Source organism: Staurois parvus, unplaced genomic scaffold (assembly GCF_062004578.1).
Source record: "Staurois parvus isolate SC_StPar_1 unplaced genomic scaffold, SC_StPar_1.0 ptg001287l, whole genome shotgun sequence".
Taxonomy (NCBI): domain Eukaryota; kingdom Metazoa; phylum Chordata; class Amphibia; order Anura; family Ranidae; genus Staurois; species Staurois parvus.
In genome coordinates this window covers 1-140,523 of record NW_028319083.1, presented here as the reverse complement: position 1 = coordinate 140,523, position 140,523 = coordinate 1, and the positions used below count along the sequence as shown (strand labels likewise).

Genomic DNA, 140,523 nt, shown 5'->3' with positions numbered 1-140,523 from the left:
TTTATTAAATTATAATTTATTTTGTGTTTCAAGTTTTATCATCCCCGGGATGTTTACTAGACTCTTGTTCCGACAGATTTCAGTGAGTTATTCCTAAGAATTACAGGCCTACAATAAAAAAAGACATATTTCCATGCAAAAAAATTTACCGCTTTGAGCACAGAAATATGGACATAATCAGACCGCTAGGGAGGCTACATCTATAGGAAAATAACAGCAAGGGGAAGAAGAGGAGTAAGGAGTTAAAGAGGGTTGATTGGGGGTAATTAGGGGTTAGTAAAGAATAAAATAGGAACACATTTTTCATTCATTTATTTATTTTTTACTTGTAGGGTCACTTTGACCTATGTCATATGCACATTAAAAGTCATCCCTTTGATCCACATAGGAAGGAAAATGTAAATACAATGTAACAATAATATTACATTGTATTTCTCGGTGACACGCGCAGACACTATCTACAGGTGTCATTTACATAAGAGCAGCCACAGCCTCTCATGTGATACAGAACAAGTCCTGTCCAGGGGCCGACTGACCATTTGGAAACTCGGGCACTGCCCGAGGGCCCGGGGTCAGTAGGGGGCCCCATGAGATGCCCCTGGTACCTTTTTATAGGCTTTTTCGGGTGTGCTTTGAGTTTGGGCAAGGACACAGGGGCCCCATGATCCCCATTTGGAAACTCGGGCGCTGCCCGAGGGCCCGGGGTCAGTAGGGGGCCCCATGAGATGCCCCTGGTACCTTTTTATAGGCTTTTTCGGGTGTGCTTTGAGTTTGGGCAAGGACACAGGGGCCCCATGATCCCCATTTGGAAACTCGGGCACTGCCCGAGGGCCCGGGGTCAGTAGGGGGCCCCATGAGATGCCCCTGGTACCTTTTTATAGGCTTTTTCGGGTGTGCTTTGAGTTTGGGCAAGGACACAGGGGCCCCATGATCCCCATTTGGAAACTTGGGCACTGCCCGAGGGCCAGGGGTCAGTAGGGGGCCCCATGAGATGCCCCTGGTACCTTTTTCATAGGTTTTTTTGAGTTTGGGCAAGGACACAGGGGCCCCATGATCCCCTATTGCCCGGGGGCCCCATGAGTTGTCAGTCTGCCCTGGTCCTGTCTGTCACTTTGCCAAGGTCCGAAGGTCCGACGGTACCCAGGCATACATAATATCCCACATGCAAGCCATATGAATCATGCGTGAAAGTAGCGTCTTCATATAAGGCCACGCTACAAGAGAGCATCTTGACATTCATAAGATCACATCTCACTGTAGGTTTACTTTTTTTTTTTTTGACACAGAGCTAAATAAACAGTCCTGTCAGTGTTTGTAGTAGATAATACTTATGTCAATAGTTCCGTCAAGGTGTATTAAGGTTTTTATTTCGTAATCTGAAGATCTTTGTATCATTTGTAACCCCAAGACGCTAAGACTGTAAGAGTCTGGGGAAAAAATGATTATGCAAGATACAGTTGTCAAAAAGTGCATCTAGGCCCCAGCGAGATTTGAACTCGCGACCCCTGGTTTACAAGACCAGTGCTCTAACCCCTGAGCTATGGAGCCCTGTTGACAAAATGTCCAGCATGCTCTAACTTATGGCCAATGATATGTTTATTGCAGCACTAAGTTGCATCTGAACATCACAAACCAAAGTACAGGAGTACTTCGGTTTACAAATACCTCAGTTAACATAATTTTCAGTTTACGAATTAAAATCCAATGAAAATAATGGCTCGGTTCACAAATGTTTTTCGCAATACAAACGGATTAATTGGTTTTCAAAGCATTTTCGAATTAATTTTTAATCATGTCCCTGTACAGTATTTATGCCTTTAACCTCCCTAGCGGTATGATTCCTTCCGATTTTATGTGCTGAAAGCGGTACCATTTTTTCGCATGGAAATAGTTTTTTATTGTAGGCTGTAATTTTTAGGAAAATTTCCCCCACGAATCATTATCACTCAATTCTGCAAGTGGTTCTGATTTACTATCGCTGTTCTCTAGCCGGTCTAAAACCGCTTTTGACGTAAAGGGACGCTTTTTGGACGCCATGGACGTTTCTCAGTTTCCAGGCAGAAAGAACAGTCAAAATGCAGGCAGGGCGCCGGACAAAGCACTCGGGACAAAATGTATGTGAAATGGGATGAAACAGCAATGTTTTACTATTTAAAATTGAAAAAAAAAAAAAAGACATTTTTTAAATTTCACGACGCCGCCGGCGCCCGTACGTCCCGACGTCACAGGGACCGGAACACAGAAGCCGGATGCCGGCATCGGCCGGAGGAGATGGCCGGGGACGCTGCAGGGGACACATGGTGGGAGCGAAGGACAAGATAAGTGCTGCAGGGACCCCCTGAGCAACGCCGCATGGTAAGCCCGAGTGTAGCTCGGGGTTACCGCTCTTGGTATAGAAATTTTACCCCGAGCTACACTCGGGAATACCGCCAAGGAGGTTAAAGTGCACTTTAAAAGATAAAATACCTTTTTTTTTACTTTTTTCTGACCTCTGGAACAGATTAATTGGTTTTCAATGCATTCCTATGGGACCAATTGGGACCAAACCAATGAACCTAGCTGCATGGTATGGGAGAGCTGAAGCAGATGCTTTTTGTATGTATTTAAAGGATAAGTTCACCTTTGGGAACATGTTATGCTCCTGCCGCCCCCCTCCCTCTGACAGATAGTACAGGGAGATGTTTCCCCCGTATTACTTTCAAATTTGAAATCAGCGCGGTCACGTGGGGCTCCGCCCACACAGCCACGTCATTCATTCACGGATTCATGAAGTTCATTGAAGCTTCCTGTCAGTATATCTGTTTGACTGTACATCCCATATATTCCCTACATCCCGTACATCCCATACATCCTGTACACCCCGTACATCTCATACACCCCATACATCCCCTATACCCAGTACACCCCGTACATCCCATACATCCCCTATACCCGATACACCCCGTACATCCCATACATCCCTTATATCCCCTATACCCCGTACATCCCCTATATTCCGTACATCCTATACACCCCACACACCCCACACACCCCACACACATCCCACACATCCCGTATAACCCATACATCCCGTATAACCCATACATCCTGTACAGCAAGCAGATATTCTGACAGGTCTGCAGGAGACCTGCATGGCATCAGCGATAAACTGATCGCTGGTGCAATGCTTTCCAGGCTCCTGTGCACAAAAATAATAAATGCACATTTTTTTTTACCTGGAAAAAAAAGCATGTTTATTATTTTTACCAAAAATGGACTTATCCTTTAAATCCAGAGTGTGGACAAGCTCTTTAGTCACCATATTGCACCACAGACCACATCAGAGTTGGCCGGTTAGCTCAGTTGGTTAGAGCGTGGTGCTAATAACGCCAAGGTCGCGGGTTCGATCCCCGTACGGGCCACACTAATATTTTCTTGAATAGTGCCTGAGACCTGTTTGTAATTTGATCTCCTGCTGCTTATGTTTATTCACAACATCACTTCAATAGTTCCTTCTAAAGAGACTGGACAAATGTATACAATGTTAAGAAAAATTGTTCGAAAGCTCTCAAATAATCATTTTATGTAAAAACTACAGAAAGTCAACCTTACAAAAGTAAACTTTGGTAGCAGTCATTTTAAATGAACACTTCAGCATGAACTTTGTGGGACAGCTGCTGGCTGGATGAGATGCCTAATGGATTTTTATTTTTTAAGATATTTGCTGATCAGATTTCTGGAACCATTTCTCAGCTCCACCCTTCTGTCACCCAGTTTCCTCCATCCACCCTATATCTGCTATGTATTTTGGGGGACTTTTGGAGAGGTCTGTATGCCGTTATTTAAAAAAAAAAAAAAAAAAAAATTATATATATATATAAAATTTTTTTTTTTTTTTAAAGCCAGCAGGGAAATGTCATTTGCAGACAATTTAAAACCCTTTTTTCTTTTTAACCCTTTCGCTGACAGAGCCGTTTTTGCCTTATTTGCACATACTATATTTAAAAAATCATTTTAAGCCTGAAGATTATACAAAATCTCCAAACATGATATATTTTCTGAAAGCAAACACCCTAGAGAATACAAAAGTGGTAGTTCCAATTTTTTTATGTCACACGATATTATTTCAAAGGTCTAGGAAACACAAAATTTCAGTAAAAATCACACTAAAGCGAACTGAAGGGAAAACAAACGCAATAAATTATCAATATTTTTCGCAAAATAATAAAAGATGAGGTTGTGCCGAGTAAATAGATGCCCAACATGCCAAACCTTAAATTTTTGTGCGCCTTGTGGAGGGGTCTGTATGTTGTTATTGTTTTATATATATATATATATATTGTGGGGTTAGCTCAGGTGGGGGATCTCCTTCCCTGGGACAAAGGTAGACCGCACAGCAGGCTTTTGTCAAGATCTGACTGGTTGTCAGCTTTATTTAAAAGGTTTGCAGAAAATAAACAAAACATGAAAATAAACCCTTGCCATCCAGGCACTAACTAAACAAAAGGCTTTTCCTCTCTCAGAGGTGAAGGGCTTCTCCCTGTCACCAAAATAAATCAAAAGCAAACCTTTTCTTGTAGGTATAGTACACACAGCTCTCTCAGAATACCTCTCTGAGTCCCAGGCCACAAGCAACTCCTTGCTCCAGCCCTGCCTTATTTATACCACCTGTTGGTGGTCATCAGTGGAGCTCAAACTCTGGTCCGGACCCACCTGCTTAACTGTGGCCCCGAAAACCCGGAGTGGACTCCACCTAAACGGTCAGGTATGAGCATATGCGAGGTGACACATAGCGTCCCTCTATCACCTCGCCGTTCATCCTGTCACATATCCCCCCCTCTGCTCAAGCCCCTGCGGCTGAGCAACTGTCCCAACCAGACAATGGACCCGGGAGAGGGCATCTACATTACTTTGCAGTTTCCCCGCTCTGTGTTCCACTGTGAATTTGAAAACTTGTAGCGCGAGAAACCACCTTGTCACTCGACTGTTTTTCTCCTTATTATCACACATCCATTTGAGCGGGGCATGAACAGTAATCAACTTGAATGGTCTTCCTAACAGGTAATATTTCAGGGCCTCCAAGGCCCATTTGATGGCCAAACATTCCTTCTCCACAATGGCATAGTTTCTCTCATGTTTGTTGAGCTTTCTACTTAGGAAGACCACAGGGTGCTCCTCCCCATCTCTGATTTGGGACAGTACCGCACCTAGTCCCACGTCAGAGGCATCAGTCTGTACCACAAACTCTGTTGTGAAATCTGGGGTCACAAGCACAGGTTGAGCACAGAGAGCTTGTTTCAGCCTTTGAAATGCGGTCTCCGCCTCAGGATTCCACTTAATCATGACTGACCCCCTACCTTTTGTCAGATCTGTCAGTGGGGCTGCAATGGTGGCAAAATTGGGGATAAACCGCCTGTAGTATCCCGTGATTCCAAGAAATGCCCGAACTTGTTTTTTATTTACAGGTTGGAGCCACTTTTGAATTGCCTCAATTTTATTGATCTGAGGCCTAATGAGACCTCGACCAATGATGTAGCCAAGATATTTGGCCTCCTCTAAGCCAATGGCACACTTTCTGGGGTTGGCGGTAAGACCTGCTTCCCGCAGCGAATCTACGACCGCTTGCAAGAGGGACAAATGAGATTCCCAGTCGGGACTGTGGACGACGACATTGTCCAAATAGGCAGGTGCATATTGGCGATGTGGTCTCAACGTCTTGTCCATCATCCTTTGGAATGATGCAGGAGCCCCATGCAAACCAAACGGCATCCGCTTATACTGAAAGGACCCCTCGGGGGTGGAGAATGCTAACATGTCCTTTTTTTCCTTTGCCACCGCTTCCCACCTGGCCTCGGGAATTCTATAGGGCTTGACATTTACGCGGACCCCGGGCTGGGTAACTATGTCATGCTGTATGACAGTCGTCAGTCCAGGTAGGTGGGAGAAGAAATCTCCATTTTTCCTCACAAACTCCTTAACATCATCTTGTTGGGCTACTGACAAACTCCTTAACATCATCTTGTTGGGCTACTGACAAGGTTTCCGTTATAGGTACCTGAGGGGCCACGGGAACCACGTCCTTTTGGGGTCTTGGTACTGCCAACAAACTTTCCCTGTCTTTCCAAGGTTTTAAGAGATTCACATGATAGATTTGTTCGGGTTTCCTTTTTCCTGGCTGGTAAACTTTATAATTTACTTCCCCCACTTTCTCCCTAATTTCAAAGGGACCTTGCCACTTTGCGAGGAATTTACTTTCCACGGTGGGGACTAGCACCAGCACTCTATCCCCAGGGTTGAAGGTACGGATCCTGGCACCCCGGTTATAAACCCTTCTCTGGACCTCCTGGGCTTGCTCCATGTGTTCCCGAACAAGTGGCATGACAGCTGCGATTCTATACTGCATCTGTGAGATATGCTCGATGACACTTCTATAGGGCGTGGTCTCTCCCTCCCAGGTTTCTTTTGCGATATCTAGCAATCCCCTGGGATGTCTACCATACAGTAATTCAAAAGGTGAATATCCTGTAGATGCCTGAGGTACTTCTCGTATAGCAAACATGAGATATGGTAGCAAAAAATCCCAATTTCTCCCATCTTTGTCCACCACCTTTTTTAACATATTCTTAAGGGTCTTGTTAAACCTTTCCACAAGCCCATCGGTTTGGGGGTGGTAGACCGAGGTACGGAGATGGGAGATTTTGAACAATTTGCATAACTCTTTCATAACTCTAGACATAAATGGCGTGCCCTGATCCGTTAAGATCTCCTTTGGAATACCTACACGACTAAACACCCGGACAAGCTCTTTGGCGATATTTTTAGCGGAGGTATTACGCAAGGGGATGGCTTCAGGATACCGGGTGGCATAGTCAAGTATAACCAGTATGTGCTGATGGCCCTGGGCAGACTTTACTACTGGACCCACTAGGTCCATGCCCACTCTTTCAAACGGTACTTCAATTATGGGTAGAGGTACTAGCGGACTGCGAAAATGGGGTGAGGGCGCAGAATATTGACATTCCGGACATGACTCACAATGCGCTTTGACGTCTCCATGTAAGCCTGGCCAAAAGAATCTCTGGGTTATTCTCTCCTTTGTTTTTTCTACACCCAGGTGTCCACCCATTATATGCCCATGGGCTAAATCCAGTACCATCTGGCGAAAGGGTTTAGGGACCACTAACTGTTCTACCACCTCCTCCCCTTGCTTTACCACTTGATACAGCAAGTTATTGTTAAGAGCCATGTAGGGAAAAGACACCGCTACATCATTTTCCACTGGTTCCCCATCAATCATTTTAATGTTTTCACGGGCTCTATTAAGTGTGGAATCTTTCAGTTGTTCCGTACAAAAATCCTCTTTTCTGACCTCTAGGTCAGGCACCACATTCTGTCCACTCTCACTAGAGCCATCATCTCTTGTTCTATATCCTCAGTGTCTGGGGTTGTATCCAACTCCTCCTGCTCCCCAGCCATTACAGAGAAAGGAAAAAGGTCTAAACCTTCCTTGGACACACCAACAGTTTCCCCTTCCACCTTGCCGTCAAAGGGGTCAGGAGTGAGTTCAGGAGTTTTCAGTGTTTCCCCAGCAGGGGGAGCTCGGTCCTCCTGACTCCCCTCCTTATCCCATAACTTCCAGAAATGGGGAAAATCTCTCCCCACTATGGCTTCATGAAGCAGAGAGGGTACCACCCCCACAGAATGGGTCACAGGGCCCCAGGGAGTACCAATCTCCACCAGAGCAGTCTGGTAATTACGTGTATCACCATGAATACAAATAACTCCAATAGTGCTAGGGTGTAAGGTGGCAGGGTTTACCAAATCACTCTTAACTAAGGTCACAACACTACCCGAGTCTAGCAGAGCAGTTACTGGCTTTCCATCAATGGTAATCACACACATTTGCTTTTCCATGCGTTTCTGACATGCTGCAGTACATACCACCTGTGCAAAAAGAGACATGCGTTTTCCTAGATAAGCATTTTCACATTGCATAGGTTCATCATTTAACGGACAGTTTGTAGCAATATGACCTAACGCATGACAACGATAACATATTATATGTTCAGTGCTTAGACCTCTAAACGGCTTTGGGGACCTTCCTGAACTATTTGGCCAGTCTCTAGGTCCTAAGCCTACAGTCTCATTATCTGACAGAATAGTCTTATCATTTTTTCCAGAGCCTTTGGCCCATGGAACAGTCTTACCGGATCTTCCGGATAGTTTTCCACCCCTAGTGACATTGGGGTACGGCCCAGGTGAATGAAAAAAGTCCTCAGCGGCTGCATATCTCTCCACCAGGTCCACTAGCTCGTTTGCAGATTTAGGGTCTCCACGGCCGACCCACTTCCTCAAAGTGGCAGGGAGTGCACGCAAATATTGGTCCATGACCACACGCTCCACAATCTGAGGGCCTGACAATACCTCTGGCTGGAGCCACTTTTTGGAGAGATGTATCAAATCAAACATCTGAGATCTGGGTGGTTTGTCAGCCCTGTAATGCCATTGATGCACCCGCTGAGCCCGGACTGCAATGGTGACGCCCAGGCGTGCAAGGACCTCAGCCTTCAGTTTCTCATAGTCCTGGGCATCCCCTGGTTCCAGGTCATAATAGGCTTTTTGGGATTCACCTGTCAAAAATGGTGCAAGCAGTCCTGCCCATTGCTCCTTTTTCCATCCTTCCCGAACAGCAACCCTTTCAAAAGTTGTGAGGTAGACCTCCACATCATCCGCAGATGTCATCTTCTGCAAAACATAGCTGGCCCGCGCCATTTTCTGCTCTACTGGCAGCGGATCTGCCGATTCCTTCTTTAATTCTAATAGGTGTTGGGCCACCTGCTTAAGGAGCTCTCGGTCTGCTTCCTGGGCCTCCGCAAACTGGCGATTTGTCTCCCGTTGTGCTGCATTGGCCTGCAGCAAGGCTCTTATTATTTCCTCCATCTTCCCACTTGCTCAGGAAGTTGCCCGCCAAATCCACATATGGTGCAGGATGCGGGCATTTATCAGGAACAAGAAGAGCATCGCTTAGAATTCCCCAACCAAACACCGGTGTGGGACCACAATATGGACGTGGCTCTTGCACTGCTTGCGCCCTTTCTTGCACCAGTTCTGAATGGTAACGGGCTGGTTGGCTTCTACAACATTGGTTATCTGTAGCTCTGGGTATACCTCCTGGCAGTACTGTAGGATGCCTTCTTTGGTCCCGATGCAGGACTTTGTTCCAGAGGGGTCATTTTCCCACTTTCCAGTCTGAACATTCATGTGCATGTTAAGCTTGCCACAGAACATTGCAATCTGTGGCTCTGCTAGCAATCCAGCATTCCCATCAGAAGGGACCTCCAGAGCCAGCGCTCCGGCAGCCAGGAAGCAGCATTATATGGGGCAGCATGGCTGCGGCTGAGGCCAGGTGGCGCTGGTAGACACGGGTGGGCAAGATCAGCTGACGCAGCAGCGCCGTAGATGTGAGTGCGGAGAGCCGGAGCCGCGAGCTGCCTGAGTGTGATCCCCGCAGGAGGAGGAGGAGAGCTCACTTCACAGGCGGAGGAGACCGACAGCGCCCACACCAGGCTCCCATCCCCGGCCTCAGCCGCAGCCATGCTGCCCCATATAACGCTGCTCTTCCTGGCTGCCGGAGCGCTGGCTCTGGAGGTCCCTTCTGATGGGAATGCTGGATTGCTAGCAGAGCCACAGATTGCAATGTTCTGTGGCAAGCTTAACATGCACATGAATGTTCAGACTGGAAAGTGGGAAAATGACCCCTCTGGAACAAAGTCCTGCATCGGGACCAAAGAAGGCATCCTACAGTACTGCCAGGAGGTATACCCAGAGCTACAGATAACCAATATTGTAGAAGCCAACCAGCCCGTTACCATTCAGAACTGGTGCAAGAAAGGGCGCAAGCAGTGCAAGAGCCACGTCCATATTGTGGTCCCATACCGGTGTTTGGTTGGGGAATTCGTAAGCGATGCTCTTCTTGTTCCTGATAAATGCCCGCATCCTCCACCATATGTGGGGTTAGCTCAGGTGGGGGATCTCCTTCCCTGGGACAAAGGTAGACCGCACAGCAGGCTTTTGTCAAAATCTGACTGGTTGTCAGCTTTATTTAAAAGGTTTGCAGAAAATAAACAAAACATGAAAATAAACCCTTGCCATCCAGGCACTAACTAAACAAAAGGCTTTTCCTCTCTCAGAGGTGAAGGGCTTCTCCCTGTCACCAAAATAAAACAAAAGCAAACCTTTTCTTGTAGGTATCGTCCATACACACAGCTCTCTCAGAATACCTCTCTGAGTCCCAGGCCACGAGCAACTCCTTGCTCCAGCCCTGCCTTATTTATACCACCTGTTGGTGGTCATCAGTGGAGCTCAAACTCTGGTCCGGACCCACCTGCTTAACTGTGGCCCCGAAAACCCGGAGTGGACTCCACCTAAACGGTCAGGTATGAGCATATGCGAGGTGACACATAGCGTCCCTCTATCACCTCGCCGTTCATCCTGTCACAATATATATATATATATTTATATATGTGTGTAAAAAAAAATTTTTAAAACCAGCAGGGACATGTCATTTGCAGGCAATTTAAACCCCCCCTTTTTTTAACCCTTTCACTAACAGAGCCATTTTTGCCTTATTTGCACATATGTTTAAAAAATCAATTTTAGCGCTGAAGATTACACAAAACCTCCAAACATGATATATTTTCTGAAAGCAAACACCCTAGAGAATATAATAGTGGTAGTTTAAATTTTTTTATGTCAGAGGATATTATTGCAAAATTTCAGTAAAAATCTCACTACAGTGAACTGAAGGGAAAACAAACGCAATAAATTACCAACATTTTTGGTAAACTATAAAAAGACGAGGTTACGCCGAGTAAATAGATACCCAACATGCCAAACTTTAAATTTGCGTGCGCCTATGAAATTGCGTCAAACTTCAGTACCCTATATTTTCTATAGACGACGTTTCAAAAGCCCCTACGTGCGCAGCGATTTCAAATGTGTATCGCAATCAACGTTTTCACGCGTAGGCACCCCGACGTGTGCATTTACGTTCATACATGTGAATATATGAGGGTGGGGCCTCTTAATTTTTTTTTTTGGGGGGTGGGGGATGTTATGCACTTGGGTGTAACTTTATTTTTTTACAAAAAAAATATTTTTTTTACTTTTTTTTTTTCATCACATAGGGAACACAAAGTCCCCTATGTGTTGATTTTTTGCGAACGGGTTCTCTTTATTGAGACATACAGGGTCTAAAAGACCCCCAATGTCTCCTTTGTGATCCATTAGATCAGGGGTGTCAAACTGATGGCCCTCCAGCTGTTGCGAAACTACAAGTCCCATCATCCCTCTGCCTTTGGGAGTCATGCTTGTAACTGTCAATCTTGCAATGCCTCATGGGACTTGTAGTTTGGAAACAGCTGGAGGGCCGCCAGTTTGACACCCGTGCATTATCTATATTGCAATGCAAACTAGCCGGGAAAGCGACAGCCGTGACGTCCAGCTCACACAAAGAAGGTGAGGGGAGTGGACGCTCGTATGCTCTCCTCTCTCCCTTCCACCCGCCGGCACCTGCCATGACTCTTCCCGAAGCCCGGGGCCTGCAGCAAAGCCCAGATACATGCCAAGAGCACACATGCGAGGGGGGGGGGGGACTGTCACCAGTGGCTATGGAAGCTATGTAATGAAAATACATTTTTTGTGAATTTTTTCTTTAAAAAGTGTAAAAAAATTAATTTACACCCAAGCACCTAACCCTCCAAAGACCTTTTTTGTTCACACCCCCCACGTACAATTGTAAATAAACACATCTGGGGGGCTACACATGAAAACTACAATAGCAATACATGTTCCATATCAGCACGCATGCCAGAGCAAAAGCAGTAATTCCAGACCCATTAATTACGGGTTAACTCTAGACCACGGGTGTCAAACTGGCGGCCCTCCAGCTGTTGCCAAACTACCCATGAGGCTTTGCAAGATTGACAGTTACAAGCAGGGGCGGAATGACCATTTGGAAACTTGGCCACTGCCCGAGGGCTCGGGGTCAGTAGGGGGCCCATGAGATGCTCCTGGTACCTTTTTCATAGGCTTTTTTGAGTTTTGATACCCTATTGCCCGGGGGCCCCATGAGTTGTCGGTCCACCCCTGGACTTCGAGAGAATTGAATGATTAGTGGTCATGTGATTGCTCAGTTCTCAGAGCTGACGTAGAACAGATGCTGCAACATGGAGGCGAGTATGTTCAGTATATTTCCTTAGAAGTCCATACTTCTCTATTAATAAAAAGTGAATGAAAACTTATTAGGGTGCCTTGACACTGGTGTGCTGTGGTAGCAGCACTTTCAGGGGCGCACGGACCATTTGGAAACTCGGGCTATGCCCGAGGGCCTGGGGTCAGTAGGGGGCCCCATGAGATGCCCCTGGTACCTTTTTCATAGGCTTTTTTGAGTTTGGGCAAGGACACAGGGGCCCCATGATCCCCTATTGCCCGGGGGCCCCATGAGTTGTCAGTCCGCCCCTGGTTACAAGCATGACTCCCAAAGGTAGAGGCATAATGGGACTTGTAGTTTGGCAACAGCTGGAAGGCCCCCAGTTTGGCACCCCTGCTCTAGACTGATGAGCTAGGGGCTTTTAAAGTGTTACCCATGGAAAATATAGGGTACTGGAGTTTGTCACCATTTAAGCCTTGACATGCTTGGGGCGCACTCATCTTTTATATTTTGTCAAAAAACTGGGTTATATATTGTGTTTGTGTTTCCTAAAATTAACCACTTGAGCTCTGGGAGATTTTGCCCCCTTCATGACCAGGTCATTTTCTGCTATTCCATAATACGTTACTTTAACTGGTTATTGCGTGGTCATGCAACGCTCTACCCAAATGAAATTTATATCTTTTTTTTTCTTTACAGAACTAGAGGTTTGTTTTGGTAGTATTTGATCACCAATGGGTTTTTAATTTTTTATTATTTAACCCCTCGCCTACTGGGCACTTATACCCCCTTCCTGCCCAGGCCAATCTTCAGCTTTCAGCGCTGTGGCACTTTGAATGACAATTGCGCGGTCATGCAACACTGTACCTATATGAAATTTTTATCATTTTTTTCACACACATAGAGCTTTCTTTTTGTGGTATTTACTCACCACTGGGTGTTTAATTTTTTGTGCTATAAACAAAAAGAAGAAAAAAAATAAAGTTTTTCTTTGTTTCTATTATAAAAGTTTGCAAAGAGGTAATTTTGCTCCTTCACTGATATGCATTGATGAGGCTGCACTGATAGGTGACACTGATGGGCACTGATAGACGGCACTGATGGGTGGCACTGACTGGCGGCACTGATGGGCACTGCGTGGTGGAATTGATGGGCACTGGTGGGTGGCACTGCTGGGCACAGGTGGGCGGCACTGGTGGGCAGCACTGTTGGGCACAGGTGGGTGGCACTGCTGGGCAGTTATGGGCAGCACTGCTGGGCACAGGTGGGCGGCACTGCTGGGCACAGGTGGGTGGCACTGCTGGGCACAGGTGGGCGGCACTGGTGGGTGTCACTGCTGGGCACAGGTGGGTGGCACTGCTGGGCACTTATGGGCAGCACTGCTGGGCACAGGTGGGCGGCACTGGTGGGTGGCACTGCTGGGCACCAATCATCAAGGCACTGATCATCAGTGCCCTGATGATTGGTGCCAACAATTACCAGTTATCGGCAGTACAGCCGATAACCGGCAACAGCATTTACCGGTGATCTGCTGTGTCATTGGACATGACTGATCACGTGGTAAAAGGCCGCTGTGATTGGCTCTTTACCACATCACGTGATCAGCTGTGTCTGTAGGACACAGCGATCACAGCGATCGCCGGGTGCGGGAGTGCGTGTTCTGGGAAGTCGTCATATGACGCCCTCCCAGAACTGGACAACCACACTGTAGCCGTCATTCGGCTATAGCACGGTTGGCAAGTGGTTAAACGAAAAAAGACCGAAAATTTAGAAAAAAAAACAATGTCTACTTTCTGCTATAAAAAATATCCAATATATGTTTTTTTTTTTTTTTTAAATCAAATTTCTCATACATTTAGGCCAAAATGTATTCTGCTTAATGTCTTTGGTAAAAAAAAAAAACCCAGTTTGTGTATACTGGGATTGGTTTGTGTGAACGTTATAGTGTCTACAAACTATGGGGTATATACTGGTAAATCAGTGACTTATAGTGGGACTGTGGTAATGTGGTGGGCGTTTTGACACTAACTGATGCTGGGTGGGAATGACTAAATGACACTGACGTCACTAGTGACACTAATACAGTGATCAGTGCTAATACTGTACACTGTCACTGTACTAATGATTCTGGCTGGGAAGGGGTTGACATCTGGGGGCAATCAATGGGTTAACTGTGTACCTAACAATGTGTAATGTGAGTATTATGTGCTGTTTTTTATCAAGCGATGTGTTTGGTTTTTTTCTCCCTGCTTTGCAGGGAGAAAAAAGAAACAGGCACATTGCTGCTCTCTGTACAGAGCCAGGGGTGTATTTACCACAAGGCAAACAAGGCAGTTGCCTTGGGCGGCATTTTTCAGGGGGGCAGCAGCATTTTTCAGGGGGGCAGTGCTGTCCCCTGAAAGAAGGAAAGGAAGAAGGGACACACTCAGCACGGGGACCAAGTGGGATCTGAGAGAGGCTGTGGGCTGCTTGATGGTATATGCAGAGCCTGACTCTTGTTCCTGGGGAGCTGTGATGGTGGCTCTCTAATCTCTTTCTGGGGTGGGGGGGTTGCCAGTGTATGGGGGGCGGTGGTAGTGGAAGGCTCTCTCAGGTGGGGGTGGGCGGGGGACTGGGGTGTTGTTGGTCAATGTTAGGCTCTCTTTGTGGGGAAGGGGGGTGTTGGCTGGTGTCAGGGTCTCTCTATGGGAGGGAACCAATTTTTGTGTTGCCTAGGGCAACACAAAACCTAAATACACCACAGTACAGAGCCCTGTGTTTTTAGTAAACACAGGGCTCTGTACTGTCATTTGGTAAGCCGATCAGCAGGTCCTGGCCATAAATCATCGTCTGGGACCTGCTTGTGCGGTAGTGAATGACAAGACAGATGGGGCGGTGGGAGCGTGCATGCGCCCCCCCCCACCACCTGGAAATGCAGGATCACATATATATATATATATATATGTGTGATCTGGTGCAGGGAGGCCAACTTGCCGCGGTAAATGTACGTGTGGCGGTTGGCAACTGGTTAACGATTGTGTATTTTTTCTACTGAAATTTAGTTTAATAAACCATTGTGCTAAAATCGGGTAACAAAAAAATTCAAACTGTTTTATTTTTTAGGGTGTCTGTCTTTCAGGAGCAGGGGCGGACCGACAACTCATGGGGCCCCCGGGCAATAGGGGATCATGGGGCCCCTGTGTCCTTCCGAAACTCAAAAAAGCCTATGAAAAAGGTACCAGGGGCATCTCATGGGGCCCCCTACTGACCCCGGGCCCTCGGGCAGTGCCCGAGTTTCCAAATGGTCAGTCCGCCCCTGTTCAGGAGGTATGGAATGTTTAGGAGTTCTATTAAGGCCGGCCATACATGGGTCGAAATTCGACCGATTTTTCATCTGAAAATCGGACCTAAGAATAATCGGCAGATTTCTGTTAGTGGGTCAATGGCACCGGACATTTTTCGTGGTTCCTCCCCTTTTTCGGTGATCGGGCATGTTGGAAAACTTGTGAAAAACTACTGATTTTTGACTCAATGACGGTCAAATCGCACGATCGTTTTTCCGAAAAGAATACGCGCATGAGCCGTGACCTGGAAGGAACAGAAGTTTTGCCTGTTATATGGGGTGAACTTTATGATTTGTTTGACCGATTTTCAAAATCATTGATGGTGCCATCGGAGCGAACGACGTTTTCAATTTTCGGACAAAAAATCGAACCATGTATGGCCTGCATTAGTCTTCAGGACTAAAATGATTTTTTTAAACATATGTGCAAAAAAAACACAAAAACTGCTCTGGCGGCGAAAGGGTTAAAGGAGTTTTAAATCTTTTTAATCTTTCACTTTAAGCATTATTAGCATTAGTGTTCTCCGCCAAATGGAATTTCGAAAAAAAAATTTCTGCTTCAAGAAACAGGCCCCTGGGCAGTGCCCAACCCTCCGAGGGACACAGAGCACCGCCGATCGCCGTGCATGCGCGGTGAGAATGGAAGGACATCATATGACGTCCTCCCAGAACGAGAGAACCACCTTGCGCCTGTCATATCACTATATGGCGGGCGGGAGGTGGTTAAACCCATTATGTAAATATATGAGAGTTTCAGTATTTGCAATTTTACAGCTACACACCTTAAGATGTTTATAATATTTATTCTATGGAAAGGTTAGAAAAAAACAGATATTTGCCGTCAAAATGCTTGCTGACCCCGACGTGATTTGAACACGCAACCTTCTGATCTGGAGTCAGACGCGCTACTGTTGCGCCACGAGGTCAACTATAAACAAGACCAGCTAATTTTTTTTTTCATGTTATCGCCAGCAGTACAAAAATTTTCTATATATGTTGATATGTATATATATATATATTTATATATCTCTAGTGTTTGAAAATAAGGATGAGTAGTGCAAATTTGTGTTAAGCAGGCTATACATGATTCATTTTTTTTGTTCAACCATCAAGTTGAATGAAAAACAAAATGAACCGATTCCCCCATCCATACATTCGATGTGGATGGGGGAATCACTTCTGCTAAGCTACTGCATTGAAAGTTCAATACAATGATCAGTGTTGCCGGCTATAGCCAGTGGCACTGATCATTCGGGAAAATCTTGACAGGCTGGATGTACACAAGTCAATAGATGGACTTGTGTGCAACCAGTTATCCCATACATGGTTCGAAATTTGTCCGGTCCCTGCTGAACCGGCTGAATTTCAATCCAGGTATGGCCAAGCTTTACACTCAAGGAATGGCGCACAGATAATGGTCAGCTGGCTCAGTTAAAAAATCCCCATATGTGCTAGAAACTGTGTATTGACTTGTGTACATCCAGCCTGTCAAGATTTTACAGAATGATCAGTGCCACTGGCTATAGCCGGCAACACTGATCATTGCATTCTGCCGACAGGGAATTTTCAATACAGTAGCTTAGTGGAAGTGATTCCCCCATCCACGTTGAATGTATGGATGGGGGAATCGGTTCATTTTGTGTTTCATTCAACTTGCTGGTTGAACAAGAAAATGGCAGATGGCACTACTGATTTGTTTGTAACTTGAAATTCTGCTATTCGAGGAGAGTGACTTCCAACCTGAGTAGCAAGTATCCACCAGGCGAATGAAAAAAAAAGAGGGCGTTAAAAGAGAAGTTTGGCCAAAGTTTTTTTTGACCATACTTCTTCTGTGAGTCACTGGTGTACAGCTACTTTCAGGGGCGGACTGACCATTTGGAAACTCAGGCACTGCCCGAGGGCCGGGGGTCCGTGGGGGCCCCATGAGATGCCCCTGGTACCATTTTCATAGGCTTTTTTGAGTTTGGGCAAGGACACAGGGGCCCCATGATCCCCTATTGCCCGGGGGCCCCATGAGTTGTCAGTCCGCCCCTGGCTACTTTTGCCCTCCTGTGACCCAGAGTCAGTTGATAGATAGGTATTGCCCTCTACCATCCAATAGGGCAGAGCCGCACCAGCTTCTAGAAGGATCCCACCCCTTCAGTCTCCACCTGTATCACCCATCTACTGAAGGACATATCATATTGGATGTCGCGCCATTTCCTCAAATTGAACCTTTCCAAAACCGAGCTCCTAATTTTCCCCCCAGCCCACCCTCTCCATCACGACCAACAACACCACCATCAGTCCCACCCCGCAAGCCAAAGGTGTCACTCTAGATTCAAATCTGTCCTTCCAACCCCATGTCCAATCGCTGGCAAACTCATGCAGGCTCCACCTCCGCAACATCTCCAAAATACGTTCGTTCCTAACCCCAGACACTACTAAACAACTCGTTCACTCCCTTATTATCTCAGGTCTGGACTACTGCAACTCCCTCCTCACCGGCCTACCTCATCACAGACTATCCCCGCTTCAGTCTATCCTGAACTCAGCAGCCAGACTCATCCACCTCACCAACCGCTCCTCTTCTGCCACCCCCCTCTGCCAATCCCTCCACTGGCTCCCGATTGCCCAACGCATTAAATTCAAACTACTAACACTGACATACAAATCCATTCATAACGCTGCCCCAAACTACCTCACTGACCTGATACCCAAATACCACCCAACCCGTAATCTTCGCTCCTCACAAGACCTATTTTCTAGCTCCCTGGTCTCCACCTCCCACGCCAGACTGCAGGACTTCTCTAGGACTTCCCCCATCCTCTGGAACTCACTACCCCAATCCATCAGACTGTCACCTTCCCTTCTCACCTTTAGGCGCACCCTGAAAGCCCATCTCTTCAGGGAAGCCTACCCCACCCTCACCTAACAGCCGATCTTCTCCACTCCTCCTACCACTCCATCCCCCACAGCCATCTCCTCCTGTACCACTATCCCCTCCCTCCTAGATTGTAAGCTCGAAAGAGCAGGGCCCTTGAATCCCTCGTGTATTGTTTTGTTACTGTATTGTCTTATGTTCTGTCCCCCACTATAATGTACAGAGCTGAGCAAACCTTCTAGCGCTATATAAATACTGTATAATAATAATAATCCCGAAAATATTGTCAGGATCCACCCCACTGCCTGTATGACAGCTGGATTTGCACTTTAGCACATGGCTGTGGGTCGGAGGCAGCCATGCCTGTTCTCTACCCAGTGAGTGCTGGAAGGAGATAGCAGAGACAGTCATTGCTCCCCACTTCGAGAGAATTGAATGATTAGTGGTCATGTGATTGCTCAGTTCTCAGAGCTGACGTAGAACAGATGCTGCTACATGGAGGCGAGTATGTACAGTATATTTCCTTAGAAGTCCATACTTCTCTATTAATAAAAAGTGAAGGAAAACTTATTAGGGTGCCTTGACACTGGTGTGCTATGGTACCAGCCATGCTTTCATTCTTAATGGTGCCTCAACCCTCCTTGCCAACACATCTATGCTGCAGCGCACTGCAATGGTTGACGCATTGTTTACGCTCATTGACCACTGATGCCGGGTCATGATCTACTTCCATTGGCCATAGTCTAGACCCCCTAAAGTTTGAGGGACAGTGAACTGGCTCTTTGTTTAGGAAGTTTGGGGACCCCTCAGACAGACAGAGCACAATGTACAATTTCCTTTAAAAAGTTTACTGACTCCTGCGGTGGTACTGGATTTCGGCTTGGACTGCTCACTTTAATCCGGCTGGCGGAGATAGGTGTTTCCGGAACTGTGGTCTACGTGGGGACGTCTTGCACATTTGGTAGTCGTGCCTGCGATTGATAGGCTTCTGGTCTAGGGTTTTTGGTTTGCTGCAAACGTTATTTCATATTACGGTCCGTAGGGGTGCAAGGGTGGCCCTCCTGCATTGCCCAACTTTGGGTCTGCCTAGATCTCAGCAGAAATTGGCATCGTAACCTATTTATTTCGGACAAACGTGCTATAGCTCAGGCTTGGAGAACCCCTTTGGTTGTCTTCCAGGGTGTGAAGCCCCGGATGAATGCTCTGCTGATCAATGAACAGATGTCTAGCGTTCTTCAAGATTCTCATCCGAGATTCCTTAAGGAACCTTGGATACATTATTCCCTGCCATCCTTGCCTCCTACTAGTTATGGTCTCTTGTAGTCGTTACCTGTGCTGGCCCTGGATTTGTGACTCTTCTAGTCTTCCTTTCTTCCATGTCTTCTCTCTGAATCTTTCTTCTTCCTTGTTTCTATGTTTTTATATTTTCTTTTTCCTTTTTTTCTATTAGTTTGGGTTTTTTTTTTCTTTTTCCTTTCCCGTATGTTCTGAGTTGATATTTCTCGGTAGGGTTGTTCCTCTTTATTTTTTGTTTTTTTCCCAGTAATATGATAGCTTGCTGCTGCTACTATTTGGTTCGGCATATTGCCATCCCTCCTTGATGTCATTGGACATTCTATTATCTGGCTAATACACCCTGCTGACTTGTATCTGCTTATGTATGTTATTGTTCCACTCTGCCCCTGCATGGGGGCGTATCATGAGCTTGTTGTATTATAAAAACAAAAACTTCCTTAATAAAAATATTGAAATAGAAAAAGTTTACTGACCCCAATGTGACTTGAATGCACAACCTTTTCAGTTTGCATGTTCTCCCTGTGCCAGTGTGGGGTTCCTCCAGGTACTCTGGTTTCTTTCCTCACTCCAAAGACATGGTGGTAGGTTAACTGGCTCCTTTGTAAAATTGGCCCTAGTATGCGTATGTATGAATGTGAGTTAGGGACCTTATGCAGGCCATAGACGTGTCGAAAACTGGCCTTTTTTTAAAAAAAAAAACTAAAAATCGGTCGTTCAATAGGCCGACGATACCACCAACGGTAAAAAAAATTGTCCCGTCTATGGCTGGCATTTAATTACTTCTGTCCCTTGCAGAGAGCTCCGCTATTATATTTGACATGAAAAGTATTGCGGGTGCAACAATGTATCCATTTCGGATACAGATGGTTTTATTTGGATACAAATAGATACATTGTTGCAACCGCAAGACTTTTCATATAAAATATAAGAGCGGACTGGAATTCTTCTTTTTCTTCTTCTTGCAGGTCACGGCTCATGCACAGATTTTTTATCAGTAAAAAGATCGACAGATTTGCCCATCATTGCTGGCAAAATCAGCCGATTTGTTTTTCAAACTTTACTGATAAAAAAATGTGCCAAAACCCCAAAAAACGGCCGACCAATTAACCCACTAACGGTGCAAAAATCGGCCGAGAAATCGGCCAATTTTCAACCCGTCTATGGCCTGCATTAGATTGTACGCCCCTTAAGGGCAGAGACTGGAGTAAAGGCATAATAAATATGTAAAGCACTGCGTGAATTGATGGCGCTATATAAGTACCTGTAATAAATCTAGAGTCAATCTGGAGCACTACTGCCACACAACATGACTTTCGCATACAGGTGAAACTCGAAAAATTAGCATATCGTGCAAAAGTTTATTTATTTCAGTAATGCAACTTAAAAGGTGAAACTAATATATGAGATAGACTCATTACATGCAAAGCAAGATAGTTCAAGCCGTGATTTGTCATCATTGTGATGATTATGGCTTACAGCTCATGAAAACCCCAAATCCACAATCTCAGAAAATGAGAATATTGAGAAAAGGTGCAATATTCTCAGCTCAAAGTGTCCCACTCCAATCAGCTAATTAAGCCATAAGACCTGCAAAGGGTTCCTGAGCCTTTAAATGGTCTCTCAGTCTGGTTCAGTAGGAATCACAATCATGGGAAAGACTGCTGACCTGACAGTTGTGCAGAAAACCATCATTGACACCCTCCATAAGGAGGGAAAGCCTCAAAAGGGAATTGCAAAAGAAGTTGGATGTTCCCAAAGTGCTGTATCAAAGCACATTAATAGAAAGTTATGTGGAAGGGAAAAGTGTGGAAGAAAAAGGTGCACAAGCAGCAGGGATGACCGCAGCCTGGAGAGGATTGTCAGGAAAAGGTCATTCAAAAGTGTTGGGGACTTTCACAAGGAGTGGACTGAGGCTGGAGTCAGTGCATCAAGAGCCACCACACACAGACGGATCCTGGACATGGGCTTCAAATGTCGTATTCCTCTTGTCAAGCCGCTCCTGAACAACAAACAACGTCAGAAGTGTCTTACCTGGGCTAAAGAAAAACAGACCTGGTCTGGTGCTCAGTGGTCCAAAGTCCTCTTTTCTGATGAGAGCAACTTTTGCATCTCATTTGGAAACCAAGGACCCGGAGTATGGAGGAAGAATGGAGAGGCCCAAGGACCCCGAGTATGGAGGAAGAATGGAGAGGCCCAAGGACCCCGAGTATGGAGGGAGAATGGAGAGGCCCAAGGACCCTGAGTATGGAGGAAGAATGGAGAGGCCCAAGGACCCAGAGTATGGAGGAAGAATGGAGAGGCACAAGGACGCCGAGTATGGAGGAAGAATGGAGAGGCCCAAGGACCCCGAGTATGGAGGAAGAATGGAGAGGCCCAAGGACCCCCGAGTATGGAGGAAGAATGGAGAGGCCCAAAGACCCCGAGCATGGAGGAAGAATGGAGAGGCCCAAGGACCCCGAGTATGGAGGAAGAATGGAGAGGCCCAAGGACCTCGAGTATGGAGGAAGAATGGAGAGGCCCAAGGACCCCGAGTATGGAGGAAGAATGGAGAGGCCCAAGGACCCCGAGTATGGAGGAAGAATGGAGAGGCCCAAGGACCCCGAGTATAGAGGAAGAATGGAGAGGCACACACTGCAAGATGCTTGAAGTCCAGTGTGAAGTTTCCACAGTCTGTGTTGATTTGGGGAGCCATGTCATCTGCTGGTGTTGGTCCACTGTGCCTCATTAAGTCCAGGGTCAACGCAGCCGTCTACCAGGAGATTTTGGAGCACTTCATGCTTCCTTCCGCAGACGAGCTTTATGGGGATGCTGACTTCATTTTCCAGCAGGACTTGGCACCGCCCACACTGCCAAAAGCACCAAAACCTGGTTCAATGACCGTGGGATTACTGTACTTGATTGGCCTGCAAACTCGCCTGACCTGAACCGCATAGAGAATCTATGGGGCATTGCCAAGAGAAGGATGAGAGACATGAGACCAAACAATGCAGAAGAGCTGAAGGCCGCTATTGAAGCATCCTGGTCTTCCATAACACCTCAGCAGTGCCACAGGCTGATAGCTTCCATGCCACGCCGCATTGAGGCAGTAATTGTTGCAAAAAGGGGCCCAAAGCAAGTACTGAGTACATATGCATGATTCTACTTTTCAGAGGTCCGATATTGTTCTATGTACAATCCTTGTTTTATTGATTGCATGTAATATTCTCATTTTCTGAGATTGTGGATTTGGGGTTTTCATGAGCTGTAAGCCATAATCATCACAATGATGACAAATCACGGCTTGAACTATCTTGCTTTGCATGTAATGAGTCTATCTCATATATTAGTTTCACCTTTTAAGTTGCTGCACTGAAATAAATGAACTTTTGCACCATATTCTCATTTTTCAAGTTTCACCTGTAATGCTAGTTCTAGCACCACATGGCTGAATGCTGTTTTTTTTTAATATGACTCTGGAACAGGTGTCATCACCTGCTGGGGATCTCTCTCTTTATCTGAATTACAGGTTGGGGAGTTCAATTTTCTGTAGCAGAGAGTAAAAGAAAAGAGCGCACCAACCTTGCGCATTACCTCAGTAAACAGTTAATGAATTTATTAATAAATTATACTCACAAGAGTAGCAGTAAAAAAGACATATAATATCCATAGCCAACACAGGGTTAACAGTCACGTGCGAGTTCCATCCGGAAGGGAGATACACTCTTGATCATGCTAACGTGTTTCGAAGCGTGATCCCTTCTTCATCAGAGCTGGATTTTAGATAGGATTCAGTTCTCATTGATAAGAGGCATTCAGCCACGAAGTATCAGTATTTCTGTCAGTTTTGCCAAACACTTAGTGGCTTATCAATGAGAACTGAATCCTACCTAAAATCCAGCTCTGATGAAGAAGGGATCACCCTTCGAAACGCGTTAGCTTGACCAAGAGTGTATCTCCCTTCCGGATGGAACTCGCACGTGACTGTTAACCCCGTATTGGCTATGGATATTATATGCCTTTTTTACTGCTACTCTTGTGAGTATAATTTATTAATAAATTCATTAACTGTTTACTGAGGTAATGCGCAAGGTTGGTGCGCTCTTTTCTTTTACTCTCTACTACAGTCTATATCAAGCTTCCCCAGCTTCGTGATAGAGCTGCACAACCTTTGATCAGTTTTGGATGTACATACGTTCTATTTGAACTATCTTCCTCTGATCGGAGCCCCTGAGCGCAGGAGATGGTGGATGTGTGTCGAGTGCAATTTTCTGCCAGATTCACCCAAGGCACATCCACAGGTATTGGATGTTAAGCTCAGTTGGTTAGCACACAATGCCAACGAAGCCAAGGTCGTAGCGTGATCCCCACATAGGCCAAACAAATCTTAGATTATGTTAAACTGGGTATACATAGTTAGTTTCTTTTCATTCTGCCAGCAGGCTAAACGAATGAAAGATTTCTATCGTGGCCGTTCAACAAGAGTCAATCTACCGAATGACTTTTGTCAAAAAGCGAGGGCCACTCACAGATCGAGATTCGGCTGGTCCGCACCGAACTGGCTGAATTTTGAGCCGTCTGTACCAGGGGTGGACTGACAACTCATGGGGCCCCCGGGCACTAGGGGATCATGGGGCCCGTGTCCTTGCCCAAACTCAAAAAAGCCTATGAAAAGGGTACCAGGGGCATCTCATGGGGCCCCCTACTGACCCCGGGCCCTCGGCAGTGCCCGAGTTTCCAAATGGTCAGTCCGCCCCTGGTCTGTACCCACCTTTACTGAGGCTGGTGACATGCGAGATCCAATATTGCCTGAATAGCACCATGTAAGAGAAAGAGAGGGGACAGATATATTTCTGCATGTTAACCAAGTATAAAAATGTTACAGAGAATTCATTTAAAACAGATTAACTTTTAATAATATATAAAACGTACATTTTATTTAAAAATACAAAAGTCAACTTACAAAAGTAGACATTGGTAGAAAAATAATTTAAATCCAACGTGTTGGCATGAACGCGATGCTGGCTGGATGAGGCATCCGTTGGATTTTTGAGGTTTTCAGCTTTGTTGATTAGATTTCTGTGACCAGTTCCCGGCCATGCCCTCCTGGCTCCCAGTTCCAAAATAAGCCCTCCTTCCATCGAGTTCCCAGCCCCTTTGGTTTCCAAGCCTTGACTTCTGCCCCTGCCAACACAAAGCCATACTTCCTTCTGGCACAAAAAGTCTCACCACCTGCCATTCAAGTGCCTCATGCCAGAGCCTTCACTGGCCTCCAAAACTCTGGAAATTGACAGATGATTGCCAGGTAATGGCTTAGAGTTGGGAGGGGGTAAAGATTACTGCTGATTGAGACAGTCGAGTCCCTGTGTACAGTCTGTGACAGAATCTGAGGGACTTCAGAGACTCAGAAATTGATTTGACTAACACAGCTACTAAACTCACCAGGAAATGATATGGAGGACACGTCCCTCTCCAAAGTGAGGAAAATGTCCTTTTAGGATAGTTATCACTACAGCAAGTGGAGAGTTTCTCTCTATTCCTGTTCGGGTAGCAACCTAAAATTTACCAGCTTCCTCCTATTTTACTTTTCCTGTTAAGAATTCTTCTTAACGGGGACACAGTCAACAATAAAATCTGGCCGGGGTTCTAACCCCTCACCACTCCATTCAAAACTAAAAAAAAGTTTGCCAGAAACTGCATTACTCTATGAAAATACTTCTGTGTGACCTGTACCTTTGTAATCATGTCAATATTCCCATGTTCCTGGAATGGGCTCAGAGGTAGTGAGTGCTGCAGCTACAGCCAGCTGCAGACTGGAGACATTCAACGCAAACGGCCAGGAGCTCAGACAGGAATCCAAATTGATATAGTGAGAGTAAAGGCTGCTCCAACAACTCACATGAACTCTCCAAAAACAATAGGAGCGCTATCAATGCTGGGTGGGAAAAAACACAGCCTTAGGGCTCATGTACACTGCAGCTGATAAATTCACGTTTAGGAGCTGTTCAGCGTTTTTTTTTTTTCAGCAGCCCCTGAACCCTCCCTAATGGTTTTCTATATGTCCATGTACACATCGTCGTTTACAAGCAGTTGAGTGTACAGTCGTTTTTTTGAACACAACAAACTTGCGTTCAGACGTCGATTCTATCAGCGTTTCAAATGCAAAGCGCTGCAAATCGCGTTTATAAGAGTATGCGCTTGAAACATTTTTTTTAACTCTTCCAGTTCCCGATGCTGTCCAGATCCTTTTTTCATCATGAAAAATGCATGTAAAGAGTTTTCAAGGTGCTCAGATGGACAAAACACTGAACACAGGATGTTCCTACCAAGCTTGTCACACATTGTAATGACCAATTCACACCTCAGACCTCTCCCACCCTTGGAAACAAAAGATATGTTAATGACCATTCACACCTCAACTTCCTCATGAAGACCCCCTGCCAGGTGACCTTAATGACTCCCTCCAACAGACACCTTTCCCACCCTTGGAAACAAAAGAAATGTTAATGACCATTCACACCTCAACTTCCTCATGAAGACCCCCTTCACCCCCATCTGGCCTTAATGACTCCCTCCACCAGACACCTTTCCCACCCTTGGAAACAAAAGAAATGTTAATGACTATTCACACCTCAACTTCCTCATGAAGACCCCCTGCCAGGTGACCTTAATGACTCCCTCCACCAGACACCTTTCCCACCCTTGGAAACAAAAAAAATGTTAATGAGCAACTCACACCTAAGCTAATCTCAACACATACTGCTGTCTCTGCTTCTACTCTCTGTATTTCTCTAAAAGAGTTTGAAATAGTTAATAATTTACCACTTTTCAGTGCATTCTGGGCATTTGGGAGGTTCTCCTGTGCTTATCTTTAAAAAACGCTGCTGAATGCAAACGCAGCTAGACGCGGCTAAACGTGGTATGCAAACGCGGCAAAATGAACGGTTTTTAACCTGCATTTTCCTGCTGTCAATTTCCAGCGTTCAGAAGTGTTCTCCAAACGTCCCGTGTACAAGAGCCCTCAGAGCCCAAGGGTAGAAAATGAACCATAGCACAGTTTATCAGGGAACTATTGACAGGCACCAGTGGATGACACAAACTCACAGTGTGGAAGTGATGCACTTGCACGACCCGGAAATGGCGTCACGGTGCTGGAGGAAGAACCAGCAGGAGCTCCACTGTGAGGAGAATGGAGGCACTGGAGAGCTACTAAAGGAGCGCATATGGAAAGATCTGGCGTATTCAAACGGTTGCGATGGCTGTTTTGGGGCATGCCCCTTCGTCAGGTCTTGTGATGCAAACTGGTTTGGGCTCTGACTGTCTTATTTCCCACCCAGCATTGATATCGCTCCTATACTGGAGACATCACAAACGGTTGCAATGACTGTTTGGGGCATGCCCCTTCGTCAGGTCATGTGATGCAAACTGGCTTGGGCTCTGACTGTTATTTCCCACCCAGCATTGATAGCACTCCTATACTGGAGACATCACAAACGGTTCTTCCTCTGATGTGCGTGGCACGTAACGCGTAAGGAGGAGCCTACTCACGCCGTCGGAGCATTGTGGAGCTCCTGCGGCCATTCCTTTAGGGACGGTTAGTCCTATGTTCATATCTAACACATTTTATATTGCCCTGGATGTATCCGCTTTTTACGATGCTAATAAAATTACTTTTACTTTAACCATACTACACTATGAGCATTCTTCTGTTTCTGACCCCATACGGGGAACATTTTTTCTTTAGACGCCCAGTGCCTTTTGTATCCAGAAAAGGGAGCCCCCTGTCCTATCCGGTGAGAGCTGCACCCACTCATCCCTTAAGGGGAACTCTGGACACCCCAGGAATATTAACACCTAAGTCCCTGGATCCTACCATCCTAGAGGGAGCCTGTTCCACCTCTTACAGCCCAGATGACTACTTGCTGATACCTGGATATATACCTTGCACTTTTATTGTGCACGTCCGGTGAGTGCGCATTTCTCATATTAATATCAGATACAAGCACCAGCTTGAAATTGTGGGAGTATTACCATTGAATAGATCATATCTTTTTACCCTATTATATTTATCTGTGTCATCTGGATATATTATATTGCTTTATTGATTTTGTTTCTAATCTATACCTCTATTAGCGCTGCACTGTTTTATTTTACATTTGTATAAGGATCTCTGGTTATCTTGAGTGTTCAGCGGCTCATTGGGAAAAGCGCTCACTTCCACCTTTACTATACTACTGGTTGCGATGACTGTTTTGGGGCATGCCCCTTCGTCAGGTCATGTGATGCAAACTGGCTTGGGCTCTGACTGTTATTTCCCACCCAGCATTGATAGTGCTCCTATACTGGAGACATCACAAACGATTGCGATGGTTGTTTTGAGACATGCCCCTTCGTCAGGTCATGTGATGCAAACTGGTTTGGGCTCTGTTATTTCCCACTCACCATTGATAGCGCTCTTATACTGGAGATAGAAACGATTGCGATGACTGTTTTGGGGGCATGCCCTTTCGTCAGGTCATGTGATGCAAACTGGCTTGGGCTCTGACTGTTATTTCCCACTCACCATTGATAGCGCTCCTATACTGGAGACATCAGAAACGATTGCGATGACTGTTATGGGACATGCCCCTTCGTCAGGTCATGTGATGCAAACTGGTTTGGGCTCTGTTATTTCCCACTTACCATTGATAGGGCTCCTATACTGGAGACATCAGAAACGATTGCGATGACTGTTTTGGGAGGCTGCCCCTTCGTCAGGTCATGTGATGCAAACTGGCTTGGGCTCTGATTGTTATTTCCCACCCAGCATTGATAGCGCTCCTTTACTGGAGACATCACAAACGATTGCGATGGTTATTTTTAGACATGCCCCTTATTCAGGTCATGTGATGCAAACTGGTTTGGGCTCTGTTATTTCCCACTCACCATTGATAGCGCTCTTATACTGGAGATATCAGAAACGATTGCGATGACTGTTTTGGGACATGCCCCTTCGTCAGGTCATGTGATGCAAACTGGCTTGGGCTATGACTGTTATTTCCCACTCACCATTGATAGCGCTCCTATACTGGAGACATCAGAAACGATTGCAATGACTGTTTTGGGGGCATGCCCTTCGTCAGGTCATGTGATGCAAACTGGTTTGGGCTCTGTTATTTCCCACCCAGCATTGATAGCGCTCCTATACTGGAGACATCAGAAATGGTTGCGATGGTTGTTTTGAGACATGCCCCTTCGTCAGGTCATGTGATGCAAACTGGCTTGGGCTCTGACTGGTATTTCCCACTCACCATTGATAGCGCTCCTATACTGGAGACATCAGAAACGATTGCGATGACTGTTTTGGGGGCATGCCCTTTCGTCAGGTCATGTGATGCAAACTGGTTTGGGCTCTGACTGTTATTTCCCACCCAGCATTGCTAGCGCTCCTATTGGAGACATCACAGGTCAATGTAGATATTTGCCAGCACATCATGGATCATCAAACATCATCCAAAAGCTTTATTGAAGAATGATCACATCACAAAGGACATAGTGCAACATTTCGGAGCCGCACTGGACCCCTTTACCTGCCTTATGATCCTGAAACATTGCACTATGTCCTTTGTGATCATTCTTCAGTAAAGCTTTAGGATGACACTTGATGATCCGTGGTGCGCTAGCAATTATGTACATTGGCCTGTACCTTTGAAAACCTGTAAAACCGAACTCTTCAAGAGGTTTAGACCCGGCATTTGGTTACACAATGGAGTCTAAGTGTAAAAGTGTGAGCAGGCCCTAATTCAGCTTGCTCCTTGTACCCTGTGGATCGTGTTAACAGTGATTAGGTTGTGTAATGAAATCACAGTGGTTTCTGTTTAAATCCAAGCACAGCAATGAAGATGATTATTTCGGTGAAGGCCGGGAAGGCGCTGCAGAAAGAGAAAAGAGGTCAGAGTTACCAGGAGCAGCGGTTATGGCTGCCTAGAGGCTATTCAGCAAGAAACCAGACACGGCCCAAGTGGCTGTCCAGATTATCTCCTCTGCATTATCCTCTTACATCCATCTCCGCTCTACCCTCCCCCGTCTAGGATCCTTCTTCCTTATGTTGTCTTTGCGCTCTGCATGCTTCAGCCAGTTTGTCATCTTTATCCTTCATCTTGTCACTGCCCCCCCCACCCCACCCCATTATGTACCTGCAAAAGCCAAAGATGTACCAATAGGAGGTGCACTCCCACTTCTGGGACACAAACAGGGAAAGGCTGACTGAAGCAGAACAGTGGGCAGCCAGGGCTGGGAGGGCAGCGTCAAGGAAAGGTAACAATGAAGGGCAGAAGCAGACTGACAGTAGAGGAACGGAACTAAACATCATATAACATATTAAAGCAGATTGCCAGTCATTGACATAGATGGACTATTCAGTGATTTACAGCCGTCAGCTTATTAACCACTTCCAGTCCGGACACTTTCCCCCCTTCCAGTCCGGACGCTTTCACCCCCTTCCAATCCGGACGCTTTCCCCCCTTCCAGTCCGGACGCTTTCACCCCCTTCCAGTCCAGATGCTTTCCCCCCCTTCCAGTCCGGACGCTTTCACCCCCTTCCAGTCCGGACGCTTTCACCCCCCTTCCAGTCCGGACGCTTTCACCCCCCTTCCTGTCCGGACGCTTTCACCCCCCTTCCTGTCCCCGGACACTTTCACCCCCTTCCAGTCCAGACGCTTTTACCCCCTTCCACTCCGGACGCTTTCCCCCCCTTCCAGTCCGGACGCTTTCACCCCCTTCCAGTCCGGACGCTTTCACCCCCTTCCAGTCCGGACGCTTTCACCCCCCTTCCTGTCCCCAGACGCTTTCACCCCCTTCCAGTCCGGACGCTTCCCCCCCCTTCCAGTCCGGACGCTTTCACCCCCCTTCCAGTCCGGACGCTTTCACCCCCCTTCCAGTCCGGACGCTTTCACCCCCCTTCCTGTCCGGACGCTTTCACCCCCCTTCCTGTCCCCGGACACTTTCACCCCCTTCCAGTCCAGACGCTTTTACCCCCTTCCACTCCGGACGCTTTCCCCCCCTTCCAGTCCGGACGCTTTCACCCCCTTCCTGTCCGGACGCTTTCACCCCCCTTCCTGTCCCCGGACGCTTTCACTCCCTTCCTGTCCCCGGACGCTTTCACCCCCTTCCAGTCCGGACGCTTCCCCCCCCTTCCAGTCCGGACGCTTTCACCCCCCTTCCAGTCCGGACGCTTTCACCCCCCTTCCAGTCCGGACGCTTTCACCCCCCTTCCAGTCCGGACGCTTTCACCCCCCTTCCAGTCCGGACGCTTTCACCCCCTTCCAGTCCGGACACTTTTACCCCCTTCCAGTCCGGACACTTTTACCCCCTTCCAGTCCGGACACTTTTACCCCCTTCCTGTCCAAGCCAATTTTCAGCTTTCAGCGCTATCACACTTTGAATGACAATTGCGCGGTCATGCAACACTGTACCCATATTAATTTTGTAGCATTTTTTTGAGACAGATAAAGCTTTATTTTGGTGGTATTTATTCACCGCTGGGATTTTTATTTTTTTTGCTATGTAAATGAAAAAGTCCAAAAATTTTGTTTTTCTTATAACATTTTGCAAATAAATAATATTTCATCATAAATCTTGGTCAAAATTTATTCCGTTATCTTTTTAGTAAAAAAAAAAAATAACCCAAATTAGTTTATAACCAAAAATTATAATTTTTAAACATTTTTTTTTACAGTTTTATTTTTTTTTTTTTTAACATACTGTCACCCTAGCAGTACAGTGTCACCATGGTGACACTGTACTACTTGTGGGGGGTGATGAAGATTTTTTTTTTACACTGCTTTTACACCCATAAAGGCTGTAAAAGCAATCATTTCTCCTCTCTGGCTGCATTGTTGCAGCCATTGAGAACTACTGAGTGAGCTGTGATTGGTCACAGCTTGTCACAAGGTACAAGGTTGTTGTGAATAGCCCTGTACCATGTGACCTCTGTGATCATTCACAGATTTCACACGTAGTAAGCAATGATGTCAGAAGTGACATCTTGCTTACTACTCTTCATGTGATCACTGATTGGCCAATTAGTGATCACATGATCGGGACCTTGCACAGAGGTTCCGTACGACGATCGGTGTTCCACTGTGTCACAGTGGGCACCAGATCATGGTGCTGCGCGCTCCCAGGGAGCACGCACAAGCAGGGTGCGGGGAGGACATTTATAAACGGCCACCTGACCCTGCACTGCCACCGTCTGGCCATTAATATACAACAGCCGGACGGGAAGTGGTTAAAGCAGATCTAAAACTCAAACACTGAAGGTTTGCTATGTTATAGGGAACATCTAGAAAGCCTGAGCAGTGCCATGAAATATTTGCAATTTGTCTTCAATTCCCCCCAAAAGATAACAGTGCACATCCTTGCCTTAAAGTGATTGTAAAGGTAAAATTTTATGTTTTAAAAATAACAAACATGCTATACTTACTTTTTCTGTGCAGTGGTTTTGCACAGAGCAGCCCCGATCCTCCTCTTTTTGGGTCCCCCACCAGTGCTTCTGGTTCCTCCCTCCTGCTGAGTGCCCTCATAGCAAGGTACTTGCTATGGGGGCACTCATGCAGGCTTGCTCCTGGGCTGCCTTCTGTGTCCATTGATACACACAGTGCGGCTCGGCCCCGCCCCTGCTCCCTCCTGACTGGTTGAGACTGACAGCAGCAGGAGCCAATGGCTCCAGCTGATGTCTCTGAACCAGTGAGGAGAGAGAGGACAGCAGTGCTGCTCTCATGCATATCACTGGATTAAGATCGGGCTCAGGTAAGTATAAGGAGGGGCTGGGGGGGGCAGATTTATTTATTTCAGGTACTTATATAGCGCCGTCAATTTACGCAGCGCTTTACATATATATTGTACATTCACATCAGTCCCTAACCCTCAAGGGGTGTACAATCTAAGGTCCCTAACCCTCAAGGGGTGTACAATCTAAGGTCCCTAACCCTCAAGGGGCATACAATCTAAGGGCCCTAACCCTCAAGGGGCGTACAATCTAAGGTCCCTAACCCTCAAGGGGTGTACAATCTAAGGTCCCTAACCCTCAAGGGGCGTACAATCTAAGGTCCCTAACCCTCAAGGGGCGTACAATCTAAGGTCCCTAACCCTCAAAGGGGTGTACAATCTAAGGTCCCTAACCCTCAAGGGGGGTACAATCTAAGGTCCCTAACCCTCAAGGGGCGTACAATCTAAGGTCCCTAACCCTCAAGGGGCGTACAATCTAAGGTCCCTAACCCTCAAGGGGTGTACAATCTAAGGTGAGCTGTACACAGAAGTTTTTACCTTAATGCATTAAACCTTTAATCCACTTTAATCCTGGCCATACATAGATTGAAATTTGGCTGGTTCAGCAGAGACCGGCTGAATTTTACTTCACGTATGGGCATTGTGGTTGTACAGAAGTCCAGATCTACCAATTGACTTCTGTACATCCGCCCTGTGGGATTTTCCCTGCTTGATCAGCACTGCAGGCTATAGTCTGTAGCGTTGATCAGTGTGTTCTGATGGTTGAATGAAAAAAAGGGACTCATCTATGGGCAGTCTTAGGCCTCATAGCTGTATATCTGCATTGTGAGATCATCTAAGGCACTGTTACTTTTGAATGCCTGTCTTACCAGATTTGGAGTGACAGTTGGTGATAAAAGCACAGTCCTGGTCAATGCTCTCCTTGCTGGAGAAGAAGTTGTACCTGAGGACTTGCAGTGCAAAAAATGTCCCTGTTCTGCTTCATTCATTCTGCAGATCTATGCTTCCTCCACCTTTTCCGCTGCTTGTTGAGCATTGGTCATCAGGAGGACACTCTGACATAAGAAAGCAAAGTTCCGTTTCTACTAACAGGGCCCTGTCTCTGGTTCTACACAGGGCCACAGTGCAGATCAAGACACTGCTTTTCACATACGGTTCCTTTTTTAACTCAACTTTATTGCTATCACAATGGGGGCTATTAAGCCCCCTAAATGATAACATATTGCAGGTGACAGGTTCTCTTTAAGGAGACATCAGGAGTCTATCAGACCCCTCATCTCATCTCTGCACTCTGTTGAACCTGATCAAAAACAGATTGTGCTTAGCTTCTACCCTTGCCAGAGAGACCAGGGTTAGGCAGCTCTGAACCCAGAAGTTCTCACATCTCAGCGCTTCCTGGTTCATACTTCACAGGGTAGATCAGTGAATGGATGAGTGCTGATCCCCTGCTGTGCTCTATACTTATACCAACCATGGAGGTGTCAGGCACCCAGGAGGGAAAGGCAAGCCCAGGACATGGAGAGAGTGGCTCAGGCAGGAGGTGGCACTTTCATTCAGCAATGGTGTTGTGGTCCTGCCATAGACAGCTCAAATAACTTAGAGTAGAACAGCTAAAAATACACACACACATCTATATATATAAGATTTTTAATTTCGTTTATCCCCTTTCTTAAAACACAAATCTGCCATATTATAAAGCCAGAGGGTTTAATCAGTGGTTGTCAACTTATGAGCTAAAGGGGGTCTCAAATGGGTTCCCTGACATCACCAAAGGGCCACATGTAATGTTCAATTTACAGTATGTAACATTTGTGAGGACTGTCAGAGACTGCAGACCTAATAGATGAAATGAGGGTCAGGGAGTGAGGACAGGATACATTTTTGCCTTAGAATATGCCGCAAAAGACAATACAAGACTGGGAACATGAGGCATGAGGCCATTACCCTACCCAATGCTATTACCCTAATCAATGTTCCCACTACAGACTGCTGCAAGGGCTGCGCATCATATACCAAAGGGCTGCTTGCTACCCTCAGGACACAGGTTGAGCAGCCGGGCTTTAAAGGGATAGTTCACCTTTTCAGAAAAAAAAATATATAATGTGAACTAACACCCTACACCAGGGCTTAGAATTTCAAGTCCTGAGCTACTAGCCAGGCCTTAAGTTACTCGCCACCAACAAACACACACAAACAGAGACACCTGTACACACACACACACACACGTGCACACACAGACATATACATACATACACACACACACACACACACATACATACACAGACATATACATACACACACACACATACATACACAGACATATACATACACACACACACATATACATACACACACACACACACACACACACACACAGAAACATGTACACACACAAACAGAGACACCTGTACACACACACAGACATGTACATACACACACAGAAACGTGCACACACAGACATGTACATACACACACACACACACACACACAGAAACATGTACACACACAGAGACACCTGTACACACACACACACACACACACACACACACACGTGCACACACAGACATATACATACACACAAACATGTACACACACACAAACAGAGACACCTGTACACACACACACACAGACATGTACATACATATACACACACACACAGAAACATGTGCACACACAGACATGTACATACACACACAGAAACGTGCACACACAGACATGTACATACACACACAGAAACATGTACACATACAGAGACACCGGTACACACACATACAGACATGTACATACACACACAGAAACATGTGCACACACACATGTACATACACACATGTACATACACACATGTACATACACAGATACAGAAACATGTGCACACACAGACATGTACATACACACAGACACAGAAACATGTACACACACACACACACACACACACACACAGACACACCTGTACACACACACACACACAGAAACATGTGCACACACAGACATGTACATACACACACAGAAACATGTACACATACAAACAGAAACACTGGTACACACACATACAGACATGTACATACACACACACACACAGAAACATGTACACACACAGACATGTACATACACAGATACAGAAACATGTGCACACACAGACATGTACATACATATACACACACACACACACACACAGAAACATGTACACACACACAGAGACACATGTACACACACTCATACAGGCACATGTATATACACACAGGCACACACAGACACATGTACATACATACACACAAATGTACATGCACACACACACATGTACACACACACATACACATGTACAGATACACACAGACACATGTACATGCATACACAGAGACACATACATGTACACACACACACGCATGCTGTTAAGTGCTCTCCTCTCGCCTGAAGCCACCACTGCCTGACATAGAGGATCATGTGACCAGAGTGAGCTGAAATTAAGCGCGCACACACACAGCCCTATAAAAAGCTGCAGTACTTCGTTGTTGACTCACAGAGCGGGGTACTGCACTCTAGGGGGAGGCAGAGAGCACAGCACACACTCCTTCCTTTGCTTTCACTGCGCTCAGCTATTGAGCAGTCTGACGGCTCCCAGTAGCAATGACAGATCCAGCCTGAGCTCAGAGCCTGCTCAGCAAGACGGCCCTGGGGGACACACTCGCCTCCACCATAATTTCCACTCGCCATTGGCGAGCAGGTGAGTGGAAGTTTCAAGGCCTGCCCTACACAATCCCCACTACCTACCCCCAAGTCCCTACAGTACTTATCTCCATGGGTGATGAACTGTCAGTGTCTAGTTCAGGTGAAGTGGTTTTCTGGTTTGTAGCAGGCCAGGGATTTCAAATCCTTGCTTTTCTCCCCCTGCTTTCTGTAGGGCTTCTGGGACAGATCAGAGTGATTCGGATTGGTCAGCGCTGGCCTGTGATGGCTTTGTTGGAAATGCTCTTTTCTATCCCTGAATCCCTACAGAAAGAAGGGGAAGGAGCAAGGATTTAGAATCCCTGGACCGCTACACCAGCTGTGTGGGCAGCTCATCACCCACGGAGGTAAGTACAGCAGGGACTGGGGGGGGGGGGTGTTTGGGGGCGTGGTTAGGGTGTACTGTGTTAGTTTTCCTTTGTCATTTTCTCTGAAGAGGTGAACCTAGGCTTTAATGTTACCGCGGACATTCTGCAGCATTCTCTATGCCTTTTCCACCTTTCGCCATTGGACGGTAGTGATGTCCTCCCTCCGGTCTCCTGTAGCCTGCCGAAACACTCACCCCTACAGCCTCCAGTGACATCACCTAGAAATAAAACCTTACCTGACCAGTCAGAGTACCAATGTCAACCTGTGTCTATAAAGACAGATTACTAGAGGCTCCCTCCTCTTCTTCCCACTCTCACAAGCTTTGCTAAGCCAATGGCTCCTGCTGCTGTCAGTCAAATCCAGTGCCAAGGGAGTAAGGTGGGACTGTGTTGAGTTGTGTGTGTCTATGGATGCAGACAGTGCGGTTCTGGATCGAACCCAAAGGTGTGCCACCATAGGAAGCGATTTCCTATTGTGGCACTCTGAGAAGAGGAGGAGCCAGGGGTGGGGCCTCTCAGTGCAATTCTATTGCATGGAGCACGTAAGAATAACATTTTAAAAAATATATATACTTTACAATCACTTTAAATATTTTGGAGATTTGGGGTTGAACAGTCCACCCAAAAGCAGATTGGATGACAATTGTTTCTATGACCAGTTACCCTTTAACTGGTTGCCGACCGCAGATAGCCGAATGACGGCTGCACTGCGGCCGGCCAGTTCTGGGTGGACGTCATATGACGTCCTCCCAGAGCGCGCTCTCCTGCGTGCCCCAGGGGGCGCGCACCCGGCGATCTCCGTGATCGCTGTGTCCTACGGACACAGCTGATCACGTGATGTGGTAAAAGGCCAATCACAGCGGCCTTTTACCACGTGATCAGCGGTGTCCAATGACACGCTGATCACAGGGAAATGCAAGTGCCGGTTCTCAGCTGCACTTTTCTCACGCTGTCAGATCGTGAGGAAAGTACTGCCGAGAACCAGCACTTGTCAGAGCGAGGATCGGCACCGATCATCAGGGCACTAATGATCAGTGCCCTGATGATCGGTGCCCAGCAGTGCCACCCACATGTTCTGCCCACCTGTGCCCAGCAGTGCGCCCACTAGCTCCGCCCACCTGTGCCCAGCAGATCACCCACCTGTGCCACTCTGCAGTGCCACCTACCTGTGCCCAGAAGTGCCACCTACCTGTGCCCAGCAGTGCCACCCACCTGTGCCCACCAGTGCCACCCACCTGTGCCCACCCACCAGTGCTGCCCACCAGTGCCACCCACCAGTGCAGCCCAGCAGTGCTGCCAGTCAGTGCCACCAGTCAGTGCCCAGCGGTTGTGCCAGTCAGTGCCACCAGTCAGTGCCCAGCAGTGATGCCAGTCAGTGCCGTCTATCAGTACCCATCATCAGTGTCACCTATCAGTGCCGCCTATCAGTGCTGCATATTAGTGCCGCCTATCTGTGACACCTCATTAGTGCTGCCTATCAGTGCCCTGTAGCGCTGCCTATCAGTGCCCATCAGTGCCGCCTATCAGTGCCCATCAGTGCTGCCTCATCAACACACATCAGTGAAGGAGAAAAATTACCTGTTTGAAAAATTTTATAATAGAAACAAAGAAACTTTTTTTTTTTCAAATTTGTTGCACTTTTTTTATTTATAGCGCAAAAAGTAAAGCGCCCAGTGGCGATTAAATACCACCAAAAGAAAGCTCTATTTGTGAGAAAAAAATGATCAAAATTTCATATGGGTACAATGTTGCATGACCGCGCAATTGTCAATCAAAGTGCGGCAGCGCTGAAAATTGGCCTGGTAAATAAGGGGGTATAAGTGCCTGGTAGGCAAGTGGTTAAGGACACTCATGTAGTACTCACCTGCAGAAAGCAAATATCCACCAAATCACAGAGCACTGCCAGCCCTCAAAAAGGTAGAAGAGAAGGGCCACACTAGCACTAGCATGGGCTCCCACGGCTGAAGGGCACAGCACTGGGTTAGGGACTCATAAATTTCAACACCGGGTATTTAAATTAAAAAAATCCACAAACTCCGACATAATATGCATAGATGCCACACAAACCATCTTATAAATTAAATAACAAAAAATGAATGGTGTACCCTTTAAATAATTTCCCAATTGCACCAAAACACTTTTCACCCCAAAAAGTGTATCATCCAAATATATATATATATATAAAGTGCTAATATACTAAATAACATTAATAAATAAATACTACTGTCCAAAAATTATATCGTCCACAATAAAAATTAAAATATAATCAAATAAAATAAACAGAATAGACAAAAATCCTCCAGAAAGACAGTCCGCAAAAAGGCTTCCAGCCAAATGTAGATCCAGTGATTATGGAGATCGAACCTCAAAAAAAGAGAGAAATCACATAGTGTGATACCATAAAAACGCATCAGGTAATATCAACATCACTGCAAAATGCATGTGAATCACTGAGTCAGCACGTGTGGTTTAGTGTGATTCACATGCGTTTTGCAGTGATGTTGATATTACCTGATGCGTTTTTATGGTATCACACTATGTGATTTCTCTCTTTTTTTGAGGTTCGATCTCCATAATCACTGGATCTACATTTGGCTGGAAGCCTTTTTGCGGACTCTCTTTCTGGAGGATTTTTGTCTATTCTGTTTATTTTATTTGATAATATTTTTTATTTTTTATTGTGGACGATATAATTTTTGGACAGTAGTATTTATTTATTTGTGTTATTTAGTATATTAGCACTTTATATATATATATATTTTCATCTTATAAATTAGGTGTAAATCCAGGCTACACCTAACAAGTCTTAAACATACTCCCTCTCCCCTCCTAACACCTTTGCTGACTAACCGGTGAAAGAAAGATGTTATTACAGTAATTACCTATTTTAAGGACATATTAGGCGCTGCTCTGCTCAGGTCACATGATCCACTGTGTCAGCCAGCGGTGGCTGTAGGGGAGAGGAGTAAGCACTCCTATGGGCCATCCGCTGTCAGCGTTCCCTCCTCTCCCCTGCAGCTGCCCCTGGCTTACACAGGAGAGCTGAATCACATCTCTTAGATTGTAAGCTCCAAGGATCAGGGCCCTCCTAACCCTCTTGTATTGAACTGTATTGTTGCTGTATTGTCTCCCATTATATTGTAAAGCGCTGAGCAAACTGTTGGCGCCATATAAATCCTGTATAATAATAATAATATATAAATCCTGTATAATAATAATATATAAATCCTGTAGAATAATAATAATAATAATAATATATAAATCCTGTATAATAATAATAATAATAATATAAATCCTGTATAATAATAATATATAAATCCTATATAATAATAATATATAAATCCTGTATAATAATAATAATATAAATCCTGTATAATAATAATATATAAATCCTGTATAATAATAATAATATATACATCCTGTATAATAATAATAATAATATATAAATCCTGTATAATAATAATATATAAATCCTGTATAATAATATATAAATCCTGTATAATAATAATAATAATATATAAATCCTGTATAATAATAATAATAATAATATGACCAGACCGGAGTAGGCTGAAAATAAGTATTTGCACCTTTCCTTACACAGTCAATTTAGCGTGGGTGTTAGGAGGAGGGAGGAAGCATTTTTAAAGATTGCCAAATTGGAGTTTGGTTTCAACATGTTAGTGTATTTAAATCTTATAATACATTTAACACTACCCTTCACCCAGATTGACAATGTTGCTATCTGCTGTGCTTCCTGTGCTCATCCTTCCAGAGTTGTGTCTCAGTGGCCACATCACCGGGTGAAAATCTGCTTATATTTTGCCTTCTCTGGTTCTTCCTTCCCCCAACCCCCTGCCCCCCATCATTTTGAAATAAAACATATATGCAGTTAGAACACCATCGCTAGGGCACTTACATGAAACTACAGGTGTACCTCAGTTTACGAACGCCTCGGTTAACGTAATTTTCGGTTTACGAATGAAAATCCATTGGAAATAATGCCTCTGTTTACTAATTATTTTCGCAATACGAACGGATTAATTGATTTTCAATGCATTTATGAATTCATTTTTAATCATGTCCCTGTACAGTATTTATGCCTTTAAAGTGCACTTTATAAAGAGTTTTGAACAAATAAAAGACTTTACTTTTTTCTGACCTCCGGAACGGATTAAAAGGTTTTCAATGCATTTATGAATTAATTTTTAATCATGTCCCTGTACAGTATTTATGCCTTTAAAGTGCACTTTATAAAGAGTTTTGAACAGATAAGACTTTTTCTGACTTCCGAAATGGATTAATTGGTTTTCAATGCATTTACAAATTAATTTTTAATCACGTCCCTGTACAGTATTTATGCCTTTAAAGTGCAGTTTATAAAGAATTTTGAACAGATAAAAAGACTTTTTTTTTCCTTTTTTCTGACCTCCGAAACGGATTAATTGGTTTTTAATGAACTTACTAATTAATTTTTAATCATGTCCCTGTACAGTATTTATGCCTTTAAAGTGCACTTTATAAAGAGTTTTGAACAGATAAAAAGACTTTTTTTTCCTTTAGTCTGACCCCCGGAATGGATTAATTGGTTTTTAATGCATTCCTATGGGAAACCGTGTTTCGGTTTATGAATTTTTCGCAATACGAAAAGTCCCGCAGAACGCATTAAATTCGTAAACCGAGGTACGCCTGTATGTGTGATATAATTATGGACTTTCTAGGTACACAAATATGGTACCAAAATATATAAAAATATATATTGCTTTATTCATATAACCCATCTAAAAATAAAAAAAAATTTCAGTGATTAAAATTATACTTTGCATTGCACATAGACTCCAGTGTTATCCTCCCAAACATATAGATTCAAATTCCTGATATGGACATTGAACGATGATAGAGTCAGTCCACTTCCTTCAAAATATGGGGGGGTTCCACTAACACTTGGCCCAACATGTTTCACGACTGGAGTCGCTTCCTCAGGGGCTTGCAATGCATCTATGAGATAAACAGACTTACAGATAATCATCACAAAAGATAATAATAGACATATATGCAGTTAGAACGCCACCTCTAGGGCACTTACATGAAACTATATGTAGTATGTATGTTATATTTTCATGTACGTGCCCTAGAGGTGGCGTTCTAACTGCATATATGTCTATCGTTATCTTTTGTGATGATTACCGGTAAGTCTGATTATCTCATAAATGCATTGCAAGCCCTGAGGAAGCGACTCAAGTCGCGAAACATGTTGGGCCAAGTGTTACAGTGGAACCCCCCATATTTTGAAGGAAGTGGACTGACTCTATCATCGCTCAATGTCCATATCAGGAATTTGAATCTATATGTTTGGGGGGATAACACTGGAGTCTATGTGCAAAGCAAAAGTATAATTTTAATCACTGAAAAAACATTTTTTAGATGGGTTTTATGAATATAGCAATATATGTTTTTATATTTTGGTGCTGTGTTTATGTGCCTAGAAAGTCCATAATTATTTCACACATATTCTGATCTCTGAATTGGGGCGTGGCACTATTATACCCGATTGGTATGACCATCAGCCACACGATGGTCACCCAATTTTTTAACTTGTTACTGAAGAGTATGTCCATGTACAGTATAGTATGCACTCAACACTTGGTCGGGGCTCCTTTTGCATGAAATACTGCATCAATATGGCATGGCATGGAGGTGATCAGCCTGTGGCACTGCTGAGGTGTTATGGAAGCCCAGGTTACTTCGATAGTGGCCTTCAGCTTCTCTGCATTGTTGGGTCTGGTGTCTCTCATCTTCCTCTTGGCAATACCCTACAGATTCTCTATGGGGTTTAGGTCAGGCGAGTTTGCTGGCCAATCAAGCACAGTGATACCATGATCATTAAAGCAGGTATTGGTACTTATGGCAGTGTGGGCAGGGGCCAAGTCCTGCTGGAAAATGAAATCAGCATCTCCATAAAGTCGGTCAGCAGAGGGAAGCATGAAGTGCTCTATAACTTCCTGGTAGAGGTCTACGCTGATTTTGGACTTGATAAAACACAGTGGGCCAACACCAGCAGATGACATGGCACCCCAAATCATCACTGACTGTAGAAACTTCACACTGGACCTCATGCAACTTGGATTCTGTGCCTCTCTACTCTTCCTCCAGGATCTGGGACCTTGATTTCCAAATGAAATACAAAATTTACTTTCATTCAAAAAGAGGACTTTGGACCACTGAGCAACAGTCCAATTCTTTTTCTCCTTAGCCCAGGTAAGACGCTTCTGACGTTGTCTCTGGTTCAGGAGTGGCTTTACACAAGGAATGAGACAGTTGCAGCCCATGTCCTGGATACATCTGTGTGTGGTGGCTCTTGAAGCACTGACACCAGTCGTAATCCACTCCTTGTGAATCTCCCCCGAATTCTTGAATGGGCTTTGCTTCACAATTCTCTCAAGGCTGCAGTTATCCCTGTTGCTTGTGCACCTTTTTCTACCACACTTTTTCCTTCCACTCAACTTTCCATGAATATGCTTGGATACAGCACTCTGTGAACAGCCAGCTTCTTTAGCAATGACCTTTTGTGACTTACTGTCAGGAATGGACTTGCCAATGGTGGTGGGACTCACCTGCCTTGTGGGCTGCAGTACCAGGGCTGGCTAGCGGGTGCTCTCAGCAACCAGAGGCTCACTCCTGCAATCGGCCAACACCTGGGGCTGATTGCAGGAGGTGTATTTAAGGAATGGCCAGACCTGCAGTCAGTGCCTTGGTGTATGTTTCCCATGAGCCCTGTACCTTGTCTGCTTCCTGCCTGATCCTGATTCTGCTTTAATCCTGACTCCGCATGAACTCTGCCTGTCCTGACCTCGGCTATTCCTGACTACTCTTCCGCCTGCTCCTTGTACCTTGCCTGCCCGTTTGCTACCGACCCAGCCTGCCCGACTACATTTATGTATTGTTTAGTCTTTAATAAATTGTATTGTTTATACTATACCTGAAGCCTGTGTTTCCCTGTGTCAGTCCACACATCTCTGGTCATACCTGGAGCCCTGACACTTACCCTCTGGATTCTTTCTTAGATACACAGAATATAACTGGATACTAACAGTTATAGGTAACGTTGATCCAGGCAATATCCGATTGCCTCTCGGGGGATCAGGAAGTAATTTTTTTCCCAGCAGGAGCAGATTGGATCGTGCTTTGCTGGGTTTTTTTTTTGCCTTCCTCTGGATCAACTGTGGGTATAGGATTAGAACTTTTTTTTTTCTATCGTTGAACCGGATGGACTTTTGTCTTTTTTTCAGCCAGACTAACTATGTACCTATGTAACCCTCCTTGTGGAGGGTGTCAATGACTGTCTCCTGGACAACTGTCAAGTCAGCAGTCTGCCCCATGATTGTGTAACTTACTAGATTTAAAGGCTCAGGAAACCTTTACAGGCTTTTTCAGTTATTTAGCTGATGACAGTGTGACACCATGGGGTTTATTTACTAAAGCTGGAGAGTCCAAAATCAGACTCCCTTCTGCATAGAAACCAATCAGCTTCCAGGTTTCATTGCCAAAGCTTCATTGAACAAGCTGAGGTTAGAAGCGGATTGGTTTCTATGCAGAAGGGAGTCTGATTTTGGACTCTCCAGCTTTAGTAAATAAACCCCCATGAGTCTACAATATTGAACTTTTTCACAATATTCACATTTTCTGAGATACTGAATTTGGGGTTTTTACTAGCTGTAAGCCATAATCATCAAAAATAAAAGAAAGAAATGCTTGAAATATATCTCGCTGTGTGTAATGAATCGATATAATATACGAGTTTGACCTTTTGAATGGATTTACTGAAATAAATTAACTTTTTGATGATTTTCTAATTTATTGAGATTCACCTGTATATAGTGGTGCAACATGAAGATCGTTACAATACCACCACAGCTCATGCTTTCTATTTTAACATGCGCCCCTGGCTCCCCCAAGAATAACATACACCAATGGCCGGTTAGCTCAGTTGGTTAGAGTGTGGTGCTAATAACGCCAAGGTCGCGGTTCGATACCCGTACGGGCCATGTGTTTTTTTTTTCATAAAATGAACTCATAAGTGCTACAAATATAACATAACTTAGATATTTAGGAATGAAATATAATGAAAATGAAATGTAGAACATCTTATGAATTTATTATTTTTTTCCTGAGCAGCAAACCTGATTGAATGCATTTAATTAAGAGCCAAGAAGAAAAGAACATAGACACTGTTCTATAAATGGTCTCGCTAGACCCCTCCCACCACTTCAATGTAAATATATCATTTTATGGAAATGTTTAATTTACATATCTGATACCAGAAACCCTTACAAGCTTTAACCCTTTTGCGGCCAGAGACTTTTTTTTACCTTATTTGCACGCGTGGTTAAAATAAAATCATTTTAGGCCTGAAGATTAGCTAAAACCTTCAAACATTCTTTATTTTCTGAAAGCAGAGACTCTGGAGAATAAAACATTGGTAGTTCCAATTATTTACGTCATGGAATATTTACTGAAATACAAAATTTCAGTAAAAAAAAAAATACACTAAAGTTAATTTTAGGTCATGCAAATGCAATCTATTACAAACAAATGGCAACGGCCCCAAGCTGTAACTGGCCTTTGCGGCAAGGAGCACATGGAAGAGCGACGCATGTCAAACAACAGAGAAAAATTCCCAGCTCAACTTACCAACCAGCCTGCAAACAAACCGAATTGTCCTGTCTAACAGTTCACGCTAAAAACAGGGGTTTAGTTTGCACACATTTGCAAATACAGTTGCAAGAAAAAGTATGTGAACCCCTTGGGATTATGTGGAGTTTTGCATGAATTGGGCATAAAATGTGCTCTGAACGTCATCTAAGTCACAACAATAGAAGAACACAGTCTGCTGAACATAATACTACTCAAACATTAGATGTTGCCATGGTTTAATTGCACATAACATGTAAACATTCACAGTGCAGGGAGGAAAAAGTATGTGAGGCCCTAGCTTAATGACTTCTCCCAGAGCTAATTGGAGCCAGGAGTGAGCCAACCTTGACTCCAATCAGTGTGATGATATTGGATGTGTTGCTGACAGCTGTCCTGCCCTTAAAAAACACACACCTGTTTTGGGTTTACTGGTTTCAAGAAGCACTGTCCGATGTGAACCATGCCTCGCAGAAAAGAGCTCTCAGAAGACCTACGATCAAGAATTGTTGACTTGCATGAAGCTGGAAAGGGTTACAAAAGTATCTCCAAAAGCCTTGATGTTCATGTGTCCACGGTAAGACAGATTGTCTACAAATGGAGAAAGTTTAGCACTGTTGCTACTCTCCCTAGGCGGGGTCGTCCTGTAAAAATGACTGCAAGAGCACAGCGCAGAATGCTGCATGAGGTAAAGAAGAATCCCAGAGTGTCAGCTAAAGACCTACAGAAATCTCTGGCACATGCTAACATTTTTGTTGACACATCTACAATAAGGAAAACATTAAACAAGAATGGAGTACATGGGAGGACACCACGGAGGAAGCCATTGCTGTCCAAAAAGAATATTGCAGCACGTTTGAAGTTTGCAAAAGAGCACCTGGATGTTCCACAGCACTACTGGCAAAATATACTGTGGACAGATGAAACCAAGATTGAGTTGTTTGGGAAGAACACACAACACTATGTGTGGAGAAAAAAAGGCACAGCACACCAACATCAAAACCTCATCCCCACTGTAAAACATGGCGGAGGGAGCATCATGGTTTGGGGCTGCTTTGCTGCCTCAGGGCCTGGACGGATTGTTGTCATTGATGGGAAAATGAATTCCAGAGTTTATCAAGACATTTTGCAGGAAAACGTACGACCATCTGTCCGCCAACTGAAGCTCTGCAGAGGATGGGTGATGTAACAGGACAATGACCCAAAGCATACAAGTAATTCAACAAAACAATGGCTGCAACAGCAGAGAATACGCCTTCTGGAGTGGCCCAGTCAGAGTCCTGACCTCAACCCGATTGAAATGCTGTGGCATGACCGTAAGAGAGCGATTCACACCAGACATCCCAAGAATATTGCTACACTGAAACAGTTTTGTGAAGAGGAGTGGTCCAAAATGACTCCAGATCGTTGTGCAGGTCTGATCTGCAACTACAGGAAACGTTTGGTTGAGGTTATTGCTGCCAAAGGAGTGTCAAAAAATTATTAAGTCCAAAGGTTCACATACTTTTTCCTCCCTGCACTGTGAATGTTTACATGTTATGTGCAATTAAACCATGGCAACATCTAATGTTTGTGTAGTATTATGTTCAGCAGACTGTGTTCTCCTATTGTTGTGACTTAGATGACGTTCAGAGCACATTTTATGCCCAATTCATGCAAAACTCCACGTAATCCCAAGGGGTTCACATACTTTTTCTTGCAACTGTACATGCGTAAGCTGCAGAGCCTCTTCATGACACCCCAATATTCTGCTTCTACTATGGAGACTCTCAAAATTTATAGTTAGGAGCTGCAGAATATTGAGGTGCCACAAAGAGGTTCTGTGGATGTATTTGCAAGTGTGTGCAAACTAAACCCCTGTTTTTAGCGTGAACTGCTAACAGGACAATTCGGTTGGTTGCAGGCTGGTTGGTAAGTAGAGCTGGGAATTGTTCTCTATTGTTGTTTGACAAACGCAATATATTACCCCAATATATCACCCACTTTTTTTTTAAAATATAAAACATGAGGTTGTGGCTAGTAGATACCCAACAAGTCAAGGCTTAAATTTACATGTCAAACAACAGAGAAAAATTCCCAGCTCAACGTACCAACCAGCCTGCAACCAACCGAATTGTCCTGTCTAACAGTTCACACTAAAAACAGGGGTTTCGTTTGCACACATTTGCAAATACATGTGTAAGCTGCAGAGCCTCTTCATGGCACCCCAATATTCTGCTTCTACTATGGAGACTCTCAAAATTTATAGTTAGGAGCTGCAGAATATTGAGGTGCCACAAAGAGGTTCTGTGGATGTATTTGCAAATGTGTGCAAACTATATGCAGAATATATGCAGAGTGCCGTGAAGAGGTTGTGCGGCTTGCGCATGTATTTGCAAATGTGTGCAAACTAAACCCCTGTTTTCAGGACAGTTCGGTTGGTTGCAGGCTGGTTGGTAAGCTGAGCTGGGAATTGTTCTCTATTGCTGTTTGACAAACGCAATATATTACCCCAATATGTCACCCACATTTTTTTTTTAAATATAAAAACATGAGGTTGTGGCTAGCAGATACCCAACAAGTCAAGGCTTAAATTTGCATGTCAAACAACAGAAAAATTCCCAGCTCAACTTACCAACCAGCCTGCAACCAACCAAATTGTCCTAACAGTTCATGCTGAAAACAGGGGTTTAGTTTGCACACATTTGCAAATACATGCGTAAGCTGCAGAGCCTCTTCATGGCACCCCAATATCCTGCTTCTACTATGGAGACTCTCAAAATTTATAGTTAGGAGCTGCAGAATATTGGGGTGTCGTGAACAGGTTCTGCGGCTTGCTTGCGCATGTATTTGCAAATGTGTGCAAACTAAACCCCTGTTTTTAGCGTGAACTGTTAGACAGGACAGTTCAGTTGGTTGTAGGCTGGTTGGTAAGTTGAGCTGGGAATTTTTCTCTGCTGTTTGACATGGGTCGCTCTTCCATGTGCTCCTTGCTGCAAAGGCCACTTCCCCCTTCCTTTAGATTTTAAGCTCCGTGAGCCGGGCCCTCACATTCCTTCTGTACTGAAATGTATTGTAATTGTACTGTCTCCCTTACATTGTAAAGCACTGCGCAAACTGTTGGTGCTATATAAATCCTGTAAAATAATAATAATGTGTGCAAACTAAACCCGTTTTAGCGTGAACTGCTAACAGGACAATTCGGTTGGTTGCAGGCTGGTTGGTAAGTTGAGCTGGGAATTGTTCTCTATTGTTGTTTGAAAAACGCAATATATTACCCCAATACATCACCCACATTTTTTTGTAAAATATAAAAAGTGAGGTTGTTGCTAGTAGACACCCAACACGTCAAGGTTTAAATTTGCATGTGCCACAACCAGGGGCGGACTGAAAACTCATGGGGCCCCCGGGCAATAGGGGATCATGGGGCCCCTGTGTCCTTGCCCAAACTCAAAAAAGCCTATGAAAAAGGTACCAGGGGCATCTCATGGGGCCCCCTACTGACCCCGGGCCCTCGGGCATAGCCCGAGTTTCCAAATGGTCAGTCCGCCCCTGGCCACAACTAATGGGCCTAGAATTATTGCTCTCACTCCAGTGTGCGGGAATATGTAACATGTGTATCACAAATCAACGTTTTCCTGCTCAGGCACCCCTGACATGTGCAAGTGGAGAGTGCTCAACATTTTTTTAGGGAGGTTTAAAGTGTTTGGGAGTAACTTAAATTTTTCACGTTTAAAAAAAATTCAATAAACTTTATTTTTTATTACATATGGATCAAAAAGCCCCCTATGTGACGATTTCATTGGTGACAGGTCCTCTTTAATGAAACATCAGGTTAAAAGACCCCTGATGTCTCATCTGTCCTCCACTGAAGCTAATGGAATGCAGATCTTGCTCCATTAGCTTCTTTCCCGACCATACTGGCTGGACAAAGTGACATCGGGACCCGGAAGTGATGTTTTACATTTTGCTTCTGGGTCATTAGCAGGAAGGCGGGGGATCAGCGAACAGACGTTTGCTGATCTTCGTTCCATCCAGAGGCGTTCCTAGGGTTGGTGTCACCTGGTGCGGTAACACTTGGTGACGCCCCCTCCGACGATCCCCGCAGAATGGATCGGATCTGCGGATTTAGCATAATGGACCGGAGTCCGATCCATTATGCTAAATCCGCAGATCCGATCCATCCTGCGGGGATCATCGGCTTTCTTTACAACTTACCTTTTCTTGGAGCGGGTCCGGTGTCACCCCGTATAGGTTGCATGCCAACAATCCCCACAGGATGGTTCGGATCTGTGGATGGAGCATAATGGATCAGAGTCTGATCCATGATGCCCCCTGATCTGCAGATCCCATCCATCCTGCGGGGATCGCTGGCTTGCAACCTATACGGGGTGACACCGGACCCGCTCCAAGAAAAGGTAAGTTGTAAAGAAAGCCGACGATCCCCGCAGGATGGATCGGATCTGCGGATTCAGCATAATGGATCGGAGTCCGATCCATTATGCTCCCCAATCCGCAGATCCCATCCATCCTGTGGGGATCGTCGGCATGCAACCTATACGGGGTGACACCAGACCCGCTCCAAGAAAAGGAAAGTTGTAAAGAAAGCCGATGATCCCCACAAGATGGATCCGATCCATCCTGTGGGGATCGTCGGCTTGCAACCTATACGGGGTGACACCGACCGCACGGGGTGACACCGGACCCGCTCCAAGAAAAGGAAAGTTGTAAAGAAAGCCGACGATCCCCACAAGATGGATCCGATCCATCCTGCGGGGATCGTCGGCTTGCTTTACAACTTACCTTTTTTGTGGAGCGGGTTCGGTGTCACCCCGTGTGGGCTGCACTCCACGCACCTGCCTCGGGACACCACTGGTCTCATCTATCTGGCGGCACCCACGGTAGTGGTAAAGGGTTAAGCCCATGCCTTCCTCCACTGTGTGTTTACTTATAGCCAAGTGCAGAGGGTGTGGAAGAAGACAGAAAAGTTCCCTGTGCTGACATTGTCTCATACATGAAAAGCTGCTACCAGCATATGTTCAGCCTGAAAAATCCCCATCTGCACCATAGCTATAGAGGGAGTAGAGCTGAAGATTGTCCATGGAGTTGAACCACAACCCTTTTCCTTGGTTTAGATCAGTGGTTCTCAACCTTCCTAATGCCGTGACCCTTTAATACAGTTCCTCATGTTGTGGTGACCCCCAACCATAAAATGATTTACCCAGTAATTATAATTCATGAGTGTCGTTTTACCTCCAATACTGCTGCTTTCAACACAGCAGCTGCTCTTTACACATCGGAAATATGTGTTTTCCGATGGTCTTAGGGGACCCCTGTGAAAGGGTTGTTCGACCCCCAAAGGGGTCGCGTCCCACAGGTTGAGAACCACTGATTTAGACAGTTGAGCAATGATCACAATAGTTTGCTGCACATGTACTTGGCAGTTCTAGGTACGATTACAGTAACTTGTTTCTCTCTGAGTAAGCAATTATTCATGCTCAATGGATACTTTAGCAGACGTTCAGTCTGCTTCTGTTTTTCTTTCCCTAGTTTCTCCCTCTTCAACATGCTGATAAAATGTTCAAATAAAACCTTTCCATTTTCACTACACACCTTATTTTAGACCCAGTAATGTCATCACTGGGTCTCTCTGCTTCTCTATGCAATGCAGGAAGATAATGACTGGTGGGAGGGGGCAGTCAGGATGCTGTACTAAGCTTTTTGAAAACATCTCAGCAACCTGCCTCAGTACTCCTCTTAAGAATTCTCAGCCCTGATGCTCTTGGGAGGAATTATGTAGATATCAAAATGCCTTGATGGGTGGATATCAATCTGGTGGAGTGGGCATTCCTGGGCAGGCTGCATTGCATGCAGACCATCCACACACCCACATGTGGTGAGGAGTCGCCCTGATTAACCCGTTTCACATCTGTGCGGGTGGTGCTGCTGCAGATCCGCATGAAAATCCGTGCAGCCGCACCACCCGCACACAGAAAAATTCGGACCTGCGGGTGGGTGCCATTAATTTAAGTTTCCGCACTGGGAAACGCAACCGTACTGGGGACCGAGGTTCCCGTGCGGGCTGCGTTTTCCAAAGTAGTGCAGGGACTTCTTTCAATTCAAATGAATGGGCTCTCGTGCCCGAGCAAAACGCGGCCTGCACGGCCGCATAGATGTGAACCGGGGGTCAAACAACTGAAATCCAATGAATGAAAGCGGCAGGCCAGAACCTCAGGCTGGGGAGGAAAGGTAAATGATGCTGGACGTCCTCCAGCCATCAAATGAGGCGGGCTCTATCTTGAATAGCTGCAGGTTCTAATGCACATTGTGAGAAGCTCACAGTGTGCAGTGAAAACAGAGTAGGCAGTTTCAGTGCAGGAGAGGATCCGGTACAACTGTGCAAGACTGAAGGGAAGGATGGCGTTCCATCCTGATGGCATCACTCTCTGCTCAGTTATAAGAGGGTGTGTCAATGACCTGATGGACGTATTTAAAGAGGAGTTTGCCCCCCCCCACAAATTTTTTTTTTAATTGTAATATTAGGACACCTTCCTGTCCAGGGATCCAGCGGTGTCCTCACCCCTAGCCGATTCTTCAATCAGCTGAAGGGAAGGCCGGAGGGAGGATTTAAAGTTGGAAACCCCCCCAAAAGTTTCTGCTTTGCACCTGGACCATTCTAAGAACTGGGAGATCCTGAAGCTTGATGGGTAGAAGTCCATATGTTCAGTTATGTCACAATCTGACAAAGTCCATTATTAATTAGAAAAAAAAGACAGCAGGCACTGCTGAGATTCGAACTCAGGATCTCCTGTTTACTAGACAGGCGCTTTAACCAACTAAGCCACAGCGCCCTGGGCGATGGATCAGAACACAGACACCATTATCAAATGTCTCACCGTGCTCTTATTACAAGAAATTCAAAAAAAAAAGGCTCCAGTATTTACAAATTAACCCCCCTGGCGGTATTCCCGAGTGTAGCTCGGGGTAAACTTTCAGAAACAGAAGTGGCAACCCCAAGCTACACTCGGGAATACACTGCAGCGTTGATCCAGGATCCCTCCAGCGCTTACCTTGTCCTGCGCTCCTGCGATGTCCCTCCTGCAGCATCTCCAACCATCTCCTCCGGCCGATGCCGGCATCTGTCTTCCGGGTTCCGTCCCCTGCGACGTCGGGACGTACGGGGGCTGGAACCGACCGGAAATTTAAAAATTTTAAAAAGTGACATTCACTCAATACACTAAAATCACATAGTATAACATTCCTGTATCAAACCATTTCACATACATTTTGTCCCGAGTGCTTTGTCCGGCGCCCTGCCTGCATTTTTACTGTTCTTTCTGCCTGGAAACTGAGAAACGTCCATGGCGTCCAAAAAGCGTCCCTTTAGGTCAAAAGTGGTTTTAGACCGGCTAGAGAACAGCGATAGTAAATCAGAACCACTTGCAGAATTGAGTGATAATGATTCGTGGGGAAATTCGTCATCAGACACTGAAAACGATTCTGCGACTGAGCTCAGCGATGTGCGAACTTGGCGCTATATTTCACATTTCAGTGTTTTACATTATTGAATTAAATTTATTATATTATTATTTTTTATGATTATTTATTATATTATAATTTATGATTTCGTGTTTCAAGTTTTATCATACCCGGGATGTTTACTAGACTCTTGTTCGGACAGATTTCAGTGAGTTATTCCTAAAAATTACAGGCCTACAATAAAAAACGACATCTTTCCATGCAAAAAAATGTACCGCTTTGAGCACAGAAATATGGACATAATCAAACCGCTAGGGAGGCTACAAAAATAAATGAATTTGTTGTAATGTCTAGTCCCTTCCACTGACCCCCCCACCTCACTATAGAACAGCAGTAAGTTAGGGTGTGGGGGTTTGGTAGAAATGACAACAGCACCTGGTGGGGGGGTGTGGGGAACGCTACTGGGACATGTTATTTTAGCATACAAGGCCTAAAGACTAGAAATGTACCCCCCTCCATGAGCTGTGAACTCTTTCAGCAGCATAGTGTGCAGGTCCTGCTCTTCTTGCACACCCTCACCACGTCCTAACAACAAGATGTTCTTTGGCAGGGGGGAGCCTGCATTCTAGCAACAAATGATGCTCTACAACAGGGGCCACCTGCGTCCTTGCAACAAAAGACACTCTGCAGCAAGGGCCACCTGCTGCATCCTAGTAGCAAAGGATGTTCTGAGCCAGGGATCACCTGCGCCCTAGCAACCAAACCTTCTCTGAGGATCGGGCCACCTGTGTCCTAGCAACAAGATGCTCTTTCAGCAGGAGCCGCCTGCATTCTAGCAACAAGAGACACTCTGTGGCAGGGGCCACCTGTATCCTTGCAACAAAAGACACCCTGCAGCAAGGGCCAACTGCTGCATCCTAGTAACAAAGGATGTTCTGAGCCAGGGACCACCTGCGCCCTAGCAACAAAACATGCTCTGAGGATCGGGCCACCTGTGTCCTAGCAACAAGATGCTCTTTTGGCAGGAGCCGCCTGCATTCTAGCAACAAGAAACACTCTGCAGCAAGGGCCACCTGCAACCTAGCAACAAAGGATGTTCTGAGCCAGGGGACACCTGTGTGGTAGTAATCAAGAATGTTCTTAGCCAGGGGCCACCTGTGTCCTAGTAACCAAGGATGTTCTGAGCCAGGGGCCACCTGTGTCCTAGTAACAAAGGATGTTCTGAGCCAGGGGCAACCTGCATCCCAGCAATAAAGGATGTGCTGTGCCAGCGGCCACCTGCCTCGCAGCAACAAAACAAGCTCTGAGGAAGGGGCCACCTGTGTCCTAGTAACAAAAGATGCCATGCAAAAGGAGTCAAAGGCATTATAGCAACAAAGCCACTCTGACACCCAAGTTCTGGCAATGAGAGAACTCTGAGGAAGGGGCCACCTGCGTCCTAGCAATAACGGACGTTTTACTGCAGGGGTCACCTGCGTCCTATCAACAAAAGAGGCTCTGAGGCAAAGGCCACCTGCATCCTAGCAACAAAAGCTGTTTTGAGGCAGGAGGTTCCTGCATCCTAGCAACAAAAGATGTTAAGGCAGGGGGCACCTGCATCGTAGCAACCAATAAAAAGACAGAATGGGTGGTACAGGGAAACTGGGTGGGAGCCCATGAGCTGAAATGCCCCCTCCTGTAGGTGTTCTCACTGTACATCAGAGACAACTGAGCTTTGCCGGAGTTCAACCTTAAAATGGAGCTTCACTCTCCCAAGTGAAGAGTGTTTATGTTTGATCCTTATGCTGTTATGATTAGTAAACAGATAAGAACGTATATCATATTTACTTGTTTCAAACATTTGCTTTACGTGTCTTCAGTTACTCTCTGGTTTCTATGCCTAGGCCAGGGGTAGGCAACCTGAGAGCCGCAGGACTACAAGTTCCATCATGCCTCTGCAAGCCATAGCTGTAACTGTCAGTTTTGTAATCTTTGCAATGCCTCATGGGAAATGTAGTTCCACAACAGCTAGAGAGCAGCAGGTTGCCTACCCCTGGCCTAGGCAAATGATGTCATACACCCCAGGAGTCTTCAGGAGGGGAAGAGGGGTTTTGTCAGCTAAGCACACCCTCCTGTTTGCATTCCTGAGCTAAGGGCCGATGAATTTCAGGAAGTAAATGCTACATAAACCATCTGCCCTTACTCAAGATGGCCACAGCTAGAAATGCTAGAAATGATTTCTCAGCAAAATAAAGCATGGTGACATGGATGGATGGGGGAGTTTGCTTTGAATATTACAAATGAATTAAATACCAATTCTTGGTTTGTGGTGCTCAGACGGGAGTGTAGTTCCACTTATATAACATGAACCAAATAGAAAATAGAGTGGGCCACTCAGGCTTAGGAGTGCTAATCCTATGTCCACCAATGTTAGTGTTGGCTGGGGAAGGGGCTTTGTCCTGACTCCAAACGTCAGGGTTTAACAAGATGAATGTCCCATAAGCTGCACATCAAGACAGACCTGCTGTAGTATGGTATGTGGCAACCTCAGCCTGGGATTCAACAGGGCCAAACCACCAACGCGTTTCGTTCAGCCCCTCGGAGCATAATCACGGGGATGGCTACTTTAATAAAGCCCACAAACAGGGCTTCTAGTAGAGGAGGAGCATAGAAGCTGGACAGAAAGGAATAAAGAAGGAATGTTCTTCTTGAATGTATGGCCCTGTATTTAATTACCATATTCTTCGCTCAATAAGACGCACCTGACCATAAGACGCACTTAGATTTTAGAGGAGGAAAACGAGAAAAAAATATTCTGAACCAATGGACTGCAGACATAGTACAGGAGATGACCAGAGACTGCGGACATAGTACAGGAGATGACCAGAGACTGCAGACATAGTACAGGAGATGACCAGAGACTGCAGACATAGTACAGGAGATGACCAGAGACTGCAGACACAGTACAGGAGATGACCAGAGACTGCAGACATAGTACAGGAGATGACCAGAGACTGCAGACACAGTACAGGAGATGACCAGAGACTGCGGACACAGTACAGGAGATGACCAGAGACTGCGGACATAGTACAGGAGATGACCAGAGACTGCTGACATAGTACAGGAGATGACCAGAGACTGCTGACATAGTACAGGAGATGACCAGAGACTGCTGACATAGTACAGGAGATGACCAGAGACTGCTGACATAGTACAGGAGATGACCGGAGACTGCTGACATAGTACAGGAGATGACCGGAGACTGCTGACATAGTACAGGAGATGACCAGAGACTGCTGACATAGTACAGGAGATGACCAGAGACTGCTGACATAGTACAGGAGATGACCAGAGACTGCTGACATAGTACAGGAGATGACCGGAGACTGCTGACATAGTACAGGAGATGACCGGAGACTGCTGACACAGTACAGGAGATGACCGGAGACTGCTGACACAGTACAGGAGATGACCGGAGACTGCTGACACAGTACAGGAGATGACCGGAGACTGCTGACACAGTACAGGAGATGACCGGAGACTGCGGACACAGTACAGGAGATGACCGGAGACTGCGGACACAGTACAGGAGATGACCAGAGACTGCGGACAGTACAGGAGATGACCAGAGACTGCAGACACAGTACAGGAGATGACCAGAGACTGATGACTAAGTACAGGAGATGACCAGAGACTGATGACTAAGTACAGGAGATGACCAGAGACTGCGGACTAAGTACATGAGAGGACCAGAGACTGTGGACATACTACAGGAGATGACCACCCGAATTTGACAGGCACCTGCTCCCCACCGCGGAGATGTCCTCCCTGTAGTCTTGTGGGACACGTGACAGGTCCCAGAAGACTGCAGTGGGCACCCGGCTAAGAAGCCGCAAGCTGTCACAGCCAGGTGACCACACTGAAGATGCCAGTGCCGGGGAGAGAAGACGGCCGGTGAAAGCAGGACATTGCTGGACCGAGGAACAGGTAGGACCGAGGAGCAGGTTCTTCTGCACAGTATAGTCAAGTGGCCGCCCAATATTCTAACATGGCGGCGGGAATACCGGTCCGGCCGCTCCATAAGACACACAGACATTTCCCCCCATTTTTTTGGGGGAAAAAAAGTGCGTCTTATGGAGAGAAAAATACGGTACTTAATATTCATGAGAGTTGTTCATATGTCTTAAATACCACACAAAAGCTTAGAGGAGAAGTCTGAGGTTGTTAAATAAAAATCTATGCTCTCCTCTCCAGTCTGATGCTGCAGCTGCTCCCTGCCTGCTCCAAGCCCGAGAACTGTGCGATCACATCAACACCGCCAATCGCTCAGTTCTTGGTCAGCACTGAGCAGAGGGTTGTGACTGTCAGTCACTGCTCTCCGCTCTGCCCCTCCAGCGCTCACTGGAGCAGGTGGCATTGGCTCTCAGTGCTTGACTGAGAACCAGAGCAAGCCGACAATCAGCTCTGGGCTGTAGAGGAGGCGGGATCAGCTGGCTCAGGCTGTCAATGGCTCGCTGAGAAGCTGAGCCAGCTGTCATTCAGGTATCCGGGTGGATCTTGACAATATGGTTGGGATCCTTCCAGAGCCTGGAGCGGCTCTGTGATGTCAGCGGTCAAGCTTTGGCCATACTTCTCTTTTAACTCAATACTTTCTAAAAGTTAATACTCATTTAAACAGTCAGTGATCACAGCACCTAACCGCTATAGCTGCCCTTCCCTCCTCCTCTAGATACACCCAGCAGTACTGGCTAGTCCAAAATTTACTGCACAAGAAACACACATCTGTAACATGTACAAACTGTATGGGATTTACTAAAGAGTACAAAATCTGGTGCAACTCTGCACAGAAACCAATCAGCTTTCAGGTTTTATTGTCAAAACTTAATTGAACAAAATGAAGTTAACAGCGGATTGGCTCCCATGCACAGCTGCACCAGATTCTGAGTGCTCCAGTTTTAGTAATTCTTCCCCATTGTACAGATCACTCACAATTATATTTACATTACATAGTGGGTATAGAACACTTGCTGTACAAAGGATACATAGTAGGCTCTGTGTGTTGTTGAACATTGACACTCCAGAGAGGAAACCAGCCAGCTCAATAACAAACATTCCCAGAGTCACCGACAGGGCCACAATCAACCTGCAGGAAGGAGGAGATAGTGAATACCCTGCAGGAGGAGGACAGACTCATAGCCCCCTTCTGTCTGTATCACCCTGCAGGAGGAGGACAGACTCATAGCCCCCTTCTGCCTGCATCACCCTGCAGGAGGAGGACAGACTCATAGCTCCCTTCTGTATAATCCTGCAGGAGGAGGACAGGCTCATAGCCCCCTTCTGTCTGTATCACCCTGCAGGAGGAGAACAGACTCATAGCCCCCTTCTGTCTGTTTCACCCCGCAGGAGGAGAACAGACTCATAGCCCCCTTCTGTCTGTATCACCCCGCAGGAGGAGGACTGACTCATAGCCCCCTTCTGTCTGTATCACCCTGCAGGAGGAGGACAGACTCATAGCCCCCTTCTGTCTGTATCACCCTGCAGGAGGAGGACAGACTCATAGCCCCTTTCTGTCTGTACCACCCCGCAAGAGGAGGACAGACTCATAGCCCCCTTCCGTCTGTATCACCCCGCAGGAGGAGGACAGACTCATAGCCCCCTTCCGTCTGTATCACCCCGCAGGAGGAGGACAGACTCATAGCCCCCTTCCGTCTGTACCACCCCGCAGGAGGAGGACAGACTCATAGCCCCCTTCCGTCTGTATCACCCTGCAGGAGGAGGACAGACTCATAGCCCCCTACTGTCTGTATCACCCCGCAGGAGGAGGACAGACTCATAGCCCCCTTCCGTCTGTATCACCCCGCAGGAGGAGGACAGACTCATAGCCCCCTTCCGTCTGTATCACCCCGCAGGAGGAGGACAGACTCATAGCCCCCTTCCGTCTGTATCACCCTGCAGGAGGAGGACAGACTCATAGCCCCCTTCTGTCTGTATCACCCCGCAGGAGGAGGACAGACTCATAGCCCCCTTCCGTCTGTACCACCCCGCAGGAGGACAGACTCATAGCCCCCTTCTGTCTGTATCACCCTGCAGGAGGAGGACAGACTCATAGCCCCCTTCTGTCTGCATCACCCAGCAGGAGGAGGGCAGACTCATAGCCCCCTTCTGTCTGTATCACCCAGCAGGAGGAGGGCCAGTACTTACTGGGTGTCGGCTGCATTGTACTGATCCTGCGTATAACCAACAGGAAGGCAGGCTAAAACATTAATTTCCTAGAAAAAAAAAAAAAGACAAAAAATATTTATTGGTTAATATATAAATATATATAACATGACTTTCTCTAATATTTCCTAGGATATAAAAGAGGGGTCTCCAAACGTTTCAGTACATCAGCCACATTGTGTATTTGACAAATATTCTCAAGCAGAAAATAAAATCTGGAATGATATAAATCAATGAATAATAAACAAATGGATTCAGTATACCTGGAATCATCACAATATAATTCAGAAAAAAAGGGAAAGGACTTCAGTAAAACACAACAAAATCACCCCCTCACATCAGGATCCCAATCACGCCCCCCCCCCCCCCCCAACTTACATCAGTGTCCCCATCACAGCTCCCTGTTTACATCAGGGTCCCCATCAGAGACCCCCCTTTACATCAGGGCCCCCATCTGAGCCCCCCTTACATCAGGGCCCCCATCTGAGCCCCGCCTCTTTATATCAGGATTCCCAGAGCCCCCCCTTACATCAGGGTCCCCATCAGAGCCCCCCACCCTTACATCAGGTCCCCATCAGAGGCCCCCATCTTTACATCAGGGCCCCCATCTGAGCCCCCCTTACATCAGGTCCCCATCAGAGGCCCCCATCTTTACATCAGGGCCCCCATCTGAGCCCCCCTTACATCAGGTCCCCATCAGAGCCCCCCCATTACATCCCTAGGCCCTTCCCTTACCACCCACCGCACCTGCAGTCCCCTTCCCTTACCACCCACCACACCTGTAGCCCCCTTTGCTTTACCACCCACCACACCTGCAGCCCCCCTTGCTTTACCACCCACCGCACCTGCAGCCCCCTTCCCTTACCACCCACCGCACCTGCAGCCCCCTTCCCTTACCACCCACCGCACCTGCAGCCCCCTTCCCTTACCACCCACCACACCTGGGTCCCTTTCTCTTACCACCCGCCACACCTGGGTCCCTTTCTCTTACCACACACCACACCTGGCCCCTTTCTCTTACCACCCACCACACCTGGGCCCCTTTCTCTTACCACCCACCACACCTGGGCCCCTTTCTCTTACCACCCACCACACCTGGGCCCCTTTCTCTTACCACCCACCACACCTGGGCCCCTTTCTCTTACCACCCACCACACCTGGGCCCCTTTCTCTAACCACCCACCACACCTGGGCCCTTTCTCTTACCCCCTGTGAGATACGAGTACAGTGCGGAGTATTCTCAATGTTTAGCCGCTGTGTGTGGAGGAGAATGCACAATAGATAAAACACCTGAAAATAAGAGAGGACTCACCCTCGACCAGAATATGGTGACAACGATGACCAGGTGAGCCAACAGCGTCAGAAATCTTGCTGGGACCAGACTGCTGATGACGGCCATTGTGGGATCTGTAGTCACAAAGATAAAACGGGTGATACATCAGAGTAGTCAGCTCACTATTCTAGCACTGGTATACCCATCCATAGGGGGTCACTCATGATGGCCAAGGACCCACTGATAAATGATCGATTTACTCTACGATCAATCTCCTCCAATACCAACAACTGATCTATACAGTGCTGTGAAAAAATATTTGCCCCTTCTTGATTTGTTTTTTAATTTGCATATTCGTGACACTTAAATGATTCAGATCATCAAACACATGTTACTACTGCTTCTAATAAAAGTGATCGGAGTGGCTGATTAGCCGCTGTGGGCAAGCATCAGGGCTCACCTGTCAGGTGGAAGCATTTAGGTGGCAACATTGCCGCCGACTGCTTCCACACAGTGCCAGCCTCACTCCCCCCCTTCCCCATGTGAAGCTCCCCCCCGCCCACTGTCTCCCGGGCTCTGCTTGCCTATCTGTGGGCCCGGGACCAGCTCACCACCAGGTGCTGGAGGGGAGGAAGGAGAGCAGACACGTCCACTCCCCTTCTTGTCCTGACTCGGAAATGATGTTATGATGTCACTTCCGGGTCCCTGTTAAGAGATTCCTGGCAATTGAGGCCAGGAAAGAATGTAATGCAGTGTGATGTGCACTGCATTACATTCAGGGTAGTACAGGGGAGACATGCAGAGTCTTTTACACCTTGGATGTCGCAATAAATCTCAAGAACCTGTCACCAAAAATCATCACATAGGGGACATTGTCTCTCTCTCTCATTTTCTCTCTCTCTCCCTCCTCTTTCACTTTTTCTCTTTCATTTTCTCCCTCTCTCTTTTTTGTTCTCTTTCCCTCTCTCGTTTTTTCTCTCTCTCTCCCTCTCTCATTTTCTCTCTCTTTCGTTTTCTCTCTCTCCCCCCCTTTCTCTCATTTTCTCTTTCTCCCTCTCTCCCTGTCTCTCTAGCTTTCTCTGTCTCTCTCGTTTCCTCTCTTTCCCTCCCTCTTGTTTCTTCTCGCTCTCTCCCTCTCGTTTTCTCTCTCTCTCCCTCCTCTCTCTCTCGTTTTCGCTCTCCCTCTCTTTCTCCCTCTCTCTCTCGTTTTCTTTCTCTCCCTCGTTTTCCCTCTCCCTCTCTCTCATTTGCCCTCTCTCATTTTCTCTCTCCCTCGTTTTCTCTCTCCCTCTCCCTCGTTTTCTCTCTCCCTCTCTCTCGTTTTCTCTCTCCCTCTCTCTCGTTTTCTCTCTCCCTCGTTTTCCCTCTCCCTCTCTCGTTTTCCCTCTCCCTCGTTTTCCCCTCTCTCGTTTTCCCTCTCCCCCTCTCTCGTTTTCCCTCTCCCTCTCCCTCGTTTTCCCTCTCCCTCTCTCTCGTTTTCTCTCTCCCTCTCTCTCGTTTTCTCTCTCCCTCTCCCTCGTTTTCTCTCTCCCTCGTTTTCTCTCTCCCTCTCCCTCGTTTTCTCTCTCCCTCGTTTTCTCTCTCCCTCGCTCTCGTTTTCTCTCCCCCCCTCTCTCTCTCCTTTTCCCTCTCCCCCCTCTCTCTCGTTTTCCCTCTCCCTCGCTCTCGTTTTCTCCCTCCCCCCTCTCTCTCGTTTTCTCCCTCCCCCTCTCTCTCTCGTTTTCTCCCTCTCTCTCTCTCGTTTTCTCTCTCCCTCATTCTCTCACCCTCTCTCGCGTTCTCTCACCCTCTCTCTCTCGTTCTCTCACCCTCTCTCTCTCGTTCTTTCACCCTCTCTCTCGTTCTTTCACCCTCTCTCTCGTTCTCTCTCTCCCTCTCTCTCGTTCTCTCTCTCCCTCTCTCTCGTTCTCTCTCTCCCTCTCTCTCGTTCTCTCTCTCCCTCTCTCTCGTTCTCTCTCTCCCTCTCTCTCGTTCTCTCTCCTTTTCTCTCCCCCTCGCTCTCGTTTTCTCTCTCCCCCTCTCTCGTTTTCTCTCTCCCCCCCTCTCTCTCTCCTTTTCTCTCTCCCCCCCTCTCTCTCTCCTTTTCTCTCTCCCCCCTCTCTCTCCTTTTCTCTCTCCCCCCCTCTCTCTCTCGTTTTCCCTCTCCCCCCTCTCTCTCTCGTTTTCCCTCTCCCCCCTCTCTCTCTCGTTTTCCCTCTCCCCCCTCTCTCCCTCGTTTTCTCCCTCCCCCCTCTCTCTCTCGTTTTCCCTCTCCCTCGTTTTCTCCCTCCCCCTCTCTCTCTCTCATTTTCTCCCCCTCTCTCTCTCGTTTTCTCTCTCCCGCTCTCTCGTTTTCTCTCCCCCTCTCTCTCGTTTTCTCTCCCCCTCTCTCTCGTTTTCTCTCCCCCTCTCTCTCGTTTTCTCTCCCCCTCTTTCTCGTTTTCTCTCTCCCTCATTCGCTCACCCTCTCTCGCGTTCTCTCACCCTCTCTCTCTCGTTCTCTCTCTCCCCCTCTCTCGTTCTCTCTCTCCCTCTCTCTCTCATTTTCTCTCCCCCTCGCTCTCGTTTTCTCTCCCTCTCTCTCTCTCGTTTTCCCTCTCCCTCTCTCTCGTTTTCTCCCTCCCCCTCTCTCTCTCTCTCATTTTCTCCCCCTCTCTCTCTCGTTTTCTCTCTCCCGCTCTCTCGTTTTCTCTCTCCCTCATTCGCTCACCCTCTCTCTCTCGTTCTCTCACCCTCTCTCTCTCGTTCTCTCTCTCCCTCTCTCTCTCCCCCTCTCTCGTTCTCTCTCTCCCTCTCTCTCGTTTTCTCCCCCTTGCTCTCGTTCTCTCTCTCCCTCTCTCTCGTTTTCTCTCCCCCTCGCTCTCGTTTTCTCTCCCCCTCGCTCTCGTTTTCTCTCCCCCTCGCTCTCTCTCGTTTTTTCTCCCCCTCGCTCTCGTTTTCTCTCCCCCCTCTCTTGTTTTCTCTCTCTCTCCCCCTCTCTCTCGTTTTCTCTCTCTCCCCCTCTCTCTCGTTTTCTCTCTCCCCCCTCTCGTTTTCCCTCTCCCCCCTCTCTCTCTCGTTTTCCCTCTCCCCCCTCTCTCTCTCGTTTTCCCTCTCCCCCCTCTCTCTCTCGTTTTCCCTCTCCCTCGCTCTCGTTTTCTCCCTCCCCCCTCTCTCTCGTTTTCTCCCTCCCCCCTCTCTCTCTCTCGTTTTCCCTCCCTCTCTCTCGTTTTCTCCCTCCCCCTCTCTCTCTCTCATTTTCTCCCCCTCTCTCTCTCTCATTTTCTCCCCCTCTCTCTCTCTCATTTTCTCTCTCCCGCTCTCTCGTTTTCTCTCTCCCGCTCTCTCGTTTTCTCTCTCCCGCTCTCTCGTTTTCTCTCCCCCTCTCTCTCGTTTTCTCTCTCCCTCATTCGCTCACCCTCTCTCTCTCGTTCTCTCACCCTCTCTCTCTCGTTCTTTCACCCTCTCTCTCGTTCTTTCACCCTCTCTCTCGTTCTCTCACCCTCTCTCTCGTTCTCTCACCCTCTCTCTCGTTCTCTCACCCTCTCTCTCGTTCTCTCTCTCTCCCTCTCTCTCGTTTTCTCCCCCTCTCTCTCGTTTTCTCTCCCCCTCGCTCTCGTTTTCTCTCTCTCCCTCTCTCTCGTTTTCTCTCTCTCCCCCCCCTCTCTCGTTTTCTCTCTCTCTCCCCCTCTCTCGTTTTCTCTCTCTCCCCCCCTCTCTCGTTTTCTCTCTCTCTCCCCCTCTCTCGTTTTCTCTCTCTCTCCCCCTCTCTCGTTTTCTCTCTCTCTCCCCCTCTCTCGTTTTCTCTCTCTCTCCCCCTCTCTCTCGTTTTCTCTCTCCCTCATTCCCTCACCCTCTCTCGCGTTCTCTCACCCTCTCTCTCTCGTTCTCTCTCTCCCTCTCTCTCTCCCCCTCTCTCGTTTTCTCTCTCCCGCTCTCTCGTTTTCTCTCTCCCACTCTCACGTTTTTTTTTTCCTGCTCTCTCGTTTTCTCTCCCCCTCTCTCTCGTTTTCTCTCTCCCTCATTCGCTCACCCTCTCTCTCTCGTTCGCTCACCCTCTCTCTCTCGTTCGCTCACCCTCTCTCTCTCGTTCGCTCACCCTCTCTCTCGTTCTCTCACCCTCTCTCTCCCTCTCTCCCCCTCTCTCTCGTTTTCTCTCTCTCCCTCTCTCTCGTTTTCTCTCTCTCCCCCCCCCTCTCGTTTTCTCTCTCTCCCCCCCCTCTCTCGTTTTCTCTCTCTCCCCCCCCTCTCTCGTTTTCTCTCTCTCCCCCCCCCTCTCTCGTTTTCTCTCTCTCCCCCCCCTCTCTCGTTTTCTCTCTCTCCCCCCCTCTCTCGTTTTCTCTCTCTCCCCCCCCTCTCGTTTTCTCTCTCTCCCCCCCTCTCTCGTTTTCTCTCTCTCCCCTCTCTCGTTTTCTCTCTCTCCCCTCTCTCGTTTTCTCTCTCTCCCCCCCCTCTCGTTTTCTCTCTCTCCCCCCCTCTCTCGTTTTCTCTCTCTCCCCTCTCTCGTTTTCTCTCTCTCCCCTCTCTCGTTTTCTCTCTCCCCCCCTCTCTCGTTTTCTCTCTCTCCCCTCTCTCGTTTTCTCTCTCTCCCCTCTCTCGTTTTCTCTCTCTCCCCTCTCTCGTTTTCTCTCTCTCCCCTCTCTCGTTTTCTCTCTCTCCCCTCTCTCGTTTTCTCTTTCTCTCCCCTCTCTCGTTTTCTCTTTCTCTCCCCCCTCTCTCGTTTTCTCTCTCTCTCCCCCCTCTCTCATTTTCTCTCCCCCCTCTCTCATTTTCTCTCTCTCTCCCCTCTCTCTCGTTTTCTCTCTCTCCCCCCCTCTCGTTTTCTCTCTCTCCCCCCTCTCTCGTTTTCTCTCTCCCTCTCTCGTTCTCTCTCCCTCTCTCTCGTTCTCTCACCCTCACCCTCTCTCTCGTTCTCTCACCCTCTCTCTCGTTCTCTCACCCTCACCCTCTCTCTCGTTCTCTCACCCTCACCCTCTCTCTCGTTCTCTCACCCACACCCTCTCTCTCCTCCTATTTGGTATGGGGGAAGGGTTCACATTTGCCATCTTTGTCCCTTTGCTCTGCACTTTTCATTTCCTATTTAACATTAGCACATTCTACATGATGTAAATCATCTCAGACTCTATTCAACCACACCCCCTTGTTGCCCTGGAGTGCCGCATTTATTTTTTATACCAGGGTCCCACTTTGGATGTTGCACGGGGCACACTGATTTCCTGATACAAATATATTTATTTCTTTCAAGTACTCATATAGCGCTGTCAATTTACACAGCGCTTTACATATATATTGTACATTCACATCAGTCCCTAACCCTCAAGGGGTGTACAATCTAATAGAGTATAAAAAGGACTGAGACGGTCATGTTTCTTGAAAAAAAAAGAGCCCCCAGTTGTCACCCTCCAACAGGAAGTGCCTGCACCAGGACCCAATCCCCCCCTTTAGTGAATTCTGTCCATCACCTCCAGTTTCAGAGCATCACATTACCGTCCACACCCTGGAGGGTCATTTACACTACAGTACAGGAAGCAAAACTTAACCCACACATAGCCCGGCCAGTATAAGAACCCAAAGACCCCCCTCTAGTCTGGTGCAGATGGTACAGCCCACTCAATACATAAATATCATAACCCGATACACATTCAGTGTTACCTGCCGCGCGGCCCGCTCACCATGGGTTACCTAGCAACAACTAACCGCTAATACAACCACCGCCGCTGCCAGATCTCGCGAGATACACGTTTTTAGTCACTAGAGCTCTGCTCTCTCTACAGTGTGTCTTCCTTAACCAAGCCTCTTAGTCTCCAACAATATGGCCGCCGCTGTCCAACGCATGGAGAACGGAAAATGCCTTCACACCGGCCGGGCCGGACATTACTTATGTATAGCTATTACAGTGTATAGTAAAACCTGGTTTTGAAAAGTTTTTTTTTAACATTGTATAGAGAAAAAAAATTGTTAAACTCGCAAAAACGTGGCTGGTCAATACATTTTTAATATTTTCTATTTCTAAAAGTAACAGCAAAAAGTGTGACTATCTATAGCCCCTGACCCAGCGATTGTGGGTGGAGGGAGGTGCAAGTCTCCACATTGCTGGTCGGTGGGGTCCTGCAGCTGCTGCCTTTCTATGAGCCGCTCCCTGAATCTCTGATCCTTTATATCAGTTTTGAGACTTTTTTGTTAAATGATTCAGAAATGTATGAATTGATCGGTGATTGTTTTATGTCCCGTGGGATTATATGAGTGATCGGAAATAAAATACACACATGGCAGCGGTGGGATTCGAACCCACGCCTCCAGAGAGACTGGAGCCTAAATCCAGCGCCTTAGACCGCTCGGCCACGCTACCTTGTTGGAGCTGTGCTGAGAGTCATTGGGATCATCACTGGCTCCGTGTGACGTCACTGGTGCCTTTAGCTCTGTTGGGAGAAGGTGCCTGAGCCAAAGAAAGCAGCAAAAATTCAATGCAAGCAATGCAATATATACAATTGCTGCGACTGTATGTAATAGGTACATCAAGTATGATCGCTTTCCTGGATAGACCCCCAGCTTCCCCTCTCACTCTGCTAAACCTTGAAGTACCTACGCTGGACCCCTGCACTCTGCGTTACATCATACTGACCTCTGAACTCTGTTATATACTACTGACCCTTTCACTCTACATTACTGCTGACCTCTGAACTCTGTGTTATATACTACTGACCCCTGCACTCTGCGTTACATCATACTGACCTCTAAACTCTGTTATATACTACTGACCCCTGCACTCTGCGTTACATCATACTGACCTCTGAACTCTCTGTTATATACTACTGACCCCTGCACTCTGCGTTACATCATACTGACCTCTGAACTCTGTGTTATATACTACTGACCCTTGCACTCTGCGTTACTGCTGACCTCTGAACTCATCATTCCTTATTCCTGACCCCTACACTGTGCATTATTTAGTACTGAACTCTGCATAACATACTACTGACCTCTGAACTCTTGCCTTACTTAATACTGAATTATCAACTACTGGCCCCTGCGCTGTATGTTACTTACTAATGACCTCTGAACTCTACAGTACCCACTCCTGACTCCTGCACTCTGTGCTACTGATTCCTAACCCCTAAACTCTATGTTACTTACTCCTGACCCCTGAACTCTGTGATACTTACGTCTGACCCCAGAACTCTGATAGTTACTCCTGATGCCTAAACTCTATGTTGCTTACTCCTGACCCCTAAACTCTGTGTTGCTTACACCTGACCCCTAAACTCTATGTTGCTTACTCCTGACCCCAGAACTCTGATAGTTACTCCTGACCCCTAAACTCTGTGTTGCTTACTCCTGACCCCTAAACTCTATGTTGCTTACTCCTCACCCCTAAACTCTGTGTTGCTTACTCCTGACCCCTAAACTCTATGTTGCTTACTCCTCACCCCTAAACTCTATGTTGCTTACTCCTGACCCCAGAACTCTGATAGTTACTCCTGACCCCTAAACTCTGTGTTGCTTACTCCTGACCCCTAAACTCTATGTTGCTTACTTCTGACCCCTAAACTCTGTGTTGCTTACTCCTGACCCCTAAACTCTATGTTGCTTACTCCTCACCCCTAAACTCTGTGTTGCTTACTCCTGACCCCTAAACTCTATATTGCTTACTCCTGACCCCTAAACTCTGTGTTGCTTACTCCTGACCCCTAAACTCTATATTGCTTACTCCTGACCCCTAAACTCTGTGTTGCTTACTCCTGACCCCTAAACTCTGTGATGCTTACTCCTCATCCCTAAACTCTGTGATACTTACTCCTGACTCCTAAACTCTGTGTTGCTTACTCCTGATGCCTAAACTCTACGTTGCTTACTCCTGATCCCTAAACTCTGTGCTGCTTACTCCTGACCCCTACTCCTTGCCTCCCACGACGCAACCCTGCCTGGACCGCTGAGCTCAATGGACAACCTCAACCTGGTGAAGCCTACCATCGCCCACCACAGCACAACCTGACCTGCCCGGACCTGAAACCCACCTGACGACCCCCGGGAACACAGTGCGGGAGAAGGCCCGACTGCTGGTTGTGCAGTTCCCCAGCCTTACTACGCCCATCACCCACATCTGATGCCCACCTCTCACAACCTTCTCCACACCCCATCTCCACCACCTAGAAAACACCTCTGCTGCTGACGACCACCCTTCATCTCCACCACCTGGAAAACACGTCCGCTCCTGACGATCACCCTTCATCTCCACCACCTGGAAAACACCTCCGCTCCTGACGATCACCCTTCATCTCCACCACCTGGAAAACACCTCCGCTCCTGACGATCTCCCTTCAACTCCACCACCTGGAAACACCTCCGCTGCTGACGACCACCCTTCATCTCCGCAAACCAAACCTCACCCCTTTAACCAGACTTTCACAAATTGATTCTCGCAGCTTGATTACCCCCAACCTATCGATCTGAACTCTACCCATCCTGCTCCTAGGCACGAGAACTCTAGCTACCAGAAGACAGAGCGACGAGATACGCCACTGCACGCTAGACTATCTGCAACCAAGCTTCCCACCACACCTGTCCGCCACTCCGTTTACCTCCCTAAAATGCCTCCCCCACGCCTCCTCCTCATACTCCTCTCCTCCATTCCCAAAATCTCTTCTCTATATCCCTTTGCTCCTCCCAAACATCTGTTCATTGCGCCCTCACTGCTTCCTTCTCCCCTCTACGGCACCCACCACCTCCTCCTAATGCGCCACTCTCACACTGACCCGAACACCTCCACTGGTAGACTTACACGCTCCGGAACATCCCGCTCCCATGCCACCTGTCTCATCCTTCTTCTTCTCCTAACCAACGGGGACATCTCCCCGAACCCTGGCCCTCCACCTCCTCGCCCACCCACAAGACACCCTCCCACTTCCACGTCCTACCGCAACTCCCTCAACCTAGTACCTGTCCCTCTGCTCCCCAAAATCACCCCCCCAGTTTTCCTGTGCACTTCTGAACGCCCGATTGGTTTGCAACAAGCTCATCGCCATCCACGACCTCTTTGTTTCCCACTCCCTCAACCTCCTAGCGATCACGGAAACCTGGATCCAAGCCACTGACTCCACCTCCCCTGCAGCACTCTCCTATGGAGGTCTCATCTGGACCCACATACCCAGACCCAATGGTTGAAAAGGTGGTGGGGTTGGTCTGCTTCTGTCACCACTGAGCACCTTTCAATGTCCTCTCAAACCCCCCCTCTCTCTCCTTCTCCTCCTTTGAGGCCCACTGCATCCGACTTTTCTCTCCAACTCCCCTGAAGATTGCTGTGATCTACCAGCCTCCTGGACCCGTATCCCGCTTCCTTGGTGACTTTTCCGTCTGGCTACCCTTTTTTCTCTCTTCCGAGCTACCCACCATCATCCTTGGAGACTTCAACAACCCTGTCAACATCAATAACCCGGCTACATCTCAATTCCTCCACTTAACCTCCTCTTTTGCACTCACTCAGTGCATACAATTTACCACCCACTCTGATGGGAACATCCTGAACCTCCTCTTCTCCCATCTCTGCACCCCCCACAACCTCACAAACACCCCCTTCCCTCTCTCTGACCACAACCTTATTACCTTCTCTGTCTCCTCGTCCTCAAACGCCTACCCCCCCCCATGTCCCTCTCTTCTGGCACATTCCCCTCCCCTCTGAAGCACACACACATCACTCCCATACTTAAAAAGCCCTCCCTGGGCCCCACCGACCCGAACAACCTCAGACCCATCTCCCTGCTGCCATTTACATCCTAACCCCTAGAGCGCTTAGCCTATACTCGCCTAAGCTCCCACCTCAACGGCAACAACCTCCTCGACCCCCTACAGTCCGGCTTCCGTCCCCTACACTCCACCGAAACCGCCTTACTCAAACTCTCCAACGACCTGCTAACTGCCAAAGCTAATGGCCACTATTCAGTGCTCCTACTCCTTGACCTCTCCGCGGCGTTCGACACAGTCGACCACCCCCTCCTCATCAAGAAACTACACTCCCTCGGCCTCAGAGACTCTGCTCTCTCCTGGCTCTCATCCTACCTATCACAACGCTCCTTCAGCGTTACCTATAACACTACCACCTCCCCCCCACTCCCCCTCTCTGTTGGGGTCCCTCAAGGCTCTGTCCTCAGGCCCCTTCTCTTTTCCATCTACACCTCCTCCCTTGGCCAACTGATACACTCTCATGGCTTCAACTACCACCTCTATGCCGACGACACACAAATCTATCTCTCGACCCCTCGCCTCTCCTCTTCAGTCTCCGCCCGAATCACCAGCCTACTGAACGACACATCAGATTGGATGTCGCTCCACTTCCTTAAACTGAACCTCTCCAAAACCGAGCTCCTAGTCTTCCCCCCAGCCCAAGCACCCCCCCACCACTGACTTCTCCATCACGTCCAACCATGCCACCATCAAGCCCACCCCGCAAGCCAGAGTACTTGATGTCATTCTTGACTCCAATCTATCCTTCCAGCCCCAGGTCCAATTGCTAACAAACTCATGCAGACTCCACCTCCGCAACATCGCCAAAATCCGCACGTTCCTAACCCCAGAAACCACTAAACAACTCATCCACTCCCTCATCATATCACGACTCGACTACTGCAACTCCCTCCTCACTGGCCTGCCTCACCACAGGCTATCCCCACTTCAGTCAATCCTGAATACGGGGACCAGACTCATCCACCCTACCAACCGCTCCGTTTCCGCCACCCCCTTTTGCCAATCCCTCCAATGGCTTCCGATTGCCCAACGCATAAAATTCAAAAAAGCTGTCCATAACTCTGCCCCAAACTACATCACCGACCTAATATCCAAATACCACCCAAAACGCACACTTTGCTCCTCACAAGACCTCCTTCTCTCTAGTTCCCTGGTCTCCTCTTCCCATGCCTGTCTCCAGGACTTCTCCAGGGCTTCCCCCATCCTCTGGAACTCCCTACCCCAATCCATCAGACTATCACCCACTCTCTTCTCCTTTAGGCGCACCCTAAAAACCCACCTCTTCAGGGAAGCCAACCCCACCTTCTGCTAACTGCCAATCTCCTCCACTCTTCCTACCACTCCATCCCCCACAGCTTTTCCTCCCGTACCACCATCCCCTCCCTCCTAGATTGTAAGCTCCAAGGAGCAGGGCCCTCGAACCCCTCATGTATCGCACTGTATTGTTATTGTACTGTCTCATGTATTGTCCCCCATTGTAATGTACAGTGCTAAGTGATATATAAATACTGAATAATAATAATAATAATACTTAGGCTGTCCATACATTATACAATTTTCTTGAGAATTTTTCTTTAGATTTATCAAAAACCATATAATATGAGGTCTCACTTAATCTACACTTTCAATTGTATCCAATTAGGCAGGCCATTGCACTACATAGTTAAATGTAAATCTAAAGGAAATTGGGCAGAAATTGGACAGAAAATTGTAAGAAAATTGTATAGTGTATGACCAGCCTTAGTCCAGACCACTAAACTCTGTGTTATTTACTCCTGACCCATAAACTCTGTGCTGCTTACTCCTGACCCATAAACTCTACATTACTAAGGCTGGCCATACATTATACAATTTTCTTGAGATTTTTGGTTTAGATTTACCAAAAAACGTATAATATGAGGTCAAACCTAACAACTTTCAATTGTATCCAATTAGGCGGGCTCTTGCACTAAATAGTTGAAGGTAAATCTAAAGGAAATTGGGCAGAAATTGGACAAAACATTGTATAGTGTATGGCCAGCCTTACTCCTGACCCCTAATTTCTGTGTTGCTTATTCCTGACCCCTGAACTCTGTGTTACATATGTCTGATGTTACAGTGTACCCCTATGCCTCTCCATACCTCCTCTGTATTACAGTGTACCCCTATACCTCTCTCAATGCCTCCTCTGTATCACAGTGTACCCCTATACCTCCCTCCATACCTCTTCTGTATCACAGTTACCCCTATACCTCTCTTCATACCTCCTCTGTATCACAGTGTACCCCTATACCTCTCTCCATACCTCCTATGTGTCCCAGTGTATCCCTATTCTTCTCTCCATACCTCCTTTGTTTCACAGTGCACCCCTATACCTCCCTCCATACCTCTTCTGTATCACAGTTACCCCTATACCTCCCTCCATACCTCTTCTGTATCACACTTACCCCTATACCTCTCTCCATACCTCTTCTGTATCCCAGTGCACCCCTATACCTCCCTCCATACCTCTTCTGTATCACAGTTACCCCTATACCTCTCTCCATACCTCTTCTGTATCACAGTTACCCCTATACCTCCCTCCATACCTCTTCTGTATCACAGTTACCCCTATACCTCTCTCCATACCTCTTCTGTATCACAGTTACCCCTATACCTCCCTCCATACCTCTTCTGTATCACAGTTACCCCTATACCTCTCTCCATACCTCTTCTGTATCACAGTTACCCCTATACCTCCCTCCATACCTCTTCTGTATCACAGTTACCCCTATACCTCTCTCCATACCTTCTCTGGATCCCAGTGTACTCCTATACCTCCCTCCATACCTTCACTGGTTCACAGTGAACCCCTATACCTCTCTACATACCTCCTCTGTGTCCCAGGGTACCCCTATACCTCCCTCCATACTTCATCTGTATCACAGTGTACTCCCATACCTCTCCATACCTCCTCTTTATCACAGTGCACCCCTATAACTCTCTCCATACCTCTTCTGTATCACAGTGTGCCCCTATACCTCCCTCCATACCTCCTCTGTGTCCCAGTGTACCCCTATACCTCTCCATACCTCCTCTTTATCACAGTGTACCCCTATACCTCTCTCCATACCTCCACTGTATCCCAGTGTACCCCTATACCTCTCTCCGTACCTCCTCTTTATCACAGTGTACCCCTATACCTCTCTCCATACCTCCTCTGTATCCCAGTGTACTCCTATACCTCTCTACATACCTCCTCTGTATCACAGTGTACCCCTATACCTCTCCATACCTCCTCTATATCACAGTGTACCCCTATACCTCTCTCCATACCTCCTCCACAGTGTACCCCTGCCCCTCTCTCCATGCCTCCTCTGTATCTCAGTGTACCCCTATACCTCTCTCCATACCTCCTCTGTATCCCAGTGTACTCCTATACCTCTCTACATACCTCCTCTGTATCACAGTGTACCCCTATACCTCTCCATACCTCCTCTATATCACAGTGTACCCCTATACCTCTCTCCATACCTCCTCCACAGTGTACCCCTACATCTCTCTCCATGCCTCCTCTGTATCTCAGTGTACCCCTATACCTCTCTCCATACCTCCTCTGTATCGCAGTGTACCCCTATACCTCCCTCCATACCTCTTCTGTATCACACTGTGTGACGATTGCGGCGTCAGACCCCTGACCTTCTCACCAAACTTGTGTCCGAAGGACTAGCCAATCTGAAACCCCGATGTCACATGCGTAACAATGCCACACCCAGCTGCACCCTGCACAACGATTTCCCAGCTCATGGACCACCAATAGATGTACCGGCAGCCTGAATGCGCTTGTTACTGGGTCAGGTTAATTACGCAATTAACCCTTCACTCTGCCACAACCTCCTTTTTGTACAGAGAAAGAGGAAACTCGGCAATCTCAGCAATAACACTATGATGGTTGAGATAATCGTCTGTATAGCACTGTCACTGCAGGCAGGTTATACAGAGGGTTAAACAAACACAGTAGCGCTCTTTTAGAGGCAGGAATTCCTAAGTTGCAATAAAGAGCTATAGAAACAGTTCAACATTTTCAGAAAGAAGGATTTATTACTAAAAGGTCAAAAGGGTGCAATAAAAATATTTACAGAAAAAAGATGTAACCGATATATATATAAATATACAGAGAACAACAGCACAGCAAAGAGGTAACAGAAAGGAGGTTAAAGGGTTAAAGTACTTGCCAATCAGCATTGGGTTTGCAGATCACGTTTCAAAGCAAAAGGGCACGTCTCCCAGGTTGGTTCTGATGTTAAAAGGGAGAATTCTTCAACTTAGCTCTCTTAGGCCTGACAGCCCATTTTGTAGTTCCCCAGCAGGGGGTGTCTCTGAAGTCAAGGACCAATGCCCCGTTTATGGAGGGATCGTCTGGGCGGATACCTAAACTAGAGCCAAAATCTCTCATAGTTCATATTTTGCTCATAACTTTCCCTATGCACAAGTGACATTCCACCCGCGGGTAGATTATTATGCAGATGCATCTGAGGAATGGTTAGATATGAAATATTAAATACATACTCTAAGGGTTCCAGAGATGTAATTTTCTGCTGTCCTAGGTATTCCAGTCAGGGAGTGTGACCTATCAAACTGTTTGTCTTCTTGTGGGCAATCTGAAGATAGGCCTGGTTTTTATGTAAGCCTCTCATATTCCAAGATATGAGACATAGGGGGAAAATGGATTTTAAAAGTGTTATCTAGTCTCTACTCCTCTGGAATGTGTTTGAACTCAGGGGAAGGCTTGGATTATCTTGTTACGATGTGCTAGATTGCACGGGTTCTTTGGACAGCGAGGCCCCAGCTCCCTTGGGGGTTTTATAGCTCATAGCCCCCTGCTGGGCTCTGGCCTCCTGTGACACTGCCAACACACAGGCCATATGTCACTGTGGCTGAACAGAGAGGAAGAATGGGAATGAGGGGGATATGTTTGTACAAGATGGAGGATCCTTCGTCAAGATGGAGATTGGAGCCAAAGTGGTTGAACCGCATCCATCTCTGCGGGCATGAATGCTACACACTGTACCCCTATATCTCTCTTCATACCTACTCTGTATCCCAGTGTACCCCTATACCTCTCTCCATACCTCCTCTGTTTCCCAGTGTACCCCTATACCTCTCTCCATACCTCCACCACAGTGTACCCCTATACCTCTCTCCATACCTCCTCTGTATCACAGTGTACTCCTATACCTCTCTCTATACCTCCTCTGTATCACAGTGTACCCCTATACCTCTCTCCATACCTCCTCTGCATCACAGTGTACCCCTATACTTATCTCTATACCTCCTCTGTTTCACAGTGCACCCCTATACTTCTCTCCATACCTCCTTTGTATCCCAGTGTACCCCTATACCTCTCTCCATACCTCCACCACAGTGTACCCCTATACCTCTCTCCATACCTCCTCTGTATCACAGTGTACTCCTATACCTCTCTCTATACCTCCTCTGTATCACAGTGTACCCCTATACCTCTCTCCATACCTCCTCTGCATCACAGTGTACCCCTATACTTATCTCTATACCTCCTCTGTTTCACAGTGCACCCCTATACTTCTCTCCATACCTCCACCACAGTGTACCCCTATACCTCTCTCCATACCTCCTCTGTATCACAGTGTACTCCTATACCTCTCTCTATACCTCCTCTGTATTACAGTGTACCCCTATACCTCTCTCCATACCTCCTCTGCATCACAGTGTACCCCTATACTTATCTCTATACCTCCTCTGTTTCACAGTGCACCCCTATACTTCTCTCCATACCTCCTTTGTATCCCAGTGTACCCCTATACCTCTCTCCATACCTCCTCCACAGTGTACCCCTTTACCTCTCTCCATACCTCCTCTGTATCACAGTGCACCCCTATACTTCTCTCCATACCTCCTTTGTATCCCAGTGTACCCCTATACCTCTCTCCATACCTCCTCCACAGTGTACCCCTATACCTCTCTCCATACCTCCTCCACAGTGTACCCCTATACCTCTCTCCATACATCCTCCACAGTGCACCCCTATGCCTCTTTCCATATCTCCTCCACAGTGTACCCCTATACCTCTCTCCATACATCCTCCACAGTGCACCCTTATACCTCTCTCCATACCTCCTCCACAGTGCACCCCTATAACTCTCTCCATACATCCTCCACAGTGCACCCCTATGCCTCTCTCCATACCTCCTCCACAGTGTACCCCTATACCTCTCTCCATACCTCCTCCACAGTGTACCCCTATACCTCTCTCCATACCTCCTCCACAGTGCACCCCTATACCTCTCTCCATACCTCCTCCACAGTGTACCCCTTTATATTCTCCACTCTCCTTTATATCACACTTTCGATCTCTATAACCCTTCCATAGGTGACTGCAATTCTTACAAACGTTCAGCAACATTCCACTCCATTCCTCACATGGGGCTTCCTGCACCTTCTACTTCCCCCTATGTAGACTGAAGTAAGATAAGCAAAGGGGGTGTAAAGGGAGCAATGAGTGCAGGAACGTCTGATGACATGCAAATCAGTGCAACATGCTTAAAAATGAACAAAGTAACAAGAAAGTTATATAGTAAGACCTCAGTCAGGGTAAAGCTGTGTATATATAAGCATGTGATCCACTACACTGTCACCGGCTCTGTGGCGCAATGGATAGCGCATTGGACTTCTAGAAATTGAGGTGATTCAAAGGTTGTGGGTTCGAGTCCCACCAGAGTCGTGTTTTGCTCCAGGACCGTCACTCTACAAGTAGCTGAGTGCTGAGGAGGAGCTCCTAGTAGAGGTGGTTAAGTGTAAACTGCTAGAAATAGAAACCCCCTGCATGTAAAACCAGTTTGTAGATCACATGGTATTGTATGGAAGGGAACGTATTTGCTGGTAGTATGCCTGTTTTTTTTAATAATTCATATAGGTTGGCTTAGAAAAAATAAATTCATTTCCCAGGATCCCCTCAATTTCCTCTGCTCCTGTGCTTCTCCTTGCAGACAGCCTCATTCGTTCATCGGTATACGAGTAAATCAAACCGTAGATCCTACCAGAATGTTGTCACCCAATTTGGCAATTTTTGGATGTTTTTGGAACAATCCCTTAATTATGGGTCCTGATCAGTTTTTGATGCACTTTTGGTGTTTAACCAGTCATGCCAGATTTACTGCACCAGAGTGCCCCCTGTGGCAAACTTGCTCATCAGAATTGGAGCGGAGTTCCCCCTCAACCCTCGTTTTCGTGTTCTATCTGTTTATCTGAGGCATTTCTCAAATCACTCCTCACATCCCCCCTGCATTCCTGTGAGGCAAAGGTTATCTCCTGGCAGATGGTGTGGGGGACAACCAGGAAGACATGAGAAGTGGAGCCATCCAGTCTGAATGAGGTGTCATTTTTATCACCCAAAACTATGTAAGCCCACTCATTATCAAACCAACCAGAATAAGTGCACAGTCCTCAGGTCAACTGTATGGTTCATATCACGGGATATGAGCTAGTAATTTAGTGTAGAGTTCCCCAATGACCACTCCCAAAATGGGTAGTCAGAGCCCCCCTTCCCCTGAGAGGGACCCTTGAAGACTTTTAAGCGAGTTAGAGAAACTCTCACACACACACACACAGGGATCTCCCAGCAACATCGTAACAAGGGGAGATCAAAGAAGCTTTCTGCTCACAACTTGAATTTGCTAAAACCAGGCAAGGCAAGTAACTTATCCTGTATTTTCCCGCTATTCTATGTTTGCTGTGTCTTTGTATACATATATATATTTTTGTGATATCTCTTTGTACATATTTATTTTGCATCCAACGCTTTTAGTAATAAATCTTTCTTTCTGAAAGTGTTAAACTGTTTCTAAGCGCTTACTTGCAATTCACGAATCCCTGCCTTTGAAGAGACGCTACTGTTTGTATATCTCTGTATAGCAGGTCCGCGGGCCGTGCTATATAGACCAATATTTCAATCATTATAGTGTATATTTAGTAACGGGAGTTTCCCAGTCTCCGACAAAAGTGGTGGTGGCAGTATAGGGTTAGTTGCGTAACTAACCTGACCCAGTAACAAGCGCATCCAGGCTGCAGGCACCGATTGTAGTCCATTAGCTGGGCAATCGCTGTGTAGGGTGCAGCTGGGTGGGGCCTTGTTACGCGCGTCACACCGCGGTTTTGGATCGGCCGGCCCTTCGGTCACGAGTTTGGTGAGAAGGTCTGGGGTCTGACGCCGTGGGCGTGACGTATTACTGTTAGTCGCGGCTGTGCGATTGTCGCCTGTTGGTGGCGGCGACCGCGGGTCGTGACATATTGTTGGCAGCGTACGTGGGATAATTGCAGTAAGAGCTTCAGTGCAGTGTTAAAAGTTGGCTCTGCACTGAAGGATTGTAACCTTTGTGGAAACAGTCCTTAGAAAACAAGCGGTGCATATTTTATTTTATATATATGTGTGTATAGAGAGACACATAGCAACAGCTCCTTCTTTTCCTACGTTTTTCTTCTATCTTTGCTTGCAATTATGCCTGGTGAAGCAGATTACGAGAAAATGAGCAAAGCTGATTTGAAAGTTGAATGTGCCTCACGAGGACTGGACGTCGGTCGCAAAACTCGTGAAGATTTGATTAGTGATCTAGTGGAGTATGATATCCGAGCAAATCAGAACTCGGGGGAACTTGAACATGGAGAGGTTCCCATTACCCACATTGCCAGTGGTTCAGAGACAGCCTCACAGGATGGGCATACAGAGACTGACACTGGAGGATCACCAAAGGTTAACGTCACACCACCGCCTGAGTGCGCTAGCAACGTGGTGCCGGTAACCAGCAGAGACTCTTCTCAGATGCAGGAGGCCCTAAAACGCCTCCTGGAGACAGATTTGGAGGCATACCTGCGGTTCATGGAACGCCAAGCAGCGGCTGACAGAGAAACTGCAGAGCGCCAAGCAGCGGCTGACAGAGAAGCTGCGGAACGCCGGGCTGACAGAGAAACTGCGGAACGCCAAGCTGAGAGAGAGGCGGTGCAGAGGGAAGCTGATCGTCGGCACGAGATGGAGATGGCAAGGCTCCAGCAGCGACTGGGTCAGAACCTCGGGTCCCTAGATCACAGGGACGGCACTCTTTCCGTGGGCGCAGCCAAGTTTCCCGCAATGGAAAAGGACAGTGACATTGACACGTACTTACTGTCCTTTGAAAAAACGTGCCGTCAGTACCATGTGCCCCAAGCTCAATGGGTTCGGTACCTGACACCAGGGCTACAAGGCAAGGCCCTGGAAGCGTTTGTTGAATTGCCAGAGGGGCAAGATGATGACTATGAACGTTTAAAAAATGCCATTATCCGGAAGTACCAGATGACCCCGGAAGTGTACCGCAAGCGGTTCAGGTCCATGCAGAAAGGACCTGGGGACTCTTACACGGATGTGGCAAGTCGCTTACGCACCACATTCCGACAGTGGACTAAGGGACTGAAAGTTGATTCTTATGAATCTTTGGAGGATCTCATGATCAGAGATCAACTCTTGCACAGTTGTCCAGCAGACGTCAGACAGTTCGTCTTGGAGAGGGAGCCAGCATCTACTACAGCTGCAGCAGACCTGGCAGATACCTTCGTCCACACGCGAGTGCCTGAACCTCGCAAAGCTCCTCCGAACAGCTGGAAAGGGGGGAAATCGTCCCTAGCAATCTCTCCTACTGCGGTGAGTCAAGCTTCACCTCCGCCCAACCCTGCAGCGCTTGGAGCCAAGGCATTCCTGCCTGACACCCGCAGATGTTTCACCTGTGGGAAAGCCGGACATCTCAGGACGCAGTGTCCTGAGCAGAAGCAGATGACATCATCTGGCCAGCCGGCCAGCAACTCTTCTTCTGTGCTGTTCGTTCGCAGGAAGATGCGGGTAAACCCCGCCAACTTGCAGCCCGTTACCGTGGGCAACCGGTCTGCAACTGGTTTCCGGGACACCGGGGCAGACGTCACTTTGATCCGGCCAGAGCTGATTGAGCCACAGAACCTCATCCCAGGAAAGTTCCTGACCCTCACAGGAGTTGGGGGGACCCGTTCACGCACACCCTGTGCAAAGGTATTCCTAGATTGGGGTGTGGGGAGGGGGATGAGGGAGGTGGGGGTCTCGGATAAACTGCCCACCCCTGTTTTGTTGGGTGCTGACCTAGGCACTCTTCTTTCGTATTACGCTCCTGCCGAGAAGACCCGGAAGGGCCCTCTGGAACTCTCTGGACCAGCCAAGGAACTGGGGACAGATATTGGGGTAATGTCTGGGCCACCGGTGGATGGACAGAGGGAGGGGGCTGGGAATGGTGTGGGGCTGCAGGAGTCTCCATTAGCTGGAGAACCAGAAGAAATCCCCTGGCCTGGGGAGGTATTGGACTCATGTGTCCCTGATATTATGAACATGACTGTTGAGGATCGTTGTGGTGACACTGAGGGTGATCTTACTAATGTTAGCAACATTGGGAATACAGTCTGGAATGTCAGTAATAATATCAGTAGCATTGATAGGAATGTCATGGGTCATATCAGTAGCATTGATAGGAATGTCATGGGTCATATCAGTAGCATTGATAGGAATGTCATGGGTCATATTAGTAGCATTGATAGGAATGTCATTGATAATGTTTGTATTGTTGACGGCAATGTTGGTAATGCTAACAATGAGATTTGTGATGAAACAAAGGAGGCGTTTTCAGTGTTGGGGGCTGAGGTACAGTCTCTGGAGGCTGAGCAAGGGGATTGTCTGGATAGGTCTGTCCCTTGCCCAGGCTCAGAAGATTGTGCCTTGATAAGTGCCCAGCCGTTGGCCTTGCATAGGACTAGGCAGCTGGCTGAGACTTATAGTTCCACGCCTCAGGCAGCACTGAAAAGCGATTCCCAAAGGAGCTTCAGAGGCCCGCTAACTGTGAGTTGCCCTACTAAGGAAGGCACACCACAGCTGGCTGGGACTTGCAGTTCCCCACTTCAGGCAGCCCTGAAAAGTGAGTCCCAATGGACCTTCAGAGGTAAGCTGGCTGGGACTTGCAGTTTCACACTTCAGGCAGCCCTGAAAAGTGAGTCTCAAAGGACCTTCAGAGATAAGCTAAATGAGCTTTGTAATCCCACAGACTGCTCTGGAAAGCCATTCAGATGGAAATTTTATTCCAGGGCTAGGTGTGAGCCCCCCTGCTGGGGAGAGTAAACAAACAAGCAAGGAGGCTAGAATGACTGGCCTAGTCAGTGGGGGCTGGGAGCCTGAAAGCCTGTCAGTTAATTTCACTTGTCAAGGTGTGTTCACAGGCAGACAGACAGAGGTCAGAGGCAGCAGGCCTGGATTACGAGTGGAAGGAAGGTTGATGCTTGGGTTACAGAGAGAGGGCCTCCGGGCCCAGACCCAATCACCCTTCCCTAGCACTCGGGGTCCGGAGCGGCTGCCCAGGCCTCCGATAGATGGTGTCTGGATTCAGAAGGTGCCGGCTGATTGGGCCACAGAGGCAAAGGGAATGGCACAGTCAGGAATCCAGGGATCAGCTAGAGTCTGGGCAGTCCTAATGGTCGCGGTCCTGCAGCAGGATACGATGACCAGGCTTTCTGAGAGCCTTGGGAAACTGAACACCAGCCCTGGGTTTGTGGCCTACCCCATGCCCAGGAGCCATGAGGCAATGGAGCATCCGGAAGGTGCCTACTGTTTTGCCATCATGGGCCTGAGCAAGGAGCCTGGGCCACCATCTCTAACGAGCCAGCCTTCACTACCCCATGTGGCTTGCCTGAATCCTTGGGAAAGCTAGTTGGGGTTGAGAAGGCACTGACAGCCACTCCTGCGGTCAGGAGTGGCCCGCAATGCACAGTGGACCTGGGTGCCGTTGTCCACTGTAGGGGCCTCGCGGTGCTCAGCCCTGTCTGGGAAGAGCCACTTGCGCCCCTGTCACTAGGCGGGAACAAACCGCCTGTGCCCAGTCCGACAGCCCAGAAGGGTAACTGTCAGAGGGGCATGTCAGTGGTTCAGTTTAGGAACCCATCAGTAAGAAGAGACCCCCAGAGGTCTGGGCATGGGGAGACCGAGGCAGTTGAGGCCTGGTCTGCTCCCCAGGCCAAGAAGCAGGTTACGTCAGTCGCAGGTACAGCTGGCTACGGTAAGACGCCTGGATGCGATGATCATGGCTCAGCTGGGCCTGTGACTGACCTGGCAGACAGGAAACTGGAGGAACCGGTGTCCTGGATGCTAGCAGGTAACAAGGACTGTCCATCTTGGATGAAGGTACCTGTGGACAGCACTGGGAGGCGAGGCCCAGAATTCGCCTGTCCGGTTCCGGTGCACACGGACGCTACTACCTTCAGGCCAGATGTAGTCCTAAGCCTGAGGAAGAAGGTAGGAGAGGGAAATCTTCTTCTCTACCTTGATAAGAAGCTACATATTAATATGTTAGCAAAGGACACCCCTGAGCCAAAGTGTTTTGTGGACAGGTGGGCACCCTGGCAGTTGCCACGGGATTCGGATGTCCACAGCCGACTGGTACCCACCCGTGACCACTCACTTGGTCGGCCCAGCAGTGCTGCTGGGGAGAACGGCTTCCGGTTCAGACGGACTTCGGTTCTCCCGCCGTACAGCAGTACCACGACGTCCCAAGAGGAACCTCTGGACAGATGTCGGTTGCGTCAGGAGAGAACTTGTAGCTCACTCCTTGGCAACCACTTAAGGGGGAGGTGTGGCAAACTTGCTCATCAGAATTGGAGCGGAGTTCCCCCTCAACCCTCGTTTTCGTGTTCTATCTGTTTATCTGAGGCATTTCTCAAATCACTCCTCACATCCCCCCTGCATTCCTGTGAGGCAAAGGTTATCTCCTGGCAGATGGTGTGGGGGACAACCAGGAAGACATGAGAAGTGGAGCCATCCAGTCTGAATGAGGTGTCATTTTTATCACCCAAAACTATGTAAGCCCACTCATTATCAAACCAACCAGAATAAGTGCACAGTCCTCAGGTCAACTGTATGGTTCATATCACGGGATATGAGCTAGTAATTTAGTGTAGAGTTCCCCAATGACCACTCCCAAAATGGGTAGTCAGAGCCCCCCTTCCCCTGAGAGGGACCCTTGAAGACTTTTAAGCGAGTTAGAGAAACTCTCACACACACACACACAGGGATCTCCCAGCAACATCGTAACAAGGGGAGATCAAAGAAGCTTTCTGCTCACAACTTGAATTTGCTAAAACCAGGCAAGGCAAGTAACTTATCCTGTATTTTCCCGCTATTCTATGTTTGCTGTGTCTTTGTATACATATATATATTTTTGTGATATCTCTTTGTACATATTTATTTTGCATCCAACGCTTTTAGTAATAAATCTTTCTTTCTGAAAGTGTTAAACTGTTTCTAAGCGCTTACTTGCAATTCACGAATCCCTGCCTTTGAAGAGACGCTATTGTTTGTATATCTCTGTATAGCAGGTCCGCGGGCCGTGCTATATAGACCAATATTTCAATCATTATAGTGTATATTTAGTAACGGGAGTTTCCCAGTCTCCGACAAAAGTGGTGGTGGCAGTATAGGGTTAGTTGCGTAACTAACCTGACCCAGTAACAAGCGCATCCAGGCTGCAGGCACCGATTGTAGTCCATTAGCTGGGCAATCGCTGTGTAGGGTGCAGCTGGGTGGGGCCTTGTTACGCGCGTCACACCGCGGTTTTGGATCGGCCGGCCCTTCGGTCACGAGTTTGGTGAGAAGGTCTGGGGTCTGACGCCGTGGGCGTGACGTATTACTGTTAGTCGCGGCTGTGCGATTGTCGCCTGTTGGTGGCGGCGACTGCGGGTCGTGACACCCCCCTCCACATGTATGTGATCCAGGGTGCCCTTCTTCCACATGTATGTGATCCAGCATTTACTGGTAGGGCGTGCACATACAAGCGCTTCCGTCGCCCAATCTGTGCCCAAGTTGGTTAGCAGGTCCCAACCAATGATTCATGACCGTACTGGCTGATTGGCTTGACGAATGACAGTAAAGAGCTCTGTGTTTACTAAGAACCCAGGGCTTTGTAAACGGGAGCAGCCATGTGTGTTTTTTCTCCCTGCAAAGGTTTTATATATTCAAGTTAAGTCCCCTTTATTCCCTCGTACCCCCTGTCACGGCCGCGCGTGCGCACCTTGGTTAACTAGTCTCTGTGGGCGTGGCGTGTGGGGGATTCGTGACAGATTGGTGGCAGCAGTGGGATCTGCTTAGTACATTAGTGCATGGCTTATTCATTTAACCCGTGTACTAAAGGTTGGAAGCTCGGTAGAAGTGACTGACCTACAGAAGCTCACTCAGTGCATCATTTTTGTTTTGTAGAAGAAATACTTGGCTTTTCTATCTTTTATTTGGGAAAAAATGTGAAGATGGTAACCCAGGAAGATGAGTTAATACGCTGGTACCTGAGACAGCCCGATGAGACTGTGATTGACCTCTGTGATCTAAAGGGCATCAACACAGTTGGCAAGACGAGGTACCAGCTCCTAGGTGCTCTGATAGAGATGGAGTTAGAACAACGCACTATGTTGGTGGAACCCTGGAACTGTGCCACTCCAGATGACTGCGTGAATCGATGTGACTCTGTTCTCAAATCCTCTTGGTACAAGAAATCAGAGGATCTTTCTCTACAGCTTTTGAGAAGTGATAACCTCGAGTTGCAGCTTCAGCTCATTTCCGCGTTACTACACATTGAGAGAAAGCACCAACTGTGGGTGGAGCAAACAGAGAAGGCTCAAAGCCAAGATGGTCCAAATCCAGCAGGGTAATGCATTGTTACCTCCATCTGCATCAAGAACTACAAGAGCCAAACCTACATTTATGGAGACCTGGAAGTGTGTTATCTGTAACCAAGTGGGACATTAAGCACGGCCCTGTCCAAACCTGAGGATATCTAGCCCACTAGCAAAAGTGGAAATTGTACCCCCTACTGTGTTTCTTGTTGGAGAAAATGGAGGAGGCCGAACGGATAACTGCAAGTAACAGCGTAACAGTTGGACTACAAGGTACGGGATCAGAGAATGTCCTAGCTCTTCCAGAATTGAGGAGCTGTGAGGATGTGATCCCAATGGAAGCCATGGCTGTCACAGGGGTTGGAGGAGCCATCTCTGCTGTGCCTATGGCTTGTGTTTCTTTGAACCAGGAATCTGGAAGTCAAGTGAAAGAAGTGGGCAGAACAGGTCCCACTAATGAAGGAGGCCATGTGGATAGCCTGCAGCCAGTTACCGCAGGCAACAATGTTTCAGCTGGACTCCGAGATAAGGGACCTGAGGATGTCCTAGCTCTTCCCGGATGGAGGAGTCGTGAGGATGTGGTCCCAAAGAAAGCTACAGTTATCATAGGGGTTGGATGAGTCACCCCTGTACTACCTACAGCTTGTGTTTCTTTGCCCCAAGGATCCAGAAGCAAAGTGAGAGAAGTGGGCATAGCAGATACCACTAACATACTATCGGGTACTGACCTGGGGCGGTTGGTAACCCAGTACAAGTCAAAGTCAACACCCTTGAAGTCTACATTTCCACCTGAGGCCTCGGATTCATGTAATGTACTATTGAGTGACTCAGTGCACACTGGGAATTCTGGGGAGGGTCAGGGGGTGAAAGACTGTGTACCAGGGCCTGGCTCTAGTGACTGTCTGGAGTCAAGGCCTGGAGAAGAGTTTAAAATCACAGAGGACTCTGCAACTGATAATGTTTTATGTGATGCCAAATGTAATGACATGTGCAAGGCAGACCTTCCCTCTGCTGCAGTGGTGACTCGGGGTGCCCACCAAGTGACCCCGGACCAGTCATGGCCCACTGCTACAGAGGAACTGTCTGTGGAAGGGCCCAATCTAGGTGGGTTGGACCCTTGTGAACCTGGCCCAGAGGGCCTAAGGTCTCCTCAGACTGTTGTCCACCTGGCACCTGTGGCAGATAGCTCTAGGTACGGCTGTGAAAATTGATGGCAGCCCAGAGGATCTCAGGGGTCTGGCTGAAAGACCGCCAGTGGTGGATGGCAGGATGGGGTTGTATGGACAAAAGGAATTTGGTTTTGTACCCATATGTAAAGAAACAGAATGTTCTTCTGAAGTTCCCGGGGAAAAAGGCACACTGTGTTTCAGTAAGTCCTGGTATAGACCGGTGTTGTGTGCCTCTATCCCCTTGTGGGATGAAGTTTTCTTTTGTCTGCTCCCCTGTTCCCACAGATACCAGTCATGCCATTTTGGATCCTGGGCTGTGGGGCACAGAGGAGGGACCACAGGGTGAGGGTTTAAGTCTGACTCATTCTGACTCTACCCCCTCGGTAGCTGTGGCTGGCGGTACTGAGTTTCCAGAGGCTGTTACATCTGATGCCAGCCCAGAGGAACTCAGGTGTGCCAACAGACGCTCTGCTGAGGACGGGGTAGAAGTGTGTGACGTGGGTCAGAGGACAACACCTAGTGGAATCCTTCCTCCTGTAACTTTCCCCTCTGTCACCACAGTCACGGGTACTGCCAGTGCAGACTAATTTCTGTGTGTTGCCGAGGGCAGTCTGCAGGATGTTGGGGCAAATTCAGCCCAATCAGTGTCTTCCACCTCAGCAGCTGCATCTGACATCACTGAGTCCCTCCAGGCTGATAGGTTTGATGTTGGCCCGGAGGAGCTTAGGTGTTGTCTGACAGATGTTCTGCTGAGGAGGACAGAGTAGAAGGGTGTGGCACGGGTCAGAGGATGACCCCTGGTGGAATAAAGTCTTCTGTGGTCTATCCTTTGTCCCCACAGCTATGAGTATCATGATTGAGGATTCATTGCTGTGTACAGCAAGGGGAGGATCACAGGATGATGGGGGAACACTGACCCCCTCTGAATTTACTTTCTCAGAGGCTCTATCTGACAACACTGTATTCTCGCTGGCTGATAGGTTGGATGTCAGCCTGGAGGAACTCAGGGGTTGTGCTGACCGGTCTCTGGCTGAAGCAGAAAGAGCAGAAGTGTGGGAGACAGGTCCAAGGGTGGAGGTTCTAGTATCCAAGCCATGGAACCAGGTCCAGATCACCCAGGAACAACCTTATTCCAGGCTCAGGCATCTGGGTGTTGCAGCTAATAGAGAACCACCAGATGACCCTGGCCAGTGGCTGGAAATGATGACAGCACACAATGACAGGTTTGCCTGTACCCGTCCAGTAGATAGTCGGTGGCCAGTGGAAGAAATGGATCCGCGGGGGGATCTGCTGGCCAGTGGTGACCCAAACCCTTTAGGATCAGAGAGCTGTACAGGAGCCCTCTCCCATCAGCAGGGGGACGGGCTGAGCTGTCAGCGGTGTCAAGCTTTAGTTGGGAGAACTCCCCCCCCAACCTAGGGAACCTTCCTGGCAGATGCGTTAGCCGTCCCGTTTAGGCTCATCTGTGCGTCATCTGGAAGAGGGCAGATGACCTCTCTCCATACCTCCTCCACAGTGTACCCCTATACCTCTCTCCATACCTCCTCCACAGTGCACCCCTATACCTCTCTCCATACCTCCTCCACAGTGCACCCCTATACCTCTCTCCATACCTCCTTTACAGTGCACCCCTATACCTCTCTCCATACCTCCTCCACAGTGCACCCCTATACCTCTCTCCATACATCCTCCAGAGTGCACCCCTATACCTCTCTCCATACCTCCTCCACAGTGCACCCCTATACCTCTCTCCATACCTCCTCAGCAGTGCACCCCTATACCTCTCTCCATACATCCTCCACAGTGCACCCCTATACCTCTCTCCATACCTCCTCCACAGTGTACCCCTTTATATTCTCCACTCTCCTTTATATCACACTTTCGATCTCTATAACCCTTCCATAGGTGACTGCACTTCTTACAAACTTTCAGCAGCATTCCACTCCATTCCTCACATGGGGCTTCCTGCACCTTCCACTGCCCCCTATGTAGACTGAAGTAAGATAAGCAAAGGGGGTGTAAAGGGAGCAATGAGTGCAGGAACTTCTGATGACATGCAAATCAGTGCAACATGCTTAAAAATGAACAAAGTAACAAGAAAGTTATATAGTAAGACCTCAGTCAGGGTAAAACTGTGTATATATAAGCATGTGATCCACTTCACTATCACTGGCTCTGTGGCGCAATGGATAGCGCATTGGACTTCTAGAAGTTGAAGTGATTCAAAGGTTGTGGGTTCGAGTCCCACCAGAGTCGTGTTTTGCTCCAGGACTGTCACTCTACAAGTAGCTGAGTGCTGAGGAGGAGCTCCTAGTAGAGGTGGTTAAGTGTAAACTGCTAGAAATAGAAACCCCCTGCATGTAAAACCACTTTGTAGATCACATGGTATTGTATGGAAGGGAACGTATTTGCTGGTACTATGCCTGTTTTTTTTAATAATTCATATGGGTTGGCTTAGAAAAAATAAATTCATTTCCCAGGATCCCCTCAATTTCCTCTGCTCTTGTGCTTCTCCTTGCAGACCACCTCATCCGTTCATCAGTATACTAGTAAATCAAACCGTAGATCCTACGAGATCATTGTCACCCGATTTGGCAATTTTCTGAAGTTTTTGGAACAATCCCATGACTATGGGTCCTGATCAGTCTTTGATGCGCTTTTGGTGTTTAACCAATCGTGAACCGCCTACCGCAGATTTACTGTGCCAGATCACCCCTTTCCACATGTATGTGATCCAGCATTTACTGGTAGGGCGTGCACATACAAATGCTTCCGTCGCCCAATCTGTGCCCAAGTTGGTTAGCAGGTCCCAGCCAATGATTCATGGCTGGGACTGGCTGATCGGCTTAGCGAATGACAGTAAAGAGCTCTGTGTTTATTAATTCCTTCACGCCGGCGCCTCCCGGCCCTTTAAGGGTTCCAGAAGCCGGGAGGCGGGGGTTAGGGTCATGTGACACCGTCACGGCGGTCACATGATTGGGAAAGAGGAGATCGGGACCTTTCCATGAGTACAGGACATGTGTGCTGGGAGCGCGCAGGGCGTGCGCTCTCGGCACATATGTCCTTTATTAATAGAACGCAAATGTGCAGCCACTTGGCATCTAGGCCCAGACATTTGTGTGCGGCCGGCATGAAGAGGTTAAGAACCCAGGGCTCTGTAAATGGGAGCAGCCATGTGTGTTTTTTCTCCCTGCAAAGCAGGGAGAAAAACATCCACATTGATTAGTAAAAGCTGATTAGTAAAAGCAGCACATATTACCCATTGTTAGACACACAGTTAATTAACCCTTTGAGTGCCCCGAGATCTTAACCCATAGCTCCACGCTGTCCCTGGTTTCAAGGGACTGTCCTTCATTCAGGGGAAAGTCCCTCTGTCCCTCTTTCCTCATTTGTCCCTCATTTTGGTCTGATCTATATAGTTGTATAGAAAATGCACTATTTATCTATCAAAAAGTGTTTTACAGTGCTAAACCTTTCATCCAATTTCTAAATTGCTGCATTTGTAAATTCCAAAAGTCAATGTAAAAGAATATAATAAAAGAGGTGCGAGCGCCTTAAAACAAAAACAAAGCTGCTGTGCACAAAAGGTAACCAATAGCACCCTAAAACATAGATAATAAACAAGAAAGTGCAGCGCTAGAATGAATATAATGTCCAAATGACTCTGCGTGTAAAATCACTGAAACCACAGAATAAAAATTCAATTTAAAGTCAAAAATGGTAAAATCAAAAAAAGTTCCAAATTAACAATATATAAAGTGACTCTCGTGCTTAATGACTCTGGATCCGGTATCAGTGCAGTAGTGGTAAAGGTAATGCGCACTCACCGGACGCGCATAGTTATTGCGCCTTATGTTAAAATCCAGATGTCATCAAACAGGTATTGGGTTGATGGACTTCCCTCTCAAAGATGGTGGGTCATCAGAATAGATGTTATGGGGTTGGTGAAGATGGTCCTTGTCCTTTAAAGCTCCTTTGTATTCAAACAGAAGTAACTCTCTGGATATGCAGATTAACCCTCAGGGTATGGCAATCCGTCCTAGAGTAGTGGGTCTGCTGGTTAAAGAGCTCCCCCAGGGGGTAAGGACAAGGAAACTCCCATAGTGTAGTAATTTGACAACTTTATTGTGATGCATCAATAGGTAAAAACAGACAGGACCAGGGGCGGACTGACAACTCATGGGGCCTCCGGGCAATAGGGGATCATGGGGCCCCTGTGTCCTTGCCCAAACTCAAAAAAGCCTATAAAAAAGGTACCAGGGGCATCTCATGGGGCCCCCTACTGACCCCGGGCCCTCGGGCAGTGCCCGAGTTTCCAAATGGTCAGTTCGCCCCTGGACAGGACCAAGGGCGGACTGACAACTCATGGCGCCCCCGGGCAATAGGGGATCATGGGGCCCCTGTGTCCTTGGACAAACTCAATAAAGCCTATGAAAAAGGTACCAGGGGCATCTCATGGGGCCCCCTACTGACCCCGGGCCCTCGGGCAGTGCCCGAGTTTCCAAATGGTCAGTCCGCCCTTGGACAGGACTAACCATCTGGTATTAAAGACGTGGAGCTCCGGCGGCGTGACGTCATGGCGTCGAAGCAACGTGGCGCTCCAGTGGCCATCTTTAATACCAGATGGATAGTCCTGTCTGTTTTTACCTTTTCGTGGAGCGGGTCTGGTGTCACCCCGTGCGGTAGGTGTCACCTGGTGCAGCGTACACCCCCCACGCCTGGTGTGGGGGGGTGCACGCTGCTCCAGGTGACACCTACTGCACGGGGTGACACCGGACCCGCTCCACGAAAAGGTAAGTTGTAAAACCAGCCAACGATCATCGCCTTTCTTTACAACTTACCTTTTCGATGAGCGGGTCCAGTGTCACCCCCTATAGGTTGCATGCCGACGATCCCTGCAGGATGGATCAGATCTGCGGATTGGGGAGCATAATGGATCGGAGTCCGATCCATTATGCTCAATCCACAGATCCAATCCATCCTGCGGGGTTCGTCGGCTTTCTTTACAATTTACCTTTTCGTGGAGCGGGTCTGGTGTCAGCCTGTATAGGTTGCATGCCGACGATCCCTGTAGGATGGATCGGATCTGCGGATTGAGCATAATGGATTGGAGTCCGATCCATTATGTTCCCCAATCCGCAGATCCGATCCATCCTGCGGGGATCGTCAGCTTGCTTTACAACTTACCTTTTCATGGAGCAGGTTCTGTGTCACCCAGTGCGGTAGGTGTCACCCAGTTCAATGCGCACCCCTCACACCTGCCTCAGGATGCCACTGGATAGTACATTATGTACATTAGCAGCCAGCATTCCCATAGGCTCTGTGGCGCAATGGATAGCGCATTGGACTTCTAGCAGCTGAAGCAATTCAAAGGTTGTGGGTTCGAGTCCCACCAGAGTCGGTTTTGCTCTTAAAAATAGCACAGTACAGAGGAGGACAGTTACATACAAGTCCTAGTAGTACATATGTGTAAACCACCAGTACATACTTCTAAGGGCTCCATGTACACGGGGTGTTTGGAAAACTCTTCTGAACGATGGAAACTGACTGCTGGACAACGTAGGTTAAAAAAAATCTGTTTATGTGCGTTTGCATTTATAAGCTTTTTTTTTAAAAGATAACCTCAGGAGACCTTACCAAATGCCCAGAATGCCCTGAAAAACAGTAAATAATTAACTATTTCAGACATTTTGTGAGGAATAGAGAGAGTAGAAGCAGAGAGAGCAGTATGTGTTGAGATCAGGGGCGGACTAACAACTCATGGGGCCCCCCGGGCAATAGGGGGTCATGGGGCCCCTGTGTCCTTGCCCAAACTCAAAAAAGCCTATGAAAAAGGTACCAGGGGCATCTCATGGGGCCCCCTACTGACCCCGGGCCCTCGGGCAGTGCCCGAGTTTCCAAATGGTCAGTCCGCCCCTGGTTGAGATGACCGGTCTTTTCTGGTTGTATTCACTATGGATCCCATCATGAGCATAATGCGGCGCGTTCTACCATTTTATCCTTCACGCCAAACTTGGAACTGACTGCACCGGTGTACGGGGTCCATTGGAATACATGGAAAACGCTTTGCATGCCTTTCTGATGATGAAAAAAGGCTCTGGACAGCATCTGGATATGGAACAGTTAAAAACCGTTTCTAAACGCAAATGCTTATAAACGCGGTTAACCATGTTTACAAGCGTTTACAAGCATTTGGTGTTTGAAACGCTGGTAAAATCTACTCCTCAACGCAAGTTTGGTGCGTTCAAAAAAACGGTTTTTAGCATTTTTTTTACCAAAATAAAAAAAAATTTTGGTAAAAAAAAAAAAAGTCCAAAAACGCTGGTTTGTGGCATTTTACCGCGTTTTGCCGCGTTAAAGCGTTTTTACAGCTAAATAACTCTTCTAGGAGCCCACTAGTCCTGTTTTCTTTTTCAGCCAAAAAACGTTGATTCCAGTCTATGTGTGCATGGACACACAGAAAAACATGCCAGGGATGGACACATAGGAAAACATGCCAGGGATGGACACATAGGAAAACATGCCAGGGATGGACACATAGGAAAACATGCCAGGGATGGACACATAGGAAAACATGCCGGGGATGGACACATAGGAAAACATGCCAGGGATGGACACATAGGAAAACATGCCGGGGATGGACACGTAGGATAACATGCCAGGGATGGACACAGGATAACATGCCGGGGATGGACACGTAGGATAACACGCCGGGGATGGACACGTAGGATAACACGCCGGGGATGGACACGTAGGATAACATGCAGGGGATGGACACACAGGATAACATGCCGGGGATGGACACGTAGGATAACATGCCGGGGATGGACACGTAGGATAACATGCCGGGGATGGACACACAGGATAACACGCCGGGGATGGACACATAGGAAAACATGCCAGGGATGGACACATAGGATAACATGCCGGGGATGGACACGTAGGATAACACGCCGGGGATGGACATGTAGGATAACATGCCGGGGATGGACACACAGGATAACATGCCGGGGATGGACACGTAGGATAACATGCTGGGGATGGACACGTAGGATAACATGCCGGGGATGGACACGTAGGATAACATGCCGGGGATGGACATGTAGGATAACATGCCGGGGATGGACACACAGGATAACATGCCGGGGATGGACACACAGGAAAACATGCCAGGGATGGACACATAGGATAACATGCCGGGGATGGACACATAGGATAACACGCCGGGGATGAACACGTAGGATAACGCGCCGGGGATGGACACGTAGGATAACATGCCGGGGATGGACACACACGATAACATGCCGGGGATGGACACACAGGATAACATGCCGGGGATGGACACACAGGAAAACATGCCAGGGATAGACACATAGGATAACACGCCGGGGTTGGACACGTAGGATAACATGCCGGGGTTGGACACATAGGATAACATGCCGGGGATGGACACGTAGGATAACATGCCGGGGTTGGACACGTAGGATAACATGCCGGGGTTGGACACATAGGATAACATGCCGGGGATGGACACGTAGGATAACATGCCGGGGATGGACACATAGGATAACATGCCGGGGATGGACACAGGATAACATGCCGGGGATGGACACATAGGATAACATGCCGGGGATGGACACATAGGATAACATGCTGGGGATGGACACATAGGATAACATGCCGGGGATGGACACATAGGATAACATGCCGGGGATGGACACATAGGATAACATGCCGGGGATGGACACGTAGGATAACATGCCGGGGATGGACACAGGATAACATGCTGGGGATGGACACATAGGATAACATGCTGGGGATGGACACGTAGGATAACATGCCGGGGATGGACACATAGGATAACACGCCGGGGATGGACACATAGGATAACATGCCGGGGATGGACACATAGGATAACATGCCGGGGATGGACACGTAGGATAACATTCCGGGGATGGACACATAGGATAACACGCCGGGGATGGACACATAGGATAACATGCCGGGGATGGACACATAGGAGAACATGCCGGGGATGGACACACAGGATAACATGCCGGGGATGGACACATAGGATAACATGCCGGGGATGGACACGTAGGATAACATTCCGGGGATGGACACATAGGATAACACGCCGGGGATGGACACATAGGATAACATGCCGGGGATGGACACATAGGATAACATGCCGGGGATGGACACATAGGAGAACATGCCGGGGATGGACACGTAGGATAACACGCCGGGGATGGACACGTAGGATAACATTCCGGGGTGTTTACTGGCTGTAGAAAAAATGTCAAAAGCCAAAAACAGCCGCTGTAAAAATGTCCCGTGTGCAGGAGGACTTAGTTTTAATTTGAATTGCTTTCAATTCCAATAGGGGCCCTAAGGCTATAATAGCGTAACTTCTTCACGCCGGCCAAACGCAAATGTGCGGCCTCCCGGCATCTGGGCCTAGACGCCAAGCGGCCGCACATTTGCATTCTATTAAAAAAGGACATATGTGCTGAGAGCGCGCTCCCAGCACACATGTCTGGTACTCATGGAAAGGTCCCGATCCCCTCTTTCGATCGGGACCTTTCCCGATCATGTGACCGCCATGACGGCTTGTCACAGCGTTCACATCACCCTAAACCTCGCCCCGCCTCCCGACTTCTGGAACTCTTAAAGGGCCGGGAGGCTCCGGCGTGAAGAGATTAAGGGCTCATGTACACGGGATGTTTGGAAAACTCTTCTGAACGATGGAAACTGATTGCTGGAAAACGTAGGTTAAAAAACGTCAGATTAGCTGCGTTTGCATACCGCGTTCATATGCGTTTGTGTTTAGAAGCGTTTTTAAAAGATAACCTCAGGAGACCTTCCCAAATGCCCAGCTGTGTCTGGAGACACAGCGGGCACCGGATCGCAGTGCTGCGCGCTCCCAGGGAGTGCACACCTGACCCTACAATGACCCTGACCCTGACCCTGACCCTACAATGCTCCCGTCCTGCCGTTTATACAGTATACATGGGCCGGACGGGAGGTGGTTTAAATCATAACATTATACTTGGAAAATATAAATGTGTGATATTGAAATCCCAGACTGTACAGTAGCATGTGGTCTTCTACCAGCCCCTAGAGCAGTGATGGCGAACCTTTTTGAGCCCGAGTGCCCAAAACTGCAACACAAACCAACTTTTTTATTTCAAAGTGCCAACACTGCAATTAACCACTTGTCTACCGGGCACTTCTACCCCCTTCCTGCCCAGACCAATTTTCAGCTTTCAGTGCTGTTGCACTTGACAATGACAATTGTGCGGTCATGCAACACTCATTTTTTCACACAAATAGAGCTTTTTTTGGTGGTATTTAATCACCACTGGGTGTTTTATTTTTTTGCACTATAAATGAAAAAAGAGCAAAAAATTAAAAACATAAAAGGTTTTCTTTGCTTCTATTATAAAATTTTGCAAACAGGTAATATTTCTTCTTTGATGTGCGTTGGTGAGGCTGCACTAATAGGCAGCACTGATGGGCATTGATGAGGCGGCACAGATAGGTAGCACTGATGAGGCGGCACTGGTGGGCATTGATGAGGAGGCACTGATGATGCACTGATATGCAGCAATGATGGGCACTGATAAGCGGCACTGACTGATAGCACCAACTGGAGGCACTGACAGACGGCACTGAACGGCGGCACTGCTGGGCATCATTGATGGTTGCACTGATGGGCAGCACTGACAGGTGGCACTGCTGGGCAGCACTGACAGGCAACACTGCTGGGCACTGATGGGTGACACTTCTGGGCACTGATGGATGACACTGCTGGGCATCATTGATGGGTGGCACTGCTGGGCAGCACTGACAGGCGACACTGCTGGGCACTGATGGGTGACACTGCAAGCAGTTAATCTCACCTCTGGCAGTGTCGGTGTGGCTTCCAACCCAGCAGCTCATTCCCATCCACGCTGAACACATCGCCCCTGGCCCCGGAGCAGTGTGGGAGCCTCTTCCTCTCTTCCACGCCCATCCCCGGCTACATCACCCCTGGTGCCAGATCCGCATAGGAGCTGTTTCCTCTCGTCCACACCCACCCTGGCCCCAGAGACATGTGGGAAATGTAGTTTGATGGGGGTCCAGTGTGGACGAGATCTGGATGGCCGGTCCGTGTGTGCTCATCTTCCTCTTCTTCCTGGCGTGCCCACTGAGATGGCTCTGCGTACCATAGGTTCGCCATCACTGTCCTAGAGGCTCTGTGGCACAATGGATAGCTCATTGGACTTCTATTTATGTTTTGTTTTTTGTTTTTTTTAACATAATGTCACCCTAGCAATACAGTGTCACCATGGTGACACTGTACTACTTGTGGGGGGTGATGAAGATTTTATTTTTATTTTTTTACACCGATAAAGGCTATAAAAGCAATCATTTCTCCTTCTCTCTGGCTGCATTACTGCAGCCATTGAGAAATACTGTGTGAGCTGTGATTGGTGTGAATAGCCCTGTACCATGTGACCTCTGTGATCATTCACAGATTTCACACGTAGTAAGCAATGTCAGAAGTGACATCTTGCTTACTACTCTTCATGTGATCACATGATTGGGACCTCACACAAAGGTCCTGTACAACGATCGGTGTTCCACTGTCCGGAGGACACAGCGGGCACCGGGTCGCGGCGGGAGCGCGCACAAGCTGGGAGGAAGCACAGAGGTCCAGTACAGCAATCTGTGTTGCGATGTGTCCCAGGGAGTGCGCACAGGCAATGAATGAGGGGGGACGTTTAGAAATGTCCCCCCGCATCGACAGCGCTCCCGTCTGGCCGTTTATCCACATGGACCAGACGGTAAGTGGTTACATTTTATATTACTGATATTTTGTATTGATTTGTTTAGGTTTTTTATAAAATCTTTGTTCTGCAAATAAACATTTAATACGCGGTGCACTCGATACATGTAGCACTGTGGGTTATCTAGGGGCAGAAAACAGCAACTGTTTACCTATAAAGTCTCTTTTTCTAACTGAAACTACTGACAGCCATGTTTAACCCAGGGGCGGACTGACAAGTCATTGGGCCCCCGGGCAATAGGGGATCATGGGGCCCCTGTGTCCTTGCCTAAACTCAAAAAAGGCAATGAAAAAGGTACCAGGGGCATCTCATGGGGCCCCTGTGTCCTTGCCTAAACTCAAAAAAGGCAATGAAAAAGGTACCAGGGGAATCTCATGGGGCCCCCTACTGACCCCGGGCCCTCGGGCAGTGCCCGAGTTTCCAAATGGTCAGTCCGCCCCTGGTTTAACCCTTTGCCCTCCAGAAGATTCCCCCCCCCCCTTCCTGACCAAACCATTTTTTGAGATATGGCGCTGCGTTACTTTAACTGACAATTGCGCGGTCATGCAATGCTGTACATAAATGAAATTTACATTCCTTTGCCCCACAAATGGAGCTTTCTTTCGGTGGTATTTGATCTCCTCTGCGTTATTTATTTTTTGCGCTATAAACAAAAAAAGACCGACAAGTTTGGAAAATAAAACAATATTTTTGACATTTTGCTATGAAACATGTCCAATAAAAAAATTTAAAAAATCTAATTTCATCATAAATTTAGGCCAAAATGTATTCTGCAACATGTCTTTGATAAAAAAAAAATCCCAATACGTGTAAATTAATTGGTTTACGTGAAAGTTATAGCATCTGCAAATGGCGGTATAGATACTGGGATTTTATTTTTTTTATCCTAGTAATGGCGGCGATCAGCAACTTATTGCGGGACTGCGGCGGGCATACTGACACTGGGGGGGGAGGGAACTAACTAACTGCTACTGACATCCCCAGTGACACTAATATAGTGATCGGTGCTAATAAAAAGTACTAACACTGTACTAATGACACTGGGCAGGAAGGGGTTAACATCTGGGGCGATCAAAGGGTTAACTGTGTGCTGTTTTACAATGGAAACATGCTGTGCAGGGAAATACAAAGCAGCATGTCCTTGCTGGCAGGAGAGAGACCTGTGTTGTTTACACACAGGTCTCTCCCCTGTCGGCTTTCCCCGATGATTGCCGGGTGAGAGCGGGGATTCTCACGGCCGGGAGCCGGTGATTGACATCCCTAGCCGCCAATGGCGGTGTGAGTAGGGCGGCACACGTGCTCCCTACCCGGAAATGCAAATCACGTATATATACGTGATTTTGCACAGCCCTGCCGCCCTGTAGCAGTATTTCCGGAGATGGAACATTTGGAGGTCTGCAACTTTATTTTGGGCCATTATTGGATTTATGATTGGAACTTTTTTCTTAGATCCATCTTTTTGGACACCAAGCAATCCTTATAGACAACATATGGTTGGTGTTTCAAATCCAGTGACTAAATGGAGTTGTGTTGCTGGTGATGTTACATCTATTTTTGAAATACATTGGGTTTTAGGATGTTGATTTTTGAGGTGCGATCTTTGTATGGAGGCGGGTTTGTGCTGCCACCAAGGATGGTTCTGACGTACAGTGGGGCAAAAAAGTATTTAGTCAGCCACCAATTGTGCACGTTCTCCCACTTACAAAGATGAGAGAGGCCTGTAATTGGCATCATAGGTAGACCTCAACTATAAGAGACAAAATGAGAGAAAAAATCCAGACAATCACATTGGCTGATCTGGAAAGAATTTATTTGCAAGTTATGGTGGAAAATAAGTATTTGGTCAATATGAAAAGTTCATCTCAATACTTTGTTATATATCCTTTGTTGGCAATGACAGAGGTCAGACGTTTCCTGTAAGTCTTCACAAGGTTGGCACACACTGTTGCTGGTATGTTGGCCCATCCTCCATGCAGATCTCCTCTAGAGCAGTGATGTTTTGGGGCTGTCGCTGGGCAACACGGACTTTCAACTCCCTCCAAAGGTTTTCTATGGGGTTGAGATCTGGAGACTGGCTAGGCCACTCCAGGACCTTGAAATGCTTCTTACGAAGCCACTCCTTCGTTGCCCGGGCGGTATGTTTGGGATCATTGTCATGTTGGAAGACCCAGCCACGTTTCATCTTCAATGCCCTTGCTGATGGAAGGAGGTTTGCACTCCAAATCTCACGATACATGGCCTCATTCATTCTGTCCTGTACATGGATCAGTCGTCCTGGTCCCTTTGCGGAGAAACAGCCCCAAAGCATGATGTTTCCACCCCCATGCTTCACAGTAGGTATGGTGTTCTTTGGATGCAACTCAGCATCCACGACGAGTTGTGTTTCTACCAAACAGTTCTATTTTGGTTTCATCTGACCATATGACATTCTCCCAATCCTCTTCTGGATCATCCAAATGCTCTCTAGCAAACTTCAGACAGGCCCGGACATGTACTGGTTTAAGCAGGGGGACATGTCTGGCACTGCAGGATCTGAGTCCCTGGCGGCGTAGTGTGTTACTGATGGTAGCCTTTGTTACGTTGGTCCCAGCTCTCTGCAGGTCATTCGCTAGGTCCCCCCATGTGGTCCTGGGATTTTTGCTCACCGTTTTCTTGTGATCATTTTGACCCCACAGGGTGAGATCTTGCGTGGAGCCCCAGATCGAGGGAGATTATCAGTGGTCTTGTATGTCTTCCATTTTCTCATTATTGCTCCCACAGTTGATTTGTTCACACCAAGCTGCTTGCCTATTGCAGATTCAGTCTTCCCAGCCTGGTGCAGGTCTACAATTTTGTTTCTGGTGTCCTTCGACAGCTCTTTGGTCTTCACCATAGTGGAGTTTGGAGTGTGACTGTTTGAGGTTGTGGACAGGTGTCTTTTATACTGATAACAAGTTCAAACAGGTGCCATTGATACAGGTAATGAGTGCAGGGCAGAGGAGCCTCTTAAAGAAGAAGGTACAGGTCTGTGAGAGCCAGAAATCTTGCTTGTTTGTAGGTGACCAAATACTTATTTTTCACCATAATTTGCAAATAAATTCTTTCCAGATCAGCCAATGTGATTGTCTGGATTTGTTTTCTCATTTTGTCTCTCATAGTTGAGGTCTACCTATGATGCCAATTACAGGCCTCTCTCATCTTTGTAAGTGGGAGAACTTGCACAATTGGTGGCTGACTGAATACTTTTTTGCCCCACTGTATATGGGATAGATCATTTCGGTGTTTTCCATTTTGTTATGCAGTAGCCCTTTGTAAGTGTTGCTGATTTTGAGCCCCTCCCCACAGGGCCGGCCGGCTCATGTCGTTGAACACACATTGTCGCACATGTGAACAGAAGGTAATAAATGTATTTGTATATATACACACACATATATTATATCATTTTTATTTATTTTTTGTGTGTGACCTTTCTGAATTTGCAAGTGTACAATCCAAACACACATGTTCCTGCATTAACCACCTCCCGTCCAGCCGTTGTATATAAATGGCTGGACGGTGGCAATGCAGGGTCGGGTGGCCGTTTATAAACGGCCTCCCCGCACCCTGCTTGTGCGCGCTCCCTGGGAGTGTGCAGCACCTCGATCCGGTGCCCGCTGTGTCCTTCGGACACAGTGGAACACCGATCGCCGGACGGGATCTCTGTACGAGGTCCCGATCATGTGATCACTGATTGGCCAATCAGTGATCACATGCAGAGCAAGATGTCACTTCTGAAATCACAGAGGTCACATGGTACAAGGCTATTCACAACAGCCTTGTACCATGTGACAAGCTGTGACCAATCACAGCTCACTCAGTAGTTCTCAATGGCTGCAAGAATGCAGGTAGAGAGGAGAAATTATTGCTTTTACATCCTTTATGGGTGTAAAAGCAATCAGTGTAAAAAAAAAAAGTAAAAATCTTCATCCCCCACAAGTAGTACAGTACACCATGGTGACATTGTACTGCTAGGGTGACAGTATGTAAAAAAAAAATATAAAAATAAAAAAATGTAAAAAAAAAGTTTAAAAATGATAATTTTTGGTTATAAACTAATTTGGGTTATTTTTTTTTTTGCTAAAAATATAACTGAATAAATTTTGGCCAAGATTTATGATGAAATACTATTTATTTGCAACATTTTATAAGAAAAACACTTTTTTTTTTTAAATTTGTGGACATTTTAATTTACATAGCAAAAAAAATAAAAATCCCAGTGGTGAATAAATACCACCAAAATAAAGCTTTATCTGTCTAAAAAAAAAATGCTAAAAAATTCATATGGGTACAGTGTTGCATGACCGCGCAATTGTCATTCAAAGTGTAATAGCGCTGAAAGCTGAAAATTGGCCTGGGCAGGAAGGGGGTAAAAGTGTCCAGACTGGAAGTGGTTAAAAATGGCGGTGTGTATAAGTGGGCGCTGCAGCGACCGTCAGCTGGAACCAAACAGAATCAGCAAGGGAGAATGTCACCAGCACACCAAGGATCACCAATGTGGGTCCAAAAGTTTTAATAAATGATCACAGCAAGGCAACGTTTAGGAGTCTCGGACTCATCACATGCCTGATGAAGGGGTACTGCAAGACTCCGAAACGTTGCCTTGCTGTGATCATTTATTAAAACTTTTGGACCCATATTGGTGATCCTCGGTGTGCTGGTGACAGACATTCTCCCTTCCTGACTTTGCCTTGCAATTCAGAGCGGGTATTTATCAATTGGGGTTAATTACATCAACTATGTCTACGTCATGCAATTGTTACATATCATTGCTTATAGTGCTACAGTTGTTATATGATGTCATTAATTATATATTTTGTCCTAGTTTTTGTACAAATGGGATCCAAAGCCCCGAGGAAGAGTTTTTTTTTTTTCCATGAAACGAGTTGTCCATTTAAGACGAGGATCTTTTGAACAGTTATATTGCATTATTTTATTATTTTTTTGATGTGTATTTGTAATACTAATATATGTTTTTAATAAAATATTTTTATGTACCGATATTGGTTTTAGTCTTGTACCTCAGGAAGTACATTTATAGTCCCAACTCCAAGTGCTGTTGTTTCACATGTATATTGAGGGAAGGTACCTCCAGAGGGAATAGTAACCCTATACCCATCCTCCACATATGCCTTTTGATTTCAAATTGGTGCTATAGGGCTGCGGTCAAGTGGTTAAAGGCATTGTACACTTTTTTGTTGTGGTTTTAACCATGTATATTTGTAGTTATAATCCCTATGTTGTTTCTTTGTCTTGTGATGATGGGCACACATATTGTGGTTACAGCTTGCAGTGTCATAGCCAATTTTTTCCCTTATGTCCATCCATGAAGCCACCTACCTTGTCCCTATTCACCAGCATACCCAGTATATCCAGAGATCTTAACCTCTTGACGCTGGCCGAACGCAAATGTGCAGCCTCCCGGCGTCTGTGCCTAGACGCTGAGCGACCGCACATTTGCGTTCTATTAAAAAAAAAAACACATGTGCTGAGAGTGCGCGCCCCAGGCTCCCTGCACACCTGTCTGGTACTCACAGAAAGGTCCCAATCTCCTCTTTCGATCGGGACCTTTCCCAATCACGTGACTGCTGTGATGTCGTGTCACGGCGGTCACATGACTCTAAACCCCGCCCCGCCTCCTGAAACCGTTAAAGGGCCAGAAGGCACTAACACCAAGGGGTTAAGTAGTTAATCTGGACCCCTGCAGTCTGTGTGTTACCTGATCCTCACCCCTAAACTCTCTGGGTTAATCGTGACCCATCAACCCTGTGCGTTACTAAATTCTGACTTCACAAACCATCTTTTGGGGACAGCCATGAGATTTTAGGGATTTAAATCCCAAATTAACTTCTAGTTTTAATCAGCTAAATACATTTCAGGTGCAATAAAAGAAAAGCTGGGCCAAGTTTTACAGTTTGTTTTGGTGCCTCTTGTTTTTTGTGTGGGGATTTCCACCCAAAAATCTATGAGGAAAAATATGTTGGGTCCCCCACAAAATCCATACCAGACCCTTGTCTAAGGTCACACAGCCTGGGTGGCCAGGAAATTATACATGCCCTCCCATGATGTCATTGACCAAATACGGTCATGTCCATATATGGTCAGTGATGTCACAATTTGGATATATTGCACCAGCAGAGGACCAATAGATGACAATTGGAGAGACGAGCGATGGGTTCAGATGTGTTGGGGAGTTTTTTTCTCTTTTGGCAGGTCAGTGGGTAATGTAATTGATAGAAAATTTACATTGTGGGGCATTATTTAAAAAAAAAGTTGAAGAAACGTGTGTGTATTACTTTTATTTGTGAATGAGTGGGGGTACTATGTATCCTCTACTCATTCACATGGGGGGGGTATCTGGGGGGCTACTCATTTTTAAAGGAGTTTCCAGATTCTGATAAGCCCCCTGCCTGCAGACCCCACTGGGCCAGGGTTGTGTGGAAGAGGCCCTCATCAATATAGGGACAAGGTTTGCCAGGCAGTCACCTCTGGGAAGGTACTCCTCCATATAGAGGGCATGTGGCCTGGTAGGGTTCAAGGAGGGGGGCTGCATGCTCACCCCTTGCCTCCTGGTCACCCAGGCTGCTTGCTGGGATAAGGATTTGGTATGGTTCTTGGGGGAATCCCTTGCTTTTTGTCTGTTTCTTGCACTAAGATTCCCTCTTAAAATCCAAAACAATCTTGAAGGGTCTGACGTAGAACCCATACCATTTGTATTTTTGTTTATTGATTTTTAAGAGGGATACCATGAAAAAGAACATAGGACTTAGGGGCCTAACAAGAATTTTACAGGCAACCTTATACTTGTTTGTTTGGGTTTTTTTTAACACAACCCAACTGTTTGTTTACATTCACCTGTCAGTAGGTAATATCCCAAAGCTGGAGGCTGACAGCTGAAGGTGCCGGGCAGGGACGGGTCACTGGTTATTAGGACACCTAAGGGTGCCAGTTGCCTAACAAACCAGGAGGAAGCTGTCATATTTAGTAGTGATACCAATACCACTGCTAAATGTTTGACTTCACATCACTGAATGTTCATGCTGTACCTGGACCCATTTGTCTGCACAGGAATCTCCATAAAAAAACTGTACACAGTGCAAAGGTTTCCTTCATATTGTTTCCCCTGCTGGTCGAATGTTCAAAATGTATAGTGCTAGGCTATTTTCCCTATAGATGAATTTTAACTCTCATGGTCAAATGATTTTAGGGCTGTTTTTCTCTCAGGATTGAATGTTAGGTAATGTTATATTTGCTAAGTGAAAGGCATAAAAAAGTAACAATTACACACATTACAAAAATGGGTACCATTTGTTATGCTTGCATGAATGTTGGGACATTCGCAAGGTGAATGTTTTTCTAAATAAATCCCTTTATTAAACTGATTGTGATTGACATGGATGTCTTGTACTTAAAGTGTTACTAAACCCCGGACCCGGCATTCACTACATCCGCTCTCCCCGGACCCGGCATTCACTACATCCGCTCTCCCCGGACCCGGCATTCACTACATCCGCTCTCCCCGGACCCGGCATTCACTACATCCGCTCTCCCCGGACCCGGCATTCACTACATCCGCTCTCCCCGGACCCGGCATTCACTACATCCGCTCTCCCCGGACCCGGCATTCACTACATCCGCTCTCCCCGGACCCGGCATTCACTACATCCGCTCTCCCCGGACCCGGCATTCACTACATCCGCTCTCCCACAGTACACAAAGTGGAAATGCAATTATTTTAGTAAATATAAAAACTGTTACAATACCTTCTCATCAGCAGTATATAGCAGTCTTGTGACTTCTATCAGTGTCCAGCTGAGCACTGGTTAATCTTGTCGGAGGAGTTTTTCCATTCTCCTCTGACTGTCCTATGAGGCTGTATAACCCCTGACCCTCTGTGCAGACAGCGCTGATTGACCCTGTGCTGATCACATGCACTCTCTAGCAAAAAACACACCAAACAGAGCATGTGCAGACTTGCCCCAAAGCTCTGTTCTATTAGCAGATGGATTGGAGGACAGTAAAAGAAGGGGAGGATCAGAGAAGACAGAATCAAATGGCCTTTTTACACAATGCGGAGGATTAACCCCTTAGGTTCCACAGCGAGTATAACAAGCATGCTTTACTCCATATACAGATTTTACTGTTGGGAATACAACAGCATGTACTATATAGTATTGTGTTTTAATATCACTTGACCAGTAGATGGCACTGTACACCAAGGTTACTAGTTGTGCATATGTGTAAAACTTGTTGGTTCTCTTTTCTTCTCTTCAAAAACCAAGAAAATGTCTGCTGAAATGTGTTCTGTATGTTTGCAACTTAAGCCACACAAGTAAAAACAGTGTTCTGCCTCATCACAAGCTACCAGTGTCTTCTCTAACACATAATCAACAAGTAACACTTTAATAGAGACAGGTTCAACAATGGCATTCTGCTGCTGGTGGAAAATCCAGCTCACAGCGCTGTCCTAACTGGGCAGTCAATGAGGCATTTTGAAATTTTAAAAAACTTTTGCAACATTTTTAAACATTTATTAAAAGAAATACACTCAAAATGCTGTATAACAGCAAAATAGCATGTCCATGGTGATACAAAACATATTTGAAATATATATGCACAACATATAGAAAACCATACAGATACTGTATAGAGACACATACAAACTCATGTTTGTATCCTTGATAGATGGCCTGTGATTCGTATAATTACGAATTTGTATAGTAGGACAGTACAGTAGAGTTAGAGGCATTGTATCAGTAGATACAACAACTGCTTGTCGGGGAACTAGGAACTGCTGATTTAGTCCCTTGTTCTAGTCCCATTACTATTCTAGTTTACCCATTGAAAGCCTATTTAACAATATCATTTCAGGACATAGAAGTGATGCCATTCTCAAAGATTCTGCTTTCATACCGAAGTATCTTGTATCCCAAGGATTCCAAAAGTGTCCCTGAATCTGACTAACTTTACCAAAGAATTCTCCAACCCTCATTACTTTTGCTGCATTCTATATGTTAATTCTGTAGGATAATGAGATCCACGCTGGCTGCCTGCAGTTGGTAAACTGAAGAGGTATTTCCATTTATGTATCCAAAAACCAAATTATAAGTTGTAATGTGGACCAGGGGTGGACTGACCATTTGGAAACTTGGGCACCGCCCGAGGGCCCGGGGTCAGTAGGGGGACCCATGAGATGCCCCTGGTAGCTTTTTCGAGTTAGGGCAAGGACACAGGGGCTCCATGATCCCCTATTGCCCAGGGGCCCCATGAGTTGTCAGTCCGCCCCAGATGTGGACACACATCTACAAACTTCAGGGGATGTGTCTATCACAAAAATAGATTAAATTTATAACCTGTTTGATCTGACAAGCCTACAGAGCTACCGAGTACCAAAATTTAAGATCGGTGTATAGAATAGCAACACTGGTTGCTGCAGAAGAACTAAGTTTTGGATATTCCCCTAAAAAAAAAAAAACCAAAAAACAGAAAATCATAATTTGTTTTGAATATCCAATAAATATGTCCCCTTTTCAGCATGGAGTCTGAGATTTTACAGCTGTGGTTGGGAGATCCTACTTAGGAAGTCCATGATCATTGAGATTGACTAGAAAAAAAAAAAATTTAAAAAAAGTCTTTAAAGTAGGCTTTAGGAGTCCATTGTACTTGTACATTTGATGTTATGGCCAAGGTCTCCAAACATAGGTGGAAGCATGGTTCTGTTCCATCTGATAAGCACCAGGGTTTGGGGAACTTGAGTGCATCCAGCTTGGGGGGCTTACACTTTCAGACCCGCTGACGGGAGGTGAGCAGAGGCTTGCTTCCAAGGTGGAAACGGGGGAGACAATCCCTTCAGAAGACACATCACGCCTGCCAACTTGGCTGCAAAGCTTGAGCTGATTTGGGAAACACAACTTGTGCTGAAGGTGTGTTTGCAGCTCATCAAGTAAGCGGGTCTTGGCTGTGGGGTTAATGTCCTGGATGAAGTCTTCTGTGCGGCCCAAGCAGTCTCGAAACCCAGAAAGGTAAAACTTTTCAGCAGGTGTCACCCATCGGTGAGGATCTGAGAGGGGAAGGCAGACAGTTAGAAGAGTAAAGTGTCTTCAAGATAAAGGATATTGTCTGAGTGAAACAAGTCTCAAGTAGCTTGGACATGTGCAAGATAATGCACACATCTGTTATAGGATACACCAAATTGATCTAACAAGCAGAAATTGTCAGCTTGGGGGATGATTAATTATACATTATATTCAACTATTCAATTCAGTGATTGGATGACTGGTTTAGAACAACTTCAGGAACACCTTGGACTAACTTTTAAATTAGGCGATGGATCCATACAAACTTAGGACATTCTGAAAGGCCAAGGAGCTAGATCAAATGCCAAAATGTCCCCAAAAGACCTGAAAACACTCTTCCTTGTTTACTACATTACCATGGGGTTACGTTTTTAAGTAAACCAATTCAGAAAAATGGGAGAAGGGGTGTAAATGTAGCCAGCCTTCTGGATATGCTAGCAGTGTAAACATAAGTAAATCTTAGCAAGACGTTCAGTGCAAGCAGACACATCTGGAAAAGTACCTACACATAGACATGCCTATTAAAGAAAATTATTTTGAATTCAATTTTTAAATTAAATTACTTGTAGAACCTCTGTAGACCCTTTGGGATGAACCTGGCAAAGTACCTAGATGAACAGTGAAATCTAAAAAGATACCCGAAGCCCCAACTTTTTTTACTTTTAGGTTGCATAGCAGGCCCACACCAAAGAGTAGGTAGAACAGAGCCTTGAGCGCTTCAGCAAGAGAGGGTGAAAGAAGGGGAGCATCTGCAACTTATGCTGTTGAGGTAGTTCATTGCTCAACTCCTAGTCAGTAGCAGATTCCCTTTCCTCTTGCTACAGTGGAAAAACCAGCTATTAGCAAGCAATGCTCCACAACATCAACATTTCTAGATGTTATTAAGCTGTCCATGACAAGCCTAAGTACAAGAGGCATCTGATCTGTATTTCTCAATTTTTAGAAGCTCAGCCTTCTAAACACCAATGGCTGCCAGTTGGGCTGGAAGATAACACAAGTGGTAGGCTTCTGCCCTGTCTCGGGCAGGCCAGTCCCTGACAGCAAGCTACCACCCTGATCCTACTGCAAATACAAGAAAATACAAAACATGGTGTGGCAGTGCCAGGGGCAGACTGACCATTTGGAAACTTGGGCACTGCCCGAGGGCTCGGGGTCAGTAGGGGGCCCCATGAGATGCCCCTGGTAGCTTTTTTGAGTTTGGGCAGGGACACAAGGGCCCCATGATCCCCTATTGCCCGGGGGCCCCATGAGTTGTCAGTCCGCCCCTAGGCAGTGCAGTATCCTGCCACAGTCTAAAGCAGCAATGGGCAAACTACGGCCCGCGGGCCGTATACGGCCCGGCGGCCCTTTTAATCCGGCCCGCGGAGCTAGGCTCCTCTCACAGTCCGCCCTGAAGACCAGTGTAGCAAAATCTGTCTCCTATGAGGATCTGTCCCCCTCGACGTATCTGCGCATGTGCCGGAGATCGCCGATCGGCTGCTAATGCCTGAAACTGGCACATGCGCAGATACGTCGAGGGGGACAGATCCTCATAGGAGACAGATTTTCATGCTACACCGGAACACGGCGAGAGGAACGCGTGGAGCAAAGGTAAGTGAATTGACAAGGGGGGACTTAATATGGGGGATGAATTACTATGGGGGGGGGGGGATGAATTACTATGCTTACTATGGGGGAATATTACTATACTTACTATGGATGACACATACACATCATTCATCTACTCTTGGTCCGGCCCCCGGGTCCAATATATGAACCCATTGCGGCCCTCAAGTCAAAAAGTTTGCCCACCCCTGGTCTAAAGCAAGCTTGTAACCCAGGATTCTCAACCATACAGGTTGAAGGGCTCCAGGCGGGTTGCTTAATGCAGAGGAAACTGGTTTGTCAGTTTCCTCGTTGGTGCTTAAAGTTTGTTTTGGGACCTGGGGCCTGGAGATTTCTAAGTGATTTGGGAGGGATGAAATCTTCAATCCTGGGTCCATGTTTTCAGAACCCCCAGCATACCGATTGCACAGGCCTTTTTGTGGAGGCCTAATCAAGGTTCTGGGCTCCACCCTGGCAGACAGGAGGTCATTGCCCAGGAGTCAGGAGGGCTCCATCTAGGAGAGGTGGGAGCCAGAGCAGCAAGGGGCTGTATACCTGAGAGAGCCAGGAGGCTGAGTTTTGTTTCATTTGTTTGATGGTGGCTACCCCTGCATGGGAAACATGTTATGGAACCTTTTGTAAAGGCCTTTATCCCAATTAAAAGGAAAGAGTGGCTGTGTGCTGGAAAAAGCTCTACCATTTGATGCTAGTTCTCACAATGGGTAAATTTAGGCATCTATACAAGACAGGTTATATAACAGGTACTGGTGGCAGTTCTGAAACATATGTTACAAACTAGGAAAAAAATGTTTGGGGGTGGGGGTTGCACATGTTGGCTTTTTTGCCTTGGATGTTAAAGGTCCCTGTTCCAGCACTGTTGAAAAGGAAAAGGTTAGAACTCCTCAGGTTTTTCTTTGCCATCTCTGCGCTTGATAGGGAGATTCACCTTACTTGTCCTGCTGACCATTGTCAAAACTGTAGATTCAAAATCAAAACTTTTTACAATTGTCACCAGAACAAGGGGGAATCTTCCAATGGAGACACTGGTTCAAGTGACAACTGTCTAACAGGGGATTTCCCCTCACCTTGGAGCAATTGACACTTTGCTTCCTTTGTAGTTTTGAGACAAAGTGAAGGGAAATCCCCCAATGAGTCACTAAATGCAAAAGTAGAATTTTTACCATTTTTTACTCTTAAAAAAAAAAAAAAAAAAAAACAACAAACAAGCCCCTTTGTCTTCCTCCAGCTGCCTTTGAGATTGTACTTGTATCTGAGACTCTTAGATGAGCCCGTCAATTTTTTTTTTAGCATGGAGGAACCCATTAAATAACCTTCCAGTCCCAGGAAATCCTTGCTAATAATTCATTTTTCTACAGCTCCCTATACATTGGGATGATGATCATTGGGAAGAATGTTCCTTACCAGGGGTGGACTGACCATTTGGAAACTCGGGCACTGCCCAAGGGTCCGGGGTCAGTAGGGGGCCCCATGAGATGCCCCTGGTACCTTTTTCATAGGCTTTTTTGCATTTGGGCAAGGACACAGGGGCCCCATGATCCCCTATTGCCCAGAGGCCCCATGAGTTGTCAGTCCGCCCCTGTTCCTTACATTTGTGCTTAGTTGGAAGAATGTTCCTCACATTTGCAGTCACTTACAAGAATGTTTTTTACCTTTGTGGTCAGCTGGAAGAATGTTCCTTATACAGGCGTACCTTGGTTTACGAATTCAATGCGTTCTGCGGGAATTTTCGTATTGTGAAAAATTCATAAACCGAAATGCGGATTCCCATAGGAATGCATTGAAAATCAATTAATCTGTTTCGGAGGTCAGAAAAAGTAAAGAGTTTTTTTTTTATCTGGTCAAAACTTTATAAAGTGCACTTTAAGGCATAATACTGTACAGGGACATGATAAAAATATTGTAAATGCATTGAAAACCAATTAGTTCATATTGCGAAAAAAAAAAAATCGTAAACTGAGGCATGGATTCAATGGATTTTCATTTGTAAACCGAAAATTACGTTAACTGAGGCGTTCACAAATACAGGTGTACCTCGATTTACGGTCAGTTGAAAGAATGTTCATTACACTGGTGGTCAAGTTGAAAGAATCTCCTGGACATTGGTGGCCAGTAGGAAGATTCACCCACTTACAAGTAGCTGAACTGATAATTGGTTTCAGCAGTTCTATGAGAGGCATGGTTTGTTCATTGCTCAAAAAAACACCTAGCAACCTCTGGAGGAACCCTAGTTGACAAAAGCTGGTCCAGCAAACCAGAAATAGTTTGTTTTTGGGTTTATTATGAATCTGTATAATTTGTGTAGCACTTTGAAATAACAGCAGCATTCATATTACTCATTTGCATGATGGCATTATTTCCAATGGAACTTTACAAATGTATTTATTTATTTCAGGTACTTATATAGCGCCAATTTACGCAGCTCTTTACATATATATTGTACATTCACATCAGTCCCTAACCCTCAAGGGGCCTACAATCTAAGGGCCCTAACATAGTAATCCTCCCAAATGATGTTGCAATATTAATGAATGATTATAGCAGTCTCTCAACCTGGGTTCTATGGAATCCTAGGTTCCTCCAGAGCTTCCTAGAGGTAACTAAGTAACTACTGACAATGTTTATCTGTAAGGAGAGTATTATTCCCATTGGCCACAAGTGTAAGGATCATTCTTCCCAGTGACCATCACGCTAATGTACTATAAGCTGTAGATAGAGTAATCATCAGGGCTGCTGTTAGAAACAGCCCCCTTCTAAATAAATACAGTTTACTATGCTTCAGTTATGAATGAACGCAGTGAGTGATTGCCATCGATCACTCATTGTGTGAGTTCAGTAACGTAAGGGGCTGCTAAATGTGACATTTACCAGAACCTTCCCCCACTCTCCACCCTGAAAAATCCTATTGTGTGCTTTCAGCTGCCAGTGGGAAGGAGAGAAGAGAAGTCAACAGCAATGCTGGGGCAATGGGGGGTACACAGGGGGGCCTGGGCAGCAGGGGGAAATGTATGGTGCACAGGGAGGGTGATGGATGAGGCAGGGGGGCAATTACTGGAACCGATCCCCTGTATGACTCTTTGCATTAGCTAAATGCCGACAGGAGGGAGAGGAGAAGCCAGCTTTCAGCTGCTGCAGAGAAGGCCATACAGGGGATTGGTTCTAGTAAATGCCCCCCAACCTGCCCACATCCGATTCCCCCAACTGCCCGGGCCCCACTACTGCCCTGTACATGAGGCACAGCGACCCTGCTAATCGTTGATAGGCGTTCTGAGAATGGAAAGTTATTTCAGGGGTTCCTCCATGTTAAAGAGGTTGGCTACTACCACCACCACCGATACTATTGCTAGTAGTTGTAATACTACTTCTCTATTGGTACTGGTAGTATTATTGCCATCATGATTGCACCACTGTTCAAAATGAGGACATACCATGATGTGTTTATAAATAAAACAAGCACCGGGAATTAGTATGGTGCAGAAGAGAGCTTACAATGTACTGTCAATGATTTTATTCATGAATAGTCCACCAGTGCTCCTGACTGCAAGGACCATGTCACATGACTGAATCCATAGTTGGCGACAACCTATCAGAATCCGTAAGGGATTGAAGAGGCTCCCTTGCTAGTCAAGGGAGAGAGATGTTGCCACCCTCTTGCTAGTGATGAAGATTCAGCAACATAGAAGGGATTTCACAGAAGTATAATGCTTTCCTGCGTTTGGTGTCACCAGCAATGGAATCACCGTAACGTGCGCCCCATTACAGTCTGAGTCTATGACATAATTCATTTATATTAGCCATTATATTATTTCAGATTTTTTTTTAGAAATAAGCACCATGCTTTGTGATTTTTAGCGCAATTTTATATTCATCAGAACTTCAAAGTATATAAAGTGGAACAGTAAAGTGCAGCATATATAAATAAATGAATAAATAACCTTTCATTTGTAAAAATTAAAGAAAGCCGCAATAAATGGAGTCCGCAAGGAATAAGTGCTAGTCTATGCAATAAAGTGCAATATAGTGAATAATGGCCGTGACTGCATATATCAAAAAGATAAAATTATTCATCCAGGGTATGATATTCATAAAAACGTCCTTAAGTTGATCATGTGCAGAATCGCCAAGTGCAGAGTGTGAATGTGTGAATAGTCACATAGGGAATCCACCACCTTGAATGGATGTACATTCACCAGAAGATATACAATATAAGGCGTATATCATTACATGTCACATCTGGAGGTGCAGCAGCAGCCAAGGGGTTAATCCTGCTGTATCATCCGGGTATAGATGGAAGGAGAGTCCCTTGCAGGGGCAGACTGACCATTCGAGCACTGCCTGAGGGCCCGGGGTCAGTAGGGGGCCCCCCCATGTGATGCCCCTGGTACCTTTCATTGGCTTTCGGGTGTGGGCGAGGACACAGGGGCCCCATGAACCCCTATTGCACGGGGGCCCCATGAGTTGTCAGTCCGCCACTGGTCCCTTGTCCCCAATCTAAGAAAGAACATACCAAATTTTTCGTAAACAAGGGTCTCTGGGTGGTGCCATTAGTGATATTCATTGGATCGTTCGAATGAGCAAAAGTGGTTCTGGAGACCTGGAAGCAGCAAGTGTGTGTTGAAGAACTGAGAAGCAAGGAGCCATGAGAAACCACAGGTGGAACGATCCAATGAATATGCTGCACTTTACTGTTCCACTTTATAGTAGAAGTGCAGCGCTAAAATCACACAAAGTATATTCATATTTTTGCTGGGATTGTTGGCTATACCTTAAGTGCTATATAGATAAACTCAAAAAAATTAGAATATGGTGCAAAAGTTCATTTATTTCAGTGCAGCAACTTAAAAGGTGAAACTAATATGAGAGACTCATTACATACAAAGCAAGATAGTTCAAGCCGTGATTTGTCATCATTGTGATGATTATGGCTTACAGCTCATGAAAACCCCAAATCCACAATCTCAGAAAATGAGAATATTGTGAAAAGGTGCAATATTCTCGGCTCAAAGTGTCCCACTCTAATCAGCTCATTAAGCCTTAACACCTGCAAAGGGTTCCTGAGCCTTTAAATGGTCTCTCAGTCTGGTTCAGGAGGAATCACAATCATGGGAAAGACTGCTGACCTGACAGTTATGGAGGGTGTCAATGATGGTTTTCTGCACAAGGAGGGAAAGCCTCAAAAGGTCATTGCAAAAGAAGTTGGATGTTCCCAAAGTGCTGTATCAAAGCACATTAATAGAAAGTTATGTGGAAGGGAAAAGTGTGGAAGTAAAAGGTGCACAAGCAGCAGGGATGACCACAGCCTGGAGAGGATGGTCAGGAAAAGGCCATTCAAAAGTGTTGGGGACTTTCACAAGGAGTGGACTGAGGCTGGAGTCAGTGCATCAAGAGCCACCACACAGACGGATCCTGAACATGGGCTTCAAATGTCGTATTCCTCTTGTCAAGCCGCTCCTGAACAACAAACGGCAGAAGCGTCTTACCTGGGCTAAAGAAAAAACAGACCTGGTCTGTTGCTCAAGAGTCCAAAGTCCTCTTTTCTGATGAGAGCAATGTTTGCATGTCATTTGGAAACCAAGGACCCCCGAGTATGGAGGAAGAATGGAGAGGCCCAAGGACCCCCGAGTATGGAGGAAGAATGGAGAGGCCCAAGGACCCCCGAGTATGGAGGAAGAATGGAGAGGCCCAAGGACCCCCGAGTATGGAGGAAGAATGGAGAGGCCCAAGGACCCCCGAGTATGGAGGAAGAATGGAGAGGCCCAAGGACCCCCGAGTATGGAGGAAGAATGGAGAGGCCCAAGGACCCCCGAGTATGGAGGAAGAATGGAGAGGCCCAAGGACCCCCGAGTATGGAGGAAGAATGGAGAGGCCCAAGGACCCCCGAGTATGGAGGAAGAATGGAGAGGCCCAAGGACCCCCGAGTATGGAGGAAGAATGGAGAGGCCCAAGGACCCCCGAGTATGGAGGAAGAATGGAGAGGCACACACTCCAAGATGCTTGAAGTCCAGTGTGAAGTTTCCAGTCTGTGTTGATTTGGGGAGCCATGTCATCTGCTGGTGTTGGTCCACTGTGCTTCATTAAGTCCAGGGTCAACGCAGCCGTCTACCAGGAGATTTTGGAGCACTTCATGCTTCCTTCCGCAGATGAGCTTTATGGGGATACTGACTTCATTTTCCAGCAGGACTTGGCACCACCCACACTGCCAAAAGCACCAAAACCTGGTTCAATGACCGTGGGATTACTGTGCTTGATTGGCCAGCACACACGCCTGAACCCCATAGAGAATCTATGGGGCATTGCCAAGAGAAAGATGAGACATGAGAGCGAACAATGCAGAAGAGCTGAAGGCTGCTATTGAAGCATCCTGGTCTTCCATAACACCTCAGCAGTGCCACAGGCTGATAGCCTCCATGTCACGCCGCATTGAGGCAGTAATTGCTGCAAAAGGGGCCCAAACCAAGTACTGAGTACATATGCAGCTTCTACTTTTCAGAGGTCCGATATTGTTCTATGTACAATCCTTGTTTTATTGATTGCATGGAATATTCTCATTTTCTGAGATTATGGCTTACAGCTCATGAAAACCCCAAATCCACAATCATCACAATGACGACAAATTACGGCTTGAACTATCTTGCTTTGCATGTAATGAGTCTCATATATTAGTTTCACCTTTTAAGTTGCTGCACTGAAATAAATGAACTTTTGCACGATATTCTAATTTTTGAGTTTCACCTGTATATACTTAGCGCTCGTCTGTATATTCTCATTTTTTTTTTAAGTTCCTGCTATTCCATTCCTAAAAATTGAACATGGCCCTCCTTAAAAGGTAAAGTGTCAAAAAAAAAAAAAGGAAAAAAAAGGGTCACATGATTGGAAAGATTAATACCGTGCGATTTCATACGGGTGACGTTTCCGACGTAGATGACCGCCTGATCCAGGATCGCCGCTTTCTCCAATTTAGGGTTGCGAAGTTTCTGCAGGAGGAAATTTGAGAGAAAATGGATCAAAACACACAGATGTTTGTAACATTGCAGCAAAACAAAGCCAAATAGGTATAAAGAAAAAAAAAAAAAAAAAAAACTTTTCTTAGCATAATACTTATTACAATTTGTGATTTTACTTGAAGTTTTATCACAGATGGACACATGTGTTCTAAGGTCAGTTTTATGATTTTAACTTGAGTACAATTGACATGACCAGGACACGAGACACCAAAAAAAGTGTCACTATATAACAAGTTACTGTATATTATTAATATACATTCTTTAGCACAATGATCCTCAAACTGAAGCCTGTGGGCTGGATGTGGTTCTTTGACTGTCTTTAACCGGCCCTTGGGGCACTATTCCTCCAACAATGAGGCCTTATACCTCCAAATGACACCAATGATGGGGCACCATTCCCCCCCACTGACGGGGCACTATTCCTCCAGATACCAATGATGGTCCCCATTTTTCCCCACTGACACCAATGCTGGGGTACTATTCCTCCCAATGACACCAACAATGGGGCACGATTCCTCCCACTGATACCAAAGATAGGGAAATATTTCTCACTGACATCATTAATGTTTCTCCCATCAATACCTACAGTAGGATAGGTCACTATTCCTGTAGGCGACAGCAATAATGGGGCATTATCCCACTGAAACTCAAGGCATTACTCCTCCTCTCACTAATCCACATGTAACTGTTTTTGCCCACAGACCACCAACCCCAGGCATTTTCTTCCACCATTGGCCACAGTCTACCTACCCCCCCCCCCCCCCCCCCAGGTCCTCAATGGAACCTAACCCTCCCATCCTTTGCAGACATGGATGCTGCCATATTGCCCATTTAATAGCTTGATAGTTAAGTTGAGAGAACACTCAACTGGGACAGTTATCGTTCATAGCATGCCTTGAATGCCTCTTTTGGGAAACCGTTAAATTGATGGGTTTAATTCCACTTTAAGGAGAATGAACTGGCCTTGGTTTAAACATTGAGGACTCCTGCTTGAGCACGACCTAGTAGCCCATGAGCTTGGAGTGTGCATAGTATACAAATGTCGGCAGTACAAAGCCAGAGCTCTCCTCTCCCTCACCCACGTCTCAATCCAATGCAGATCAATGAGGTTCCCTTTAGGTAAACCCAAGTTTTTGCCCGTAGCTGGTTGCCGTCTATAGTGATGCCATTTTGATTTTTTTATTTGTTTTGTATACCAGCCTTAGAATACCTTATGTACAACATACAAGCATCTTTCTTGTTGCATGTAAGAATTGGACCACTTATTTTACAAGTCTGTGTTAACGTTTACTCTTAACTGGAGACAGTATCAGTTTTCCTTTATTTTTAGTTCTGGATAGAGAGAAGACTTGATGTTTCTCAAGTTTTTATTTGTTTGTGGCCCTTTGGGAAGATATTCCTTTATTTTCTGTCATTAAAAGAAAAAAAAAAAAAAAACTAATGGAGGATATAACCCTTCCTCAATCTAGTCATAGTTAGTCTGGCTGAAAAAAAAAAAAAGTTAACCCTACACCCACAGTTGATCTAGAAGAAGGCTAAAAAAAACCCAGCAAAGCATGATCCAATTTGCTCCTGCTGGGAAAAAAATTGCTTCCCGATACCCCAAGAGGCAATCAGATGTTCCCTGGATCAACTTTCCCTATAAATGTTATATCCAGTTATATTCTGTGTAGCCAAGAAAGAATCCAGGACTTTCCTACAGCAATCCACTGAGCTGGCCACAACCAACTCTTGAGGGAGTCTATTCCACATTTTCACAGCTCTTACTGTGAAGAAACCTTTCCATGTTTGGAGATTACATTTCTTTTCCTCCAGATGTAAAGAGCGCCCCCTTGTCCTCTGTGATGACCTCAGGGTGAATAACTCTACACCGAGTTCACTATATGAACCACTGATGCATTATACATGGAGATCACACCCCCCCCCCCCCTTATGCATTATACATGGAGATCACACCCCCCCCCCCCCTTATGCATTATACATGGAGATCACACACACCCCCCCTTATGCATTATACATGGAGATCACACACACCCCCCCCCCCTTATGCATTATACATGGAGATCACACACACCCCCCCCCCCTTATGCATTATACATGGAGATCACACCCCCCCCCCCCCCTTATGCATTATACATGGAGATCACACACCCCCCCCCCCCTTATGCATTATACATGGAGATCACACACCCCCCCCCCCTTATGCATTATACATGGAGATCACACACCCCCCCCCCCTTATGCATTATACATGGAGATCACACACCCCCCCCCCCCCTTATGCATTATACATGGAGATCACACACCCCCCCCCCCCCCTTATGCATTATACATGGAGATCACACACCCCCCCCCCCCTTATGCATTATACATGGAGATCACACACCCCCCCCCCCCCCTTATGCATTATACATGGAGATCACACACCCCCCCCCCTTATGCATTATACATGGAGATCACACACCCCCCCCCCCTTATGCATTATACATGGAGATCACACACCCCCCCCCCCTTATGCATTATACATGGAGATCACACACCCCCCCCTCCCTTATGCATTATACATGGAGATCACACCCCCCCCCCCTTATGCATTATACATGGAGATCACACCCCCCCCCCTTATGCATTATACATGGAGATCACACCCCCCCCCCCTTATGCATTATACATGGAGATCACACCCCCCCCCCCCCTTATGCATTATACATGGAGATCACACCCCCCCCCCCCTTATGCATTATACATGGAGATCACACCCCCCCCCCCCTTATGCATTATACATGGAGATCATATCCCCCCCCCCTATGTATTATACATGGAGATCATATCCCCCCCCCCCCTATGTATTATACATGGAGATCATATCCCCCCCCCCCCCCCCTTATGTATTATACATGGAGATCATATCCCCCCCCCCCCTTATGTATTATACATGGAGATCATATCCCCCCTCAATCTCCTCTTCTCAATGAGATAATAAATTCAGTTCCTCTAATCTTTCCTCATAGCTGATCTCCTCCATGCCTCTTATCAGTTTGGTTGCCCTTCTCTGTACTTTCTCCAGTTCCCCAATGTTTTTTGTGAATTTGTGCCCAAAACTGAACTGCATATTCCAGATGAGGTGTTACTAATGATTTGTACCGGGGAAATGATCTCTGGAGTCTATACCTCTTTTAATACAAGAGAGGATTTTGCTAGCTTTAGAACCCGCAGCTTGGCATTGCATGCCATTATCAAGCTTGTGATCTACCAGAACTCCTAGATCCTTCACCATTGATTCCCCCAGATGTACCCCCCCCCCAGTATGTATGATGCATGCATATTCTTAGCCCCCAAGTGCAGAACCTTACATTTATCAACATTAAACCTCATTTGTCTACGAAGAATAGTTTTTTTTTTGTCTGTGTCCTCATTGGATAGACAGGAACCAAATGAACATTTTCACTGAAGTTGGGTTTTAAAGGTTATGCATTACTATTTCTACATGCTTAAAGGGTCAGTTTGGCTGGGCTTTCCCCTTAAAAATCAAGGCAAGGAATATATTATCTGTCTGCAGTCACAGAGGCCTGCCTACACATAACCATCATAGGAATGTCTATGAAAGATGCCATACATGCAACGGTAACATTTTCTTTGTGGCAACAAGTAGACCTCAGATTGTTCTATCAAACGTTGGAAATTTTATTTGCAAACTTGACAAAAAGTTGACTTTAAGATTCTAAACTAACCAGCTTGATTTATGATAACACATTTAATACCGGCTAACCCAACATGAAGAGGAATCATGAAGAAAGCCATGGCTGAGCTCTACATCTAAAAATGTTAGTAGCCAGACTGTCATACTGGCTTTAATACTTTATGTCAGAGAAAATTGACTCATCCCAGGGCCACAATGTACTGGAGCTACATGGTGGTCAGGTTAGTAGTGTTTTCTGAGGAGGGGATAGCAATGGCACCAGATTTTTTTGGGAAAGGTTCATAATAAAGCCTAAATTCATTAATGTTGAAATAAATTAACCCTTGCAGTGGCCTGTCCCTCACCTGGCATTGCAAGTGTTTGTCAAGTCTAAGAGCAGAGAAGGACAAAATGCTTACCCAATTCTTCATTCCAGCAGGCTCCCCCAAGCGATGAGACCAGTCCCCTATAACACCTCTGTAGGCTGTGACTTCCTCCAGTCACATTCCAGTCCCCAAAACGTACAATACAGGGACATTAAACCTGTATTGTATATGACAATGCTGAGGCTCTGCCCGAAGACTGGAGCTTCGGGGGGAGAAGAAGAGTGCTATAGATGACCAGAGCCCGGTAGTGAAAAGCCTCTGATGAAATCCCCTAGACAATGTTCCATTAACCAGTGGTGTGTTTAGGTTTCGTGCTGCCCTAGGCAACACAAAAATTGGCTCCCCACCCCATGGAGATACCCTGACACCAACCAACACCCCCCTCCCCTACAAAGAGCCTGACCTTGACCGACAACACCCCAGCACCACCCGAGAGAGCTTTCCACTACCACCGCCCCCCCATACACTGGAAACCACCACCCCGGCAAGAGAGAAGACACTCACCCTCACAACTCTGGACATCCCCGGGAACAAGAGTCAGGCTCTGCATACACCATCAAGCAGCCCCTCTTCCACCTGGTCTCCACGCTGCCAGTGTCCCTTCTTCCTTTACTTCTTTCAGGGGATGGCGCTGCCCCCCTGAAAAATGCTGCTGTCCCCCTGAAAAAATGCCATCCTAGGCAAATGCCTTGTTTGCCTTGTGGTAAATACACCCCTGCCATTAACTCTTGCAGTGCAAGGGGGCCTACTGCAAGAGTGGAATTTTTTTACTCTCATGGAACTAAGCTTTAAAACGACAAACGCATAAATCAAATTATTACAGACGACAAAAGTAGACAAATGACATGAAACGATCGACTTTGTTCTGTTGCCAGCTGAAAAAAGTTCAGGCAAAAATCCTTACTCTTTCAATGTGATAACCAGCACACAGATATGAGTTCGTTGGATAACCTGTTCTTAAAACATGGACAAGACCACAGAGTTTTCCTACCCTTTGTGGATATAACAGCTTCCACTCTTCTGGAGTCTTTTCACAAAATTATGGAACCTGTCTGAGAATTTGTGCTCATTCAGCCAAAATGTCATTTATGAGGTCAGGTACAGATGTTGGATGAGAAGACCTGGCCTTCCAATCAGGGGCGGACTGACAACTCATGGGGCCCCTGTGTCCTTGCCCAAACTCAAAAAAGCCTATGAAAAAGGTACCAGAGGCATCTCATGGGGCCCCCTACTGACCCCAGACCCTCGGGCAGTGCCGAGTTTCCAAATGGTAAGTCCGCCTCTGCTTCCAATTTATCTGAAGGATGTTCAGTAGGGTTGAGGTTGGCACTCTGTGAAGATCAATCAAGTGCCTCCACACGAAACTCATCAAAACATGTCGTTATGGATCTGGCATTGTGCACAGGGGCACAGTCATGCAGGAACAGGATGGGCCTTCCACAAACGATTACCACAAGGTTGGAAGCACACCATTATCTAAAATGTTTTAGTATGCTGTAGTATTAACACCACCAGGGGCAGACTGACAACTCATGGGGCCCCCGGGCAACAGGGGATCATGGGGCCCCCGGGCAACAGGGGATCATGGGGCCCCCGGGCAACAGGGGATCATGGGGCCCCCGGGCAACAGGGGATCATGGGGCCCCCGGGCCCTTGCCCAAACTCAAAGCCTATTAAAAAAAAAAAAAAAAAAAAAGTACCAGGGGCATCTCATGGGGCCCCCTACTGACCCCGGGCCCTCGGGCAGTGCCCGAGTTTCCAAATTGTCAGTCCGCCCCTGAACAACACCCTTCACTGGTAACACCTGAACTCTATAATTTGGAAGGGTGTCTCTGGTGCAATTTGAGCCCCTACAAAATGAATGGGCTCAAAACGCACTGCAAAGAACCACATGCAATTTTAACTGGAATGTGGTGCAATACCTGTCCGAATCACATGCATTTTCGCTGAAGACGTGGTGTGATTTCATCCATTCATTTTGTATGGCATTGGTTTTAGGTATCAGAGCATTTGCACGAGTACAAGTACTTGTGCAAATGCTCAGTATTGGCACAGATATCGGTAACGGGGCAACCCTAATTTTTACTCTTACCCTACAAGAATTAAACAAACAGTAAGGGCTCATGTACACAAGGCATTTGGAAAACTCTTCTGAACGATCGAAACTGACTGCTGGACAACGTAGGTTAAAAAAACGTCTGTTTAGCCACATTTGTATACCGCATTTACGTTCAGAAGCATTTTTTTAAAGATGACCTCAGGAGACCTTCCCAAATGCCCAGAATGCACTGAAAAAAAAAATTGTAAAAAATGAACTATTTCAGACATTTTGAGAGAAAGAGCAGAAGCAGAGAGCAGTATGTGTTGAGATGACCTGTATTTTCTGGTTGTATTCACTATGGATCCCATCATGAGCATAATGCGGCGCATTCTACCATTGTTTCCTTCACACAAAACCTGGAATTAACTGCGCTGGTGTACCGGGTCCATTTGACTACATGGAAAACGCTTTGCATGCATTTCAGATGAGGAAGAAAAGGCTCTGGACAGCATCTGGACATGGAACAGTTAAAAACCGCTTCTAAACGCAAACGCTTATAAACATGGTCAACCGCGTTTACAAACGTTTACATGCATTTATAAGCGTTGTGTTTCAAACACCAGTAAAATCTACTTTTTTTTTTTTTTTTTTTTAAGTCCGCAAACGTGCAACTATAACGAAAAAACCCGTAAGTGTTCACAAAAAATGTGCAAGTGCAAAACACCACACAAAAAAGTGCACTTAGGGGTGTGTTTGTCCTACCCCCGGAAGGGTTGGACCGTTCACCCGATCCCCCGGGGCACGAAGCTCCTGACAGGGACAAGGTTCCCATTTGGTCCTCCTGGCCAAAAGGCCTGGTGGACCACCGTTCCTTATGCCCAGCCGAAGCCGGACATCCAGTATTAGGCAAGGGGGTTCTCCCGAAGAGAAAACCCCCTAGGGATCAGGGGAGGAAGGAACCGTATGGCCACACATCCTCCCCCTAGACTTAGGGTAAGGCCCGAGGACCCACACCCTCCATCCGTGAAAAACACACATAAGAACAGAAAAAGTGACAAAACGTGGGAGTGATTAAATAAATAAAAAATAAAAAAAGTGGTACCGTGCCGAATAGTGCACAGACCAGGCCCTGAGGCCTGTAGCAAAAATTGCCCTGGACTTAGCCAAAAGACCTGGTCCTTAGGGCGCTGTGCAAAGAGAAGTGAAAAACAGTGGCCATGTGTCATCTTCACACCGTGGGGTCCCACACCCAAGTGTTACTAGTGACACCCCTGAGAGCGTCTTCCCCAGGGGGCACTGAGTTTGCGGACCTTTTGCATCCCCAGCCCCAGGCCAGACCAAGGTAGATCCGTCCAAATCAGGAGGTACTGGGTCTTTCCAGAGGAATTACTCCCAAGGTCCCAGAGCGTATCGTGGCGCCCCCTGGTTTCTGTCCCTCCGGTCCAGCCTTCCGGACCCCCATCATACCAGTGAGGGTACTATACAACAACCATCCCCGCAAAGCTAGAATGGTCGGGAGCACCCCCACTGGACACTGATAAGAACAGATACTACACTTGATCTTAGCCAAAAGGCCGAGAAGCGATCAGTAAAATCTACTACTGAACGCAAGTTTGGTGCCTTCAAAAAGACGACTGGAAACTCAACTGCCTGTAAATGAAGATGTGTACATGGCAGGGGCGGACTGACAACTCATGGGGCCCCCGGGCAATAGGGGATCATGGGGCCTGTGTCCTTGCCCACACTCAAACCACACCCAAAAAAGCCTATAAAAAGCTACCAGGGGCACTTCATGGGGCCCCCTACTGAACACGGGCTCTCGGGCAGTGCCTGAGTGTTCGAATGGTCAGTCCACCCCTGGTACATGGACACATAGGAAAACATTAGGGAAAGTTCAGGGGCTGCTGAAAAAAAAAAAAAAAATGCTCAACAGCTCCTGAATGTCAGTTTATCAGCTGCAGTGTACATGAGCCCTAAATCAGCTCACTTTATGTAAAGAAAGGTTGTAAATAGTCTAGCAAATTTAGAACAATCTGATTTTTACCACAAATAAAAATTGGGGTATAATCCTTAATGTTATTAATGTTAGATCACACAAAGTGAGGGGCAATGCCATTTTCAATTTTTGATATAGATTTTTTATATAGATATCATTTGCAATTTGGGCAGTGCTATTTTTTACAGTCATCTACATCTCCTTGGTTTAATTCAATCTTTAAACAAAAAAAAACGGTCCTGTCTATGATCATCCTCAGAGAACTAATAATGGATGGAGCTTTTTCAAAAATAAAGTTTGGAAGGATTTTACAATTATTTTTTTTAATAACTGTGTTCAGAAAAGAAAGATGATAAATTGTATTTTTTTCTTAGAAGTAATTTATAGCTGGAAGTTTTAGGCACAGAACCCCAGAAAAGAAGGTTTAGATGTTTCAGACAGTATTAGGTTTCTGTTTATGCTAGGCTGAGGGAACATCCCAAAGAGGACTTCAATGGAAGGAATACTAGGAAGTTACCTGTGTATATGAAATTATTCTCTCAGGTCAAAAATCAACCTCAGACCAGGGGCAGACTGACCATTTGGAAACTCAGGCACTACCCGAGGGCCCCATGAGATGCCCCTGGTACCTTTTTCATAGGCTTTTTCGAGTTTGGGAAAGGACACAGGGGCCCCATGATGCCCTATTGCCCGGGGACCCCATGAGTTGTCAGTCTGACCCTGCCTCAGACTCAGTATTACATCTGGATTATCAGCAGTTCAACTTCGCTAGATGAATTTTGGTTCATTTACCCTAAGGAAGGTTTATAGGTTATGAAGGGATTGGATCCTTCTCATTCAGTGGTTTTGAGATCTTAAACATTATGCCCATAACATGCATTACCACAATGCAACACCGTGAATCTGGCCTTAGTAAACCCATAGACCAGCCTTCCTCAACCAGGGTTCCTCCTAAAATTTGCTAGAGGTTTGAGCAGAGAGCAGTAGAGAAATGATCTCCTACCTACATTGACCACTAATGTTAGAGGAACACCACCATTTTTACTGTATGCATTTCTTTTCTGTTACTTTTATTAATTTAATTTCAAGTTTTTTACTATAAATCATGTTGTGCAGAGCAGGAGGATATTAAAACTGCACAGGATGTCAAATATGCTAGGAATGCCATTTAATTTTTCTATTAAAAAAAAAAAAAAAAAGGTTCTACGAGTTTGGGGATCACACTAAAGTGAACTTTAGGTATAAGTGTTTTTAACAGGGGTTTCCACAGAAAACATTACAAAATGTTCCTTTTGGGCAAAAAGGTTGAAAAGGCCTGTCATAGATAATTCGGTGACAATCTAGTTTCCACGTGGTAGCACAATGAGCTTGAACGCAAGGAATAAAATGATCAAGAAAAAAAGAATACTTTGCTCAGTTGCTATCGAGTCCTTTGGCGATGGGACTGTCTTCATTTGGCCTCGCTCCCTCCTAAATTGCCTTAAATGGAAATGCTTGTAGACTAATGAATGGCCTAGGAAACATTGCATGACAGTTGTATAGTCAGTGCATTCATGTCCAACCAGGGGTGGACTGACCATTTGGAAACTCGGGCACTGCCCGAGGGCCCGGGGTCAGTAGGGGGCCCCATGAAATGCCCCTGATACCTTTTTCATAGGCTTTTTTGAGTTTGGGCAAAGACACAGGGGGCCCATGATCCCCTATTGTCCGGGGGCCCCATGAGTTGTCAGTCCACCCCTGTGTCCAACTATTCTCTGTCTTTAACCTGCATTTTCATTCAAGGCAGAGCACAGGGAAGCCATGACAACAGTGCAGACATACTGCCAAATGCATCCACTGTGGTTGGTCATGTCATCTGTGATGTCAGTTGACCAAGTGCAGGGGACACAAAGGAAGTTCCAAGCCCTCAGTAGCTTTTGTGGGCTGAGGCCATCAACTAGTGCTAGGACAGAGTCCTTTGGCACTCAAGGCAAAAAGCCCCCCCCCCCCCCCCCCCACCTCCGTCCTCCACCACCATGACCTGTGAAACTACCTGTAACGGAACCAGACAGACAGCACTTGGGTATTTCTGTTAGAATCCAGCTTCCCTGTCCGGACACAAATCCCTGGACACCACTGCTGATCATGCAGGAAATAGACAGCACCAGACGCTTCTGAAGACAGGAAGTCAACTGCTTTATTTTTACACAAACACAAGATATATACACTGGGCGGGGAAATACAACCAGGAACAGGAAACACATCAGCAGGCCGACCCATCAGGAGAAGGGCTGCTGATAACACCCCCCACCAAACCAAGACACAATGGGATGCAGCACATGGCAGTGAATGACCAACCCCAACACCAATACACAAACATTACATCCCATAATAGTTTGCTAGAACAATGGGATGCAGCCGCATGGCAGAGAACAATGAACGCCCACACCAATATTAGAACATTTCACCCTGTCCCCTAACAGGCACAGGGTGACTGAAACATAAGAGGGATTTGGGAAGATACAGGGGTCCCCCCACCCCCAGAAGTCACTCCCATCACACTACCTCAGCACCATAAATTGCAGGCTCTGCCCTTGTTGCACCCCACTCTCTGAAATTCCCAAGGCAGTCATCTGTTCTGGCCCAGCCCCGCCAGCAACTCTTAGAGGACCAGTAATGTTTGCGCTGAGTGGGCAGTAGAGGTGTAGGACTGTTTGCATTTGGGGGCACTAGAGATTAAGGTGTTTGGAACTGGAGGGCAGTACGGGGAGGCACAGTTTGCTCTGGGTGGGCAATTAAGGTGGAGAACTGTTTGTAATGGGGGCACTAGAGAAAGGGGACCATTTGCACTGGGGGCAGTAAGGTAGGGCCCTTTTATACTGTAGCCCATCCCCAACACCAGTGTTTGTTTTGTGCCCATTATCCCAGGACTTTAATATGTAATTCCAGAACCCACATTCGGATATGAAGGGTCAATCCCTAAAAAAAGTGGAATATTACTTGGACACGTAAACTGTCTGACATCAGATGCATCAAAGATAATCCAACAGTAAGATCTCTGCAGTTGAGTTTCCATGCCTGCCACGGCCATTATGACCAGAATTTAAATTTTTCTTTGTATTTAATTTGCAATGGGATTACCTAAAGTTAAGCAGGAGTTCATGAATAGCGCCAATTTTAGGTGGATTGGCAGTAAAGCTAATCTACCTCCATGTTTGGTGTGAAACAAGGCTGCTGAATGTGAAAGCAGTGCAAGCCAGTGAAAGGCTTTCAACACAACACCAGATTTTACTAGGGGCTCCTACTTTCCCAGTTGAGAGACTTAGCTCTTTACTCTACTTTCCCAACTGTACTTGAGTACTATTCATACTATTGAATATTTTATGATTTTGCAGATTGATATTTTAGATTTGTTTCTATATTTGTATGAAATCCGCTCAGTTTGAAAAACCAGACTGGGATTTCCAACAAGAAAGTCAAACTTGCACACTCGCTTTCAGGACACCTACTGCACACAGATGCAGCCCTTTGCTTGCCTTTATCCAGCTCTTGAGGCACCATTTCTCCAGCCGACACCAATGATGGGGCACCATGCCTCCTACTGACATCAATGGGGAACTGTTCCTCCCACAAAAACCAATGCTGGGGCATTGTTTACTTCCACTGGCTACAGTCTGCCCCCCTCAAAGCCTGAAGGCCAGTAAATTGGCTCTTTGTTTAGGAAGTTTGGAGACCCCTGTCCTAGGTAAAGGGGACTTATGGGTGAAAACTGGCCTACGTCCCCCTTGCTTCTGCTATTAAAATAATGGCAGACAGCCACCAAAAATGAAACTTTCCTAGAGCTCATGATTGCACACCATGCATCTTTAACAGGTTTTGACTGATTGCCTTTGCCAGCACCTGTGCTTTTCTGAGAGGCCACAGAGGCAGCTCCAGAAGAAAGGCACGTATTTTGGCAGTCAGACTAATTGTTTGACAGTGGACAGATTTTTGACCTTAGATTCACCCTTATCTCTGTCAGCAGAGAGGTAGAAGCCAAGTCCATCTTGTGAGCGGGGCGGACTGACAATTCATGGGGCCCCCGGGCAATAGGGGATCATGGGGCCCCTGTGTCCTTGCCCAAACTCAAACGCCTATGAAAAAAAAAAAAAAAAAAAAAAAAAAGTACCAGGGGCATCTCATGGGGTCCCCTACTGACCCCGGGCCCTCAGGCAGTGCCTGAGTTTCCAAATGGTCAGTCCGCCCCTGCTTGTGAGCCATCCAGGTCTATTTTAGCACAGCAGCCCTAAGGAGAATAACTTACTGAGCTTGTATACAGCTCCTCTGCTGGCTGCAAAGAGTAAAAAATTCAGAGGCGATATTTTACATTAGATTAAAAAATTTTTTCCAAATTGTATTTTTTAGAGCTGAAAACGTGACAAAGAAAGGAAATATATAATAGAATTTGTTTTAAAGGCAGATGTAAACTAAAGGTGGTAGTTTTAGTATACATGACCTGGCAACACAATGCCATGACTCAATATTACAGAACCCCTCACATTTGTGTAAATATTTGATTCTCTCTTTTCATGTGACAACACTGAAGAAATGACACTTTGCTACAATGTGACGTAGTCAGTGTACAGCTTGTATAACATGTAAATTTGCTGTCCCCTCAAAATAACTCATCACACCGCCATTAATGTCTAAACCGCTGGCAACAAAAGTGAGTCCACCCCTAAGTGACAAGGTCCAAATTGGGCCCAATTAGCAGTTCTCTCCCCGGTGTCATGTGACTCGTTAGTGTTACAAGGTCTCAGGTGTGAATGGGGAGCAGGTGTGTAAATTTGGTGTTATCGCTTTCACTCTCATACTGGTCACTGGAAGTTCAACATGGCACCTCATGGCAAAGAACTCTGAGGATCTGAAAAAAGAATTGTTGCTCTACATAAAGATGGCCCAGGCTATAAGAGGATTGTCAAGACCCTGAAACTGAGCTGCAGCACGGTGGCCAAGACCATACAGTGGTTTAACTGGACAGGTTCCACTCAGAAGAGGCCTTGCCATGGTCCACCAAAGAAGTTGAGTGCACGTGCTCAGCGTCATATCCAGAGGTGGTCTTTGGGAAATAGACATGAGTGCTGCCAGCATTGCTGCAGAGGGTGAAGGGGGGGGGGGGGGGGTCAGCCTGTCAGTGCTCAGACCATACACATGGTGCACACTGCATCAAATTGGTCTGCATCGCTGTCATCCCAGAAGGAAGCCTCTTCTAAAGATGATGCACAAGAAAGCCCTCAAAACAGTTTTCTGAAGACAGACTAAGGACATGGATTACTGGAACCATGTCCTGTGGTCTAATGACACCAAGATCAATTTATTTGGTTCAGATGGTGTCAAGCGTGTGTGGCGGCAACCAGGTGAGGAGTACAAAGACAAGTGTGTCTTGACTATCAATCACAGTCAATCATGGTGGTGGGAGTGTCATGGTCTGGGGTTGCACGAGTGCTGCCGGCACTGGGGAGCTACAGTTCATTGAGGGAACCATGAATGCCAACATTACTGTGACATACTGAAGCAGAGCATGATCCCCTCCCTTTGGAGACTGGGCCACAGGGCAGTATTCCACCATGATAACGACCCCAAACACACCTCCAAGACGACCACTGCCTTGCTAAAGAAGCTGAGGGTAAAGGTGATGGACTGGCCAAGCATGTCTCCAGACTTAAACCCTATTGAGCATCTGTGGGGCATCCTCAAAACAGAAGGTGGAGGAGAGCAAGGTCTCTAACATCCACCAGCTCCATGATGTCATCATGGAGGAGTGGAAGAAGACTCCAGTGGCAACCTGTGAAGCTCTGGTGAACTCCATACCCAAGAGGGTTTATGTAGAGCAGCAATTCTTTTTTTCAGATCCTCAGAGGAGTTCTTTGCCATGAGGTGCCATGTTGAACTTCGAGTGACCAGTATGAGAGAATGAAAGCAATAACACCAAATGTAACACCTGCTCCCCATTCACACCTCAGACCTTGTAACAATAATGAGTCACAGGACACCGGAGAGGGAAAATGGCTAATTGGGCCCAATTTGGACCTTGTCACTTAGGGGTGGACTCACTTTTGTTGCCGGCGGTTTAGACATTAATGGCGGTGTGACGAGTTATTTTGAAGGAACAGCAAATTTACATGTTATACAAGCTGTACACTGACTACGTCACATTGTAGCAAAGTGTCATTTCTTCAGTGTTGCCACATGAAAAGATAGAATCAAATATTTACAAAAATGTGTCTTGTACTCACTTCTGGGAGATACTGTACATGCACAAAATTGAAAATTACTTCAAGCAGAACTAGTTTCACTGTAACTCACTGTGAGCAGGTAGGTATTTTTTCTATTAAAATAAAAGAATAAATCCATGCTATGGCCCAAACAAATACAAACAGCAGCTGACACTATACCCTGATACCAGGTACAAAACAATATAGAAACAAAGTGAAGCCCCTGACAACACTTGTGATGAAACGCATAGGGAAGAGCAGGACACCTGCTACCACGCATGTATGCCATGTCACGGCCATCTTGGAAGCTGGCAGGTTGGAAGTCTTTGCACTAGTAAAACTATGTTCTGCAGATCTTTGGAAGTGCATTTACATAAAATTTATTTTTACGATCTACACTATGGGAGCTACTTTTCTTCTGTCCTATGCGTGATGTGAGTTGCTGGCCTTATTTATGTGGAGATAGTGGTGTAAACAAAAGGCCCTGATGTGTTGGGATGATATACCCGACATCTATCCCATTGGTTTAGAGACTCTGGAGGCAGGCGGCAAAAAGTGGGAGGGGCTATATGTAAAGAAAGTGCTTTTAGACTAGTTTATTGGGGTCACATTTAATCCGGTAATCCTTACCTACACAGAGTATGGTATACTAGTACATGGCTCTCTGGATCTGGACACTTTATTTTTGGGGCCAATTAGGTGAAAGGGACTACTGCTCCTTTTTTGTAAATTAAGGGCTTTCTTCCATACCTCCACTGGAAGTTTAAAGGAACATCCCACATGGAATAAAAATATATTTGAAATAAATTTTAAAAATATTCTTCCAAATATATTTGAAATGAAATATACTGAATATGGCCAAAATTGTAGCACACACACCATGTTGAAATGCATTTATTACACAGTATATGAAAAATATTTTTAAAGATATATTTCAAATATACTGTATGTTTTTAAAAATACAAATCTACATTTTTGGAATGCATTTATAAATATATGTAAAAATATATGTTAAAATGACTTTTTACATGTTAAAAAAAATCTGAAGAATTTGTTTAAAAAATGTATGTTTTTAAATATAGTCTTCTGAATATACATGTCATTTTAACATATTTTACATACATTTGTAAATGCATTCCAAAAATGTAGATTCATATTTTTAAAAACAGTATATGTGAAATGTATTTTAAAAATACTTTTCATAACTTTTGTAATAAAAATGCATATCTATCTATCCCAAAATTGTAGCATCTCAAACATGGCAATATATTTGGGAAGAATATTTTTAAAAGATATTTAATATATTTTTCTTCCATATGGTATTGTACAGCTTCTGAAGTGATTTGCACCATTGTTGTACTGTTTGAAAGTGCAAGAAAAAGGTAAAGAATGAAAAATTGTGCAGACGTATTTACACATTGATGTTATCTTAGTTATATGTAATATATTTAGAAGGTCAAATGTTTGGTAATGTATTATGACAGATGATTTGTTCATTACTATTGAATCATTGATTATATTTATACTGTTTGCACTTAAGTGTGGTTTTTGGTTCATATACTCAAGGTCACAAAACCAGGTATCTGCTCCCCCCTAATAGGTGCCAAATATGGCAGTGGAGGGGGGGGGGGGGGTTAGGGAAACAAGCGGATCTTTCACTTTTAGGTGGAACTCCACTTTAAAGCAGAACTATAGGCATAGATACTCTCCTTAAAGTGCATGCAATCCTTAACAATGCTCTTCTCCTATTTGCTCCCTTTTGGTCTGCCAAGTATACCATTAAAAGTGTTTATTTATATCCGTTTTATAAGTGCAAAAAATAAAAAACTCTTGGTTTTGGTGAAAATCTTGGGATCTGAAAACTTTGTGCTGTCTGCCTTTGTACAAAGAGGGGCTATGGAGATGAGGAGGGGGAAGAAAGATGATGAAGGGTTATGGAGATGTGGGGGAGATCAAGAGGTCATGCAGATAAGGAAGCAAGATGAAAAGGGGTTGTGGAGATGGGGAGGAGGATGAGGGGTTATTGAGATGAAGATGGGGGAGGGAGATGAAGGGGTTATAAAGAGGAGGATGGTGGGAGGAAGATGGAGTTATAGAGATGGCTTTTGATAAGAGGAGCAGGAGAGAGAAGGTTATGGAGATGAGGATGTGGAAGGGAGATGGGTTATGAAGATGAGGAGCGGGAGCAGAAACAGTTATGGAGATGACGGGGAGGAAGATGAGGAGTTATGGAGATGAGGACCAGGCAGAAGGGTTATCGAGATAAGGATATGGAAAGGAGATGAGGGGGTTATGGAGATGGGGGGTGGGGGGAGTTAATTGGGTTATGATGAGGAGGAGAGAGATGAAGAGGGATTATAGAAATTAGAAGCAGGAGGGAGATAAGGAGGAGGGGGTTATGGAGATGAGGAGCAGGAGGGAGATGAGGATAGGGGAAGGATGTATGGAGAGAAGGATGGTGGAGGGAAATAGGGAGGGGTTATTGAGCTGAGGAGGGAGATGAGGAGGGGTTACCAGATAAGAATCGGGAGGGAGACAAAGATGGCGGAGGGAAATGGGGAGGGATTATGGAGAGGTTTGGAAAAGGACATAGGAAAGGGTTATGGGGATGAGGATGGGAAGGGAGATGAGGAGGTAAAATTAAGATAAGAATGGGGAAGGTAAAAGAAGAGAGTTAAGGAGATGAGGGGGAGGGAGATGGGTTACAGCAATGAAAATGGTGGAGGGAGATGAGTGGTTAGGGAGAGGAGGATGGCAAAAGGACATAAGAAGGGGTTATGGAGATGAGGATGGGGAGGGAGATTAGGAGGGGTTATGGAGATGAGGATGGTGGAGAGAGATGGAGGGGTTTGGAGAGGATGGTGGAGAGCAGGGATGGACTGACCATTTGGAAACTCAGGCACTACTCAAGGACCCGGGGTCAGTAGGGGGCCCCATGAGATGCCCTGGTACCTTTTTCATAGGCTTTTTGAGTTTGGGCAAGGACACAGGGACCCCATGATCCCCTATTGCCCGGGGGCCCCATGAGTTGTCAGTCCGCCCCTGGTGGAGAGAGAGGATGGTGGAGAGAGATGAGGAGGGGTTATGGAGATGAGGATGTTGGAGAGCAGGGATGGACTGACCATTTGGAAACTCAGGCACTACCCGAGGACCCGGGGTCAGTAGGGGGCCCCCATGAGATGCCCCGGTACCTTTTTCATAGGCTTTTTTGAGTTTGGGCAAGGACACAGGGGCCCCATGAGTTGTCAGTCCGCCCCTGGTGGAGAGAGATGAGGGGTTATGGAGACGAGGATGGTGGAGAGAGATGAGGAGGGGTTATGAAGAGGATGAGGTAAAATTAAGATAAGAATGGGGGAGGGTAGAAGAGGAGAGTTACGGCGATCAAGATGGAGGGTGGGTTATGGAGAGGATTTGTTATGGAGAGGAGGAGGTAAAATGAAGACAAGAATGGGGAAGGTAAAAGAAGTTATGGAGATGAGGGGGAGGGAGATGGGTTATGGTGATGAAGATGGTGGAGGGAGATGACGATGGCAAAAAGACATAGGAAGGGGTTATGGAGATGAGGATGGTAAAGAAAGATGAGGGGGAGGGAGACAAAGATGGCAGAAGGAAATGGGGAGGGGTTATGGAGAGGAGGATGGCGAGGGAGGTTAGGAGGGATTATGGAGAGGAGAGGTCTGTGTTCTTTGCAACCCATCAGAAATGAAGTAGGCAGGGCTGACACCACATGCTTAGGAATGGAGTTGTGTTGTCATGTCTAACAGGAAGTAGGAGCACATTATATTTCTGACACATCAGATATTCTGTACTTGCAGAGTGTTTGAAGGGATAAAACATCGGGAAATGTGTATTACATGAAAGCGTATGTCAAAGCAAATTGTATTAAAAAATATATTTCATATATCTCTGCAACGTTAATATAACTGCTTCTTATCAAGTATATCATTTCTTTTCATACCTTACTTTGGTGTTTATTTTGTGAATATGTAGACGGTGCAGGCCCAGCTGCCTAGTATATATACACAGGTTCTCTTGCCTGCTTTACAGTGCTACACAGTGGTTGTGCTTTGCTGCTCCTTGAAAGTCTGACACCAAAGCAAGTCAGCCGATTCCCAAAGAAGAAAAAAAAAAAAAACACTTTAAAGTGGTTATAAAGGCTGAAAGCCTCCTATTCATAAAATGTGAAAAACATTCTGGGTGCAGCCCCTGCCCCCCTCATAACTGAGCCCAATCTTGATCCAGAGATGTGCACGATAAGAGTGGGTCTCCTGGCTCTCACTCCTCATTGGCTCCAGCTGCTGTCAATCACACCCGGGAGGTTGGGCTGAGCTGCACTGTGTGTCAATGGACACACAGAGCATGCTCTGGAGCAAGCATGCCCGAGTGCCCCCATAGCAAGGGACCTGCTTTTGGGGCACTCGGGGGGGGGGGGGGGGGTCAGGAGCACCAGCGGGGTCCCGAAGAAGAGAGATCAGGCCTGCTCTGTGCAAAACAAATGCAAAGAGTGCGCATGTATAACATGTTTGTTATTTTTTTCTAATTATCTTTAGTATCACTTTAAGGCCGCATTCACAGTTATCACTTTCTGTGCGTTTTGCTAACACAGGTATGTAAAAGTGTGATGTGTTATGTATTAACATGCGTTCAGGGGCTGACTGACAACTCATGGGGCCCCTGTGTCCTTGCCTACACTCAAAAAATCCTATGAAAAGGTACCAGGGGCATCTCATGGGGCCCCCTACTGACCCTGGGCCCTCAAACAGTGCCCAAATGGTCAGACCGCCCATGCATGCGTTGCATCACGGCAGCCCATTCATTCTGAATGGGCTGCCAGAGCACAGGAATGAAACAGACAGATGCAGCAATTCTTCCGATGCACCACAACACCCAGGAATGAGAAGTGGTGTGTTTCAGCACTTGAAGTGTAACTAAAGGCAAAACTTTGTACAATCTGGGATGTAGTGGAGAGGGACTAGAACCAGTCAGGTTATTGCCATCTGTGGCCCCCCATTCGGAAGATTCACCCTCTCCATTTGTCACATTTACCATTATCACTGAAAGTGAAAGTTTGGCACAGGAAAAGACAGGAAATCCTCCCATGGGTGCACTAGTTCTGGTGACACCCCAGGATTTACCCATTTTGGATGGATATCCTCTCACTTCCTGTTTTGGCTATGGCACAGGAAGCATAGGGAAATCTCCCCCTAATGAGACATGTGAAAAAAAAAAAAAAAAAAACACAAAAACAAAAAAACACAGGGGTTATAACACCCCTTACTCAATGTATTGGTTGTTTAAAGCATATGACATGGATAAACCACCTCCCGTCTGGCCATTGTATATAAACGGCCAGACGGTGGCAGTGCAGGGGCGGGTGGCTTCCCCGCCCCCTGCTTGTGCGCACTCCCTGGGAGTGCGCAGCACCGCGATCCGGTGCCCGCTGTGTCCTCCGGACACAGTGGAACACCGATCGTCAGACGGGACCTCTGTGCGAGGTCCCGATCATGTGATCACTGATTGGCCAATCAGTGATCACATGCAGAGTAGTAAGCAAGGTGTCACTTGTGACATCATTGCTTACTATGTGTGAAATCTGAATGATCACAGAGGTCACATGGTACAGGGCTATTCACAACAGGCTTGTACCATGTGACCAATCACAGCACCATGGTGACACCGTACTGCTAGAGTGACAGTATGTAAAAAAAAAAAAAAAAAAAAAAAAAAAAACACAAATAAAAAAAATAAAAATGTAAAAAAAAGTTTAAAATTATACATTTTGGTTATAAACCAATTTGGGTTTTTTTTTACTAAAAAAGATAAACAGAATAAATTTTGGTCAAGATTTATAATGAAATACTAATTTGCAAAATTTTATAAGAAAAACCACTTTTCAAAATTTTTGGACATTTTCATAGCAAAAAAAATAAAAATCCCAGTGGTGAGTAAATACCACCAAAATAAAGCTTTATTGGTCTCAAAAAAAAATGCTAAAAAATTCATATGGGTACAGTGTTGCATGAGCGCACAATTGTCATTCAAAGAGTGATAGCGCTGAAAGCTGGAAGTTGGCCTGGTCAGGAAGGGGGTGAAAGTGTCCGGACTGGAAGGGGTTCAGGTCGAATTCTAGGCCGACATAAGATACACAGTAATGAAGCTCTGTAATCAATATAGGTACCCACTTGTGACCTGGTATCAGCCACTTGCAGTCCCTGTACAGCAGAGAGAAAGAAGCAGCAGAAGGAACCAATCAGTGCATATGCTGACAAGAAGCATGCTGATAGGAGGAGAGAGCAAAGTGACAAAGGAAAAGCAGCAAAGTGATGATCACTAACGGTCCAGTCACAGGCTGGGGGCTTTTCTGGGATGACCTGGCCTCAGAGGGAATTGGGTTGACTTCTGCTGCCCAGCACAGTGAGGAATTGTGCCAGAGAAAAGTACTTGGTGGAAATCTTTGGCTTGAAGGTGAGTATTTCAGCAAAATCTGGTTTTGTGTATTTAGCTTTTATTGGGTTATTTATTTTCTCTTGTTACTTGACTGATGTTCTTTAATGTCCTAAAATTCACTATACATCAAAATAATGAAATATATGGATAGTGGCATGGGGGGGGGGGGGGGGGGGGGGAGGGGGACTGGGATGTGAATCCTATCTGTATTCCCTGTCTGCTGATCAGTAGAAAGAATGGCTTAGAAGTGAAAATTCTCCGTGCCTTTCCACAGCACAGTTCCCCATACTAGAAACAGCCAGGCAGTCATCTCCACAACCTTGGATCAGACTGGGACTGGTGGGAAATTTTATCCCTCTCCCTCTCTCTACACCATCCCTCTCCTCTCCCTCTCTCTACACCATCCCCTCCCTTGGTAGTGGAGGGAATCGAGGGAAATGTTGGATTTGCGGTCACTTTCTGCATTTCAGACAATGGGCACCAATGGTCTGTATAGAGTGTGCTGTCCTTACCCCGCAGGGATAGCAATACAAACCCGCCATAGTTTCTAAACCTTGCAAAACCCAAAATAGTTTTGGCTTCACATACAGGTAGATTAAGGAGTCTATAAAACATTTGTTGGATAATTGTCATACATGCCGATGAAGGCAGTATGAATTTTGGCCATATTTTCTGTAATATAACAGTTCCTATGATCCTCAGCTTCATCTAGTGGTCAAAATGCAGTATAGTTTTCTGAAATCCCTTAAAGTGATACTAAACCCACAAAAGTACAATCAGTCTGTATATGGCGTAGCACATGCGTGTTATACTCACTGTGGAACCTAAGGGGTTAATACTCTGCATTGTGTAAGACTGTTTGATCCTGTCTTCTGATCCTCCCCTTCTTCCAGTGTCCCCCTCTTATCTCCTGATAAGACATGTGGTGTGGAGTCACTCTGCACATGCTCAGTTTGGGGTGTACCGCCAGAGGTTTTTTTTGTTCTTGGGAGATCAGCAAAAGAGCCAATCAGCACTGTCCAGACAGAGCCAGGGGTTCTGCATCCTCCTAGAGCAGAAAGAAAACACCTCCTACAAGCTTTAACCAGTGCTCTGCTGGACACTGATAGAAGTCACAAGACTGCTCTAACTGCTGATGAGATAAAGGTATTTAGCAGTTTATATTTACTAAAATAATTGCATTTCTGTGTTCTGTGTACTGTGGGAGACCAGATATAGTGAATGCAGGGTCCCGGGGAGACCAGATATAGTGAATGCAGGGTCCCGGGGAGACCAGATATAGTGAATGCAGGGTCCCGGGGAGACCAGATATAGTGAATGCAGGGTCCCGGGGAGACCAGATATAGTGAATGCAGGGTCCCGGGGAGACCAGATATAGTGAATGCAGGGTCCCGGGGAGACCAGATATAGTGAATGCAGGGTCCCGGGGAGACCAGATATAGTGAATGCAGGGTCCCGGGGAGACCAGATATAGTGAATGCAGGGTCCCGGGGAGACCAGATATAGTGAATGCAGGGTCCCGGGGAGACCAGATATAGTGAATGCAGGGTCCCGGGGAGACCAGATATAGTGAATGCAGGGTCCCGGGGAGACCAGATATAGTGAATGCAGGGTCCCGGGGAGACCAGATATAGTGAATGCAGGGTCCGGGGAGACCAGATATAGTGAATGCAGGGTCCGGGGAGACCAGATATAGTGAATGCAGGGTCCGGGGAGACCAGATATAGTGAATGCAGGGTCCGGGGAGACCAGATATAGTGAATGCAGGGTCCCGGGGAGACCAGATATAGTGAATGCAGGGTCCGGGGAGACCAGATATAGTGAATGCAGGGTCCGGGGAGACCAGATATAGTGAATGCAGGGTCCCGGGGAGACCAGATATAGTGAATGCAGGGTCCCGGGGAGACCAGATATAGTGAATGCAGGGTCCCGGGGAGACCAGATATAGTGAATGCAGGGTCCGGAGTTTAGTAACAGTTTAATGAGAAACTATACCTCATTTTGGCCACTAGATGGATTGGGGATCATAGAAATGGACCTATTGCAGAAATTTCAGCCACAATGTGCGCTGTCTGAACAAGTGTGTGAAATTCGTCCATTTTACAAATAGACACCCAAGTGTGTTAGATTAAGGGTTAATCATAGGGGAGGGGCTTGTCTATCTGCAAAAATAAGTTTAAGTGCTGCTTTTAATTTGTCAGTTTTGGGGTTCATTTTTTAGTCTAGTTGAGGGTTTAGCTTTGAGTGTTACTTTTCATAATGTTGAAAAGTATAAAAAAAGCTAACCCCCCAAAAAAAAACCCCCTTAATTTTAATACTTTTTTCACATTTAAATTTCCAGTCAGTAGGGGGCACTTTAGGCTCCTATTCACCACACTCATTTTCTGTGCCCGATTACCGAGCTCAGGCTCACATGACACACGGCTGGATGAGTCGGAGCCATGGTTCCTCTGCCTCTTCAGACCAGTATCAGCTAGAGACCATCTGACAGTGACAGCTTCTTCTGGGGTCTCCATGTACAAAACCCATCATGCTCTGTGAATCCTATGTCATGGGTGGACCACGTGTCACATTGTATCTATGATCAAAATGTTTCTAGTATTGGATGGAGTGAGGAAGATTTAGAACCCCCACCATGGTTTTAGTGCTGCATGAGTCTTTGCTGGGGAGACTCACCCTCAGGGGTGGACTGACCATTAGCGGTAGGGGGCCCCATGAGATGCCCCTGGTACCTTTTTCATAGGCTTTTGAGTTTGGGCATGGACACAGGGGCCCCATGAGTTGTCAGTCAGCCCCTTCTCACCCTCTATTTCCACCATCACCTGAGACTAAAAACGACGGGAAACCCAAAAATTAACAGGTGTCACCGGCACAGAAAAGGGAGAGGAAATCTCCCAAGAGGGCAGGGGCGGACTGACAACTTATGGGGCCCCCGGGCAATAGGGGGATCATGGGGCCCGTGTCCTTGCCCAAACTCAAAAAAGAGGTACCAGGGACATCTCATGGGGCCCCCTACTGACCCCGGGCCTTCGGGCGGTGCCAGAGTTTCCAAATGGTCAGTCTGCCCCTGAAAGAGGGGGGGGGGGGGGGAAAAAAACGACACCTTTTTAGGCAAAAACTGTCTAAGAAGGGACAGTTGCCACCTAAGGTGTCCCCGTCCTCTCCCTTTTTTGTGTCCCCAGGTTACTAAGTAGTGGGTAAAATCTCCCTCGTGACCACAAGTTTTTAATAATAATTTTACCTTTATAATAAGTCTTTTACCGGTCACAGTATTTGTAATTCTGTCTGGCTGTTCCTGTGATTGGCACAGCTCTGTCACACTGCATTGTCAACTAGGTGTCACCAACATTCACTGCTGCACTTTGCAAGATTTCCGCGTTGTCAGCGGACTATGACCCCCAGTTGACATCTCTGCGGCCGTGCGAGCCGTGTTTTGCTCAGGCACAAGAGCCCATTCGTTTGAATGGACTCCCGTGCCATGCAGGGAAGAAGTCCCTGCACTTCTTTGGAAAACACAGCCTGCACGGGAACCTCGGTTCCCAGTGCGGGCGGCGTGCCATTATAAATGTCACTGGCCCGCGGGTCCACATTTCTCCGTGTGGGTGGTGCACAGATTTTCGTGCGGATCCAGAGCAGCACCACCCACACAGATGTGAACTGGGGGTAAACAAGTATCACACTGCTGAAGTCCTCATTTAAAAGAAAAACATGAGTTCTAGACCCCAGAACCCGAAACATGTAAAGCTAGAAGCAGGCAATAGAGTTAGACTCGTTCACGGTACATAGCCTCTTCAGCCCGATGCCTGCGGGATTGTACAATGATAATATACACAGATTTTAGGCCCAATTGCTAGTGGGATTTTAAAAATATATTTAATGTATTTATAACACACACACTATATTGCCAAAAGTATTGTCCCCGCCCTCCAAATGTGATTCAGGTGTTCCAATCCCCTCCATGGACACAGGTGTATACAATCAAGCCCCTAGGCATGCAGACTGCTTCTACAAACATTGGTGACAGAATGGGTCGCTCTCAGGAGCTCAGTGACGCCAAGCGTGGTCCCGTGATAGGTTGTCACCTGTGCAATAAGTCCATCCGTGACATTTCCTGGCTACTAAATATTCCACGCTCAACTGTTAGTGGGATTATAACAAAGTGGAAGCAACTGGGAACAACAGCAACTCAGCCACCAAGTGGTAGGCCACGTCACATGACAGGGCGGGGTCAGCGCATGCTAAAGCGCACAGTGCGCAGAAGTCGCCAACTGTCTGCAGAGTCAATAGCTAAAGACCTCCAAACTTGGTGTGACCTTCAGATTAGCACAACAGTGTTTAGAGAGCTTCATGGAATGAGTTTCCATGGCCGAGCAGCTGCATCCAAGCCTTACATCACCAAGTGCAATGCAAAGCGTCGGATACCGTGGTGTAAAGCACGCCGCCACTGGACTCTAGAGCAATGCAGACGTGTTCTCTGGAGTAACCAATCATGCTTCTGTCTGGCAATCTGATGATGTGTCTGGGTTTGGCGGTTGC

The 140,523-nt window shown here is 46.6% G+C and overlaps 3 protein-coding genes, 9 non-coding genes and 1 pseudogene across 13 annotated transcripts; 6 read left to right on the top strand and 7 right to left on the bottom strand.

Annotated features, from left to right (window-relative positions):
• Positions 1-1,475: 1,475 nt before the first annotated feature.
• Positions 1,476-1,548, bottom strand: TRNAT-UGU (transfer RNA threonine (anticodon UGU)). Its single transcript has one exon. It is a non-coding gene; the product is annotated as a tRNA-Thr (tRNA).
• Positions 1,549-3,327: 1,779 nt separating this feature from the next.
• On the top strand, positions 3,328-3,401 carry TRNAI-AAU (transfer RNA isoleucine (anticodon AAU)). The gene has a single exon. It is a non-coding gene; the product is annotated as a tRNA-Ile (tRNA).
• Positions 3,402-16,366: 12,965 nt separating this feature from the next.
• Positions 16,367-16,438, bottom strand: TRNAW-CCA (transfer RNA tryptophan (anticodon CCA)). The gene has a single exon. It is a non-coding gene; the product is annotated as a tRNA-Trp (tRNA).
• Positions 16,439-24,536: 8,098 nt separating this feature from the next.
• TMEM107 (transmembrane protein 107) lies at positions 24,537-65,806 on the bottom strand. 2 transcript variants are annotated; one of them, XM_089660898.1, is made up of 6 exons: positions 65,734-65,806; positions 60,163-60,257; positions 58,833-58,900; positions 57,674-57,774; positions 38,371-38,467; positions 24,537-29,558 (listed from the first exon to the last, which is right to left on the bottom strand). In XM_089660898.1, the coding sequence occupies exons 2-6, from the start codon at positions 60,247-60,249 to the stop codon at positions 29,489-29,491; spliced, it is 423 nt and encodes a 140-aa protein (XP_089517024.1). In that variant the 5' UTR covers positions 60,250-60,257; positions 65,734-65,806; the 3' UTR covers positions 24,537-29,488. The 2 variants fall into 2 exon arrangements, with proteins under 2 accessions (XP_089517024.1, XP_089517023.1); XM_089660897.1 differs by lacking the exon at positions 38,371-38,467 and adding an exon at positions 29,823-29,919.
• On the top strand, positions 44,476-44,548 carry TRNAI-AAU (transfer RNA isoleucine (anticodon AAU)). The gene has a single exon. It is a non-coding gene; the product is annotated as a tRNA-Ile (tRNA).
• Positions 51,951-52,024, bottom strand: TRNAT-AGU (transfer RNA threonine (anticodon AGU)). Its single transcript has one exon. It is a non-coding gene; the product is annotated as a tRNA-Thr (tRNA).
• Positions 65,807-66,348: 542 nt separating the features above from the next.
• On the bottom strand, positions 66,349-66,430 carry TRNAL-UAG (transfer RNA leucine (anticodon UAG)). The gene has a single exon. It is a non-coding gene; the product is annotated as a tRNA-Leu (tRNA).
• Positions 66,431-76,452: 10,022 nt separating this feature from the next.
• TRNAR-UCU (transfer RNA arginine (anticodon UCU)) lies at positions 76,453-76,537 on the top strand. The gene is given in 2 exon segments: positions 76,453-76,489; positions 76,502-76,537. It is a non-coding gene; the product is annotated as a tRNA-Arg (tRNA).
• Positions 76,538-78,337: 1,800 nt separating this feature from the next.
• On the top strand, positions 78,338-81,126 carry LOC149437443 (uncharacterized). Its single transcript, XM_089660905.1, has 2 exons — positions 78,338-80,695; positions 81,070-81,126. Exons 1-2 carry the CDS (start codon positions 78,338-78,340, stop codon positions 81,124-81,126), a joined length of 2,415 nt encoding a protein of 804 aa, XP_089517031.1.
• A 6,718-nt stretch (positions 81,127-87,844) lies between these two features.
• TRNAR-UCU (transfer RNA arginine (anticodon UCU)) lies at positions 87,845-87,929 on the top strand. The gene is given in 2 exon segments: positions 87,845-87,881; positions 87,894-87,929. It is a non-coding gene; the product is annotated as a tRNA-Arg (tRNA).
• A 3,060-nt stretch (positions 87,930-90,989) lies between these two features.
• Positions 90,990-91,074, top strand: TRNAR-UCU (transfer RNA arginine (anticodon UCU)). Its single transcript is given in 2 exon segments — positions 90,990-91,026; positions 91,039-91,074. It is a non-coding gene; the product is annotated as a tRNA-Arg (tRNA).
• Positions 91,075-105,032: 13,958 nt separating this feature from the next.
• Positions 105,033-115,175, bottom strand: LOC149437440 (transcription factor HES-7-like; the record flags this gene model as incomplete). The annotated part of the gene is made up of 2 exons (XM_089660896.1): positions 105,033-106,583; positions 115,088-115,175. Coding segments are annotated over 2 exons (471 nt in total), but the record flags the coding sequence as incomplete, so codon positions are not given.
• A 7,606-nt stretch (positions 115,176-122,781) lies between these two features.
• LOC149437439 (U2 spliceosomal RNA) lies at positions 122,782-122,897 on the bottom strand (annotated as a pseudogene).
• Positions 122,898-140,523: the final 17,626 nt, after the last annotated feature.

What these genes read in the sequence shown, in the direction of transcription:
- TMEM107 (XM_089660898.1), bottom strand. Translation starts at nt 60,249, where the DNA reads ATGGCCGTCATCAGCAGTCTGGTCCCAGCAAGATTTCTGACGCTGTTG. An exon ending in TACAATGCAGCCGACACCCA is followed by an intron (nt 57,775 to 58,832) that starts GTAAGTACTGGC and finishes TCCTTCCTGCAG; the next exon opens with GTTGATTGTGGCCCTGTCGG. An exon ending in CAACACACAGAGCCTACTAT is followed by an intron (nt 38,468 to 57,673) that starts GTATCCTTTGTA and finishes TGTGCCCTTCAG; the next exon opens with CCGTGGGAGCCCATGCTAGT.
- LOC149437443 (XM_089660905.1), top strand. Translation starts at nt 78,338, where the DNA reads ATGAGCAAAGCTGATTTGAAAGTTGAATGTGCCTCACGAGGACTGGAC. An exon ending in GCTTCAGAGGCCCGCTAACT is followed by an intron (nt 80,696 to 81,069) that starts GTGAGTTGCCCT and finishes GTGTGTTCACAG; the next exon opens with GCAGACAGACAGAGGTCAGA.